The 121,896-nt window shown below is 55.3% G+C and overlaps 1 protein-coding gene and 1 long non-coding RNA gene across 5 annotated transcripts; one reads left to right on the top strand and one right to left on the bottom strand.

The window, feature by feature from the left end:
• The first annotated feature begins 28,145 nt into the window (after nt 1-28,145).
• NKD1 (NKD inhibitor of WNT signaling pathway 1) lies at nt 28,146-113,778 on the top strand. 4 transcript variants are annotated; one of them, XM_070611850.1, is made up of 10 exons: nt 28,146-28,358; nt 28,487-28,519; nt 29,220-29,353; nt 85,607-85,673; nt 100,888-100,994; nt 104,308-104,403; nt 109,382-109,529; nt 109,968-110,052; nt 111,332-111,459; nt 112,227-113,778. In XM_070611850.1, exons 1-10 carry the CDS (start codon nt 28,334-28,336, stop codon nt 112,814-112,816), a joined length of 1,413 nt encoding a protein of 470 aa, XP_070467951.1. In that variant the 5' UTR covers nt 28,146-28,333; the 3' UTR covers nt 112,817-113,778. The 4 variants fall into 4 exon arrangements, with proteins under 4 accessions (XP_070467951.1, XP_070467953.1, XP_070467954.1 ...); XM_070611852.1 differs by lacking the exons at nt 28,146-28,358; nt 28,487-28,519; nt 29,220-29,353; nt 85,607-85,673 and adding an exon at nt 95,333-95,509; XM_070611853.1 differs by lacking the exons at nt 28,146-28,358; nt 28,487-28,519; nt 29,220-29,353; nt 85,607-85,673 and adding an exon at nt 95,758-95,958.
• On the bottom strand, nt 113,239-115,258 carry LOC139082166 (uncharacterized). The gene is made up of 2 exons (XR_011537897.1): nt 114,700-115,258; nt 113,239-114,489 (listed from the first exon to the last, which is right to left on the bottom strand). It is a non-coding gene; the product is annotated as an uncharacterized lncRNA (long non-coding RNA).
• Nucleotides 115,259-121,896: the final 6,638 nt, after the last annotated feature.

The following is a 121,896-nucleotide window of genomic DNA, read 5'->3' on the forward strand; positions in this document are numbered from 1 at the left end:
GCTCCTGCCTGACCTTCAAGGCCCCTCAGAACCACCTCTCTCCTTCCCCTGACTCCTCTGTTCAGCGTCTTCGGGACACTGTTCTTTCCCAGCTCTCAGGTTCGGTCCCCTATTTCCCAGGGGGAGGACGAGCCCGGTACCTCTTCTCCCCTCCGTGCTTTGTGGCTGCCCTTTCAGGTTGGCTGAGGAGAGAAGGAGCGTGGCTTCCCGGGGATTTGGGTGACTTGTCACCTGGGTTAACGGCTGCTGAGAGTGGGGGTGTCTGCAAGGACACCAGCGTCTCTGTGCCCCGGCCGCGTGCCTCACTCGTCAGAGTTGTCAAGCTGGGGAAGCCTATGAGGCGAAAGCTATTTCTCACCACTTTGCAGATGAGAGACCTGAGGTCCACGTGCCAGGATCTCCCCTCGGGATGTCCCGCATCCATCTAGCCTACTCCTCCAGGCCTGGCTAGGCCCCTGTCCTCTCACCGTGAGTGGGCGTCCTCTGTGTGGGGCTGAGCAGGCACCTGGCTGCCACTAGCTCGGTGAGCTCCGGTCAAGGGGACCAGGAGGCCAGGGCTTTGCCTTGTAGTCACTCGCGCCTCCTACGCGGAGGTCTGGGGCCCAGAAGGGGGACGGTGCAGCAGCCAAGGCGTTTTACTGCTGTCATCACAGCAGCTCTGCCCTCACTCTGGCGGCCCGCAGTTTCCTTGAGAGCCGGGGCCTTGGAATCCCCCCTCCGGTGTTTCCTACGTCCCTGCCAGGTCTGTGAGGTCAGAGCAAGCATGACCCATTCTTGTCCCAGCCTCACGAAGCTGAGGCCTCAGAGAGCTCTGGGGCTGCCGTCGCCTGCGAGCTCCAGAAGAACCCCGACTCCGTACGCTCACCCTCAAGGGACAGGTGCCGGCTGAGCTGGACATGTGGAGGTTGGGGCAGCCGAGGCCTCGAGCCCTGGGAACCATCAGGCTAGGCCAATTCCATAGGGGGCTGGGGAGTCCCGCTCAGCGTGGGCCGCAGGCTGGCCGCTCTGCTTGCCTGGACCACTCTCTGAGGTCATGGAGATGTGTCAGCTTTAAGGAACAGAGACCCCAGCAAGTGGTGACTTTGACCACTAGGTCATTTCCTGTCTCACATAAGAGAAGCACCCCCGTGGCAGGGTGGCTATGGTGGTTCTACAGTGTCTTGGGCACCCAGTTCCACCCCATTGTTCCCTCCTCTGTTCTCAGCATCAGTGTGACCTCTTGGCATGGCTGTCCTTGTGGCCTCAAGATGGCTGCAGCACCTCTAAACATCACATGCTGGTGTGTCACAGTCCAGTGGGCAGGAAACAGCCGGCTTTCTCTGCTGCATCTCTCTGACGGAAATAGACCCCAGCCTAGAAGCATCCCCAGCCCCCACTCACCTCTCGCCGGCCAGAACAACACTGGGTTGGTTCTACACCAGTTATTGGTGAGAGGAACACAACTGCCACGATGGGTTTCAACTGGTCAGGAGTCATTCTGGAGATGGAGTCCAGGCTCCCCCAAAACTCGTTGCCTTGGACGTGCAAAATGCTAATGAAGAAGAAGAGTGAACAGCAATCAAACGTGTCTCCCTTAATCAATCAATCTATCAATCTAGCTGTCTATCTATATCTAAATATACATGTGTGTATATATATCACACACACACGCTTGTTGGTTTCATTTTGAAAGCACCTACTTAAAAATTATTTTAAAAACTCTGATGCTGGTGCCGCCCCTGGGATTCTATTTAATTGGTGGATCTCACCTGGGCTTCAGGATCGTTGGCAGCTGCCCAGCAGACTCCACCGTGCGGGGGGGGCTGAGGACGGAAGGTAAAGCACCTGCGCCATTTCACGTCCCCATTACCACCGCAGCCAACTCGCAGTGCTGTTTTCATTTCTCCAGTCTAACGGATGAAAATGAGCACTTGCCTGCTGTGGCAGTTGACATTTCCCTGGTTCCTCCTGAGGATGGGCACCTTTCCAGGTGCAGATTGCCCCCTGGGGTCTCCCCACCCCATGAGCTCCCACATTTGATGTCCCTCGCAGAGCCAGAGCCCTTTCACATTCCTGTCTCACTGGCTCTCCCAGGGGCCTTGGGGGACGGGCAGCAAGGGGTCCAGTTCCCATTTGAGAGAATGTACGTCAAGACCCAGGAAGGACCCAAGGTCACATGGGGACAAGCGGCAGAGGTGGGTTCACACTGGGATCTTGACATTAGGTCCACTTCTGTTTCCAGAACACCAATTGTTTCCAAAACATTTTAGGTAAGTCAGTCATTTTTGGCACCTTCCATGTAACCCCAGGTGGGAAGCAGAGAAAAGGGCTGTCACTGAGGAGCACCGACTCAGGTCTGGCCTCTCTGTGCCCGTAGGGCAGGGGCCGCATCTCTAGACCTGACGCCCAGCACGGGCCAGGCCAAGGCCCGGACTCGACTCACGGTGCTGCTTTGTTTGGCCCGCGGAGTGATTTTTATTTTATTTTTCATATTTTATTAAGCATACTAATTTATAAGGTATAATTTTATTGTATAGTTTACATGTAGTAAAATTCACCCTTTTTAGTAGAGTCATGTGCTGCATAACGACGTTTCGGTCAACGACGGGCCACATATGCAATGGTGGTCCCATAAGATTAGTATCTAGGTGCGTAGCAGGCCACACCATTTAGGTTTGTGTAAGTGTGCTCTGTGATGTTCACACAACGACGAAATCAACCAATGACGCATTTCTCAGGGCATGTCCCGTCGTTCAGCGACACACGACTGTACATAGTGCTGCGAATTTTGACAGACCACCACCATAAGCAACATGGAGATCACCCCCATTGCTCCCCAAAATATCCTACATGCCCCTTTTAGTCCATCTCTGTCCCCGTCCCCAACCGCTGGTAACCAATGATCTGTTTTCTCTCTCTACAGTTCTGCCTTTTCCAGAGCGTCATAGAAATGGAAGCCGACACTGGGGAGGCTTTGGGTCAGGGCTCTTTACCTCAGCAGGACGCGTGTGAGGTTCAGGAATTCTGCCGCACGTGTGGGTGGTTTAATCCTCTGACTGCTGGTTGGTAGTCTGTTACATGGATATACCACAATTTGTTTATCTGTGACCCAGTGGAGGGGCATTTGGAATGTTTTCAGTTTTGGGTGATTATGGATCAAGCCGTTATAGACATATATTTACAGACTGTTGTGTGAACGTAAGTTTCTATTTGTCTTGGGTAATAATTAGGAGTGGGATTGCTGCGTTGCATGTGAAGAGCATGTTAACTTCATACAACTTCATACAAAACTGCCAAGTTGTTTCCAAAGTAGTGGCACCATTTTGCATTCCCACCAGCAATGTAAGAGAGTTCTAGTTGCTCCGCGTATTTGCAAGCACACGGTGTTGTCAGTTTTTTGTAATTTAGCCATTCTCATAGGTGCGTAGTGTTGTCTTATTGTGGTTTTGATTTGCATTTCCCTAATGACGAGTGATGTTGAACATCTTCTCCCGTGCATAGCTGCCATCCGTGCATCTTCCTTGGTGAAGTGTCCAAATCTTTTGTTTATTTTATTCTTAATTAGGTTTTGAGAGTAATTTATATTTTCTGGATATAATATGAAGTGTTTTTTTAAAACAGAATCTGTTTATAACTATTAAAGAGATTCCAAAAGATTTCATGTGGAAGTTAGGTTTCTGGTTTAAAATGAAGTTGGAAGATCTGGCAAGGTGGATCCCACATGGCTGCATGGGCTGAGTCTGGGCAGTGCCTGCTTCTTTCCACGGGCTTGTCCTCTGGCCGCCTGTCTCTTCACATGCCATCCTGGCTCCTTCAGGCATTTGAGTTTGAGACCCTCTGAATAGTGCATTCTTCTCCATTTGACCTGTGCTGTGTTGTCCACACAGACAGCACCCCCTAGGGCTGAGCTCAGGTTTTGCACTGCTTTTCTTCCCATCTTCCCAATCACCCCTTGCCTGGGACTGAATCCCCAAAACTCCCTTATTTAAATGACCACAAGACCCCTCCTCATGCCCCTTGGCTCCTTGCTGTTCCCCACCTGGCCACCATGTGGTGCCATTCACGTGGTAGTTTATGTGGATGGCGCCCCCTGCAGTTGTGCAGTGCACAACCCACACTGCCATACATGCTCACCTGGTCCTTTGTCCCTCCCTAGCCCAGTGCTCAGGTGTTTATTGTTGGCTTACCAGGTGAAGGGGGTGCTACAAGCTGCAGTTGTCTCAAGACAACCCTACCTTCTTGGCTTTTGGTTTTAAATTAATAAATTCACTGTGAGGATTATACTGGACCAGTGGTCCTCAAACTTTAGCATGTACTAGAATCACTTGGAAGACTTGCTGAAACACGGATTGCTGAGCTCCACCCCCAGAGGATCTGATTCAGTAGGTCTTAGGAGGGGCCTAATAATTTGCATTTCTAACAAATTCCCAGTGTTGCAGATGCTGCTGGTCCAGGACGAAGCTTTGAGAACCAGTGTCCCAAGTCCTCCTGGAGGGAAGGGGGAAGGAGAGTGATTCTGAGTGGGGGAGGTGATGAGAGGAAAATTATAATCCCTAAGACAGGAAAGGGGTGTGTGGAATTCTCAGGCCCCTAAAGCAATGGGACAGAACCTGGGGAGAAGGCTGTGGCAGCCCCCTGAAGGAAGTGGCTGCACCTAGGGTGGCTGGGCCGAGACCCCAGGCCACAGCAAAGATCCCACGCCCAGGTGTGGCTGGAGGCACCCGAGCTGCAGCCTCAAGGGACCCTGCCGGGCTGTCCAGCTCTGCCCTGGGATGGGGCCGCCAACAGCGGCCAGGAGCAGGTTCTAGTCAGGCTGTGGGAGGGTGCTTGGAGTAAGGTTAACTTTGATCTTAGAAAAGCAAAATAAGAACTTTTGTTACGCACCTAAGATCGTGGAGTGAAGTTCACACCTGCTATACATGATTTTAGTCGTAACACCTACCTTCACAATTGCAGGGTTTATCCAACAATAAAGTAAGGGATGTTCTCTGAGCAGGTGGCCCCCATGTCGTGTAGGAAAACCCGAGGCTCTTAGAAGTAATCCCCTAGCTCATGATGAACACAGAAGGAAACCACTTGCCTGGGTCTTGGGCCCGGCGGACCTGGTCTGGCTCTTGGCCCCACGGTGCACCCTTGGGCGAGGCCTTGAGCTGCCCAAGCCTCGGTTTTCTCAACCGTAAAGTGTGGAAACTGTCGCCTGCCTCCTAGGACTGAAGTGGAGAGTAGGTAATGTCTACTTAGCAACTCGCACGCGGCAGGTCTCTGCTGTCAACATCGCGCACCCCAGGTTACAGGAAGGCCCCCACGGTGTCCTGTTCTTTTCCAAAATAGCAGTGTTGACCATAATATCAAAATAAGAGAGGACACGTGAGTGTTGATTCCCTTCATCTTGCAAGATTTACTTCTTGAGTCTATCATTAACCTTTGTGTGACCTCTGGCCAGTTATTTGAATGCCACAGGGCCTCAGTTTTCCTGTCTGTGAAAGGGGCACAATCATTTCCCCAGTAACTACCACGTCCAACGCAGGGCTGAGGTTCTGGTGGGTCCAGAGATGTAAAAGCAGGAAACTCAAGGGAAACAACCATTGACAGCATTTGTTAAAAACAGGGTACCTGAAGCGGGTTGAGAGTGCAAAGGCCCCGAGGATCAGGAACAAGCCTTCAGCAAACCGGTTGGCTCATTCCCTGGGTAGAGGCGCAGTATTGCCAGCTATTCTGATTTTTAAAGAGAAATTAGAAAGGAAATATTCTTTTAGAAATATTTAAGTACCTAATACATTTTTTAAATCTTTTAATATTTGCATTAGTATTTAAATCAAAAATCACCGTGGGGGTCAAATAAGACACGCCCTGGGCTCCAGTGGAGGCCCCTCCTCAGGGGCAGGCGGGGAGGCTGGGCCTCACTCTGAAGGCTGTCCCCCACGCAACTCTGGTCCAGCCTCTGGCCAGGCTGCAGCCCCCGCCCCCGCCTCCTCCCGCCCGGTGCCAGGGATGACTTCAGCTGGGAGACAAAGGGGCCTTCATGTTCAAAGGCCAGCAAGACGGTCCGTCCTCCGTCCTCCACAAACAAACAGGGTGGCTTTGATCTGGGCGGGGGTGGAGGCAGCAGCTCCAATTAGGAGAGCAGCCGTGACGGTAATAAAACCAAAGATCTAAGTGGCGGTAATGAAGAGTAATAGGAAAATAGCGTCACTCGGGATTCCTTCTGAGCTGTCCCATTTCAAGGGATTAACCCACTGGTACAGGAAGGGGGACAAGGGGCCAGTCCCTGGAGCCTCTCCCTGCCTTCGCCCTCCCCCTACTCTGGCTGGGGTGGGCACACCTGGGTGCACACAGAGGGGCTCCCAGGACCCCATTATCTGAAGCATGCCCCCCACCCCTTTGCGGACACTGCCCCTCCTACCTGGAGTGACTGCCCTCCTCATTCTGCACACATGGGAGATGCTCCGTGGTCCCCTGCCCTTGTCCCCTCGCCCTGCTGTGGTGGCTTCACTCGGGAGCCTGACCAAGGACTTGGGTCGTGCATTCCAGCAGGGCTGGGGCTAGTTCCTGCAGGAAACTTGTGTTCCTGGAGGGCAGGGGCCCTTGAAGATAGGGGATGGCAGCTCTTCCTCGGCGCTGACATGCACGGTGCTCAGTATGGAGAAAGGTACAAAGGAAGGACTTCGAAGGAAGTCGATGGTTTGAGGTGTAAGCTTACACAGAAGGAGACTCAGGGGTGGCATCTCCAACGTGCCAGCTGCCTTACTTCATCGTCAAGCCTGCTACATATGATTGCTCAGATTGTGCACTGCACAATGCTAGGGCATGCCGTTGACAGCTTAAGGAGTGACTCCGTAATCTCACTTCTCTTCCTGAGAGTGCTGCAATGCAGGCAGTTTGGGTCTCAAGTGAGGAAACTGAGACTCAGAGGGATTGAATGATATCCTCCAAGCAAGGGATGAAGCTGGGATTGTGGGTCCTGCTGGCCCCTGACGCCCTCACGTTGCCACGTCAGGACACCACACTGAAGGTGACAGCCTGGGACAGGCAGTTAGCAGACACTGTTCTAGGGCTTAGGACATATCAACCTGCTGAGAGTCCTTACTCGTCCTGGCGAGGGGTTACAATGACTTCACGAAGGAGGAAGCTGACGCGGAGGGGGGATTGAAGTAACCTGCCCCAGGACATCGAGTAAGCAGAGTGGTGGGTGCCTGACTCAAGGGGCCAGGCCCCCAAAGCCCACCATGGCGCCCACTGCACGGTGGGGCTGTCATTATTACTCTGCCTACCTGGTCTGGTGTGTGTTTTTTCCCCTTTTAAATGGGTGAGTCACCTGAGAAAGCCTAGGGAGAGAATATTTATTCCATCCAAGACCACGTTTGTCCCTTCCACGTGGGCAGGGCCCTGAGCAGGGACTTCCCGGGGTGATGGGGTCTTCCTCCTTCTTGGTGCTCAGGTCACGCAGCGCGCCCTCCCTGCTCCATCCAGAGGCAGCAGCCCCACGCCTGCCCTCTCTCCCTCCCTGCAAGGGGATCCTGCTTCCTGGGAAGCTGCCCAGCACAGTCTGGACTTACCTGTAATATACAAAATAGGGGGCAGTCCTTTCCTTGACATGGAATTCCTTTAGCTTTTATTTCACTTTTTCTGCTTGTAACTATTAGCTTCAACTACTTTGGTGTGACCTGACACTGCTGCTTCTGCACTGCTGGTGAGTAGATGTGGTGGGGACGTTAGCCTGTCCCTGTCCACTCAGTCACGTGAGAACACACTTTTTAAGAAGACGGGGAGACTCCCAAAGAGGCAGCAGTCTCCCGGCTCCTGGTGGTGGACCGGAGGAGAGGGATCCAAGGAGGGGTCTTTTGGAGTGGTGACTGATTTATCCCTTGAAACAGGAGACCACCGAGCCTGGGAGGTCAAGCCGGTTTCCGCTCAGCGATGACAAGCAAATCCAGGAGGCCACTCTGGAGGCAGCTTTAAAGACACACCCATGCGTTTTTCTTCTCACTGGCCACACACTTTTAAAAGCCATCGAACTTTTGAGTTAGGTTCCTGAAGTCATAGCTCTCTGCTGCTAACACGTCAACCGCGCTGCCGAGTGCAAATTCAAGTAGGACCCAAAACACATGGAAGAGGGTCCCTGCCCTTGCCCACATTCCGGGGTGCTCACGGCTCCTCTGTTGGTGAGTTGCAGGGGCGTCCCCACCCGCCTTAGGGGCAGTCTGCTGTGCTCAATCTACCCACCGCATGTCAGTCTCATCCAGAAGCCCTCTCACAGACGCGCCAGGATAAGGTTCGACAAAGAGTCTGGGCACCCTGCGGCCGAGTCTGGCTGACACCTAACGTTCACCATCGTGCTCCCACGGAGGGGAGTCCTCGAGGCAGAGACGGGCTCCGGCCCTGCGCTGCCTGCTGGGCCTTGCTGGGGGTTTGCGCACAGGGAGGGCGTGTGCTATAGGGCCTCCAGGTGAGTCTGAGCTGATGCCAGTTTCACGTCCCTGCTGAGAGCCCCCAGCACTCTAAACTGTACCTACACACACCCGGAGGGTGGCACGCTCCCTGCCCTGCCCCTCAGGCCACCACCTCCTAATTTTCCCTCTCACCCTCACATCCATCCCAGGTCCCCGATCCTGAAGGGTCCCCGCTGCCTGCGCCTTCCAGTTGACACCCCTGCACCTCCGGGAGGCCGCTCTCTCCCCATCCCTCCTGGGATGCTGGGGTGGCCTTCCAAATGCTCTTCCCAGCTGAGGTCCAGAGAGGGGAAGGGGTGCACCTGGGGTGGCAGCCCTGCCCTGCCAGCCCTGGTCTTCCTGTGTCTTCCCAAGGGGCACTGGGTGTGGTAGGGAGAGAGGATGTGAGTAACGTGACATGATCAGGGCATGGTGGAGTATGTGAGTGTGAGCATGGGCGTGTGACAGATATGTAGGTGCTGTGCACACGAGTAGGTATATGAGTATGTGTGGTTCCTACAAAATGACCCCAGGCTGTGGACACTGGATTGTTGGGGGGGAAGCAGTTGGGGAGAGGCCAAGCAATGTTGGCTAGTTAATGAATAAAGTCAATTCTCCAGGCCCCTCCTTGGGGGGGGAGACCTCCACCCCCTTCAGACAACCCACCGCCACCCACACCTCCCTGGGGGCTCGCGGTGGGGCTGTGCTGCTCCCAGCTCTCCTGGGAGGAGTGGGGTGGGGGCTAAGGCTCACCCAGGGCCCTCCTGCCAGTTGGTGCCCTGTCTGGAGGCAAACCCAGGGTCCAGCACCATTGAACAATTTCTAGCTGGTGTCCCTGCTGGTGCTCTGCTCCTCAGGGCATAATTTCTCTCATCTGTACAAGGAGGGGTGTGTCAGGCCGGAGGCAGTTTCCACACACCAGGCTTCCATGCCAGCAAATCGCCCCCTGGCCTTGGCCAGACCAGAAAAGAAAGGACAATGCAGAGAGTTGTTCACAAGCCCGAGTGCATTCAGTCGAATGGACTATCCTTTCTTCTGAGATGACGTCCTTCTTCTTTTTGATATTCAAATGCTCTTTTAAAAATCAAATGATAGATGCTCTGTGTGTGTGTGTGTATGCACGTGTGTATGTTTGTGCGCTTGTGCAGAAAGGCAGAGCATATCGAAGTGCCGTCTGAGAATGCCGGGAGGTCCCTGAGACGCTGTCGGGGGGCTGCAAGGTCAGAACCATTTTCATAACAGTACTGAGATGCGGTTGGCCCTCTGATGGCGCCGGAGCAGTGGCAGGTAAGCCTGCTGGTGCTGGGGCGCAAATAGGCTGGAAAACAGAAAACAGAGCAAGAGACAGCATTGCTCAAGAATGTCCTTGCAGCAGGAAGATTGATCAATTTGTTCACTTCTCGACCCTTGAGGACAAGCCATGTTACCATTCTGTGCCGTGCCCTGAACACAGTCGTGTCTGAAGGCAAAGGACTTGTGCCGTTGCTTGAGCTGTGAGCCGACCAGCTGAACATCATGTTTACTTGAAGACAAAAAGACTAACGGAGAAATTATGCCTATTCAGACTTGAGTATTGGTAGGAAGTTTCTTGAAAACGGATGAAATGTGCCTGTCGCTTCAAGGAAAAGAACGGACACTATTTGTTGCCAATGATAAAATTCAGGCTTTCGAGATAATAGAGACAAACGCCTGGAACAGAGAGGATGTCTGATAAATGCCACCCTTGCCAACCCCTGCCCACGTCTCTCCTTCCTGTCCTCTCTTCTTGGTGGCAGTTAGCTCCTAGGCCCAGGCTGCTGAAGTCTCTGAGAACTTAGTGTGAGCTGGGAGGAGGGGTCGGTCAGGGCTCGGGGTAAGCTGCTGTACAAACTGCCCCCCAAATACAGCCACTTAAGCTCCCATTTAGGAGGTGGCCCGGGAGTGCAGGGCAGCCTGACTCCACCAGGTGGGTCAGGGGCCCGAGAGACTTCCATCCTGCTCTCCGCCCATCCCCATGGCTGAAGCTAGATCTCCCTGCCGTGTCTACGCTCCACCCGCAGAAAGAGGCAGGACGACGTGAAGGGCAAGCACACATCTCTGCTCACATCTGCTCACACACGGCCACACTCAGCTGCAAGAGAGGCCAGAAAAGGAGTGTCTGGCTGTGTGGCCATTCTATTACTAAAATGAGTATGGGGAGAGTGGATACTGGGGCACAGATAACTCCTTCTGCTACGACGGGAGTGGTGTAGGACCAGGAGAGAAAAATGCGAGAATAACAAAAGTGTGGCACCTATAGGCTCTCAATGTACAAGACATTGTCAGGTGAAGCCCAGAGAAGCCTACATGGACTCAGCGCTCTGTGACCTCACCTCACCTCGTCAGTCCGTACATGTGATCTAGGCCATGCGCCCTCATGTTTTCCCCAGATGGAAGAACCTGTTAGATCAAGAAGGGACCTTAGAGATGCCCCTCATTCTGTAAACGGGGGTTGAACCCCAGAGAGGGAAGCCTCCTGCCCAAGGACACACAGCAAGTCAGCGATGGCACTAGAACCAGCTCTCTTCCCCCGGCCTGTGGCCTTCCTGCCGCAGCGCATGGCTCTCTCTGCAACAGTGCATCAAGCTGCTCCCTGCTGGACACACCAGGCGGCTCCCTGCCTGAGCTGCCCACCCGACGCCTTATCCCGCTTTACCCTGAAAAACACTGACGTGCTTTACAGAAGAAAGGAGGGAAGCGTGCTTGTGGCACACGGTCAAAGAGAGGAGCAAGCTGAAGGAGGTCGTGCAGGGAAGGGGTTTCCACCCCTTTTCATCATCTGTCACTCAGATCCTTTGGGCTGCAGGGCAGAAATCCCACTTAAACCTGCTCACACATTAACGGGGATTTATTGGCTCGTACACTCACCAATTCCATATTTGTGGGTGGGTCACTCTCAGCATCCCTTTCTGGTACAATTTCTACATCACTTGGGGCATCTTGTTCAAACTGCGGAAATGGGCTCTGTCTCGATCTAGAAGTTCTATCTCAGAGGACGTCAGCAACAAGAGGGTCTGTCAGCTGACGTTTCTGTTGCAGCCACCTTCCATCCCCGGGTTCAAGGGCCAAGTCTGGGGAAGGAAATTCTGACCGTATGCCTGCTCCTGTCTGATACCAGAAAAAGATGGTATGGCGAGGGGGAGATGGATCTGCCTGACGGACAAAGACAGTCATGTCACACCTTCTATCTCCGCATAGACGCACTCTGTCCTTATCTGTGTTTGTTTATTGGATTGGTTATGGCTTTTATTCTCAAGCTTTAATTTATAGATATGTGTGTAGACCTTATCAATGGCATCTTTCTAATGGGAGGCAATATCTATGGGAGTTAGAAAATTCTGCTCAGCACTTGTTATGTACATAACCTTGGGCAAGCTACTTAACTTCTCTGAGACTCAATGTCTTCATGCTTAAAATGGGGATAAAAACTCCTTATTGGTGAGACATGAAGGAGATAATGCATACAAGGATCTCGAAGGAGAGTGAGCATTTGATAAATGGTGGCTACCTCCCACTCTGCTCTCTTGGTTGGCTCCCAGAAGCAGATTCCCAGGGGAGGAAATGCGTGGGAGGTGCAAAAGTGGGGCCAGGAAGGGAGGGTATCAGTTAGGGCCCAGATGCCCAACAGGGATGTGATATTAAGGATGAAGTCCCCCAGAGGGTAATTGGGGCTCATTCCCCCAGAGGAGCTCTGGAGACGTATGGGTCACACCTCAGAGTTGCACGGACAAGAGCAAGGCAGCTGGGGTAGTAACACCCCCATACCGCTGGGCACTGGTAGAGGTCTCTGGTCACCTGAGGGCAGCCCTCCAACAACGGGAGGTGGGTGCTGGCCACTGGGGTCAAAACATGCCAGGGGTCAGGTAAAGGGGTCCAAGGAGATACTGGTGGATGCCCTGTCCCCAGTGGCTCTCTTGTATTGACACTTGAAGCTCAAGATGATTTTTCTTTTTAATTTGCTTATTTATTTATTTAGTTAGTTAGTTGGCTATTTATTTATTTATTTTTGAGGAAGATTAGCCCTGAGCTAACTACTGCCAGTCCTCCTCTGTTTTGCTGAGGAAGACTGGCCGTGAGCTAACATCCATGCCCATCTTCCTCTACTTTATACGTGGGATGCCTACCACAGCATGTTGTGCCAAGCGGTGCCATGTCCGCACCCGGGATTCGAACCGCGAACCCCAGGCCTCCCAGAAGCGGAACGTGTGAACTTAACCGGTGCTCCACTGGGCCGGCCCCTCAAGATGATTTTAATGAAGGGGCCAGGGCTAGAGAAGGCACAGGGGTGAGCCCCAGGAGCCTCCCTCCTCCGGGTCAGAGCTCGCCACTCCGGCTCCAGGACCCTCCTCTTGGAGCTGCCAATTTGCAAAACACTTCCAAACAGGAGAATCAGTATGCTCAGCTAAAAGCTGGGAGCGTTTGCTTGAAATCCAAGCCTGAGGAATTCGGGATTTCGAGCCCTTTTGCACTGTGGCCTTTCTCCAGGAGGCTCTATATATGCGTATGCATCCATGAGCCCAAGCTCAAGTGGCACTCCCGCTGCTCACATCTCGAAGGGTTACAGGCAGGCTGGGATGTCACAGCTGGCGCAGGCTCCCTTGCTCAGGTACTTTCCCTGTATTTCCTGAGCACCTACTGCGTACCAGGCACTGGCCTCAGCGCCGGGAAGGACATCACACCCCCCAGGTTCACAGATAACTCCACTTCCTGCTCAGCATCAGAAAAGACAGACAGGTCAGTGCGCTGGAGTGCTGAGGGAGGCGCTGCCACTGCCCACCTGGGGATCAGGGAAGGCCTCAGGGACAGGGCGGCTCCGAGCGAGCCTTGAAAGGCTCTGAACTTACTGAATTGGGAAAAGGCAATCAGAAGGACTTTGTTTAGCCCATATTTAATTAAGTATTTTAATATTTACTTGAGGGGGCCAGCCCCTGGCCGAGCGGTTAAGCTTGCATGTTCTGCTTCGGCAGCCCAGGGTTTCACTGGTTCGGATTGCGCTCGTCAGGCCATGCTGAGGCGGCATCCCACATAGCACAGCCAGAGACACTCACAACTAGAATATACAGCTGCGTACTGGGGGGCTTTGGTGAGAAGAAGAAGAAGAAGAAGAAGAAAAAACGAAGATTGGCAACAGATGTTAGCTCAGGTGCCAATCTTTAAAAAAAAATACTTGAGAAACATTCGTATAGCACTTACTGTGTGCTAGGACAAGTTCAAGAGCTTTACAAATGTGAACTCATTCGTCCTTGTAGGAAGTGTGTGAAGGTTCCAGGGATGTTCGTGGGGATTTTGGCTGCCTAGCCTCCAACCCTATCCTCTTTAGGAGTCGTACACCTGTTCTCTTTCTCGTGGCTGGGGCGTGACCCGGCCAATGGGATGCCTCCCTCTGCAAAGAAGCAGGGAGGGCCGGACCCCCTCCCCCCAGGCAGTGGCTTCCGGAGCCGGTGCCCAAGTCCAGGGACCCAGTGGGGGTCTCTTTCTTAACTTTGCCTTTCCTGGCCCTGGCTCCAGCTGCCTGACTTTTCTTCATTTCTGCCCATTTTCTCAGTCTGATTTCACAACCACCTCTATGTCTTTTTTCTGTTAAGGTTAATCAGGATTGGATTCTGTTTTAGCACCCAGAGTCTTGACTGGTTCAGAAGAGACGAGGCCAGAGAGATAAACGGGAGCCTGACTGAGGAAAGACTTGAACGCCAGGCTAAGTGTTTCTGATTTTATCCTCTGGGCGAGTGGTTCTTAATCAGGGATGTGCTTCCAATCACTGGATGTATTAGTTCGCTGTTACTGCAGCGATGCTGCGTAACAAGTGGCCCCTCTGAGGCACACACAACAAAGATGTATATTTCTCACTACAGGTCTAAAAATCAGCTGAGGTGACTTTGATGAATTTAACCAGAATTGGCTAAGCCAGGCTGGGAGTTGGGTTCATATCTGTTCTGTGTGTCTCTCACTTTGGGACACAGGCTGAAAGGGTAGTGGCTATCTGGGGCAGACTCTTCATGGTGAAGAGCAGGAGTGCAAGAGGGAAGAGTAGAAATATGTGATGCCTCTGGAGGCCTTGTATTGGAACTGGTGCAGTGTCACTTCTGCCCATATTCAGTGGGGCAAAACAAATCACACAGCCAAGTCCAACATCACGGGTGTGGACGGTCCCCTCAGCTCACTGTAACTTGTGGTAGAGTGACAAGGAAGGCTTGTGGACAAATAATTTAATCTCCTACATCAGGGGTGTTTTTTCACAGTCCGATACCCTGATTCCAAGCCTTTGAGTGGAATGTCTGTATCTCCAAAGAGCTACCCTGGTGATTCTGATGTGCACTCCCCTGGGATAAGCACCCCTGCTGGGGACAAGGAGAAGCCATTGAAGGCTTTCGAGCAGAAGAATGATGTCATCAGTCCTGCACCTGGAAAATAGCTTTCAGAAATGGGTGGATGTGGAGGTGGGAGACTAGCTAGCAAGTGGTTGCAGCTGAACCGGAAGAGATGATGAAGGCTTGAGCCTGGCGTTGGAGTATCTATTGCTGTGTAACAAGCCAGCGTAAAACTCAGTGGCTTAAAACGACAGCCATTTTACCAGCTCTTGTGATTTGGGGGGTTGACCAGTTTCAGCCACGTAGTTCTTCTTCTCCATGTGATGTCAACTGTGACTGCAGTTACGTGGGGACTGTCTTGTGCTAGACAGCCAAGATGGCGCACTCCCATGGCTGGCAGTTGTTGCTGGCTGTCTGCTGGCAGCTCAGCTGGGGCTGCTGACTGGCACACATACGTGACCTCTCCATGTAGCTTGGGCTTCCAGCATTGCAGCTGGATCCTGAGAGGGCATGTTCCCAGTGGGAGAAGACAAAAGCTGCCCATCCTCTTAAAGGCTAGGCCCAGCATGTGCACAGTGTTGCTTCCACCACACTCTGTTGGTTCAGTGGTCACAGCCCAGGCTCAAGGGGGAAAATATATACCTCTGCTTCATAGGGAGAGTGACAAATAACATGTGGCCGTCTTTAATCCATCACACTTGGGCAGTGGCAGTGCGGAGGGAGGGGGGGCAGATCTAAGATTTAGGAAGAATGGACAGAACTCGGCACCCTAGTGGTCGTGGAAGGAAGCAGTGGGATGCTCAGAAAGCCTTGCCCTGAGGTTTTGTCAGAGTGGCCTCGTCAAACCCTAGAGTCGGCTATGGGGTTCTAACATGGAATGGCCCCTGTGTCGTGTATTAAATGTGCTCCCTGGGGGAACAGGGAGCCCAGGACACCCACAGTCACTCCAGCAGGCGTCAGTCAGACTAGCTGGGCTCCTCACAGACCGTGAGATGAAGAGGACACGGGACAGGTAAGTTTTGATAGCAAGGAGGTGGAAAAGGAAAAGCACTCGATGCTCCTCTGAGAAGAGGGATGCAAAAGCCAGAGTAAGTCAGTGTGATGAAAAGAGGCCAGCCTCTGCTTATCCTGTAAAGCTCTTGCCGACGTCACCAGAGACTGAAGTGTCCCCCTCAAGGGCGGCTCTTGGTGGGCTCCTCCCTGTGGTGTCCAGTGATCCAGGTGGTCAGTCTTGATGGCAACACCCCCTTTCGTCATGATTCCCTCCATTCTTGGAGGCCCAGGGCCATCTGCAGAAGGTGGTCTTATGGTTCTACTCAAAGGGAGACAATAAAAAATCACCTTCCTGAACCTGAGGCCAGGCTTTGTAGGGCAGCCCTGGGTCAGAGTGTGATGTATACTTTTCTATTCTTTTTTCACTAAGGTATTTTTTTTCCTCTGGTTCCCTTACCTGCTCTCCTTCAGATATGAGGCTTCTGGTCTCTATGTCGCCCGTGTTTCAAGGCCAAGGACAGTTGCTAACTTGCCCCTCAAATTGTTCAGTCTCTCATTCCGGTGTCTTTAGTGTCTTCCCTTTCCCTTTCCCAGGGACCGATTTCAAGAGGTCAAGTTCATCGCTTTAAAGACGTCTCCAGAGACCAGGCTTGGTTCTGGATATGGCAGGACTGCCCAGGCAGGTGGCTGACTGTGCTGGGGAAATGTCAGGGCCTCTGCACGGTCCATCTTTCTCTTCCTTGTGAATGCCGGGCTCACAGGGGTTGGAGGTAGGGGACACTGTGGAGGCAGACACTCCTTGCCTGAGTCCCAGGATCACCGTGATAGATTAGGTAACCTTGGGCAAGTTATTTCAGGGATTTGAGACTCACTTCCCCCTCTGTGCTGTGGGGCTAACACCTCTCTGACAGGCCCTGAGTTCTGCGCATTGCATGTGGAGTTGTGAGGACATTCTGCCTTCCTCAGGTAAGATAATGTCCCCCCCTCCCCCTCCCTGTGGGGGACTTGCTGCTTCCTACCCAACACTGTGGCTGGGGTGGGGCTGCCCATCGATTCCATCTGGCCCCTGGGTTGGGCATCTGACTCAAGTTGCACCAGCCAAACTCCTGTAGCGATTGGTCCAGGAATGTGCAGGTGATCCAGGCTGGACCAACCAGAGTCCTTCCCCAGGACTTTTCTCAGCTGAGCTGGGGAAGAATAGCTCTCTTTTCGTGCTCCACACAAGGCTGTCAGGCTATAAGTCTGAAGCGGCCTGTGGCCTGTTCTCCCCGCATTGGGTTAGTCGAGCCCGTAAAGTTCCTTTTCGCTTGCGCTGGTTTCAGTGGGTTTCTGTCACAGTCACTTGCAACCAAAAAACCCTAAAGACAACATCATTTTTTGGTGCTTTTATAAGACTGAGATCCCTTTATTGCATGTCTGCTGCTTGCCAGGCTCTGTGCCCAATATCTCCACCCAACAGCTCACAACTCACCTCCGTCCGTGCTATTGGTGTCCTTGTCACCTTGAGGCTGGGTGTATCTCAGCAGTGCCCAGAGCACCTGCTGGGTGGCTGTCCTGCACCAGGTGTAAATGTAGGGCCACCTGCTGACAGCCTTCAGTGGGTCACCTGGGACCTGGTATACAGGGTGAGGTGAATGTCATGGTCAGTGCAATCTGTCACCACACAGCTTCCACAGGCCACATGCAGTCAGTCCTCTGGCCAGGGATCGGCTGGGGGCTGATCTGCAGGGGATGGCTGCATAAAAGTGGGAAGGCTTCCCAGTCCTGCTTGTCCTGCAAACCCCAGCCTCGGTGCCCCCTTTCCTGTTAGTATAACAGCTGGCTCCAGAACTCCTTCAGGGGGCTGTGTGGGTGGGGCATGAGGAACTGTTTCTGCTAAGCCACTTGGGTGGGAGCTAAGACATCCCAAGGGCTCCAGCCGGGGGCTAAGACAGGAGGACAGCCGGCTTTGGAGGAAGAAGTGACATGTGTGCTGGACTGAAGGACGAGCAGGAGCCGGGATCAGGGCGAGCAGTGAGCAGAACAGCAGAGAGAGGACAGACGCAGGAGACCACCGGGGCATCTGAGGAGTGGCCGGAAGGCAGAGCTCAAGTAGGCCTGGTGCGAGGGGAGGTGGGGGGGGCACCCCAACATGGGCTTTGGGTATGCCAGCACATGTTACTCATTTTTAAGAACAGAAAAACTGGCATTTTTATTGGCATTTACAGTTTTTGCAATCTGAATTATTTTCCTCCACAGTTAGAGAAACCCAGGATGTCACCTGTGCGTTGACGCGTTGAGTTGAGGGAAGGGGGCTCTGGCCTGGGAGGGACTCTAGTTCTCCTCTGTTTAACACCCTGTCAAGACAGCTGATGGCATCTTAGTTCCCCTCGGCAGGACTTTAGTGAGGCCCAGGAGCTTTGCGAAGGTTTGCTGGGGCTCTGTGTCTCCCTGAACCGCTTGGGCCCCTGAAAGCACCCTCTTACAAACAGGCAGGTGAAGAGTTTAGGGGAGGAGCGGGGAGCAGGGGGAGGGGCTCCCAGGCCGGCTCTTAGCCCTTCCCCCCTCTCCCCTTTCTTTCTGAGCCAGCTCCATGCTCTCAGTGCCTGACCTGCCAGATGAGGTGTTGTGACCAGGCCCTCATCCCCAGCGCCCTCCCTGGAGAGATCCAAGCCAATGGGTGGAGGAGCCTCTGCCCTTGCCCTGGCCCCCCAGGCGAACAGCCTCGGAGGATGGAGCACAGCAGGCAGTGTGGGCCCCATTTCACTCTGTCCTGTGTGGGAGCTCCATCCCTTTGCTCCTATGTTGCAAACACGAAAGGTCAGCTGTGCTGTGCAGCCCAGGGAGTTCCTGGAAAGAGGTGGCCTGATGCCTGATGAAAGCGGGAGCCATGGAAGACTTTATGCAGGAGGGGGCATGGCCCTCCTGAGCAGGGTGCCGGTGGTGGGAGGTCACAGAGAGGAGGAGGATGACAAGGAGACGACTCTAACAGTGGCTAATGCCTGCGGAGGGCCCACCCTGAGCTGGGCACTGTAGACCATTTTACAGATGGAGGAAGTGAGGGTCAGTAGCTGACCAAGGTCACCCAGCTGGCAGGGGAGGAAGGCAGAATCCCCCATTCAGCCTAGAACCCCTCGCCAGTTGTTTCAGGTTTATTAGACTCATTTCCTGGCTTTGAGCCCCATTTACAGATGAGAAAACTGAGGGCAACATTGGAGCCCGGAGGCGCTCATGTTCTGCCTGGTCTTTGCTTCTTTTGGGTACTCACGGAAGGCAGAGGGTCTGGGCAAAGGAGGAACTTGTTTCTTCACCAGAAGCAAGATTTGTGCTGGGAAGAAGGCTCTCAGGGGAGGCCCCAGCTTCAACACTCCTGGGCTGAGCCCCAGGTCTTCATATACCTTGATGAACACTTAATTCATTGTAATTTGTCTGTTCTACCACGGGGTTGGCATGCATAGTTGCACAGATTACGCACTGCACAACACCAAGACTTACGTGGCATAAACCTGGGTGACCTGTTTTGCAGCCCATGAGACAGCGTATAGTGGTGGCGGCACACAAGGGCTCAGCAGGCAGGCAGTGGGGAATCTAGTCTCTGCCACTCGGTGATAAGCTCCATTATTTTCCTTGAGCCCGTTTCCTCCTCTGTGAAGTGGGGATGGTAATCACGGTCCCTTCTGCCCAAGGAGTTGTGTGGACTGTGTGCGATGACAAATGCGTGCAGCCCTTCACACAGAGCCTGGCGACAGTGGGGCCTCAGCACAGTGGAGCTTCTCAGTCTGTCCCCTTGCCTGGACTCAAGGACAGGCAGGGCCCAACTGATTCATTCCTGCATACCCCGGCCAGCCCAGTCCTGGCACATGGGAGGGACTTGGTACCCATTTGCCAAGGGCCTGGAGGAACCGTGCTGAGGCCAGTGAGGGTACGTGGGGGCACTGGGGCAGCAGGCACCAGCCAGGATGGCCGCCCGCATTTTCGCTTCTGGAGAGAGCCGGGGCCTCTTCTGAACTAGCGCCTTCGCGCGGCCTTCCCTGCCTCCGGAACCAGCACCTTCACGTGGTGAAACTGGGGACCACATGCTGGGCTCCTGCAGGGACACGCTTCATTTGGCCTGTATCGTGGCTTAAAATTTGTTAAATTAGTTGCCAATATTTTAAAATCTGAAGATTTCACCTAGAAACCTGGATTTCCAGCTACTCTTGAAAAATCAAAAGATCTAGCAACTCTGGGCCCCAGGCACAGCGGGCATCGAGCTGTAGCTGTCCCGCGAGGCTGGGCGTACCTGCCCCGGTCTACCTGGTTCAAGCTCCTCCCTCAGGTTTCCTGCCCTCCCCCTGGGGATCCTGTGCTCCTGGCTCTGTGAGCTTCTGGGCAGTACAGTGACCTCAGGTATCCGTCTGGCAGATCATGGCTGTGCCAGTGCCTTCGTCAGTGTCATGAGTGAACCTCACCAGAGAGAATCTGCAGAGGTGCTCCCCGAACGTGCACCATTGTGCCCAGGCTCACGACCAAGTGTCCATCGTAAGCATCCTGCCCACTCTCTCTTCCTCCCCCGCCTCCATCCACCAGTGAGGCTGCTGCATTGTTTCGGGACTCAAACATACACACGTTATTAGAACCCCAGATCAAAGGCGACGTCCCACAGCCTGCCTCTCAATGGTCCCTTTGTGCAGACGGAAGCCTGTGAGAGAGTCAGAACCCGGGGGGAGAGGGAGGGGCTGGGGAAGGGGGGCTCAGTACAAAGATACTTGTCACCCAGAGAAGTCCGCAGACGACGATGTAAAAAGCGGCGCCAGGTGGAGGATGGACCCCAGCTCGCTGCTGGAAGATGCAAATGGAGAATTCTCAGTTCTGCGGAGAAGAAAACACTCATTGCGGTGGTTTCAGAGGGAGGGGACACAAGGAGCTGAGTGCACCAGCAGCAGCCTCCACCCACCCTCCCGCACCGGCCAGGAGTCTGTGTGAGATGGGCAAAAGGGGCTTGAAGCCACAGGCTGCAGGGACTGTCTCCCGGGTACAGAGACGGGAGAAACAAAAATGATGCAGGAGGGGGCTTGGAGAAGGCCTGGAGATGTATTGGGGCACACTGTCCCCTCTGGTCAGACGGGCCGCTTTCTCAGCCATTCCTGCCTGCAGCAAACATTTCTAAAGTCCTTACTGTGTGCCAGGCATGGTGTGGTGCGAGCGGGCACAGCCAGGACTAACTCGGAGTCAGGCCCACGGGTGGAGGGCGGGGTGCTGGGCTGTAACCACTTCACGCGAGAGCGCTGGCGGCCTCCGCGTGTCACACACGTTGTCTTGTTTGTCTCCCCGGCTCGTCTGAACAAAGAGCTTTGAGAGCCCGACGCCCAGCCGGGACTCTTGCCTGCTCCGGGGAGCGTGTGCAGGGTGTGAGCAGGTGGGAGAAGGGTTTCCTGAGAAGGTCCTCCAGGAGGGGACCCTGAGGCCTGAGTGAAGGTCAAGAGGTCATGGTGGTGCTGAAAGTCCGAGGAGATGGGTGGACAGTCGCTGACTCCTAAGCTGGGCGGGGCCCCGAGGCCCTCGGGTGGCCCACTCCTGTTCTCTCTGCACTCGCTCCCCAGGGGATCGTGTCCAACGTGGGGCTGTAAGTCCCATCCACAGCTGGGATGCCAGGTGCGTCTCTGCAGCCCTCAGCCGGCTTCTGCACTTGCGGCTCACAGATCCGACCCTACTTGATCGCGCCACTCAGATAGTCAACAGGCATCTCAACATCACACTGTCAGACCGAGCCTCGAGCCCCAAGCCCCCGGCCCTGCGGCTGGTGCCATGCGCAGGCCTCCTCGGCTCCACTCAGGGCAGCTCTGTCTGGTCCAGGCTCAGGCCACAAACCTGGGCGTCCTCTTTAACGCCTCTCTTCCTCTCCCACCCACATCCGGCATAGTGGCTGATCTTGTCCCCTCTAACTCCCAGCTCTCACACTGCTGTCGCCCCGGTCTGAGCCGCCCCTGCGTCATGCCAGGGTTGCTACAGACTCCTCTGTTGATCTCCTCACCTCTGCCTGGTCTCTGGCCACAACCCCCTGGACTACACTGCTCTCAACACAGCCCAGTCACCCCAGGTCACAATTCTCTAATGGCTCCCATCTCCCTTGAGTAAAGCCGAAGCCCTTGCCAGGGCCCACCAGGTTCTCGTAATCCAGCCTTGTCACCTTCCAACCTCATCTTCTCCTCCTCTTGCACCTCACACCCCCTGCCCACTCTCTTTGCTTCAGAGACACTGGCCTCCTTGCTCCCAAGACATTCACAGCATGACCCCACCTCAGGGCCTTTGTACTTGCTGTTCCCTCTGCCTGGACCTTCTTTCCTGTGGCTCCTTCCCTCATTTTCAAGTCTTTGCTCAAAGGCCACCCTCTGACCACTCTACCTAAAATGGCAAGCCTGTCCTGGTATTTCTTCTCTCTCTTTCCACTTGATTTTCCCCCGTAGACACACCATATATTTCACTGACTTATTTTTTCAGTTTTGTGAACATAAGAGCCTGGTGTAAATTTTACCCTCAACAAATCTTTGTTGAATGACTTAATAAAAGAGACGCAACTTTATTTCTCGGGTTTGTCCCGCCTGTCTTCTGTCCCTCCTTCTCCTCCCCAGTACTGCTACCTACTCAGTGAAGAGGCAAGCCATACAGTCCTAGTAGCTGCTGAGAGGCTTGACTTTCTGGAGCCTGGAAGTGTGGCACGGCCCAGCAGCAGCAGCTTCTCCTGGGAACTTGTGAGAAGTGCAGATTCTCAGGTGCCACCCCAGACTGCACCTTAACACCATCCCAGGGGATTCATACGCACATCGAATGCCAAGGAACCCTCATCTAGGCTATTTGACCCCAGCCAAAGGGGGACCAAGGGTCTCTTAGGGACCCAAGGTCAGAACATACAGCTAGAACCAACAAGGCCAGGAGCTGGGAACTGCAGAACGAGGGACCAAGACTGTCTGTGTCTCTCTCCACTTGGTGTACTGTCTCTGCTTCTCTCTGACTGCTCCTTCTCCCGCTTCTTTTTCTACTCATCATCAGCCCACACAGACCCAAGCAGCTGCTCTAGCCCCTGGGACCAGGGAGTTCTTCACTTTCGGAGATCACCAGTAAGAAGACCTCAGGCCCTGGGCCTCTCTGTTCAAATTCTGCAGAGCTCCTGAGTGGTCAGGCTCATGGGGCAGACATCCAATCAGCTGTGGCCAAGGAGTGAAGGGGTCATGTGGTACCAACACGGCAGCAGGGCCACCCTGAAGAGGTGCTCTGTGGGAGAGGAGAATGTGGAGGAGGAAGTGGAGGAGGAGGAGGAGGAGGATGTGGAAGAGGAGGAGGAAGAGGAGGCTAAGCTAGAAGGGAAGGCAGGTGAGGCCAGCGAATTGCCCATGAGCTTTGCTACAGTGACGCTTTTCCTTCTCGCCCCGAGCTGTGGCCTTAAGAAGCCCCACGGGGAGTCTCATACACAGTAGGGATCTGATTACTCAGAGGCCTGGAGGTGGACAAATACGTCCTGAGACACGTTAAATGCACACCCTGGACACATGTGGCTGGACTCCTTCAGGGCGCCTTCCCATGCTGGCTCTGTCTCACTGAGCTTCCTTCCTGCCACCCTCCTAGGCTCGGCCCCTGGAGTTAGTGCCTGGAATGTCAGATTGGAGGGAACCTTGGAAGCCATGTAGTCCAACAGTTTCCAAAGTGTGTTCCAGGAACATTTGTTTTCACTTGAACTCCCTAGAAAGGGGTCCCTGGTCCGATGAGTTTGAAAAATCCTGCTTAGGATGCCCTCGTCTTGGAGAGCCACAAGCTTGGCTGCTCACTGAAGTTCCTGACAAGTCCTGCAGGAAGGGAGCTTGTCTCCCTTTGGCTAAGCCAGGGCTGCCTGGGTTTCCCGTGGAGCCCTTGCTTTCACATCAGAATAGCATCTCACAACTCTGGAGCTCAGGGAACCTGCTCTGGGAACTGCTGATGGGCGGACGCTTCTTTCTATCCGGCGATGGGTAGAGTGAGTGTGGTGTTCAGGCCTAGATTGACTGCACGTAACTGAAAAACAAAGGCTTAAAAAGACAGGAGTTTTTTCTCCCTTTTGTAAGAGAAGTCCGGAAGCAGGTGGGCTGGGCCTGTGACCGGCAGGGTTTCTCGGACAAGCCCGGAGGGGAGCGGAGGGGCAGGGCCTGAGGAGAGCGGGAGCAGGAGGAGGCTGGGCTCCCCTCTCTCCTCCGGTGTGGCCTGGAAGCCTGTGCTTGGAACTTGCTGGGCGCTCTAGACCTGGGAGGAATGGCAGCACAAAAACAGTTCAGTTCACCCAATGCGAGGCTCAGGAAGCTGTCTTGGGGCCTCTGTCCTCTGATCTCGGAACAGAGTGGCTGTTGTGGGGGAAGCCAGCCTCCCCCTGCTCATCCCCAAGGACCAAGGACCGCTGCGGGGGCTGGCGCTCCTGCAGGCTGCCTCTCGCTCCCATCTTCTCCTCCTGACTCACAGCTCGACTCCGAAGCCCGTGGTGGCCTGTTGCCCTTCAGATGATCTGTGTTGGGCCGTCTTTCTGAGTCCTTCCTTCTTCTGTCCTGTGCCACTAACCTGGAGACACGGTTAGGATTTTGCCGATATTTGGAGTAACAGGCGATTCCAGCAGAGCTGAGCAGGTGACAACTGCCAATCCATATTAGACACCACTGCCCTGAAAATCGACTATCGCCCCACCTCACTGGTTGTCCCTTCCTGGGTCCTCATTTATTGCTCTCCTCTCAAACTGTTTCCCTTGACACCTTGTTCTTCCTTTTCCTGATTGCCATCTTCAAAATGCCTGTGACTTTCTCCTGCAGAACAGTTGAACTCTCCCCTCCTCACCCAAACCAGGTTTCCAGGCCACTTAGCAATGCCAGCACCCACGGGATTGCAGAATGAAGCAACTCCAGGGACCTAGGAGGAACCAGCAGGGACTTAGACATTAATTTTTTTTTTTTAGTATCCCAGATCATATTCTTGGCCTTCTACCCTCCTACTGACCACAACACACCCCAGGGCTGAGGTGGGGTGGGTGGGTTTCTCTCATTCCACATAGAGCACCTCCTATGGGCAGTGCTGGGTACTGCACCTAGAAACTCAAGTCGCTCAGACCTCCTCCTCAAGGGGCCCAGACTCTAGCAGGGAATTTTAGCTCCAGCATTAAAAAAAACATGAAGAGCCAAGTGGAGCGAGAGGAGAGGGCACCTTGGCTGTTCAGAGCGCTTGGAGCTCTTCAGGTTGGAAGGTGAAGGAGCGCTTTCTCTAGGAGGCGGCATTTGAAGGGGGCCAGATCAGACGGCTTAAAGCTTAACTTGGAGACAAGCACGGGGCAGCCGACCAGGGTGAGGTGTTTTTTTTTTAAAAAAACCTCTCAGCTCCACATCTGACAGATTTCACCTAAACCAGCCTTGCCAAATCTCAAGCCGCATGAAACCCGTTTCCGTTGTAATCTCTCTCTTATCTCTTTCTTGCTTTCCTTTCCCATTCTCCTCCCCCAAAGGATGGGAAATCTTCAAAGAAAAAGATGTGTCACTGTAAGTATACAGCCGAAGAAATGGGCCAGATAAATTATTGAAACACACGAAAAGACAGTGAGTCGTGGGGTGGGAAGCCAAGGAGGCCGAGTAGCCTCCCCAGGTGGATGGGGCTGGAGGCCCCGGGGGATCGCCTCCTCAGAGCTCTGGAGGGGCTGAGCTCTCCCACCAGGCCCACCTCTCTGGTTCCTCGCCCCAGGCCAGGTCGGTGGGGGTGGGGGGCTCCCACTCCAAAGCCACCAGGCCGGGCGCCTGCTGGGCTGGGAAGGGCTGCTGAAGGTGGACTGGGCCTTTGTGTCTGGGTTGGACACTTGGGATTTACTTCCCCCAAGAATCAAACTGTGCCGTAGAGTTTTAGTTCTTGCTTTTATCTCTTTTTGAACTGTAAAAAGAAATTCCCAGGGGGAAGAAGGGATACTTTTTTCTCATGGAAGAAGAAAGCCATGACCGGTCTAAGGAAGTAACCAACTTTCTGAGCTCTGTGAGGAGACCACTCCGGAGCTCTGCTTTGACCTAGGCGCCCCGGGGGCCTGTCTGTAGAGGGGAGAGGTTGGAGACAGCAGCAGCTCCGGATTCCATTTCCTCCCAGCTTCTGCAGGAAGGCTCCCACTGACCCAGACCTCGGAACCACCGCCCCATGCCCTGCCCGGCACCCCGCTCTCCTTTCCCCTTTGCCTGCCGCTCAGGGGTTCTCACTCTGGCACCACTGACATTTGGGGCTGGGTGATACTTTGTTTTGGGGGGCTGTCCTGTGCATTATAGGATTGCAGCTGTTTAGCATCAACTCTGGCCTCTGCTTGCTAGATGCCTGAGACCTTGCCAAATGCACCCTGGGGGGCAAACTGCCCTGTTGAGAGTCAGTGCCCTGGCTGGGGCCTTCTGACTTACCATACCGTCCACCCCTCATTGCGCTAGTTGTTTCTTGCCTGTCTTTCTCCCAGGAGAGTGCAAGCTCCACGAGCGGGGGATTGTCTGTTTTGTTCATTGATGGTGTCGTAAGTGCCTAAACAGTGCTTGCCACACAGCTGGCACTGAATCAATACTTGTTTCCAGAAGGGTACTCTTGCTAATGCTGGAGTGTCAGGTTCGGACTGTGTGGAGACAGCCTGATGTAGTGAAAACAACGCGGGCAATGGAATCAACAGGCTTGGGTTCAGTTCCTCAACAGGCCACTGACTAGCTGTGTGACCTTGGGCAAGTGACTTCCCCTCTCTGAGCCTAGGAGCTTCCCTCCTTTGTAGAACAAGTACGAGTCTGCATCAGAGAGTGGCTGTGAGGGCTATACATGACTTAGGACAATGATTGGTGTATGGCAGCTACTGGATACAGAATTGCAATATAAAATGGATGATAATAACAGATTTTGTGGTCCCAGCACTCCTTCAATGAAACCAGCCTGCTAACAGCATTAATGTAGCTGCTTATACGATTAGCCTTCATTTCCACCAAAAGAGGTGTGTAAAAAAGGCAGTTTGGAGGATGGAAGGATACTGCTGGATGAGGAGATTTACGACTCTGGAGGGCCATGCAGTTCCCAAGGTCTTCTGAGACGTGGATGCTCCCGAGTGGTTATGTCCGATAGAGTAGCTGCTAGCCACACGGGGCTGCTGGTTGCTTGCAGTGGCTGGTCTGTGTTGAGATGTGCTCTAAGCAGAAAACACACACCAGATTTCAAACACTTAGTGCGAAACAAAGAATGCAAAATATCTCATTGTATGTTGAAATTATACTTTCGATATATTGGGTTAAACAAAATATACTGTTAAAATTAACTTCATCTGTTTCTTTTTCCTTTTTTTTTTAAATGTGGCTGCTAGAAAGTTTAGAATTAGTATGTGGCTCACATTTTCTTTCTGTGGACAGTGGCGCTCTAAAAGGTCGGTAAGGAGGGAAGAACTGAGGCTCCATTTTACAGATCATAAAACTGAGGCTCACACAGAGAATTCAAAGGGACCGAGCAGGACTCCTCCCTCCCAGCACAGGGTTTTCTTTTCCCACGCCCGGGCCGCCGGGTACCAGGATGAGTTAAACAACAGAGCCACGGTGTCCCCAGCAGAGCAGGCATTCCCTCCGAGAACCACAAAGGTGGGATGGAACCCCTTGATGTCGCCCTCCCCTCCGCAGAGACCTCCCTAGACAAAACAAACAAGCCCTTGGGTCTGGCGAACTGCAGCGGGGAGCGGAAACCAAGGAAGATCAAAGACCCAGCGGTTACCCACTTCGGGGCGGCGCAGCTGGCGCGCACCCCGACCCCGGGCGGGCACCCATGGGCCCCGGATCAGGGGATCTGAGCGATTGGCTGGCAACTCGTGGCTTTCGGACACCTGTGGCCGCCAACAGTGGGCTGGGACCACACTGGCCCGAGGCGCGGTGGGGGCTTCTCCTGGGCTCCCAAATCAAAAACTAGAGGGGCAGGGGCGGGGGTGCATGCGGCGGATAATAAGCGAACACTTTCTGCAAAAGGCAGGTCGTGGGAAGACTGGGAAGGGGCAACGAAGCAGGCGCGCAGCGGATGCTCGCGCACGAACAGCGTCTCCTCTCCCGACCTCAGTTTCATCACCTGTAAATTGGGGCCTCTTGAGTCCTGCCCTGACCGCCTCAAAGAAAAATTGAGCGGAGGGAAGGCACAGCACCGTCAGCGAGACGAGCGGCTGTTCCAGAGAGGGCGGGACCCAGGAGGCTGTCCGTCCCAATACGCCTACTGGCCAGAGCCCCCAACCCCGGTCCCCAGTCGCGGGTCCCCAGTCCCCGGCCGGCAGTCGGGGACCGCAGCGCGGAGGGGGGCGCTGTGTGGGCCTCGGCCGCGCCTCACCGCGCCCCGCCCCCGGCCCGCCCCCTCCGCGGCCCGCCTCGCCTTTGATGCGCCGCGCCCGGCCAATGGGCGCGCGGGGAGGCGCGGGCCGCCGCGGCGGGCTGGGGGCTCGGCGCGCTCGGGCGTCAGTCGGGCCGCGGCCACGGCGGCAGGAGCGCGTCCCGGCGCCGCCTCTGTCTCCGCTCGGCTCGGGGCTGCTCCGGGAGGAGGAGCGCGAGGAGAGGCGCGGCGAGCCGCAGGGCCCGCGGGCCGGGCGCATGGCTTAGGGCCGCCCCCGCCCGCCGCGCCCCCAGCATGGGGAAACTTCACTCCAAGCCGGGTCAGTGTCCCCGCCCGCGCGCCGGGCCCCTGGCCCCAGCCGCCGTCGCCCCCGCGATCGCTAACTCTCTGCTCTCCTTTCTTTCTGGCTCCCGCCGCCGCCGCCGCCGCCGCGCGCTGTGCCTGCAGCCGCCGTGTGCAAGCGCAGGGAGAGCCCGGAAGGTAGGGGCGCGCGGGGCGCCGACCGGGGGATGGACGGGAAGCACGGCGGATGGCGGCGGAATGGCCTCGCCCGCGGGATCTTATTACTAGGGCCACCCCCGCCCCCAGCTCCGGCCACCAGTCCCACAAACCCGCTCCCGGAGCAGCCTTTGTGCCCCCTCCTCTGTCCCACCTACCCCCTCCCCGCGGTCCTTTGCGCTCTCTTCTGACCCTCAGCCCCTTCTCCTCTCGCGGTCCCCTCCCTCCGCGCTCTCTGCGCCCCACTTCAGACTCCCAAGCCCCTTTCCGCAAGAGCCTGTCCGCTCTCTTTCTGGCCGTTAGCCGCCTCTCCCGAGATCTCGGCCCCTGCGCCCGCTGCGCCCCGCCTCCTGACCCTCAGTGCCCCTCTTCCCTCATCCCGCGCGCACTGCCCCGGCTGCGGACCCTGGCCCCTCTGCTCCACAGCCCTGGCCTCCGGCGCTAGCTCTTCTAAACCCCGACTCGTCCTCCCGGGGTACTGCTCCCCCTTCGCCCTCCCCTCTGGGTCCTTGCTCTTGGGGCTTCGCTGAGCCCCGTTCTCCTAATTACCTGCGTCCGTCTCTAGGATTGTGCCCCGGCTCTCACCCCCCTCTCGCCCCTGCGGGCCCGCTCTTGCCGTCCACTCTCTCGTAACTTTCTGCCCAGGGGCCGGACTCAGGGGCTTCGTGTCGTCCCGCCCCAGGTGACAGCTTCGCGGTGAGCGCCGCCTGGGCTCGGAAAGGCATCGAGGAGTGGATCGGCAGGCAGCGCTGCCCGGGCGGCAGCTCCGGACCTCGACAGCTGCGGGCGGCGGGCACCGTTGGCCGAGGAACCCGGGTACGATCCCCATCTACCCCCCTCACCCCCAGAGATGAGTCTTCATACCACCCATCCCAACTTTTTTCACCCTCTCGTCACAGCTTCTAAGTCCAGAAACGTCTTATCAGGCTGCCCTTGCCCCACCAACATGACCCTGTACCCCCATGCCTTGGGAAACCTTAGTGGTGACACCAATGGCAGTGTCCTGTCCAGCTGGGGGCAGAGGGCAGCCTGGGGAGAAAGGTCCTAGGTGAGAAGGTGGTGCAGGACCAGTCCGTGGGGAAGCTTGTCTGTGCTGGAGGACTGGGGAGCCTGCTCTGACTTCTACCTTGTTTGTGAGGCCACCATTGAAAGGTGGATTTGGAGATGGGGCTAGTGAGAGAGGGAAGGCATCCAGGGTGTCTGGGTGGGGGGCAGGACTGTGCTCGCCTCCCAGTGTGTTGCAAGTGTCTGTGGCATTCGTCAGTACCATCTGCCCAGAACCCCAGTAGAGCCGTCTGCCATCTGGGTGGCAGAGGGTGGGGGGCCCTGAGACCCAGTAGACCCCTTAGCTTGGCCCACAAGGAGAGAGAGGGCCTCGTTCTGGTGTAGCCTGGACCCACCCCTGAGCCTTCACCCAGTGGGTCCTCAAGGTTGGAGTTGTTCCTGGGGGAGCAGTAGATGTGTTGGGGGAGTGAGTAAGTCCAGCCCCAGTGCCTGGCCTGGGACTGGCGTTCACAGATGTCCTATGAGCTCTGGAACTCTGCACGGGGCTTTCAGATGGTCTGCGTGGAACTCGAGCAAGCCCAGGATCAAAGGATGAATCAACTTTTTGATGTGACATTTAATTTTTTTTCTTTAACTTAGAGGGGAGCAGACTGAGTTTCAGGTCTGGTTAGTTCTTTGGTCTTGTCCGTGGGCTGGGGAGGGGCCAGTGGAGTTTGCAGATGTGTGCGTGTGTTTGGGTGCTGGGGTCTGGGCTGGGTGCAGCTCAGTTGCAGGGGCCGGTGCTGGGAGGTGAGGCTGGGGATGACGTCGACTCCTGTGTGTGTCTGGAACAGCCTCTGTGCTGGGGGGCGGGGGGGCTCCCGTCTCCTCCACCACCGCCGTTTGGCTGGGGCTCTCTCTTCTCGTTTCTCTTCATCTGTTGCTGGGTTGGAATTGGAGCTGCTGTCCCCTAGTAAAGGTCAAAACTTGACGGGCGGGGGGCACTGCCGTGGGGGCCCTTTAAAAACAGAACTACAAACCTCCCTTTCTTCCCCCACCATTTCTAGTTTTTGATCTACTTATTTATTTAAAGCCAGTGAAAATGATCCGATTTAGCCATATGAACAAATGCATTTGTAGCTCAAGACAGAGGCCAGCTGAGTGGATTTCCATTAATCAAGTTTTGAGTTTTTTCAGCCTGTTTATTTTTACAAAGTATTCCTGCAGAATGACATTTATTTGCAGTCCCCCCCCCCCCCCTTTTTTTTCTTTCCTGAACTGCCAGGCAGCTCGCTCCATGCTTTAGGGGAAACTTGAAATACAGCAAGGGCTTACTTCAGTTGACTTTTATCTTCAAAGCCATAACAAATGTTACCCGCATGTTTTTGGTGGGTCTCCTTGGCATCCAGTACTAGAGGATGGGAGGGAGGAGGAAGGAAGGAGAGGAAAACAAAAGTCTGTCGTTTTTAATTAAATAGTAGTGTTCCCAGCAAGAGGAATGTGAGCCAGTAAAAGTTGCCATTGGGGGAAATGAGGGAGGGTGGGGAGGGGGCCCCAGCTTGTCTGTGGCTTTGGTGAAGTCACGGAATCTTGTTGCCTGGTTTCTTCCCCCGGCTGAGGACAGCACGGGATGCCCCCTCCCTCCTGCGCCCCCACTTTTCAGAGAAATGCTGAGGGGCCGTTCATGTTTGTTCAAAGCACTTTTGAAGATGTGAGCCACAGAGCCATCAGCGTGACATGTGTTGGGTGGTGGAGGGTGGACCCTGCCGTCAGAAATAGTAAAGGGAGGCAACCTCTGCTTCCTTGAGAGTTCTGCATGGTGACTGGAACCCGGGCGCCTGGGTTCCCGCCAGCCCTGGCCCAGCGACTGAGTCTGCAGACATGGGGAAGGCACGTCCGCCCAGGGGAGGGCCGGGTGTGCCCCGGTGTGGGACCGCACTGTCGGGGCTGTGTGGCGGCTGCAGGGGGTACCGGGAGGAGTACTTTCTGTCTTGATAGTTATGTATTTCTTGTACCAGAAAAAAACGTAGCTAGGACATCAAACCCATGACTTCATGAATATTATTGTTTAGGATGAAGCTAAGTTGAGAGATAGTCTAACGTCAATTCTGAGAGAAATACTAAGTGCAAGTGGTGGAAATTGTGACTGTGGGGACGGGATGGCCGGAGCTTGCGAAGCGTCAGGATGCTGTGCAGGACCGCGGTGGGCAGCCCTCCGCCTGCTTCCGTGACTCCCGGCGGCTGGAGCTGGAGCGGGTGGCTGCCCGTTCCCCTGGTGTCTCGTCAGGGTGCCGGAGGGCGTGGGTTCCGAGGTCTGCTGGGCTCCGAGGGCCGGCAGAGGTGCCTCCAGCAGCCTGTGCTGGTGGTGGGGATGGCCTGTCTGCACTCCTTCGGCACAATGGTCCGGGACGTGTTAGTGGGGCATCCCACTAGCATTGTTACTATTATCGCAGCGAGTGCTACTGTTTATTAGATGCCTGTATGTGTCAGGCACTTTCTTACATTCTCTTAGTCCTCCTTGTAACCCAGCAAAGCTGCTGTGGAATCTGATTTTCTCCCTTTCTGAGCACTTTCCAGGACAGTGGAAGCCACACATGGTGAGGTGCTGTGCCGGAGTGTCTGTCCAGAGGGCGCCGCACTCGCTAACCCCCAGCAAGGTGGCACGCTGACCAGCTGCCCAGGGCCCCTGCTTGCCCGCTTCCTCCCTGACGGGCCTGAGTAGCTTAGTAAATGCTCAGGGTGGGTCCAAGTCAGATGCAAGGTCCTGAGGTGTGAGGGGGGGCCCTCGCCGACGCTAACCTAACCTGCCCTCCTGAATACAAAAATAAATGAGGTCAGGCTCTGCTGCAGGAGCTTGTCACTTTGTATGAGCCAGTTTACCTTTCATACCTTCATTAGCTCATCTGCAAAATGGGTGCAACAGTGTTCTCATCTATGGCGGGGTTATGACAGATAACTCTTCAAAAAGAGTAAAGCCTGAGGAGAAAGGTACTGGGGGGTTTGCTGAGGCGCTGGTAGGGGCGGAGGTGGGGGCCCAGCTGATGCAGCCAGAGCCGCCCGCCCGTATACTGTAGACACACTTGGGGGACACAGGCTAAGGCCGGGGATCTGCCCTTCGCGTGGTTTCAGGATGAACTCCAAGGAAATAGGAGTTCAGAGGAGAAAAATAACGAGAAATGCGAGGTGTGCAAGTGCTACAAAAGAAGGACAAAAAAGTGAGCATTTTATACACCAGACAACAATGTGCTCAACAGAATTAGAAATTAAAATAAGCATAATAATCTCAAGGAGATAAAGGGGGGATATTGGAAACGTGAAGCAGCAACCAGCAGTTACAAAAGAAAACCAAATGGAAATATTGGGTCTGGAAAATATAATGGGTGAAATAAAAAAGCTTAATAGGTGGGTTGATTAGCCTAATACACACAGAGATATTGATAGGAAAACACGTGGAGAAGCAGAACCTATGTGCGTCTGTGCACGTGCGTGTGGCACGTATGTGTGTCCATATATGAATGTGCACCACTGGGTTTAAGACGGTCCCCCACACCCCGTGTGGCCCTTTTGTTCTTTTATGGCAGGGCTGCCTGAAGACCAGACTGAGAGCCGTGGTGCGGGCCGGCCTGCCTCTGCAGCAAAGGTGGCTGCCAGGCGGTTTGGGAATGTGGTTGGGGGCACCTACTGCCTTTTGATATTTGGGGAAGGTTGGGAGGGTGTGGGCCCAGTGGGAGCCTGTGGGGGCGTATTACACTGGGTGATGAGGTTGGCGGCTGGCCCAGCTGCTGCCCGAGTGCCGGATTCCAGGGGAATTACCCTTGAATGATACCAGTTGGCACAATTGAAAGGCCCCGTGTCTTCACCATATGGAAAGCGTTAGGCCTCCTTACGCGGTCTCAAAGCTATGTGCTGGGAGGTGGACGCGACATTTGAGGTAAGGCATAAATTAAATATTTGGTGTTGCGGAATTAAAAGATGATTTGCTTTGAGGCTGCTGGAGGCCGTTGGGCCTCCGCTGCTGGCATCTTCGAATTCTGCGTGGAGGGTATCCTCTGCCGGGGCCCCCAGGGCCTGCTGCTCAGCCCCGCCTGGGAGTTTTCTTTACTCCTGGGGAATGGGGAGGAGAGACGGGGAAGCTTGAGCTGGGCAGAAGGCCAGATGGGCATCTGGTTTCCAGCGGGCCTGGGTCCCCGGGGTGGTGGGTGGTGGGCAGGGGGTCTGTTTGCAGGGCTGCATGTGCCTCTGATGTGGGTCTCTGGTGGAGGCTCTGAGGAGCGTCTCATCCTCGCCTTGAAACCTTTCTTCTTGGAGAAGGACACTGGTTCCCCTGAGTCTGGCTGTGTGTGTCTTCTGTTCCCTAGAATTCGGGAACAGCCCCTCTCTGTTCACGTGTTGTACAAATTGTGATAAACCCGCTCAACCAGGACACAACCACAGGGTGTCCCCCAAGGTCTTAGCACTGGGGGATGTGGTCCCTCACCAGTGGGCATTTTGGGAGTGAGGAGAGAAGGTGGGTGACGGATGGACAGAGAGTATTGCTCCTTGTGCCAGGAAGCCCGGGCACCACACTGTCCCCTTGAGGCTTAAAACCACAAGGCTGAACTGGCAGCATTGGAAGCAACGCTTTCTGGGTAGTTTATCTTCCCCGTATGGCCCCAGGGCGCATGGGGGCGCTCACCTTGTGTTTGCTGAGCAAGTGAATGCATAAAGGCTAGAAGACGGTTAGGTCGCCATGCCTGCCTCGTCCTCCCCAGAGCCTCTTCCTCAGCCGGATGGAATAAGTGGAGGGTGGAATTAAGCCTTTTCTTTCAGGCACTCAGCTATTAATTAATGGTTATCAGTAATGAGTTGTTGTTAACTGTGAATTCCCCAGCTGTGCCAGGCATTGAGGATACAGTGGCAGATGAAAGAGTCCCTGTCCTCCTGTGGCTTCCAGTCTAAAGGAGACAGAAGCAGCACGTACACAGGTACAGTAACAGACAATAACACTGAGAAGCCGCGTGAAGGCAGCGCTTCCGTCCAGACCTGAGGGACGGCGAGGAAGAACGTGGGAAGGGAGGGCACCCTTGTGCAGGGAATTGCTGGCTGAGGCCCCCGGCTCGCCCTTGTCCATGGAAAGTGGGTGGCGGTTGGGTTGGGCAGTCAAGAAGGGTCTGTGGGCTCCAAGTGGCTTTGCAGCCTCTGGGGACTGGGAGTCTCTCCTGGTGCCCAGTCTCTGAGAACCCATGCACGTGAGTGGCTCTTGGTGTGTCTGAGCTACCTGTCCCTCTGGACAGGTGTGTGGGGTGGAGCGGGGCCGCCAGCCTGCTCCCTGGAGCTGATTAACGTGGAGTGTCACATACAGGGATCGGGGGCGTTACTCCAGCTGTTTGGATGGGTCAGCTGTAGGGCCAGAAGCCCAGTGATGGTGGGATGTGAGAGGCCAAGGGGTGGGATTGCTGCTTGGGGGCAGAGGGAGGCACCCCAAAGGGCAGGGGACACGTGGCGGTGTGAGGCTGGTTCTGGAGAGAGCCCATCCTGCCTGGAGCTGCTGTGGGCCTGTGTCTCGGGGAAGAGGGTGGGGTCCCTGGCCTTGGTTTACCAGATGTGTCTGAGAAAGGGGCGTGGGAAGTGATCCCTGGTCAAGAGGCCAGTGCAGCGGGCCGTGAGGAGATCTGCTGGCACGGGTGAGTCAGGCGCCCGCAGTCCTAGCACAGGGTTTCCTGTGGCCTTGCTCACCGTCATAGGTCCACAGTGTGCTTTGGTTTAGAAACTTGTGGAATTCGTAGGTTGCTCACTGGATTCCAAAGCAGACACTTCCGGCTGCCTCCAGCCTCCCCTCTCTTTCTCACTCACACGTGTTCTTTCTGTGGCTCTTGTCTCTCACAGACATTCTTTCTCTTCCTCTCGTTCTCCCTTTCCCCTCCCTTCCCCTCTCCCCCTTACTCTCCCCCTCTCCCTGAGGAAGGAAAAAATTCAGACTCTCACAAACAAAATATCTGCCATTCCATCTGAGGGAGAACTGAGGCAGGAGCCCAGAATATCCTGGAAGAAACGCCAGAGAGAGCTGAAGGCCTCAGTTGTTTAATCTGGAAGGCGGTCTTTGATGTCACCGGGCGCCGTTTATCCTGGGAAGCTGCCTGCTTCTTTATGGCCGGCTTCAGACTCCGCACGAAGAATGGCGGCGTTCCTTCAGGGGCTGGAGGAAAAGCCTGGTCACTCCCCGAGGCAGGCCTGGGATGCTGCCGCTCCTGCCAAGCCCAGGTGGGGTGGAGAACCTTTTCCAAACAAGCATTTCCAGAGACATAAGTAATTCTTTGATAACTTCCCGGGAAAGCAGAGGGGCTGTTTATCCATGTGGGCACCAGTCACGGGGCTTTGCGAGGAAAGCCTTCAGTCGCTCTCCTGAGGTCATCCTTAGCACACACCAGCTCTCGCCAGCTGGCTCTGCCCGCCGGGGTGCGCCCTGGGTGTGTGTTTGTTTAGAGGGCTCAGAGGAATTGGTCTGGGCTTCACTTTCCTTACTTGTGGAGCCGTGTGGACTCTGGCATGTGTGCGTGGCCTTGTGTGTGGTTGAGGCCTTTCAGAGGACCCCAGGGCACTGGGTGTGCTTGGTAGTGGTGTAGCATCAGCTGAAGGGTCCCTCCCTTCTCTGGGCCTTGGATTTCCAGCTGAGAAGTAGGATAAAATCATTTATTATAATTTAGCAACTATGGAGTACCTTCTATTCAAATCGGTCATGCATCTGTGCCATAGATATTGAGTACCTACTTCAGACCAGGTGAACGTTTGCTCTGTCAACAGAGCGTGGTCCTTGTTTTCGTGGAACTCACAATCTAGTAGGAAAAGATATATTTTTAAAAACAAATTGTAGAATCTAGGTTGTGATATGTGCCTCAAAGGAGAAGTACCGGGTGCTTTGAGAACTTTTAATGGGATCAGACCTAATCTGGGTGGCTATTCATTTCACGAATATTTGAGTGTGCTTAGGGTGTTATGGACACTATGAGGAATAGGACCTAGTTCCTGCCTCACAGAACGTAGAGTTTAGTGGAACTAAACTCTCATCGTTGGCCTCTTGTCTGTTTTTCTTATCTTATTGCTTTGGTTAGAGTCATCTGTACTCTGTTTAATAACCATTAAGTCTGATGTTTGTTGTCTCTCTAGTTAAGAAAGCTTTCTTCAACTCCTGGCTTGCTAAGATTTTTAAAACTAGAAATTATTGAATTTTATCAGATGCGGTTGGGATGTTGACGGAACTAGTCACTTTGCTAGTCTGAGGCATGACTCGTATGCGTGATTCACGTTGCTGGATAGCTTCATGCTCACCTTTCTCTGCGCTCCTAAACTGAATCCTTCTTTGTTGTCATAGATTGTTCTTTTTAAAATGTGGCTGTATTTGATTTGCTAATATTTTTCTCTGGAATTTTGCATCGATATTCATCAGTTGGATTGGCTCATGGTTTGAGAAAGATACTGAGCAATGAAGACAATGTTAGGGGTGTTAGAGGACACTCTGGGGCTCTGAGAGTGTAGAGCAGGGAGTGCCAACTGGTCTAGGGTCAGAGGTGATCTCAGCTGTGATTTAAGCCCAAAGTGAGTGGCGGGGGGTGGTGAGCAAGGCCAGAGGACGGGGTATGTCATGGCAGGATGAATGTTTGCTGGGTGGAGCAGCAGCGGGTGAGAGAGCCCTGTGGCGAAGAGGGCAGTTTGCTTGAGATGCTGATTGAAGTTTGGTTGGCTGAAGAGGGGTCACGACCTGGGCCCCGGGGCCTTCCCAGCCGTGTTGTGGAGCTTGGCCTTTGTCCAGAGGGGAGACCAGTGGCAGGCCGTGTGCTGGGGGCCAGCGGGACAGAAGTGAGCCCTGTGACCTGGGGGAGCTCTCACGCGGAGGAAGGAGGAACGTGGGGATGGCTCTCAGTTGTAAAAATACTTTGGAGGATAAAGAGGAGTCAAGTGACTGTATTCTGTGGGCTCAGTGAGAGATTCTGGAATGTCTGCATTGGTCCAGGCATAGCGCTTGGTTCCCTTGGGGTCATCCAGGGGACCCTTGAAGAGATCACAGGCAGGCGAGGGACCAGGAGAAGAAGAAGAGGACATAAGGCAGTACAAGGTGGTAGTTAAAGAGCAAGGACTCTGGAGCCTGATGTCCTGGGTTCAAATCCCAGCCGCACCATTTTCTCACCGCGGCATCTTGGGCATAGAGCCAGACCTCCGGGTCAGTCAGGGGTCCAGCGGGAAATAGATGCGCTCCAGATAGTTTAAAGGGAGAGGCTTCCAGAGCTTCCAGAGGTGTGGGAAGCACCCAGGGACTGGTAGGTCCTTGGCACCCATGGGGAGCTGTCACTACCCCTGGCACAGAAGGGCTGGAGGAAGTGTTGTTGGCTATTTTGGATTGGAGCCCTGTGCGAGCTGCAGCTGAGGAGTGGGCGAGGCCAGGCAGAAGCTATAAATATGGAGGCTTAACTGTAGTCAGAGACATGGTGCAGAAGGAGTGAGGGGGAGGGAGGAGGAAACCCCAGCCTCTCCTCACATCCTCCAGGTTCCTGCCAGGGCCTCCCATTGGCTGAATCCAGAAGCCAGAGCCCAGGAAGCCTCAGTGAATTGGTCCACAGGGCTCGGCTTCCTGCGGCACAGAGCAGCACAGAGAAGGGTGGGGAAAGGATGGGGTGGGGATGGCAATAGAATAATCAACTCTGTGCCTCAGTTTCCTCAGCTGTAAAGGGCGGGTGATAGTAGTAGCTGCTCCATAGGGCGGGTGTGAGGACTCCATTGTAAAATGGTAATAACTGCTGGGCACATGGTGAGTGCTCAGTCCAAGTTGCCTATTAAAGTTATAAAACTATAAGAGAGATGCACGGGGCCGTGGCGACTTGGGCAAGACCTTTCAAAGGAGATGGCATGTGAGTAGGGCTTTGAAGGATGCTAAGACTGAGACAGGAGTCAGAATCTAAAGGACCTACAGGGGTCAGAGAAGTCATATTAATGAATGCAGCAGACGCGGTGGGAGACGCCTGGGAGCGGTGGGGACCGGGGTACCTGGGGAGCACATGTCCTGTTTCGAGAGGGCAGCGCCTCTCAGCCTCAGTCACCTGTTGCCATTGGGTATGTGGCCTTGGTGTGGCCACATCGGATCATTCAGAAAATCCAGCCATCTGCATTTTTATGTAAAATCTTTCTAATTTAAAAGATTATGGTCAACCAAATAGAATTTTTAGGAAACCCTTTCTTTGGGTGGACCCAGATAGCTAGATTTGGCCTGTCGCACCCTGGCTTGTGGATTGCTGACTTAGAACATGAAGTTTTGGTGGGGTCTGAGTCTGCAAGTGACAATAGCACGACACATGAGGATTGGAGGTCTGAGCTTTGTGCCTGACGCTGGCGCGCGCTCTCGCCATGTGTTATTCCCTCATGCACAGAGGAGGAGACAGGCTCGGCAAGTTCAGGTCGCGAGCCCAGCCGGGAGAGCTGGAGTCAGGCTAGAGGGTTCAGCCTGAGCGGAGGCTGGGTGCCGGGAAGTGTGGACAGCACATAGCTTGGCGGGAGCACAGGGCCGGAGGGACAGGCGGAGTAAGTATGGTGAAAGATGTGGTTGGGGCCTCTGTACTGAGGCCCAGCAAGTGTGCGCAGGAGGCGCCAGGCGTGGTTAGAGCTTTCAGAATCAATTTCCTGGGTCCGAGTCCCAGGGTACCTCTCCCCAGCTGGATGGCCTTGGGTTGTGCCATGGCTCCTCTCTGATCCTCAGTTTTCACGTCTGTGGAATGGGTAGAGTCATCGTTCCTACCTCATGGACTCGTTGTAAGGATGAGATGAGTTCATTTTAACAAATCGGGGCTAATACAGCAGGTGTCGTCCCTCCTCTTGGGTTTCTAGTGTGGTTTGTGAATGATCACCTGGCTGCGTGCTGAGCGTGATGAAGGAAAAGAGCGGGCTGTGGGGGAGAAGAATAGAGAGGGGTCCTACTCTGGACTGGGGAGTGGCATCTCTGTTGTGGAGACCCAAAGAATGGCGTGCCCGGCGATGAAAGGTTTGTAAATCATCTCAGACTAAGGGTGTGGGAAGGGCCAGGCCAGGAGGCCCGAGTGGTGCAGAGAGAACGTCCTCAGCCCGCTTCTAGGTGTCTGACTTTGGGCCGGACTTGGTGTGTGAGATGTTAGGGCAGAAACACAGGTCTGGCAGAGGGGCGTGGGTAGTGCCTGGGGCGGGGGGGGCGGTGGTGGTTAAGGTGAGCCCTGTCCACCCGCTGCAAATCTTCTTCCAGGATTTTACTTTTTGTTTGTGTGTGTCGCCTCCAGCTTCTCCCCTTGCTGGCCGGGTGGGAGGTGGGGGAGAGCCTTTCAGTCACAAGAAGCCGTGTCAACCTGTTGCTGATTGGCTGGCCTGCCGGGTGCTGTGTGCCCCTGGCCTCGAGTATGGAGCTGGGGCCCTGGGGAGGGTGGGGCAGAGCCTAAGGGCCCTGTTGGCAGGATGGGCTGTCCGCCGCAGGCCGCAGGTGAGGGTTGGGGCCCACAGCCACCCAGATGGGTTCAGGCCCAGATGTGTCACAGCTCCAGGAGGCTGCATGTGCTGGCAGGCCCTGGCACAGAGGCTCGGATTTGTGGCAGCCCCAGTAGGCTTGGGGGTGCGGTGGGGGGTGCTGCTCTGTGCCTGGCTTCTAGAGGGACTTTGTTTCTGGTAGTTTTGACCTTGGCCTGTGGTTTCACTCTGCTTTCCCCCAGTGATTCTGGAAGGACTTCCAAAGCGGAAAGTTGACATAGGAAAACTGCTACAAACCAGGACTGAAGGTGCCTTTTCAGTGGGCACTTCTGGCTTCTCTTCGTGCTCCCCGGCCCCCGAAGTCCAAAGGAGCCCTGCCTCGGGTGGTCCTGGGTCTGTGCCTCCTTCCCTAGCGTTCTGTGGCTGCAGCCTCAGTGGGCCGGGGAGTGCCTGCTGTGTGCCGACCCGTGGTGCAGCGTTCCCTGCTGTGTGCCAGGCCCGGGCCAGTGCTGTGCACACCACTCAGTTCCCACAGCACAGTATGAGCGCATTCTATTGTGGGCCCCATCTTACTCTTGGGGAGACTGAGGCTCTACGGGAGTCCACCTCCTTGCCCGAAGTCACCTCACTTGAAGGTGGAATCTGACTCCAGTAAGATTCAAATTCATGTTGGTCTGATCTTAAAGTTGTCTGAAATCAGTATAGATGAATTTTTTTCCTTCAACAATGTGTTATAACCCCATTCGTGGCTCCTGAAATCAGTTTAGTGACCAGCATTTAAAAAAATGAAATAGAAAAGAATAAAAAAATGAGGGAACATCACATTTAGTAAGAGTAAATATTGCTTTGTGTTACCTTTTGTTTAGTTTATGGACATGGATATCCATGTCTATAGATAGATGGGTCTAGATCTGTGTGTATCTACACACACGTCTATACCCAAACCTGCCTCTCCAGGGGCCCATCATAGAACGTCCTTCTCAACTGTGGGTCACGGTCAGGGTATTGGGAAACCCTGGTCACTGGTGCAGGCTCTGAGCCTGAATGCCAGCTTTCAAGTCTTGGCTCTGCTTCTCACTAGCTGTGCAACCATGGGCAAGTTCCCTAGCCTCTCTGTGCCAGAGTTTTCTTTCTTTGCTCAGGGCCTTCTGGTCTATTGCCCTTTTGGTCAGAACGCATTCTCCCGGGACTGCTGTGGGTGCTTTCTCGCTCTCCCACTCCCTCTGCTTAGGGCGTGAAGAGAATGAAGAGTCCTTTGGGGTCCCACCTCCTCTTTCCTGAGAAACCAGCCTCTGAGTGTGAACAGCAGCAACTGCGCTTCCCGGAGGACGACACGGCAGAGTGGCTGGGGCCTGGACAGAGCGCTGTGCTCGGGATCCCGCGCTTGGGGGTGGCCCTGGCTTGGCTACTAGATTCTGTTCTGACCCGTCCTGGCCTCTGCCATGGAAGAAAAGGAGAGTGTTTGGCTTATCTTTTGCTGTGTAACAAATTACTCCAAAACTCAGCAACTTAATCATTTTATGGTTTGCTTGAGGTTGTGCAGGTTGGGTGGGCTTGGCCGGGCACCTGTCTCTGGCTCTGTGTGGCATAGCTGGCTTGGCTCACACAGCTGGGGCGACTGCCACAGCTCTGCTTGGGCCCTGCGTCTGAGGCCTCGGTTCTCGTCCAGGTGGCCTCACCACGTGGCGGGCTGGGGCTTCCCTGTGGGACGGTGGCCTCGCGGTGGTTAGACTTCTCCCATGGCAGCTGGCTTCCCCAGCACGGCAAGAGTGGAAACTGCCAGGCCTCCCTGATTGACGCCTGGAACTGGCAACGCCACATTTTCTCCGTGAAAGCAAGTCACAGGTCCAGCTGGGTTTGGGAGAAAAGGCTGCACAGGACACAAATACTGGGAGGTGGCATTCATTGGGGGCCGTCCAAGTAGCCTGCCAGAGAGGATGTGGTTTCCTGGGGAGAGACTCCTGGGAGGCTCGATAAGAAAAAGGACTGAAAGGTGTCCAGTGGATTTCGGATCCTGGTGGTCACAGTTGGGTTTGGCAAGTGCCGTCTTGATGGAGTGACAGCAGAGGCGAGACTGGGGTGAGGCCTGAGGGACTGAGGAACACGTGTGTGTGAGCAGAAGCACACACCTGCGGGAACATCTGTGGCTGCATTATTTGAAAGAATGAAACATTTGTAACAACTCAAATATCCATCACTGGGGACAGGCTAATGAACAGTGGTGTGGCCATTCGTGGATCTCTGCCCCCGGGAAGACCGGTCAGGACGGTGTGCTGACAGGAGGGAGGCCTGAGACGCTGCTGAGTGAACAGAGCGAGTAAGACATAAGTGCGGTGGGTCCTGTTTTTCATGGTATACAAAGGTCTCTTCAGGCCTATGTCTATAGATATTTGCCGGTGCGTTGAGAAAGATCTGGAAGGATACATTGTCAAAGGCTTCTTCCCTGAGGAGTTGGGTGGTGGGAGGTGGTGAAGAGAGGGGAATTTCACTTTTCACATTATACATTTCTACCTTGTTTGGCTTTATTTTTGTTTTTTATTTTTTTTTTAAGATTTTATTTTTTCCTTTTTCTCCCCAAAGCCCCCCAGTACATAGTTGTATATTCTTCGTTGTGGGTCCTTCTAGTTGTGGCATGTGGGACGCTGCCTCAGCGTGGTTTGATGAGCAGTGCCATGTCCGCGCCCAGGATTCGAACCAACGAAACACTGGGCTGCCTGCAGCGGAGCGCGCAAACTTAACCACTCGGCCACGGGGCCAGCCCCTGTTTGGCTTTATTTTTTCAGAGTATGTACTACTTTTGTGTTTTTCAAAAAGCCAGGACGTTTTAAAAGGGAATGAGAGATCAGGACATAGATGGCACATGTAGGGAACTCTGTGGAGAATCTTCACCAGAAGGGGTGGAGAGAGAAGGCAGCAGCTGGGGGTGGAGCGGGGGGGGGGGGGGGGGAGTATGGGAAGGACTCTCGGTGATGCCCAAGGGCCCCCTGCATTGGAACCTCCTGGTGCCATTCAAGTGGAGGGCCCTGGGAAGCCCTCTGAATCACAGCCTCTCTCTGTCGGGTGACGGCTGTGCTGAGTGGGCCCTGTAGGAAAGCTGGTGGCAGGAGGGCACAAGAGGGGCGGGCTGAGGTGGGGATGGCACTGTGGAATTGCGGGGCTCGAGTGAGCGGCCCTCTGGGGAAGCTGGCACAGTTCCTGTCTCATGACAAGCTCTCTGTCCGTGGTTCTGTCGCCTTCTGTGTGCTTCCCAATGGCTGTGGCTCCTTAAACCTACAAGTGGGTTCACAACTTTATTGATGGTTATTGAGACTTGGCCTCTCCTTCTGGGGCTCCCTGGCCCCTCCTTTTGTAACTGGAAGGAGGGAGATGTCAAAATGAGCTTGACGTTAGCGCTGTCCAATGGGAATTTCTGTCATGATGGAAATGCTTGGCCTGCACAGTCGATATAGGAACCATTAGCCACCTGTGGCTATTCAGCACTTGGAATGTGCCTATTGCAACTAAGGAACTGAATTTTAAATATGTTTTAGTTGAATTAATTTAAATAGCCACATGAGGCTAGCGGCCGCCTCGTTGGACAGCACAGCTCTAGACCAGTGGAGAAGATGCTGCGCAGGGTGCATCCAGCTGACCCCCAGCCTGAGGGGGCGCCGAAGGAGTGCTTTGCAGTAGGTGGTGGTGGAAAGAGGGCTCTGGCCCAGAGAGCACTGTGAAGCCTCTGGGCGCCCTTCCCGAGCCTGTTCCCTGGAGGCGCGGCTTCCCTCTAGCCTGGAGGGAGCCGCCTCAGCTGGCCAACGTGGTCAGCGATGGGAAGGACCATGAGATTCCTCCGAGGGGAGTTGATTGGCGCACCTTCTCCTGGTGTCATATCGGGGCCTTCCTAGCCTTCTTAACCTTGGAGGTTCTGCTTGGCACCTGCTTCTGGGGTTCTCAGGTGAAGACTCGTCCCCTTGGCTCTGGTCTGGGGCGCTGGGAGGGGCTGGAGGCAGCAGCGCTGAGCGGGCCAGCTTTTCTTCAGTAGCCAGAGCCAGTGTTTATCCAGAGCTTTATGATTTGCAAAGCCTTCCTCCCAGTAATTTGTCAGCCCTTTAATATTTGCAGAAACCTGGCCAGAGTCAATATTAATATTATGGGGAAACTGAGAGCAGACTGCAGAGTTCACGGGGCAGGTTCTGTGTGGCTCACCAGTGTGTCTTCAGGGCCTTCTGCACTGCTCGGCGCGGGGCAGCTGCTCACGGAAAATTTGCCCAGCCAATGAGGCTTGGAGGGTAGGAATTCTAGTCCTGTCCCTCGAAATCCCCACCTCGTTTCCCGGGGCTGCCCTGGGCTCTGAGCCTTTGAAGAGAGCCCCTGCTTGCCTTTCCCCTGTCCTTCGGAAGAGTCCTTACCTTTTTTCTTTTGGTGAACGAAGTCGTACACGTGGTAAAAAACAAAAGAAGAAGGAAAAATTGAACACAATATTAAAGCGTGTGTAGTCAAAGGAAGCTTCCTTTTTCCCTGGACCACTGGCCTCCCGCGCCCCTCTTCCGAGGCATCTGCTGTTTCTGGTTCCACGAGGTGCTCCTTGCCGCGTCTGTGTCTGCACTCTTACCCCTGCACAGACAGTGGAAGCCCTCTCGGACAACGAGACTGGGACACATTGTATTTGTACGTTAATGGAAAAATTCATTTAAGATGGAGAATCATGGAAAAGTGGTAGGGACCGTAAACATTTTCTTTTAACTTAAGTTGCGTGTTATCATGTGGTTCTGCACCTTGCTTTTGAACTTAGCGGTGTACCTTGGAAATGATTCCATGTCTGTATGTGTAGTCTTGTTGCCCTTTGTGGCTCTGCAGCCTTCCACTGTAGGGACGGACCATAATTTATTGCACTGATCCCCTGTCGTTGGGCATCCAGGTTGCTTATGGGCTTGTCTGTCATCTACTTTAGATCAATGGTGAGCATTTCTGTGGCTGCGCTTCTGCACACATCCCTCTGCTCCGGACATATGCCGTGTACTGTGCTGTGATCTCCAGGCAAAGCCAGAGTTCCTCCCCAGGCTAGTGTCATCAGAATCCAGGAGGGGAGCAGCTTCAGGGGGTTTGTGGTTGAATGAATGCGGCCTTTGTGTAGATTAGTCAGCATCCTTTGGGTTTTCAGCCGACCTCAACTGTTTTGTACAAAGGCATGTTATTGGCCTGTGTGCCTGGGAAGTTTGGAGGGTGAGTTGAATTCAGGTACATCTGGGTCCTGGAGCTCCACCTGCGTCCCAGGTCGGTGGTCTGTGCCTCTGTGCTCGTTTCTTTTGGGTTAGCTTCGTCCCGGCAGACTCTCCCAGCATGGCTCCTGGCAGCCTGGGCTTCCCTCTTCAGCTGGAAGAGAGTGCTAGCCAGAGTCCAGGCGGGGCTCCCGTTGTTTCGATGGGGTCACATGCCCCTGCCAGAACCAATCCCTGGGCCTCTGATGGTCCTGGGTCACATGGCCACCCTGGAATGGGGGCTGGGACCAGCCGCCAGCCCCCCCAAACCTCAACATCTGGGAGGGAGGGGTTGCCTGTTTCCCTAAAGAAAAACCACCTGTGAGGAGAAGGCTGCACAATGCATGCTGGGTAGAGAGAACCAACACCTGTGCACGGCCTGGCCCCTGGCGTAGGACTCCCTGGGTGCAGCTCCACCAGCAGCTGGTGGGCATGGGTGGGGAGAGGGCAGCCCGACGGTTAGTTGACCATCTGGGGAGAAGCACTTCTTCCCATTGGGTCTTGGAAGATCCCGTGTGGTTTGTCACCTCCTCCATGTAGCCCACGTGGGTCACGGCCTTCTTTTCGAGCTCCCCTCTCCTCCATGATGATCATAGGTCAATGGTTCAGCATCCTCAGGGATGTAGGTAGCAGGACCATTTGGGGATCTGCTGAACCTGATGGCGTCTGTCTTCTCAGGTCAACGCCCTTACAGCTGTAACTCCAATTTCAGGGCTCCCATAGCTCTCGGGTCATGAACGCCTGCCTTAGTTTGTACAACTGTTTTTCACACCTCATTATTGAACGTTTTTTCCTTTGGGGTCTTTTCCCAATTCCGGGGCACAGACCTCTGGACTTGGACTTCAAGCCTGAGTTCATACTGAACTGTGTTGACATTGGGCCTCAGTTTCCCCACCTGTAGAGTGAGGAAAGGAGTAAGGCTTGGTGTGTGGTAAGCACCCAGCCATCATGTGCGGCAGCCCAGGAGGGCCTCTGGAGCTGCTGATGTATTCTGGAAGATTCCTGGTAAACCCACTCCATCTCTCCGGGGCCCAAGACAGCTCCTGGAAGGGGGTTGGTTGCTGTTTGATGGATGAACAGGTGCAGAGAGAACATCTTTGTTCGCTCAGGAGTTTCCCTGGGGTGATTCTTCTCCATGTCCAGATGGGAAGGCTCGGGCCTGGGAGGTGTCAGTGACCTATCCAGGTGTCATGGTGTTAGTTTGGGTTCGACTCTGATCTTAGGACACCCTCACTTAGTTTATAAACTGTGCCTCCTGCCTGCCCAAGGACAGGCTGCCGGTGAGGCCCACCTGTGTGTTATGGCCACTTGAAGGAGCTCCCCAGCCTCCATGAGTCCTTTCGGGCCCCTGAGCCCCTGCCAGAGGCTCTGCTGCCTGCCCGGCTGGACCCCAGGTCCGGAGTGATGGGTATTGTGCTGTAGAAATGCACCCGGGGGCTTTGGTCCGAGAGTATTAAGACGTGAAGTCCTGTGGTTAACAGCAAATCAGTCACAGCATTAGTGGGCACGTGTGGGTAGACACGACGTCATGAGCTTGTCGTGAAGCCGCCCTGCCGTGTTTCCCTCTCCAAGACTTGACTTTCAGAAAAGGAGCCGCGGATAGAGTTACCAAGCTTTGCAGAAATATTTTTACTGGGCGGAAGATTGCTTTACGGTGAGAGCTAGCTATTTCAGGAGACGAGCAAGGGGCCCTTTATTCTCACATTCTGCGGGAGGAAAATATTATGCTAGGAAGCTGGCTTCTTGGAGGGGCCGTTTGAGAGACTGGCCCACATTTCTGGAGAGTTGGGAGTGGGTGACATGAGATGGTGTGGGGTCTGGGGCCCCTGAGCATGCGCCCACCTTCTCTTAATCCTCCCTGGGCTTGTTTTGCAGGCAGAAGGAAGCCTAAGGTCCTAGAGCAGGGAGGGGAGGTGGTCGGAGCGGGGTTTCCGCCTGAGGGGCAGGGCAGAGAGGCAGGCACGGGAGTGGTAGGCCGGTGCGGCTCTGCCGTCTGCCAGCCGTGTGACTCTGGGTCCTTGCCCCTCTGAGCCTCAGTTTTCCACTTGTAAGTTGGGGCTAACACAGTTATCTGACGCAGGGGCTTGTTAGGAGCATTCGATGAGGTCGTCTATGTCAGGCGCTTGCTCGTTTACTCCCTCCATGGTGTCCGTGGTGCTGGTTGGAGGCGGGACGTGGCCTGCCTTCCTCCACATTCCAGAAGCACCTCACGCTGTCACTTCCTTGGCTAGTGCCTTCGAGTGCAGTGGGCGTGCTTCCTGAGCCCCACGAAGGCTTCTGGTCTGATGATGCAGGGGGGACTTGGAATCTGGGTCACCCCAGCAAGTTGGAGATTTATGGGCCTCATTCCTTGCACTCCAGTCAGTCCTTCAATTCACAGGAGGGGCTGTTCTCTCCTGGAAATTAGGGGAAAAAATATTGGCTTGACTGTACTCCAGGAGGATGGGTTTGACCTTTGTGGACTAAACTTTGTTCTCCCCTCCCCCCTCGATGTGGAAGATGGGTGCCTGCCAGAAGTTTTGTTTGTGTCTGGAGCAGCCATGTGCCTGATAAGGAGCCGGCCTCCTTGCCCCCTTCTTGCTTCTGACCACAATCCCTTTTAAGTTGGGCAGTTGGAGAGGGCTGATTTATTTCCTTCTCTTCCTCACCTCCCTTTCATTATTTAGAATGTGAGGCAGAGTTTATCTTGTTCTGCAGGAGATCTGTCGTTTCAGCTCTGGAATGGTATCCAAGTTTACAGAGTGGAGTCTGGTGCCCAGAGCCTTCTGGTAAATATTTTGGGAAGTTGGATTCCACTGGCGTTATGGCCCGTGGGTTGGGCAGTGGGTGCTTTCCTGTGACTGGACGATTGCACTTGGACTCTCCTCATACAGTGCCCTGCACGTGGGCTACGTGCTGCACCCAGAATTCCTGCCTCTCGGGAGTCCGCTTGTGCTGTGCCTTCCACCGGAGTCCACCCGTTGCTTCTTCACTCCCTGTAAACGCACAGGCTCCTTCTTTATCCTCGGAGCCCTCTCGTCCTTCTGCTTTCTCGTGCAACCTCTATCATTCATTCATTCCCCACTCCCCAGTGCCTTCCCCCTAGGCTGCCTCCCTTGTTCCTAAAGGCCTTCCCATCCCTTTGCCAGACCCCCTGTGTTCTGACCTGGGTTGGCCGAGTCGGATAGCTGGGCCCTGGACAAGATTCTGTGTTCTCTCAGTTCCCTCATCAATAAAATGGGATGGAAGTAACAGAACCCCCTTTTAGGGTCAGTGTGAAAGTGAGTGTGTGATGGTGGGACGCCTCAGCGCCTGGCCCGCGGTCGGGCTGGGAAGTATTTCGCTCCTCTGCACCCCACCTTACATTAGAAGCTGGTTGCGGGCAGAGGCCACTTCTTCCGCATCTTCATGTCTCCTTGAGAGCGTCTAGCTTGGTGTTTGTCCGCAGCAGCCCCTGAGAACAGACTAGGTGGAACTCTCTGGTCAGGAGTGGAAGTGGCTCTCCAAAGTGTTCCTGGCATGGAAAAAGTCTCTCAGAGCTGGATTTTCAAGGCTTTGGGGAAGATAAACAATATTGTTCTAGCGGAGTGGTTAGAATGCTGACCCCTCTGGTAGGGCTCGCCTCCCATGGCTGAGCCTGTGGAACACAGCAGGGCTGGACTCTCATACACGGCAGACTGCAAAGGCTTAGTGTGAAAAGGAAGAAGGTAGAATTTCTCAGTAAGTATATTTATATTGATTACAAATAATGATAATATTTTGCAATAGCAATATTTTAGATACATTGGCTTAAAAATCATTGTTAAAATTAATTTCATCTGTTTCTTTTTATTTGTGGCTACTAGAAAACTTAAAATTACATATATGGCTTGTAAATTCTAGACCATTCTCAGTGATGAAGATATTGCCCCCAAGGATGCAAAAATTGTTTGTTTTTTTTTGAGGAAGAGTAACCCTGAGCTAACATCTGCCAATCCTCCTCTTTTTGCTGAGGAAGACTGGCCCTGAGCTCACATCTGTGCCCATCTTCCTCTACTTTATATGTGGGATGCCTACCACAGCATGGCGTGCCAAGCAGTGCCAAGTCCGCACCCGGGATCCAAACTGGTGAACCCTGGGCTGCCGAAGCAGAACGTGCACACTTAACCGCTGTGCCACCGGGCCAGCCCCCCAAAAATTGGTTTTTGAGGGGGCAAAAACATCTTACTTTTTTAGGTATAAAGCACAGATATACATTTAGATCTATGTAAATTGATGCACAATGTATCTGTGGTATTAAAATTTCATGGTGGGGTGATTAGGAAAAAAAGTCTAAGTAGGCTCTGTCTGGGGCAGGGCCAGATAACAAAGGCTGAGAAACACTGCTGCAGAGACAGCCAGAGGTGATTCAGATGCTAGCTGTGCCACTTATTAGCTGTGTGACCTTGGGCGAGTTCCTTAGCCTCTCTGTGCCTCTGTTGCCTCATCTGTTAAATGGGAGGAGAAATGGTACTTCCCTAACAGAGCTGTCATGTAATTAAATGAGATACCTGTGAAACCCTTTGCTCCGTCCTGATGCATAGAAAGCAGGCAATAAACAGGGCGATTCTCATTGCTGTTCATATTGCTGTGTAATAAGCGAGGCCTCTGCAGGCAGAACAGGATAGGACCTCCACTTCCAGACCTGACAGTGACCGTCACGCGTGTAGCCTCGGTTTTCCCCTGGAAGCGTGTTCTGGGGAGGACTGGGCGCCACCGTGTGCCCAGTAGGGAGTGTGGCAGGGTGTCTGTGTGGCGCCCCTGGCCGCCTGCCTGGTGCTGGCGCTGGGGCTTCCATAGGGGCCGGTGGTGGGCGGCTGGATCCGGCCGCTCGGTGTCCCGCTGTCGGCCGGCTGGGCTACGCTGGGCCTCCCCTCCCGGGCTGCCTTCCTGGGAGGCCGGGGGCGCCCACACAGACAGTTGGCGTAAGGTCCCTTCGAGGCGGTGGCAGTTGCCAGTGACGTGGGCGCGGGCCTGGGGCCTCACGTGGCAGCCCTGCAGGAGCAAAGCCCGGGCCCCTTCTAAGGGTGCGGCTGAGGGACACGATGCTGGGCGCTGCCTTGTGCGGAGGAGTGATAGGCCAGTGGGCAGCGCCACAGCGTGGGGACCCGAGTTTATGCACCTGGCGGCTCTAGGGGTCGGGTGGAGCCTTGAGGGTTTCAGGCCGTCTGGGGACCTGGGGACCCGCCCCGAGACCTGCTCTCCGTGTCGCCCACACGCAAATGTAAGCTGTCCCTGGCCCAAAACTGCCCTCTGTGTCGTCTCGTGAAACCTGCCACTCACTTGCTCAGGCCGGAGCCTGGATGTTGGTCCCGACTCCTCCCCCCTCCCTCCCTCAGCTGAGGAGCCAACGGGTGGGCGACTCTCGTCCATCCTGGGATTAAGTGAGTCTCACATTTGTCCACTGCTCACCACTGCCCCCTTCCCAGTCTAAGCCACCATCGTGTCACACTTGGAGGACTCCAGCAGCCTCTGATTTTACCTTCTTGCTGCAGCCAGGCTGACCCTGTAGTGCACAGTGGGGCTTACGGAATCCTGCTCCTACTTAAATCCCTGCTGTGACTTCCCATGACCTTTAGAGTGTGTAGAATCCTTCCCATAGTCTGAAAGACTGAGCACGATTTGCTCCCTTCCCACCTCTCACCCCTCCTGCCTTCCCCCTCATTCCCTCTGTCCCAGCCACTCTGATGCTCTTTTGAACATACCCATCACACTCCGACCTCAGGGCCTTTGCACATGCTGTTCCTTCTGCTTGAGATGCTCTTCCCGACACTCTTTGCCTGGTTCTCCCTACTCACCCTTCAGGACTCAACTTCCACATCACACCTCCGAGCAGCCTTCCCTGAGGCCCCACTCAGAACTGATTTCCTTCCTCACTGTTGTTCCTTCCTGCGCCTTCTACTTCCTTGGGGTGCTCATCACACTGGTCATTAGCCATTTATTCATGTGGAATTGCATTACTTCTTTCCTACCCCAGGATCTTCAACTCTGGGGCGTCAGGACGGTTATTCTTGTTTACCTCCGGAGCTCCGTGGCCTAGCACAGAGACTGACACAGTGGGCCATGCGTGTTTGCAGAATGAAATTGCTTTGCTGTGTGCTTTGGACACGTTCCTTCCCCTCTCTGGGCTTCCGCTGTCCTGTCTGTAAATAGGGGTGGGGGTAGTTGGACTCAGTCGCTTCTAAGTTGCTTCCACCTTGGGTATTTTTGGAATTGGCCAGTGCTTTTTCTTGCACCCCGGCTGTTACTTGGGCTGGCTGGAAGGCTGGGTGTGGCGGGGGCATTTGCCCTGCCCCCTTCCTTTGTTCTCTAGCGGGCAGGGGCTCAGGGGGTCTACTGTGGGACCCTGGGAAACAGAGAAATCTTCTCTACACCACCTAGCCCATCTCTAAAGACCCCGCGGTTGCTCTCCTTCCCCAGCAGAGAGGCGGTGGCCTCTGGGAACCACAGTCGGTGTCTGCTGGGTGCAGAGAATGTCGAGGTGGAAGGGGTCCTGGCCTGCCATGCAGAGGAGGGTAGGGCGGAGGCTCTGGAATTGGAGGGGTTTGAATCTGGGCCTGCTACCTACCAGTCGTGTGCCCTTAGGCAACCTACCTCATCTTTCTGAGGCCTCAGTCTTTGCGTCTGTGAAATGGGACCGCCAGCTGACCCTCCCTCTGGGGTTGGAGTATGAGTTCAGTAGGATCTTGCATGTGAACCCTGTGGCCTGGCATAGACGAGGTGCGTGGTAAACCTACTCTTATTACGACTAATGATTATTCTCTTCGAGATTGCTTCTTGTGAGGGAGAAGGAGCTAGGAGAAGGGAAATCTTGCTGGAAATGGTTTTCCCCTGAAAAGGTCTTTGTTATTTCCTTCCTTGCTGGAGAAGCCCACACCTGCCCTTCAGTACCACCCTCTCCCCATCCCCCATCATCTCCCTGCACCCCGTCTGGTCACCAGGTAACTCATTCATTACTCCAGCTGGAGGGTTGCTGTGGAGACCTCCCGATGCCGAAGTTCCCTGTGGGTGGGTGGCCGTCCCCGTGCCCACTCAGGCCCAGGGACTATGGTCCAGGGTTAAGGGGATGCGACGAGGCTCTGTTGGAGACTGGGCAGCCCCCTCCCCTGGCGCTGCCCTGCAGGGTGGAGGCGATGCCATCTGGGGTCTGCCCCACAGGCCCTCCCCTCGTGGACTCTCATCTTGGCTCAGGGTTGGGAGAGGGTCCCGTCCTCAGCCCTTGGGAATCTGAGACCCTTTACCAACGTGCAGCTTCCTAGGGGATTAGCCCCTGTCTCGGTGCAACCTCTGACCCCTCGAGGCTTTCCAGCGACTGTTCCTAAGGCCGCCTCTTGTGCAGCAGAATAACCTGGGAAATTAAACAAATAAATAAGTTCTGGGTTCCAGGCTGGCCATCCTGATTCAGTAGGTGTCTGAGAACCCTTATGGAAATGGGTCAGGCCTGCCTCAGTGTAGGGGCTGAGAGGGGAGGGCCGAGAGCTAGGGAGCATTGGGGTGTTGTTGTCACAGGTTGGGGAGGGGTGCCCGGCCCCAGGAGTGACAGCTGTCGACTCTGTCTGGGGGGCAGCCCAGGAGTCTCTTTAACACACACACTCACCTATGTGCGTGATGTGTGTGTATGTATAATACATGTGTGTATGTACATATACATTTCTAAATTTCATTTGTGCTTTATCAAGACTTTGAAGTAGGTGTTCTCACTCCCATTTTACAGCTCCGAGTGACGCGGTACCTTCCCCAGGTCTAGTATGGAGTGATGGGACTCCATAGTGGATCCAAACTCTGGACTGCCTGTGCGCATTCTTGGGACTCAGTTTTCCTGCCTGTCAAATGGGTCCACTGCACTTGACTTGACTGCCTCCCCGGTGGACGGCACTTGGAGAGTGGGGTGGGGATTGGCGACTGGTGCGTGTGAGCCAGCCCTCCCAACTGAGGGTGAGCCCCTTGAGTCCGGGCTGCGGGCTGAGGTGTCCTGGGAGGGCCTGTGTGGTTTGGTTGACATTTCCGAGGGATGCTGGGCCTCACCGATGCCCTGGCTGAGCAGACACAGCCGTCTTCCCCTGGGACTAAATTTAGGATGCCTCAGCCCTTGGCTGGGCCGCGTCTTGTTTCTGGAAAGTCTCCGTTTTGTTCCTCCTGCTGCAGGCCCCTGCTCCCACGCCCTGGCCTGAGTTGATCTCGCTGGGCTCAGTTAGCCGCAGGCCTGCGTGTGGGCCTGGGGCGTCCAGAGCCAGGGTCCCCACGCCTGGCCTCGCCGTCGCCCGGGGCCGAGGCCCGCTCGGTGGCTCAGGGTTTTCTTTGGCACTGAGAGAGCAAATGGCTCCCTCTCTCTTTTCTTCTGAGCCCTGTAAAAATAAAAGTTAAAAGACCCTCAAGTTTAAACAGTAAAACCAAATACATGAAACCAAGCTGTTTCCATGTGGGGCCTCGGGCTGTGAACACCCAGGTTTGAAACTTGCCCTGGCGGAATTTCTGAAAGCCTCGGAAACGTTCCTCTTCCTTTCGGCAGCGGGATTGGCCAGGGTGATCTTTCAAAGCAGGGCCGGCTGCTGCAGCAGCTGGATGAGAGAGCAGATACAATGGTGACTTCCGACCTGCCTCTCCCGGGGAGCCAGGAAGGCGGTTCCCGGCACCAGTAAGTAGGTTCTTTTTTTTCCTTTAGCCAAGAAGTATATTCTAAGATTTATTAGGTTCTCCACTGCCCTCCCCCTAGTAACCCAGATTTTTGCTCCAAGTAAAGGAAACTTGCTCAGAACAAGTCTTTAACCAGGCGCTGGAAGGTGGAGAGAGCAGTCCTGGGGAGACACTGGGTCCTGGGGACACTCTGGGTCCTGGGGAGACGCTGGATCCTGGGGAGACGCTGGGTCCTGGGGAGACGCTGGATCCTGGGGACACTCTGGGTCCTGGGGAGACGCTGGATCCTGGGGAGATGCTGGGTCCTGGGGAGATGCTGGGTCCTGGAGAGATGCTGGGTTCTGGGGAGACGCTGGATCCTGGGGAGACGCTGGATCCTGGGGAGACGCTGGGTCCTGGGGAGACGCTGGGTCCTGGGGAGATGCTGGGTCCTGGGGAGATGCTGGGTTCTGGGGAGACGCTGGATCCTGGGGAGACGCTGGGTCCTGGGGACACTCTGGGTCCTGGGGAGACGCTGGGTCCTGGGGAGACGCTGGATCCTGGGGAGACGCTGGATCCTGGGGAGATGCTGGATCCTGGGGAGATGCTGGGTCCTGGGGAGATGCTGGGTCCTGGGGAGATGCTGGGCCTGAAGAGCCTGGAGCCGGGCTGCTGCTTTTGTAGGCTGGCTGTGCACAGGGTTTCGCTTGGGGACGTTGGCAGGAGGGTGATTGTATTTGGGGAGAAGGGGCAACATGGGGGTGAGCACATTGGGGAGGTAGAGCTCTCAGCTTTCCTGCCAAAGGAATCGTGCCGGCTTCTGGGGATGGGTCTGCAGCCTGTGTTCCTGCATGCCCAGTTCCCTCCTGGGCATTGGCAAAGCGGTGATGTTGTGACCCTGTCCCTCTGGAAATAACCGGATTCCTTCCCCGTCTCCGCCTTTGCTGAGTGGGTCTCACGTCCGAGGGCTCCTGCCCAGGGCTGTGGGGTCTGAGCTGGCCTCCAGGGAGCGCAAGGGTCCAGCCCTGGGAAGGGGCTTATGTCCTTTCTTGTTCTCCATCTGGGCTTAGCAGAGGCCTGGCTGGTGACCTGCACTCGTGTTTTTTGGCTTTCCCAGCATAAAAAATTACTTTTAATTACTTAGTTGCCAAAATTTAAAAATTGGGACATTTCACATAAAAATCCAGACATGAAAGGGCAGAAGATCTGAGGACCCCGGGCCTCAGTTTTGGCCTGGCTGCTGCTGTTTACACTCCTTAAAGCAGGGCTTCTCAGCAGGGGTAGGGACATTCGGAAGGTCTGGAGACACTCTTGGTTGTCAACCACTGGGGGCTGCTGCTGGCATCTGGTGGGTAGAGGCTGGGGTGCAGCTAAAGGTCCTACAGTGCACAGGCCAGCACCCACAACGAAGACTGATCCGGCCACCTTAGTGCCGTCCTGCCTGCCGTAGGGGAGCTTGTGGGCTCCACTTGGCTGCAGAACTCCCACCAAGTCCACCCCTGGCTTCTAGACGATTCTGAACTCCTGTTAGCTTCTAGGCTTATTCCTGCCTTTTGTTCAAAGTTGGGACTGGTGTTAATTTGCCCTCACTCCTCCCAGGGCTGCTCAGGCCCTGGACAAAGGGGTTCTTGGTGGCTGGCAGATTCGTGTGCTGCTCAGCAAGCCCCAGAAACGCTGGGAGGAGCAGCTTTCCCAATTGCCATGTCTGGTCACAGGAAGGCAATTGGCCCCCGCACCCCCAGGCAGCAAAGAAGGTGCAGACCCCCAGTGATAATAATTCCTGGCTTAAATATCCATAACTAGTGGGAAAAGGTGTAAAATATTCCAGAGCAAGAGGGCTTGGTGGGAAGAACAGGGGCTTAGATCAAAACCACCCAGCTCTGCCCCTCCCAGCAGTGTGACCTTGGACCAGTCTCTGAACCTTTTGACCCCGTGGCCCTCACTTGTCAATAGAGGTAGTAGGAATACCTTTGGTGGGTGGGTGGGCAGAATACCCTCGATAAATAACTCTTTTTTTTTTCTAAAATGAGTTTTCATGAGTCATGCTTAATCAAGATAGTAGGCATCATTAAGTTCCAGGGGTCTTAAAGTTGCCCTCTCTCTGGGGGCATTCAGGTGGGCTGTGTGGGGGAGGTGGGGGTGGGGTGACTTAGCGAGGTGAGTTTTTCCTGCATTGCTTTTGTGTTGAGCTGCTCACCCTGGTGAGGATTTGTTTCTTGACTGTGGCATTTTTTTTTTTCCTCTCCTGTTGTAGACTGAGTAACCCTAGTTGTAGCAAATAAACCTTGATGTTGCAGTAGCGCAACACTGCGGTTTTGTTTACCACTCACGTCCCAGGCTAAGACAGATTTCTTGCTTGGAAGGTGACTCTTGCCCACATGGTGATGGAGTGGCCCAGGCTCCTTCCATCTTGTGGTTCATTTGTCTGCCAGGTACTCTGATTCCACAGCTTCCAGCTGGTGAAAGGTGAATGCGAGAATAGAGAAACTCTTAAGATCCCTGGCTGTGAGGTGGTATGCAGCATGTGACCCTCCCCTGACCCCGCCCTGATGCAAGGCATGCTGGGAAATGTAGTCCTGTCTGGGCAGCCACCTCCCAGGGACAACCCCACACTGGAAGGGGAACATGAATCTTTGGGGGCAGGTGGCTGTCTCTGCCACAGCCCCTGCTTTAGTCCTTGTGCCCTTTGCAATGGCTATTCGTGCCTGGGCCCCCTTTTCTGCTGACTTCTGCATCCTCAGCTGGCCGTGTCTAGCGCCATGTTCCAGAAGCTTCTGCCTCATTTCCCATGTGGAGTGGTGTTGCCCTGGGGGGCTGCTAGTGCTTTGCTGACAGACTCACACCCGGGTTCCATCGGATGCCTGCGCTGCGTGCATTCTCGCACTGCTGTGGCTGTCCATTAGACTCTGAGGACCATCCTTCATGGTTCTGGAGGTGCCCAGGAGGCCTTCTGCAGGCCTGGGGTCCTCTGCAGCCTGGGAGCCACAGGGCTGCAGGACTGGGCTGTGTCTGGGTCACTGCTCTGCTGACGCCTCACCTCGTCAGGGCCTGCTTTTGTCTCTGGGAATGCATGTGTGGCTGTGTCCCCCTGGAAGAGTCACTTTACGTGCGTGGGCCTCATTATAAATAAAAAATCAACAGACATTCTGATAGAGCCCTGGCTGCGTGTCGCGTGGGCCATCACAAGGATTTAGTGAGCCTGTCGTCCTTGTGCTCCTGTGGTCTAACCTGGTGTGCTCAGGCCCACCCTCTGTCCCGTGGGCTGTGCTTTTCTTTGTAGGTCTCTCCAGGTGGGTTTTCTGGTTTGTTTTTGGTTTCAGAAAGGATCCTGTTTCTGGAAGGGACCTTAGTGTTATGACACCATGACAGGTCCCCTTGATGGCCTGGCCACTCTGGGCTCCCACAGTGTGCCGGGCTCAGAGCTCACCCCTTCCCACGTGTGCCAGGGCGAGCTGATATAGAGGAGAGGGCCCAGTGCATGGAGGGCAGCCTCGGCAAAGGCAGAGGCTCGTTGGGAGCCCTCAGCGTGTCTGGCGTAAGAGTAGCTACATGCAGGGAATGCAATGCGCACAATCAGTGAATGCGAGAGACAGCACCCAAGACAGCAAGCACGCCTAACTGACAGCACTGTTCCCAGAGGGCTCCCTGGCCAGAAACGCCTGGGAATCAGGTGACACGCCAGTTTAATGAGCATTTTACTCCCTTCCTCTTGGCAGAGATTGCAAATTGGTGGCCTGAATATAGCCTCCAGGAATGTTTTATTTGACCCTCTCAATTAATTTTTTTGGTGAAGAAGATTGTCCCTGAGCTAACATCTGTGGTAATCTTCCTCTATTTTGTATGTGGGATGCCACCACAGCATGGCGTGATGAGCGGTGTGTAGGTCTATGCCTGGGATCCGAACCCCAGACCGTGGAAGTGGAGTGTACACACTTAACCACTACACCATCGGGACGGCCCACTCCTGTCAATTTTTTAGAAAGTTGAAACAACATTGAAAAATGAGAGACTTCACTTAGAAGTCTGGCTTTCTGCCTTCTTTTTTAAAAATTAAAAAAGCTTGATAAGACTGGTGTCAACTTCTTAGCCTGACAGACTTGGGCTGGAGCTGCGTGTGGCTGTGCCTTTGTACAGGGCGTGTGCCCGCAGGCCCCTGCTGTGCCCCCCAATCCTTTCTTTCCCTGTGGCCCTTCGTCGTTGCCCTTGCGCATGTTTTCTTATAAAGATGTTTCTTTTTTTTTTAAAGATTGGCCCTGAACTAACATCTGTTGCCAATCGTCTTTTTTTCTTCTTCTTCTTCTTCTCCCCAAAGCCCCCCAGTACATAGTTGTATATTCTAGTTGTGGGTCCTTCTGGCTCTGCTGTGTGGGACGCTGTCTCAGCATGGCTTGATGAGCGGTGCCATGTCCACACCCAGGATGCAAACAGGCGAAACCCTGGGCCGCTGAAGCAGAGCGCACAAACTTAACCACTCGGCCACGGGGCTGGGCCCAAGATGAGTTTCTTTTAAATAAATATTTCTGTTTCTCTCCTAGAAAAATATATTGCTATCAAAGATGGGGAAAAAGATGAACCAAGGTGGTTCTCTGTTTTTTTTTTTCTTTAAAGATTGGTACCTGAGCTAACATCTGTTGCCAATCTTCTTTTTTTTTCTTTCTCCCCAAAGCCCCCCAATGCATAGTTGTATATTCTAGTTGTAGGTCCTTCTAGTTCTGCTGTGTGGAACACCGCCTAAGCATGGCTTGACAAGTGGCGCCATGTCTGCACCCAGGATCCGAACCGCTGAAACCCTGGGCCCCTGAAGCGGAGTGCGCGAACTTAGCCACTTGGCCACAGGCCCGTCCCGGTTCTTTGTTTTAAGAAAAATAAAAGAGTATTTCTTCATGGAAATGAAAGTTTCCATATGCTTCCTATGCAAATATGAAACCTGGCCCTCTTCACTTGTTTCAGTAAGCTGGCTCCTGTAGGATTGGAGCTATGACATGTGCCCTGTGCTGATGTAGTGCTTTCTACAGGACAGTATTTCCCAAATAGAGTATCCCACTAGGATTCAGGGGAAAAAGATTCTATGCTAAACTAAGTAGGGGAAACAATAGGTACAACAACCAATTAAATAAGTTTCTTTATGGCAGGACTTCTCAGAGCATTTCTTGTGCTAAGGTGCATTGTGAATCCTGTAAGGGTTTTAGTATAACTCAGTGATCCTTCAGTTTGGTGGCCGGTTTCCCAAGTGTCTCTGTCCAGGGAGCCCTTTGGGAAAAGTGCTGTAGGGCTTGAGTGCTCTCGCTCTCTTGGGTGCTATTTCTCGTGTTCACTGATTGCGTGTATAGCATTCCCTGGGTGTACCAGCTCTTATGCCAGAGGCATCGAGGGCTCCCAAAGCTGCAGACTCTGCCTTTACTGGAGTTTTCTCTTCTGCCAATGCCTCATCGAGATCTCGGGTCCTCCTTGCTGTGTGGGGCCTCTGCCACTTCTCAGAAGCAGCTTGGGTTGAGAGAGCTGGCTGAACAGCTGGTGCCCGCTATGTGGTCGATCTGTGGCTCTGGGTACTTTGTGGGCTTCCACAGAGCTGGTGCCTTGTTCTTCTGATCCAGGATGACGCTGGGCTATTTTGCAACAGCTCTCAGTCGCTGTGAGCCCACAGGGCTCGAGGAGTGGGCTCGGGGAGGGCGGAGTGGTGCGTGTGGGAGGTGGCCTGGTTGGTCTCCCCGAGCTGTGTGTGCTGTTAGGTGTGTTTCCAGCCCAGGAGCACGTTTGTCTCTTTACCCAGCCCCAGTAAGGCAGCTCCTGGACCAGATGCCAGCCTTGATCTGCTGAGCTCCCTGGGATGTTTCTGAAAAGGCCAGAGTCTGTTGCCCGCCCAAAGTTGTCTCAACTAATTAGTCCATTAGAGCCGATGGGCCTCAGATCGTGAATTTGGAGCTGTCTGCTAATTAGGCCTTGAATATGATTTCAGTTAAAGATCCGGGGCTCTCCCAGGGCTGCCCTCGCTCGGCAGTCCCTCAGCCTCTGCCTGGGGCTCTGGCCAGGATGAGGTTCTTTTCTGTCCTGGGAAAGAACTGCTCCTCCCAGGGCCCCGGGGCGTCACGATCTTGCAGGTGCTCATTTCCAGACTGAAGTCTTTGCAGAGAACCTGGTGGCCTTACCCCTTCCACACGTCCCTGTGTCTGCACAGGGACGGGAACAGCCCATTCACTGGTCATTTCACACATTCCTTCTGGAAGGGGCCTCAGGGGCCTGTGGTGACCCAGCAGGGATTCTGGGGTCCAAAGGCTGCTGCCTTCCCCTTGCTGTTCATCCTGGAACTGTTTGTGGTTCAAGTGGGAATGCACGTTTGTTCATTCAATGCATGTGTTGCACACTCATCCCAGGCCTGAGGTGTGCAGTGTGTTCCCGCTCCCTTCAGGGTGTGCTCTTGCTGACGTGTGTGCTACGGGCTGTGTAGGAGGTCAGAGGCTGTGGTGGATTAAAGTAGTTGCCACCTCTTTGTCGCCCTCCCATCGAGAGGAGGGTTTATTTTCCTACCTTGAATCTGGCCAGGCCCTGTAACTGCTTTACGCAGTGACGGCCCTGGAAGGAACACCTCAGAAGGCCTGGCAGCTTCTGCTTTTGTGCTTTTGAGAGCCCCCAGCTGCCTTGTGAGAAGTCCAGCTACCTGGAGGAGCCACGTGGAGAGAGTGAGGCTCTGAGACAGAATGGAGCCGGGGGGAGGCCCGGTGGCCCAGGGTTTCAGTGGAGCCTGGCCTTCCACCGGGCCTGCCGGGCGTCAGACCTGGAGTGAGCCAGCCCAGTCGAGCTCCCGATGACTGTGGCCCCAGCCACCTCTGCCAGCAGCCACATAGGAGACTCAGGTGCGACCAGCAGAGCTGCACAGCCGAGAGTGGTCAATCCCCATTGTCATGGGAGACTATAAAGTGGCGGCTTTAAGCCCCTCAGTTTGGGGGTGGTTTGTTACATAACAAAAGATACCCAAACAGAGGCATAGCTTAATGTCAGCCTGCGTGGAAGACAGATGTCGTGTCCCTGGCACGTGGTAGAGCATTGCCTCCTAAGTGTAGAAGAGAGCAGGGGCAGGGCAATAAACCGGTCCGCTTGAGGGACACAGCGCACAGGCATGACTGGGGTGGTGACTGCTCCTGTGGCTCGAGCCCTTCCTGGGTGTCGTCAGGGGTTCTCGGATCAAAGCCTGATCTAAATCAGAAACTCACTGACAGGCCCTCATTTAAAGCAAACCCCTTGATTTCAATGGGTTTCTTATTCAAAATAGTTATCACTCTTCACGCTGTGAATCTCAGGAGGTTTCTTTCCTGTGTCAAAAGAGAATGGGCAGTAGGAAGAGCATGTGTGTGTGTATATACATATTTTATATATGTAACTATATATGCTTATGTAACTATATATACTGTACAACTGTGTATACGCACACGGTCATGTGTTGCTTAGCAGCGGGACACGATCTGAGGTGGTGTTGGGCGGTTTCGTCGTTGTGCGAACATCACAGAGCGTGCTCACACAAACGCGGATGGGGTAGCCCGCCACACACCAGGTGGTGTGGCACTAATCTTATGGGGTCCCTGTGGTATGTGTGGTCTGTCGTTGACCGAAACGTTGTTACGCGGCGCATGACTGTGTATATAGTTGGCTGTCGCTGTGAAACAAACCACCTGAAGGCTTAGTGACTTAAAACGACCGTCAGTTGTCCCCACGCTTCTGCGCGTCAGTTGGAGCGGTTTCATTGACCCGGGCTGGGCTGGGCTGATCTGGGTTGGGCAAGTCGACTGGCAGTGGCTTGGTCTAAGAAAGAGCTGGCTGGGACAGGCTGACCCTCCTTCCCGTGCGCCTCACGTCCCAGTGATGCACCTCTAAGAGAGGAAGTGCAAATCCCAGCGGCCTTATCGGGCCTCTGCTTGCATCACATTTGCTACGGTCCTGTTGGCCAGAGCAAGGCACATGGCTAAGGCCAGAGTCGGCCAGGGAGGACCCTGCCAAAAGGTGTGGGTGCAGCGAGTGTGGACAGATAGGGGCCATTAATGCAATCGGCCTGCCACAGCTGGGCTCAGGGTCTTTTTCCTGCTGACAGGCCCTGGAGTTGCTACTTTCCAAATGTGTAGCTTTCATCATTATTCACCCTGTGTCTCAGTTTTCTAATCTATAAAATGGCTATAATAATAGAAGGGATGTGGCAAGAAGCTAAATGTAAAGCGTGTGGCACAGTGCCTGGTGCAGAGTAAGCACTCGGTGAATGTCAGCAATTAGTGTCATTATCAGCCAACTCATCCGTGACCCTAGGTCACAGGCACATGGCGACTGGTAGCTACCGGGCTGCTGTTTCTCTTCTTGCCCTCCATGGCTACACAAGGGTCTGTTCCCTCTAGGGTGGCCCCTGCCCAACCTGTTTCTCCTTGACTGTGGACAGCAGGGGCCTCACGACACCCCGGCCTCCATCCTGCACACCTGTGTCCCCGAGGGCTCTGGGCTGTCATCTGTAACCAGTCCCAGACACCCAGACCAGGGTCCCCTATGTGGGCCGGGGCGCCCGCGGGCTGGCTGCACGGCGCCTCCTGAGGCAGGGACCCTCTTTAGGGCCCAGGCTCCCCTAAAGAATCGAGGATGCTGCTAGATTCCGGATCTGCTGCTCTGGACATGAGAAAGGGTCCTCCTCTGTTTCTTTTTTTTCCCAAACCTTGGCCTTTTGTGGGGTTTGTTCTAGGGTGGGGAAACCTGTCATTAGATTCAGATTTTGACCTTGTGGTGCCTGCCACCATTCAGACACCGAGGGGCCAAGAGGGGTGGCCCAAGCCCTTCACTGACATCTGTACCAAACGTGTGGCTGGGGCAGGGGCTGGGGACGCTGGCAGTTCTAGGCTCGTCCACTTGGGCGCTGGACAGGGCCTTGGTGGGAGTGCAGGGGAAGGCGCTTGGCAGCTGGGCTGTGTCAGCCTCCTGGAGACATGGTCCCTGCCGCCAAGGAATGCCGGGCCCGAGTCTGAGAGGAGGCTGCTTTGGAAGCCCATCCCAGGCTCTGGAAGAATCGGAGCGCCCTGGGCAGCCGGCCCGAGTGGGGACTTGGGGCCGGAATGCCGGGAACTGAGAGCTGGCCTGACTTCTAAGGCTTCTGGAGCTGGCTCTCCAGAGGCCTCCCTGCCTCCACGATCCAGCCGCCAAGCTCTTAGCCAGGCAGCCTTCCCCTCCTCCCCAGCACTGTCCGCTTCCCCCATCAGTCTCGCACCTCTTCCTCTCTGTCTCAGCCCCTGGCTGCACAGTGTGGTCTGTGTCGATTTTCTTCTCTCCAGTTAGAATCTGGTATAGTAACAAAAAATGATAGCAGCAGGGTCAATAGCTCCCATTTATCGATGCTCCATGTGCCGCAGACATGCCAAGTGAGTGCCTTAAATTCGTTATTTCTTTGGGTGTTGGTGCTTCCTCATGAGCATGACCAGTAAAGCCGGCCCTTCTTCTGTGTTGCGAGGAGGTTTGCATCCACTTTCAGTGTTTATTGATCAGATCCAGTGCTGACCGCGTGCCTGGCGCTGTCCTAAGTATGTTTCATGGGCTGATGCTGTTGCCGCCTCACGTTCCGGACGAGAATCTGAGGCCCAGCGCCGTCAGTTCATGGGTGGAGCTGCGAGTTCCACTCCAGCGCTCAGACTCAGACCCTTGACCGTGCCACGCGTCTCTGGGTCTGCGTCCCTCTGAAAGGTTCGCGTGGTCTGACATTTTGGAAGACAAGCAAGTTCCCATCAGGGTTTCCCATTCTTACCTTGCTCTGCGAGCCAGGCACAGATTGCAGTCGCCTGAAGAAGCCAGCAAGTGGGGTCCGGCTAGTGGGGGCGTAGGCCCGAGGTGGGGTGACGGGGACTCCTCCAAGAGATTTTTCTTGTTTGCAAAAGCTTGGGTCACTGAGCCACAGAGCTGTCTCCTTGCTTCACAGGGGGCTAGGGTGTCTCCCCACCTCCCCGCCCATGCCCAGCCAGGGGTCAGGTGGCTCTGCTTGCTTTCTGAGGACCACTCGCACTGCGTATCTGGGATGTGGGATGAGGATGGTGTTTGGACCGGAGGGTTAAAAATAGGCCCCTCATCTATTCAGACTCTTTAGGCCACAGAGACCTCTAGGCTCCCAAGGGCCATTGTTATCCACACCAGCTCTGGGCAGGGATGGGGCATACTCACCTTCTGGTCCTCTCAGCAGATGTGGGAAACATCTTCCCGGCCTGGGATTAAAAAGGAAAATCTAAGTCATCAAGCCTGCCTCTTTCATGAAGTAGGAATGTTCTCAGTATATCCCGTGTAGAAGGCCACTCAGCCTCTGCTTGAATACCTCTTGTGATGGAGAGCTCTCTATCCTGAGTGGCCTATTCCTTTGTTGAATGGCTCCAGCTCCCAGAAGGATAGAGAATTTGGGCCCTCCCTGCCATTAGTTCTGCTCTGCCTTCAGAAAGCACCCAGAATTGGCCTTCTCCCTCTGCTGAGGGGTCCTTCTTCCCCGTGGGAAGGCAGGAAGCTGGCCTCTTCCACCCTCTCCTGCAGGTCAGCTAGGATCCTCAGCTGCTCCTTGAGTTGCCCCCCCCCCCTTTTGCCATGTGCTATCAGCTCTACCGTTCTGAAGCTGGGTGCCTGGAGTAAGTGACTTAGCCTCTCTGAGTCTTAGTTTCTTTCTCTGTAAAATGGGGATAGCGATAGTCCCTACCTCAGACTTCTTGTGAGGTTAAATGAGTTAACACGTGTAAAGTACTTCCCGCAGGGCTTGGTCCATGCTCAGTAAGTAATGGTCAGCCCTAATTGTGAGGTCGTCTTTCTGGTCATCCCCAGACCAGGGCTTCTCAAACTTGGACGTGCTTATGGATTGCACGGGGATCATGTAAACATGCAGATTCTGATTGAGTGGGTCAGGTGGGGCCTGAGGCTCTGCATTTCTAACAACTTTCCAGACTCAGTCCACACTTTGAAAAGCAAGGCTGGTATATCTACGTCTTGACGTATGAAACGTCATTCTCCAGGTGTGGTCTAGCCTGTTCCGGTGGTAGTAGAATCATCATCTCCCATGATATGGATATAATACTTCTCTTAATGCAGGCTAACATTGTATTACTTAGTGGGAAACAGTATTATCTTGGATATCAAGGTAACTTTTGTCTTCTGGCTTCTGAGTCTGAACCAGTGATTTATGGAAAAATTGTCCTGCAGTTTGCATAGGTCCTTGATGGATCTGAAAGAACCAAGGGTCTCTGAGAGGTGTGCCTTGCCTCTGGACTTCCCTCTGCTCCTGGACCTGGGATGTGTCTTATGACTGAGCCCAGAGCTGACTCCGTAAAGGGAGTCCCAGAGGGTCCTGTGGAGCAGATTTCCTCAGAGCAGGGGTGGCCAACACAGCAGGTCGTGAGGGAAGCAGGCCTGGGTGGGTGGCGGGTCAGTCCCCGGCGCTGGCAGGGTTCCCTAACATCCCGGTGACTTCTGCACGTGGAGAGGCGCATGCACGCCCTTCCTACTTTTACTCTCAATTCATCCGACTTACATGTCTAATGGAGAAAACAATTTTTCTTAAAGATTAAAACGCCAATTTCGAGTTGAACTCCTATAAACAAATGGGACTGAGGATACAAGTTTAGAATGACGGATCACATACCCCAACAGCAGATGCAGTGGTTATCAACTTATTGCTGCGTTTGTAGTTAAACCTGTTGCAAAGCTGTGGTATTCATGTTATGACTTTAGGGGCCGGCTCCACAGCTGAGTGGTTAAGTTCGTGCGCTCTGCTTTGGTGGCCCAGGGTTTTGCTGGTTCGGATCCTGGGCACGGACGTGGCACGCCCATCAGGCCACGCTGAGGCAGCATCCCACATAGAAGAACTAGGAGGATGTACAACTAGGATATACAGCTGTGTACTGGGGCTTTGGGGAGAAAAAAAAAGAGGAAGATTGGCAACAGATGTTAGCTCAGGGCCAATCTTCTCCCCCCACCCCCACCAAAAAAGCATACCTTAAAATATATATATATATATATATATAAAAGCTATAACTTTAACCCATTGTTTCTGTGTCTGATGCTGCTGGGCTGAGGTCTGCTTTAGGCTGAAACGGAGCAGTAGTTCAGCATGGTGGTTAGAGCACAACCTTGTACACCAGGTGGCCTGGGTGTGAGTGCCAGGGCTGCCACTTCCTAGCCACTTGGTCAGGTTTCTTCACTCTGTGCCTCAGTTTCCTCATCTGTAGGATGGGGAAAATAGTAGCGTCTACCTCCTGGTCGTTGTAATGATGAGATGAGTGAGTAAGCGGGAAGCACTTAGACGGGCGTCTGGCCCGCAGTCAGTGCACAACATGGGCCCCTCGTGTTTGGCTGTGATCTCGCCGTGCCTAAACGAAACCGAGCGTCTCCCAGGACCCGACGTCACAGCGTCCTGCCTGTCGACTGGTTATTCCTGGTGCGCTTTGCACCTGGCTGCTTCTCCCAGGGCCATTCAAGACCGAGCTCTTGATATTCTGGCTTAGCTGCCTCCCCCCTACCTTTTACAAAGTATTTACTATAGAAAATTTCAATCATACACAAAAGCAGAGAGACTGTGGACATGATTCCCCTTGAACCAATCACCAGGTACAACGGCCAGTCACTTTCTTGACTTCCTTTTGAAGTGTTAAACTTCACTTCACAATGGAGCTTTTTAAGCCTCTGCCATCTTTCTGGGTTTTCTTATTTATGCTTTAAAAACGCCTTTTTATTTTTATTTTATTGTTGTAAGAACAGTTAACCTGAGATCTCCCTCACATTCGAAGCGTCACTGTGGACTGTCAGTGCAGCTGTGCAGTGGACCTCTGGAGCGGATTCGTCTTGCTGAATGAAACTTTATGCCTGTTGATTGGCAGCTCCCTATAGCCCCCTCCCCCAGTCCCTGGCATGCCCTGTTCTGCTCTTCGATTCTATGAATTTGCCTGTTTTCACCGCCTCATATAAGTGGCATCGTGCAGCATCTGTCCTTCTGTGACTGCCTTATTTCACAGAACATAACATCTTCAAGGTTCGTGTGTTTTGTTGCATATTACAGACTTTCTTTCCTTTTTTTTTTCTTTTTGGGATGGACCCTGGCACCAGGGTTTGTCCCCGAGAAGCCCCCACCTGTGCCCAGGCCATCTCCACCCGGACACGACCCAGGACCCAAACAGGGAGCCCTGATTGGGCATCCAGAATCCCTGGTGTTGGTGCCTAGGTCTGGGCTGTGGAGGGATAGCCCAGGCCACAGGTGGGGCCTCAGCCCGACACCGAGGGCTGCCAGGGTGTGTCCCGCTCCAGAACGGAGCCGCTGTCCTTCCTTTCTAAGGCTGAATAGGATCCCACAGTATGTATACCACAGATTCTTTGTCCATTCCCCTATTGTTGGAGATTTAGCTCATCTCTACACCTTGGCTATTGTGAACAGTGCTGCTTTGAACTTGGGAGTGCTAAGACATCTTTGAGATCCTGATGAGTCAAAGTCTCAAAGAAGAAAGCTGCCAGCCAAGAAAACTACACCCAGCAAAACTGTCCCTCAGAAACGATGGTGAGATAAGGCCTTCCCCAGACAAACGATGGCTGAGGGAGGCCCCTGGACCTGCCTTACAGGAGACGTAAGGGAGTTCTTCAGGTTGTGCTCAGCAGTGACACGGCAGCATAAGAAAGTATCCCACTCATTGGGGAAGGTAAATGTATAGACAAATATAGAATTCTGTAATGGCAGTGGGAAAGTCACTTTTAATTCTACTGTAAAGAGTATAAGACAAAAGTATTCAAAATGACTATAACTAAAAATATGATAATAGATGCATAATACAAATAGATGTGAGTTGTGGCAACAGTAAAATGGTGTGGCAGGGAGGGGAGAAGTCAGAGTTGAGTTTTTGTATGCAATTGGACCTAAGCTTAAAGTGGACTGTTAGAACTATGAGATATCCTACATAAGCCCCATGATAACCACAAAGAAGATATAGAAGTTACACAAAGAAAAAGAGAAAGGAATCAAAGCATAGCAATACAAAAAACAAAACACCAAGGCGGACAGCGGGAGAGGAAAAGACGAACAGAACTCCTGGACAGTGAACAAAGTGGCAGCCGTGAGTCCTTCCGTCCGGAGACTGACTGGAAATGGACATGGGTTAAACTCTCAGTGAGAAGACAGGGAGCGGCTGAATGGACAAAAAGCGTGACCAGCTGTGTGTGGTCTCCAAGGAACTCACGCGTCTTTGTTCGGTTTTGTGTGTCTGCAGCCCAGCGTGCCCCGGGGTGCTGTGTGGTGGAGCCCCGTGTGGCCAGCGCTCACAGCCCACGCCCCCGGCCTGGTGAGGGACACTGTTTAGACAGGGCTTTGCCTTGCTAGGACTGTCCTGTAGTTGGAGGGACCACCTTGAGGGTTGGTCTCCTGGGAGCGGGTGGCAGTTCCTGCTCCCCCATAAAGGGATCAGGCAAATGGACACATGGGAGCCCTTTGTCAGGCCTCTTTTGACCTTGGCCTTGACCGATAGGTAACCTCTCCTGCCAGTCCAGCCTTCCTGTTTTGGAAGAGGCCCAACCTTTTCCTGGACTGTTGGGCTCAACCTCATCTCCCCTATTGATCCTTCTGTGCTTGAACAGATAGTTCAAGGACATGTCGTACCTCGGAGAAGACTGGCACATGCCCCATGGGAGAAGCAGACACCCACGTACATTCATACCCTCCTCTACGTCAAAAGCAACGCACGCCACAGATAGTCATGGATGGTCATCCTTTCCTTGGGGACAGGGTTGTCTTTCTTTTCTATTACAAGTGCATCTTTATGGACTTTATATTAACCTTTATTTTAACTTATTGAACAAATATTTACGTGGCGCTTCTGATGAGCCAGTGCTTTACAAATATTACTTAATTTAATCATTGCAACAACTCCATGAGGTGGAAATTGTTATTTCCCTGTGATACAACAGAGGAAATGGAGGCCCAGGGGTGTTAGCAACTTGCCCCACATCGCACAGCTGGTAGGTGACAGAGCCAAGACCCAAGCTCGGGGTAGGGTCAGCCCTTCCCCACTGGGCGATGCTGCTGGCTCCTGTGGCATGTCATGAGCTCTCAGCTGTTAGCACTCAGCTACTGCAGCCTTGCCCTGAGCACCATTATTTTCGAGGTGCGCATCGTCAGGCTGAGGCTGCTGGGGTCCTTCCGCGGTGTTTCTTGCAGGTGTATGTTGCTGTCTTGCCGTCTGTGAGCTGCCCGTCTCCCTGTGTGGCACGGCAGCACCTGGGGTAGGATGCTGGGGCCTGGAGAGCTGCTTGCTGCTGATGCCGAGTCTGATGGAGGGGCGTGTCCACATCCCACAGACCTCTTTCCTTCTCCCCACAGCAGTCTTTCTCCCGAGACGGGCAGTCCTGAGAGACTGACCAGTGGCTTTGCGAGTGGGCCGTGGCCCTTCAGGGTGGCCTGAAGACAGCAGGGGAAGGATGAGGTCATGCGCCCTTGGAATCATGGACTGTTCTAGCAGGAAAGCCTTTGCAGACCCCCTCTTGCTGTGCCTCCTCCCTTTACAAATGGGAAAACTGAGGCAGAATGTGAGGTTTCCAGGCTAGCTTTTTTTTTCCCTGACATAAACACTTGTCTTCCAGTGAGAAGGCCTGGGAAGGTAGGGCAAGACTACAGAGGGATCCAAGTCAGTCAGAAATAGGGAGCCCTTGAGGGCTGCAGAGCAGGGAGGACTCCTGTGAAAGTAAAGCAGCAGCAGTGTGCCGTCTGGAGTGCGGTGTGAGCCAGCTGTGTCCGGGTGGCTGACCTCAGGCGAGAGACTGCCCTGGGGGAGGCCGGGAGAGCTGTGTGGGAGGGGCCGAGCAACCCAGGGGGATGCTGTCTGCTCCGAGGGCCAGCCCGGGCTGGGTGGGTGCTGTGCCGTGGTCTTGGGTTGGAGAGGCCCCTGCACCTGCCCCATTTGCATTCCAGGCGGGGACTTGGCTGCCGCTGAGGACAGAGCTGGCTGAGGCTGCAGGGAGATGCCGGGCGTGTGTTTTGAGTGGGAGCCAGGGCTGGATTCTGGCACAGGCGACCGGCCCAGCTCCAGTCCGCGCTGGCCCCAGATCAATGAGAGCTGTCGCAGGGCCAGCGCGTTGCCGCCACCACCGCCTAGGGGCCTCTGAGCTGGGTGGGGCCTCCTGGGGCATTACCAGCATGTGCCAGCCTGCCAGGGCGGTCCTACCCTGTCCCGTGCCCTCCCACTCGCGTGATACATAGTGCCATCAGTCCCTGCCCATCTCGCCCAGGATGGTTTCATCGGCGCACGGGGAACATACAGGACTGCGGACAGGAGGGAAGGCGCACTAGCTGTTGACATTTCGGCTGCTGTCTTTTGGGGTCCAGGCACTGTGCCGGTGGAGGGCCTTCAGTAATGAGGAAAAATGGATGGTCCCTGTCCTCCAGAACTTTGTCAGGCCAAGTGGGGAGACTGGCCATCCACAAGGAGTAGTCAGAGCGCAAAGGACTACAATGGGGGCATCACAGGCGGCCGGGGGACACAGAGTGGGGGACTATGCTGAGTCTGGGGTCCCAGAATGAATTCTCTGAGAGGGGACATTAGAGTGGAGGGTGGGAGAAGGAATTAGGAGGCAGCTGGAAGGAGAAGGTCGCGGGAGTGCCTGGGCAGAGGAGAGGGGGGACAGGATGGAAAGCGTTGACCTTGGGGGCAGGGCAGGTGGGCAAGACCAGCTGTAGGTAGGGCTGCCACTGGCCCGTTCACCCATGGCAGTTCCACCACTCCCGTCGCCCCAGCCTGGTTATTAACAGCACTTGGTTTCACTCTCAAAAGTGTCCCTGTTTGGGCAGTAACATTTTCTGGGCACCCGGATATAGGTTCGAGGCTCCTCGTCTTACAGATGAGGGAACTGAGGCTCACAGAGACGTGAATTAGTGTGTAAGGGCCTGGAACAAGGATGGGACAGAGCTGGCATGGGAATGGAGCCTGTCTGACTCCAACGCCCAGACTTTGCCATAATCCCATGCTACCTGCCAGGGTAAAGTGTAAAGTATAGACGTATGCAACTTAAATATTCTCTGAGCATGGACTCTGTGCCCAGCATTGTGCAAGGGTGGGTGTGTGAGAAGAGGCTGGATTGAACAGGACTCATTCAGTGGCCCCTGACAGAAAACAACCTCAAACTGGCTTAAGCAAAAAGGGGCAATTTAGTGGTTCATATAATTGAAAAGTCTAGGGAAATGACTAGCTTCAGGCATAGTTTGATCCAGGTACTCAGAAAATGTTGTCTATCTATCGCTTCACTTCCTGGATCTGTTTTCTTGTGTTGGTTTTTTCCTTAGACACAATCTCTCTGTAAAGAGATAAATGTTCTCCTCAGCGTCAGATTCCCACCCTCACATCTCGTTAATGTCAGCATAAAGAGAGCAGATGTCCTGGGATTGCATCTCTTTGGCCCAGCTTGGGTCAGGTGCCCAGTCTTGATGAATCCCTGTGGGTAGGGAGGTGCAGAGTGCTCACTGGTCAGGCCTGGGACATGTGTCCACCCTTGTGGTTGGAAGGAGAGATCAGCCCTGTCCACACCTCATGGGTGAGAGTGGTGGAAGGGTAGAGTTTCCAGATAAAAAACAGGACACCCAGTTGCATTTAAATTTCAGATAAATAACACATAATTTTTTATCCCAAATACTGCATGAGATATACTTAAACTAAACAGTTATTGAATCTGAGATTCACATCTGAGGGTCCTGTGTTTTATGTGTGAAGTCTGGCAGGCCTGTGGGGGGCTGGCTTTCCAAGGAGAATCAAAGTGTTACCAGAAGAAGGAGCAGTAGATGCCAGGGTGGGGCTGTGCGTCCAGTCACAGCGCCCACGGCAGAGGCGCAGAGCGCCGCAAGGGCGGTCCTCCAGCTGGGATTCCTCCCGAAGGTGCAGCCCTGACAGCTGCAGCTCTTCGGTGAGCGAAGTCCCAGGGGATGAGGTGCTCAGAAAGGCCTCCTGTTCTCAAATTAGCTACCAGAGATGGGGAGAGGGAGAGGCAGTCTGGAAGTCAGGGTGGGGTGAGTGGTGGTGGGAGAAAACTGAGCCCTGACATGAGGGCCCCTGGCCCCTCACCTAGTGGGACTGGCCGTGGGGTGACCAATGCCTTGGTCTAAGACTGACCAGCTTGCTGTCCGTTGGCTTGTCTGCTCCCTGTGAATTCACCAAAAGTATCGGGATTCCTCCAACTACCCAGGTGGTTCGGTGGAGAGCCATTGGGTACCACAGAAGCAGAGCCTGAGACGAGGATTGGGTGCAAGTCATTCATGAAGGTTGTTCTCCCAGGCAGACCAGTAAGGGAGGGGAGGGCGCAGGGCAGAGGAGGGCAAGAACGCCAGCCAGTTGTGACTTCACGCAAAGTCTTGGCGACAGCCTGCCCCTGCAGGGAGCTCTGGAGGATAAACTGTGCCTCAGAGTTGGTTACCACTGTTGGCCAGGAAAGCTGGGCTTTCCTTCTCCTGCTCCAGACAGTCGCTGGAGACCAGGCAAGCCCACCTAGCAGAGTGCAGGGCGGGAGGGCTTCGGTTCCCTGAACCTGCAGACAAAGCATAGGGCAGTCCCTTAAGAGCCCTCACACTGTGGGCTGCTGGCAGGGAAAGCACACTGAGAGCGGGGAGCAGGGCACACAGAAACGGTGGGAGACCATGGGGAGAGCCCATCCAAGGGCCTAGAGAATTGGGGCCTCCGCATGCCATGAGGGGCTCCTACTGTGGATGGTCTGTGAAGGCTTCAGGAATCCTGCAGCAGGAACCCGGGGTCTGCCCCAAACTGCGTGGGCCCCAGCACCCTGCTCCTGGGGGCGCCGGGCTGAGGCTCTGAGCACCTGCTTCCTGACTTCCAGTGATGGTGAGGGGTCTGGTCTTTATTTCTGGTACCTGTGGGGACTGGTTTTGCTGGCTCTTTTGCTGTCTGCTTTGGATGTTCTGGATTCTAATCATGGCTCTACCACTGTTTACCTTTGTGACCCTGGGCAAGTCTTGTCCCTTTTTGAGTCCTCAGTTTCCTCATCTGTACTCTGAGAAGTTCTTTTTTTTCTTCTTCTTTTGCTGAGGAAGATCGCCCCTGAGCTAACATCTGTGCCAATCTTTCTCTATTTTTTTTGTATGTGGGATGTCGCCACAGCATGGCTTGATGAGTAGCATGTAGGTCCACGCCCAGGACCTGAACCCGCAAACCCTGGGCTATGGAAGCAGAGCCTGCGAGCTTAACCACTATGCCACCGGGCCTGCGCCTGAGAGGTTCTTAACCTAAAATCTACAAATGGCTTTGTAGGGGGAGGTTCAATGTGCAATTTTATTTGTGTGGTATCTTTCTGGGGACAGTCTTAGAGGGGCTTGGGCCTTCCCACAGGTCAGAACTCTGAGCGAGGGCTCTGGTTGGCCCAGATGCCCATGGTCTGAGGGCTGTGTGTCTGTGTTGCAGGCCTCTCTTCCTCTACATCCAGAAACAGGCCAGGCGTCTGCCCCAAGAGCCCTGGCCTTCCTCTCAGGAGGCCTTGGTTCCTCTGGCTGCACTGTGTTCTTGCCTTTCAGAGCTGCTGTCTCCTCCTCTGTAAAAGGGTGCACCCTCTTGCTGACCTCTCATGGGGTCGGCTGAGTCAGATGAGACTGCAGCAGGACAAGGTACGGGTGTGGTGAATGGAGTCACTGCTGTCAACACCTTCTTGCCCCCAGGCCCGAGAGCATCCTCAGATTTTGGATGCTGGCCACACAGCATCTCCCAGACCTCCATGGGCCTTGCAAGGGACCCACTCTGACGGGGGTCCTGATGTGGGTCGCTGACCACAGGGCAGGCGGCTGCCTTCCAGATCCCACCACCTTTTCCTTTTGAGCTCTTCGCCTGCCTGAGAACGCAAACAGTAGGATCTGGCGTGCAGCGGTTCGGGAGGGGAGGAGAGAGCTGCCACCCTCCCCTGCTCCCAGTGACAGCCCATTTTGACAAGCTCTGCTGGCCTCATGCCATTTCTGGACTCAAAGCCCTGTGTGCATTACATGACGACAGAAAGGGGTTTTGCCAGCCCCCCACCCCTGCCTTCCTGTGCGTGCATAGCTGAGAGCAAAGAGAAGCGGGCAGGTTTCTGGTGTGGCCGCCTCGTGGTCTGTGCACTGTGTGGTCTGTGCACTGCGTGGTCTGTGTGCCGCATGGCCCTGGGAGGGAGCTGCGGGGACGGGGTGTAGAGAGGCCCGTTGCTTCCGCCTCCCATCCCCACTGGAGTCGGGAACCTGCCCATTTCACTGGAAAGTTGCAAACCTCGCCACCTGCTGGTGCCAAGACCCTTCCAGCGGACTTCTGGCGTGTGACCCTCCTGGAACCGACCGGGTGCCCATTTCTGTGTGTCTCAGTGTGCTTTCTTCAGGCTGCTTTGCGTTGTTTCTGACTGTGGAAGTGATCACGCGTGTTCACAGCAGACAAGTTGATGGCACTGAATCCAGCGCCCAGGCACAACCTCTGGGGACATTTTGGTGCCAGTCTCTCCAGATGGGCCTCTCTGACTGCGTTGCATGGAAACACTTGCAGATAATTTTAGCGGATGCAATTGGATTCTCTCTGCTCTTTGGCAACTGTTTTTCTCTTTCAAGAAAATGCGGGGAATGTTTTTGTGAGTCAGTAAATACAGAGCCGCATTGAATGGTTCAGCACGTATTTGCTGAGTGCCTCCTCTGTCAGGCTTTGATATGTGGTAGTCAGATGGTAGTAGGTGCCCCAGAGAAAACTAAGGCAGAGAAGGGAGTGGGGGGCGGGCCTGCAATTTTAAATGTAGGGGTTTGGAGGACCTCATCTAGGCGAGGAGGTGAGGTGAGCTGAAAATTGTGGGAGCGAAGAGGGAAGGGGATCTCTGAGAACTTCAGGCAGAGGCAACAGCATGTAGAAAGGCCCTGAGGCGGGAGTGTGCCAAGTGTGTTTGCAGCAGGGAGTGGAGGGGCCTGGGGCAGAGTGAGGGGCCGGGGAAGGAATAGATGAGGCAGGGAGGCCATGGGGCAGATGGATTGGCTGGGGCTCTGTGGGCCATCAGTAGCACTTTGGAGAATGGGGTAGGGGGACAAGGGCAGAGCTAGAAAACAATTGCCATGGTTCTGGTGAGGGAGGACGGCCTCTCCCTGTGGCCCAGAGCGTGTGCTGCCTGAGGAGGGGCCAGAGCCAGTGGGTTTCAGGGTATGTCTTGAAAGTGGAGCCGACAGGGTATGCTGTGGACTGACCGCAGTTCGGAAGAGCGGCAGCGTGGCTCGGGTTCCCGGCTGCGTCATGGGACGGAGCTGCCCTGGTTGGGCACAGGGAAGAACTGTGGGGGTACGGCCTGGGGTGCCAGGAGTCAGCAGGGACCCCTGGAGCGTGCGGTGCCTGTTGACCAGCTGCGTGTACACGCTGAGTTGGCACTGTGGCCGCGTCATTCTGCCTAACAAAACAGCCACTCCAAATGCTTAATTTCTTTTTACTATAAAACCATTGCATGTTCTTGGTTAAGAGAGAGAGAGAAGAGTAGAGAGATAACGAATATCCAAATAGTCCAGGAAGCTGGACGGCTGAAGGGGACAGCCCCTAGCTCTGGTTCCTGCTCCTGGGGTGGCCCCTGTTATCAACGTGCAGTGCATCCTTCCAGAACACCTCAGGGAATCTGCCTCTTCCGTTTGTTAAGGCAGCGGGCTCGGGCCCTGGGCTGCTCCTCGCCCGCTGTCCTGCCCGACAGCCCCGCCGCCCTGGAAGCCCGTGCTCCGAGCAGCCTTTAACCCTTTCGTTCGTTCCCGTCCACCTTCTTATGTGACCTCCAGGCGCTCCTGTGTCACAGGCCCATTTTACAGGTATGGACACTGACGCTTACAGGCACCTAGTGACACGTACACAGCTCAGATTCTGAAGGAACTGAGTCCTCTGGGAGCCCAGAGGTGCGACCCTTGATCCTGCCCAAGTTCAGTGAGGTGGGGATGTTGGGAGTCAGCAGCCGCATGGCGAAGGAAGGACTAGGACTTCACCCCAGTCAAGGCGAGCCCTGGCGGAGGAAGTGGCACAGGCAGGGTTTGGAGGCCGCAGCCGGAGTCCAGCCGGTGAGAGGGATGTTCTCACAGCTGGGTGTGGGGGCGGGGAGAAGGGCCAGGATCTGCGAGGCAGGAAGATGTCTCTGCAGGAACATAAGGGCCAGATGGGGTGGACTGAGTGTGTGTGTGTGTGTGTGTGTGTGTGTGTGTATGAGTGTGTGATTACTTCAGAGTATGTGCGATTATGTGTGTGTGTATATGAGTGTGATTATATGAGAGTATGTGTGTGAGTGTGTATGAGTGTGTGATTATATGAGAGTGTGTGTGCAAGTGTGTGTGTGTATGAGTGTGTGATTATATGAGAGTGTGTGAGTGTGTGTGTGTGTGCGCGTGTGTGTAGCAGGAGGGTCCCAGAGTTTGGCCCAAACCATTGTTCTCTTGTTTTTCATGACAATGAGGACTCCTGGGATGTACAAAGTGAGAGGCTCTTAGTCCATCCATTTAAGTAAGTTAGGAGAAGCAAGACACCCGAACCCCTCACTCCCAAGGCTGAGAGAAATATCACACGTCCCTGGGGCCCCAGGCTGCACCGGGCTCCCCATCGGACTGGCCTCTGCCCCAGGAAGGGACATCTTGCCCTACAACAGGGTGGCCTGTGGTCTGTGGGCCATTCTCTGGTTGACAGATGACAGTGATGTGTGTCTTAAGAAGCCTGGCTCGCAGCCACCCGCTCGGCAGGCACACGCACTGGACCCTGGCAGCAGAGCCGGGGCCTGTCCCGAGGCCAGGCGCTGCTGGCAGAGGCAGCCTCAGCTGCTGCACGATCAGAGGCACTCAGCCCCTTTGGCCTCTCCTTTTATCAGCACCTGGCTGTGTGGTGTGGCAGGTCACTAGTGTGGCAGGCTAGCCGTGTGGCAGGCAGTGGCATGGTGGGGTCAGCAGTGCGGCTGGCAGTTGTGTGGCTGGCCAGTGGGCAGGCAGGAGGCAGAGACTCTAAGTACTGCTTGCAGGCAGCTGCCGGGATGCCGCCTGGGGCCTTATCGGGGTGAGGGAGGCAGTGCTGGGCTGGCTTTGATCAGCTGTGCCATGTCCTTGAGGACCATGGGGGTGGAAGAGAGGATGGGGGGCAGAGAATGAAAATTAGGGGCCCGAAGAGAGGAGCAGTGACAGCTGCATTTGTGACGTGCTGACGGCTTGGTGTGTGCTGGGCACTCTACCTGCCCTCTCTGCTTGCCTTCACAGCAGCCCCGCCAGGTGAGTGCTGTCCTTGCCGTGTTCAGGTGGGGAAACTGAGGCACAGACAGATGAAGTCATTTATACGAGATCATACAGTATAAAGCGGAGGAGCCGGAGCTTAAAATCAGCCCCTCTAGAGAGGTGCTTACTTCTCTAAGCCTCGGTGTCCTCATGGCTGCAGTGGGGTGACAGTGGCACCTTTCCTAGGGTTTGGGGCATTTAGCAGTGCACCCGATGTGCTGAGCTGAGCACTTGGCTTATGTCAGGCCCTTATGAAAGAGATGTTGGTTATTATTATCACTGAGTCCTCTCCACTGGTGACCTCAGTTCCCCGACAAGCCCGTTGGCTCCTGCCTTCCCCGGAGAAGCTCCTTTGAACACTGTCTAGTAGGGAAATTCCAGCCATGCTGACAGCGACCTCTCTGAGCCCCCAGCCCTGCCTGGCCCTGGGCAGTCTGCCTCGCGTTGCGTTGTCTCCTCATAAGAGCTCTGGCATCCCAAAGGTTGGAGATTAGGGCAGATTCTGGGTAATGCCAAACTTTGCTGTTTTCTGTTGGCGTTAGCCATTTTTCTCCCCACCTAGAAATCATGTTCCGACTCCGTGAGCCCTAGGGGAGGGCCTGGGCCGGGTGGGAGGAGCCCAGTGGACCACGAGAGGCTTCTTCCTTCCTTCATCCGTCCTCACCCAGTGCATGCCTCACCTGGTGTCTCCCGTTCCTCCCCAACCCCTTCCCACCTGTCGGAACCAGCCTGATGGCTCAGGGTGGGGTGGGGGGCAGGGGACTTCCACTCAGGCTCTATAAACCCTGCAGTTCCGGAAGCCTGATCCTCGTTCTGCTGGTGGTGGGAGTGAGGGAAGTGGTAGGCTTCTTGTATTTTAATGGCTATAAATTTGTTTAATGTGCATTATTTTTTTTAAAACCCCAACTGTAGCTGGGATATCACACCCGTGATTTCGCTGATCTTCTTCCTTATGGCAAGACTAGGTTTAAAAAAAGAGAGAGAGCGTGCCAATTTAAAGAAAAGTGTTAAGTACTCCTGGTAGCCCAGGTGGGACCTGGTTCTGGGGAGGCTGGGACGATGGGCTGTGGATGCCGCCCGCTTGCTGGGGTGACAGTCCAGAATGTGGACTTGACTGGCCTGTGGCTGCCTGTGGCCAGCTGCCTCCAGGGCTGGGCAAACCCATCTTTGAGAATTACTTGTACCCTGCACAGTCTAGAGCCTGAGGCTCAAAGGAGGAGAACCCGGTGGCTCCAGAATCAGGCTCCAGGGTCGGAAGTCCTTCCTGCTAAGCTCTCCATCCCAGTCCTCGCCCGCTGTCCACCTTCCTGATAAGAAGTCCATCAAGTCCAGGAAGCGAGCTCAGGCTGGAGTCCCCGGGCTGTGGCGGGCAGAGGCTGGGGTGTGCTGGTAGGAGCACAGGGGTTACATCTCGAGCAGATAGAAACAGGGAGAAATCCAAGGAGTTTTCATTACTGCCACACGTCTTTGGCCTCTTGAAGGCCTGGTCCTCCCAGGCCAGACGTGCAGGCCGGCTCTGCAGGCTGCAGCCCTCAGAGCCCCCTCCCCTGCTCCGCTGGCTGGCTCGGCTCCCCGAGCTGGGCTTGGGGTCACTTGTGAGGTGCCCACTGGCAGCATAGCAGGTGGCAGGAGCTTCCTCCCCCTGCCTTCCAAGCTTGGCTGGGAATCCTGGGCTCGGATTTGAGGAGACTGGCCTGGTTCTGGGGGCTGTGGGAGTCAGAACTTTCAGCTGGAGGTAAGGGAGGCCCACCCTGAATTGCTGTAAGCAGCAAGGGCAGTTTAGTGGCTTCTGTAACTGTCCCATCCCCAGGAAAGGCAGGTGAGGGTGCACCTGGACCAGGGTTCATCCAGCAGTATTTATTGAGTGCCTACTGTGTATCAGGTACTGTTCTAGAGCAAAACAGACCCAGATTCCTGTCGTTGGAGAGCCTACTTCTGGAGACGATGGGGCCTGAGGCCTTGATCCGGTGCCCTCTCCCGGGCGCTGGCCTGTCTCTGTCCCTGGGTGAACTCCCTCCTGGGGCGAGCCTCTCCCGCAGCTGGAGATGGGGTTAGACTCAGCCTGGGCACCAGAGAAGACTTCTTTCCCACCAGCTCCTGTGAGCGGGATCCTGGGGGACGACTCCAGTTGGCTTAGCTCTGGCCGGGGACAGGTGCTGGACAGGCAGAACCCGGAGCCCCTACTGGGTGACCTGTGGCCATGGGAGACTGCAGTGTCCTCAGGGAGTGGCCAACGGCCTGCCCCACGTTTCACTCATTTGAGAAGAATGCCATTCCTCTTTGGAAGCAGCCCCTTGAGGTCTAGGTCCTGCTCATGTCTGGGAGGGGCCAGTCTGTTTCCCCCCAATCCCCGGGGAGGAGGGAATCCCCAGCCCCTCCGGGCCTCTCACTGGAGCCAAGGCCCAGGAGTCCTTTCTAACTCTGCTGCCCCCGCCCTGCTCTTTCCTGACGATGGGCTTTGTGCGCTGGCCAGCGTGTCCATGGGCTGGGGTGCAGTGGGTAACCCCCGCCCTGCCCATTCCTGATGACGGCTTTTGCGTGCTGGCTGGCGTGTCGCACAGGTTGGGGTGCAGTGGGTAACCCTGCACTTCCAGCCTGCTGTGCTTGCGGGCTGAGTGGGATTTGGAGCCAGGGAAAGCCCTGGGGGTGGAAGTAGCAAAGGTCCACGGGTTGGGGGTGCGTGTTGGAGACGGGTTGCTGAGGCTCCGAAAGTGGACAGCCCTGGTTTTTCTCTCACTCTTAATTCCTGGCTGTAGCCCTAGAGAAGGGGTCTGCCCCATTGCTGGAGGGGGAGGGAGCCCCGAGGGTCTGTTCTCAGGGGTCTTTGAGCATCATCCTGGCCTGCCTGCCTCCCCATTCTGGAGACAAGGAGGCCTGGGGAGTTCTAACCCAGCTCAGCCACTTTCCCACCTTAAGTGACTTTGGACCAGTCAGTAATCTCCTGGCGGAGCCTCAGGTCCCCCTTTTGTAAAGTAGGTTGTTGGGTGGGGTTTTGTTAAATTAGGGCTAAAGTTTCTGAACCCTGTTCACCCTCCATCCATCTTCTCCTTCCCCTTCCTGCAGGTCACCATGGCTATCGCGTGCACGTGGGTGATCTCATGGTACATGTGTGTATTTGGTGTTTTCTAGATGTACAAGCAGCATCGTACCCTGTGTGTCTTCCCTGGGGAGTGGCGCTCCACGTGTCACTATTTACAGATTCGCCCGGTTCTTTCGAACCACCGCGTGCTGTTCCACCGCGTGGGTCTGGCACAGTTTCCTTCAGTGGGCACTCAGCGGGTTTCCGACTGTTGGTCAGTAGGAACAGTGCTGCTCTCAACATCGCTGACCTTGAACGTGCCTCCTGGGTGCACGTGTGGGTGTTGCCCCACGGTGGACACTGAAGCATTGAATCACTGTGTGTTAGATTTTTGCAAGGACGAAATGTGAGAATTTTCCAAGCACGTGACAGAAGTAGGGCACTACAGATGGGGCGTACTCACTGGGTTCCCCACCTTTGCATCAGACGCCACCCTGGCTGTTTTGTCTGCATTTTCTCACTGACTCCTCTTCAACATCTAAACCCTCCCCCCCTTTCTCTTTTGAGGAAGATTGGCCCTGAGCTAACATTTCCTGCCAATCCTTCTCTTTTTGCTGAGGAAGACTGGCCCTGAGCGAACATCTGTGCCCATTCTCTTCTACTTTATATGTGGGACGCCTGCCACAGCATGGCTTGCCAAGCAGTGTGTAGGTCCGCACCCGGGATCTGAACCGGTGGACCCTGGGACGCTGAAGCAGAATGTATGAACTTAACTGCTGCACCAGTGGGCTGGCCCCCTAAATCCCCATTTTACAGAAGGGCAAGTTGGGGCCAGAGGGGTTGGGTAAGACGTCTGCTGTCACTCAGCTGCCGAGGGCAGGCCGGCGGGCACCCTGACTCCCGGCCCAGCCGGGTTCTGGGAATGAAGCAGCCCTGCCCTGGACGCTGGAGCTCGCTCCCCGCGAGGCCTGCCCACAGTGGTGGCGGGCCTGGGAACGCCTGCCGGGCTGCTCTGTATGGGTGTTGGGAAAGAGCTTGCCAGGAATTTCCTGGGGCAGCTCGAGGGCAGACTGTGCGCTCTCAGGGGACGGGGTGGCTAGGTCCTGCCTCCCACCCTTCTCTTCCCCACACATCCCAGCCATGTGCATTCTTGGAATCTGTAAGTTGTGCCGTGTTCCATGGGCACGAGGAGTTTCCTTTGAAACCCCGTGGCACTAACATCTGTTAGTGCTTAGAGAACAGAGAGATTGACAAAGAACTGCTGGGGCAGGCGGTGGGGGAAGACGTTAAGCTCAGGAGTATGAAGTCTCAAAGACAAAGAGGAAAAACCCCAACCGAACTGCAGCTCGCTCCCCAAGGCTCTGCTTTGATGTGGTTTCCTGTCCCTGGAGGCCTTATAAGGCATTGTGCCTGCAGCTCTGGCCTCTGGGCTGGTGCTGGCTGCACACTCAGGCCTCTCTTCCTGGAGCCCAGCGTGGAGCAGAGGAGGGGCAGTGCTGGGACTTGGGAGGGACGCAGGTCAGGGGGCTCTGGCCTGAGAGGCCACCACGCCAGGCCACTGGGGAGGGGGCAGCCTGACACCAGGCAGGGAGGGCAGGAGGTCTGGGGATCAGAACTTGGAGCAGAGGCTGAGGCCAACTGTCCTGGAGGCCAGAGGAGAGGAGTTCTGGGACCGGGGGGTCCAGAGTGATGGCTGAGTAGACAAAGGGAGCAGTGAAGGGAGGTCAGTGCACCCCAGGCCCCACACATGGGCTTTGTACAGGGCAGTGGGGAGGGTGTGGGCCCTGCAGCAGGCCGCCTGCCTTCAGTCCTGGCTCTGGCACTTACTAGCTGTGTGACCTTGAGCAAGTCATTAACCTCTCTGTGCTTTAGTCTTTCCATCTGAAAGTCCTTCTCACAGGGTTGCCATGAGGATTAGATGCAAAGCAAAGACAGTGTGCCAGGCAGGAGGGAGCGTGTTTCCCATGTCTGGGGCACCTTGGGACTGGTGAGCCCTTCAGCTTCTCCCAGCAATGCTCTGCTAGCCATTTGACGATAATAGGAGGAAACGAGATGAGTGCCAACTTCTGAGCTCTGGAGTCCCGACCGTGGTGTCAGGCGCAGTGGGAAACACATTATTTTCAGTGGCTTACCTAATCCTCACACTCACCCGGAGGCATCGTGAGTGCAGCGTCCCTCTGTACAAATGGGGAAACTGAGGCACGTTGGATCTAAAGCTCCTCACCCAGGTGATGCAGCTCGTATGAGGCCGAGCTGGGATTTGAACCAAGGTCTGACCCACTCCAGTTCCGTGTCCTGCACCCCTCTGCACTGGTGGGGCTCATGGCTCTTGAGGGGTCTGAATGCCTGGCCCCAAACCTCACATGCAGGGCTCCCGGCCAGGGCTTGGCCGAATCCCGGGCCTACGGGAAGGAGCTGTGGGCCTTTGTGTCCGCAGGACGGACGCAGGACTCAGCCACTGGCCCACTGGAGCTGCTGGCTGTGCTGTTTTTCTCGTACTTCCTTGAGTGTGATCCTTGGTCCCTGCCAAGTGCCAGGACTCTCGGCCACCTCTGTCCCCATGCCCTCAGGAACCGTGGTTCTACGTACGAGCTCAGGCTGGCATCGGAGCAGCCGGCTGGAGCCTTGGCTCTCCCCTCCCTGGCCGGTGGTCAGAGCCACGCGCCTGGCCTCTCTGCGCCTCCTCATTGAACAGGGGCTGGTGGGAGCCCTGTTCCCGGAGCCTCTTGTGAGGGCTCCATCCGGCAGCGCCTCGTGCCCCCCGGGCCCTGGGGAGATGATGTGAGGCTGTCATTGGCATTATTTTCCTGTCTCATATGGTCCTTGAAGGTTGGGGGCACTTTCTTTACAGAAAAAAATGACAATTATTCCTCTCAGTTTACCATTTGAAAATCATTTTTATGAGCATTTATTTCTTGAGAGAGGGAAAGAGCAGGGCTGTTGTGATGGTTAAGGGAGATTATACATATGTATAAAGTGCCTGGCACACAGGAATGTACAGTAAATGTCAGCTGCGTTGTCGTGGTGGTTTATCACTGGACCCATTTTACAGATAAGTAGACTGAGGTCCCAAGGAGGCAGTGGCTGGCCCCAGGGCGAGGGAGGCGATGGAGCCGGGGTGTGATCCTGGGTCTGGCTCAGCGTTCTACATTGCCTTGACCTAGTGATTCGAAGCTGGAGAGCCACAGACACTCCACGCCACAGGCCCGGGGCTGTCTGGCTCAGTGGATAAAGTGAATTTGTGCCATCGCTGAGCCTTTGCACTGCACAGTGTGTCCACAGGCCGTGGTGCTGAGGAGCTTTCAAAGTGTTACACAGAGCAGAGCAGGTATGGTTTAGCGGGAAGAGGCCAAGCCCAGAACCTGCCAGCACTCTGCTCTGTGTGCAGAGACATCCCTTTCACATGTCGGAGCTGGGTCCTCGCAGCAGGCAGCTCTTCTCAGAGAGCCGTGGCGCGTGGTGTGCTACCCACGCTGCGCGGCAGGTTACAGGGGTCCGGGGTGGCTGCTCTGTTGGGGGTGATGTGTGGGGTCTTCGAACTCCCCTGTGTGCTGGTGAAGGGGCGCGAGCGCTCGAAAGCGGCCATCGTGCAGGTCCCGTGGGCCTTGCCGGGGTGGTGGCTGAGCTGGCAGCAGGCGGGTCCGCGCTGAGCCCCATCCAGCAGACTTCGGAGTGGCGAGGCCCTGGGCTCTCGACGACGGCCGGACCTGTGAGGAAGTGCTGCCTGCCAGCCTTGCTCCGGCACGAAAGAGCAGCTTTAGTTGGCTGCTGGGGCGTCCCAGCCATCTAATGATGCCACCGGAGTGTGTCCCTTTCCTGTCACCGTCTCCCAGTTCTCCTGTCAGCTCAGCTCTGCTAACACAAGCAGCCAGTTTACAAGCCCAGGAGATGTTCGGTGATTATAGTCATTGGCAGAGGTGGAGAAAGCGGCGTCCTGACTGAGGAATGAAGATCGGAAGTCACGGGGACACCTGGTTTTGAAATCAGTGGGACATCAGGAGTCTGAATGACCGCGTTTTAACAACCTTTAAGAAAGAGTGTGTAATGCCCCAGAATGATTTGAAAGAAGAAAGAGAACAGAGCAGACCAACCCTAATCCATAAAATCTTAGCTGTTTATCTTTAAAAAAAAACACAAGACTGACCCCCAGCTGTGTCCAGTTGATAAGATCAGATGTACAAAGCGTTGTTCTTCCCTTGTTAATGAAGAAGAGCACTGGTTTTTCTTTTAAGCATCTGAGAGAAAGGGTTTTTCTCCTAGTTTTTCAAGGAGAGGGAGTTTTTTTCTTTTCACTTTTTCTTCAAAAAGAGAAGTTGGTGACAGCCGCTGAGTCTGGGCTTTTTTATTGCCCGTCATTTTGTGGTTCAAGAAGCAGCGCCGTAGCATCACTGTGGGCATCAGGAGAGACGGCAGCGTAACCCCCGACCCTCGTCTCTCCCCAAAAGGAGGAGTGTTTCCCAAACTGGGTTCCTCGGAACATGAATCCCATGTGATGCTTTTGAAAAACAAAACTCTGCGGTGTAAACAGGTTTGAGGCCTTCAACATAAGCTGCTGCTCCGACATCCGCAGTGTCCATTACCGTCGGAGGCCCTGCGGTAAGGGATCTCGTTTAACTTTGATTAAAGGAATCTTTTTTGATCGCAGGACTTGTTTTGGCAGAATGCCAATCCGTACAGACGACAGTGTGACAAGTTCAGGTCTAGCCTCTTCCTTGTTTAGAGTCCTCTGCTGGGGTGTGGCCAGAGAGATGGGACCTCCGTTCACACCCAAGGAATTTCCCAGCCTGTGGACCAACCAAACTCACCTTGCCAACCTGACAACACCTGCGTGGCAGCCTGACCAGACTGGTTGGGAGCAGCTCGCTGTATGGGATGACCTCCCAGACATGTTTAACTCATGCGCAGCGGCCAGGCAAGGCGTGTGCAGGATCAGGCTAGTTTCTGGAAGGTGTGCACGTTGGGGTGATGCAGGAGGCATGACTGAAGGTCAGCTGGAGCCAGAGCATGCATGCCTCTCAGTTTTACACTGAAGAGTTTGGGTTTATCTCAAGGGCAGTTGGGACCTGCTCTAGCGCACCCCAGGCCTCTTCATAAACCCACGGAGACGGCCTGCCTGGGACCCGCTGCGGGAGGAAGGATCCAAACTGAGATCTCTTCTTGGGCCCACAGGGGAGGCTTGTTGGTGCTGAGTCCATCAGCTTGGCTCGAAGGGATGGATGAGGGGCGTTTTCTGATCTTGTCTCTGTCTTTTTCCAGGGTAGGTGGCAGACCCTCCTGTCTGAGGAGAGGTGTGGTCCTGTGTAGTGTTTTGTGTTGGGCTGTAGGCTGAGGAAAAGTGACTTCCTAAAAAGCACTGCCATAATTCACTTTTTGAGTGTGATAGGATCCGTCTCCGTTGACCTAAATTCCCATTGGAAGATGCAGAACAGGGTCCCTTCTTCCTTGTGACCAGCCAGGCACACGTTCACGCTGCCCCCTTTCCCGTCCCAACACCGGGTTCCTACCTGACCCCGGTACTTCCTTGATGTCCCTGCTTTGTCTTCCTCTAGGAGCTCGTGGGCGAAGTTTTCAGAGAAACACTCAGCGAGGAGGAGGAGGAAGACTTCCGACTAGAAGGTACTGGAGTCCCTTACTCTCCCCAGGGAGCAGTGAGGCAGGGATGGGGCCGTCTGTCTGCCCTGTGCCCTGCGTACCCCCTGGAGAATCTGCAGGCCGGGCAGAGGACAGGACTCTGACTCTCCGGGGCAGGGCTGGGGGCGGGCGGGGTGAGGAGCAGGAGGGAAGCGCTGTGCTTTGTAGGGCCACGCCCAGAGAGGAGCCACACCGCCTCGGGCGTGGCCGGGCCCCGCCCTGTGGGACCTGTGGAGCCTGGGACGGGTCGCTTCCCCGTGGACAGTGACCACAGTAGCTGCTCGCAGGCCCCTCAGGTGTGTTAGGCATGTAGTCAGCACAACATAAAGGAGCTATTGTATGTCCCCATGTCTCCGTTCGCGTCACTCATCTGGAGCACAAGTGTGTGCACCCCCATGTACTAACACCCCCGCCAGCCCCTCGCCTTCTCCTCTGTAGCTCTCAGTCCTTTCTCTCTCCAAGAGGAAGCACTCTGTTGCAGAAAGAATTCGGACACTAGAGTAGAGGGCCGGCTGGCCGCTGGAGTGCCAACTGCACTTTGGGCAAGCCATGTCACCCTTCTGAGCCTCCATGTCCACGTTTGTAGAGTGGGAATGAAGGCCTTTTCACTGCTTGTCTCCCTGAGTTGGTGCAGGGAACGGCAGGCGTCTGAAGGCGTTTGCTGAGTGTGGTAGTGTTTCCATTTCATGCTCAGGATCAGAGAAGAGCATCTCTGAATGAGGGCAGCCTCAGGAAGCTGGGGGCCAAGAGTGTCTAGGGGAATCTAGGCCTCGGGGGTCCTGTAGGGCCCTGAGAGGAGAGCAGACAGTGTCGAAAGGCCCTCAAGGGGAGCCTAGGCCAGACCAGAGGACTGTGGCCTCATCCAGCCTGAAGGCTGTTATAAATGTGGGCTTTCTGGCTCCCTGCAAGGGCTGCTGTATCCAGTCTGCTTTTAGTGGGCTCCTCAGGTGACTTGCATGCATGTGACTCTGAGAAGCACTCTTGTAAGAGTTTCACTCAGTTGCGTGAGAGTTGGAGGCAGGCTGGGGACCCAGGTATCTATCAAACTTTGCTCAAATACGAGCAGGTCCCAAGTCCCATGGATGGAAGGCTTTGTCCAGGCTGTGGGGTGTTTCCCTTGAGCGTGTCTGTCCACGGGTCTGGTGGCTGAGTGGCTTGGATTCTCATTGTTTCCTGGGCTCTCCCGAGCCTCAGCTGTCATCCTTGTCTCCGTGGAGAGATGCCAGGATCTTGCTTGGAGAAGATCTGGGGAGTCGGGTAAAGGTCTGCAGGATGTTAGCCCTGGAGATTGAGTGACCCCAGATACTCATTACGTGGGCTTCAGCACTTGCTCCATTTGTCTATTGATTTGCTCATTCATGTGGTAACTTTTTAGCAAATTCATTCTCTTATTCATCCATCCCTCCATCTCTTCCATCCGTCACCCATTCACTATTTATCCAACCATCCACCTCTCCACTCTCTGTCCATTCATCTACCCATCACTTACTCATTGCCTTCCCATCACCCACCCACCCACTGATCCATGAGCCACCCATCCAACACTCATCCATGTCTGTTGCTCCACCCATCACCCACCCATCCTTCCATCCATTGCCTCTTTATTCATCTGCCTACTCTTCTGTCACCCGCCCATCAGCCAGCCAGCGCTTATCTATCAGCCAGCCACCCACCTACAGCCAATCATCCTCTGCCCATCTATTCATCATCCATGACTCATCACTTATGCAAAAGGTAAAAGGGGTAAGCTTTGCTGTTTAGTACTTTTAATGCGTCTTTCATCGTTCCCTTACGGTCCTCCAGTTATCATCTGTCTATCTCTCCATCTGCCTATCCATCATTTATTGAGTCCCTGGTTACTGCCAAAAATGAGGCACTTCTCTATCCATTGAGGCTCAGTCTGAAATCTTATAATTGATTTCACACGAGATGTCTTTCCCTGCAAACACGTGAAACGGCCTGCCCGTGGAATGCACCTCCCTCTGAAAGGGAGGGTCACATTGTTCAACGTCTGCATTCAGAGGGGGAGCCCTGTTGTAATGAAGAAGGAACACTGGCCGAGGAGCCCCTCTCAGCTCCAGCAGTGACTTGCTGTGGATCTTGGCCAAGTCTCTCCCTCTCTGGGCCCCCTCGCCCTCTGTGACATGACGCGTGGTGACATAGAGCTGGACTTGTTGGGTCCTTAGAGGCCTTGGGCACCGTGTAACGAGGACGAACTGCATTGGAGGCGGCACTTAGAAACACCAGTTGATGGCTGGGAGGTTAACATGAGGCGCCCGAGGTTTCCCGCTCCTGTTGGGGAAGAGGTGTGAGGTTGGTGGCACTTGGTGTGCCCTGGTGACCCACCATGTTGGGCTTGAGGGCAGCCTGGGCACGCTGCCAGTCACTGATGGTGTCCAGGTGCGTTGGTGCCACCACTGATGAGGAGGGGGTTGGAAGTCATGAGCCTGCCTCAGTTTCCCAACTAGGGGTTGGACTAGGTTGGTGGTCAAGCTTTTCAGCCTCTTTCTTCAAACCAAAGCGGACCCAGCAGCACAAAATGTCAACCAGTTAGATCAGGCTGCAGAAAGATACGGCACCTAGGAGACCGTAAGCTATCTTTTATGTCAGCAAGGGCGCTGGACAGTACTCTGTTTCCTGGTCTAGGTGAGTGTGTGCCATGGATGCGGATTACTGTGTAGCTCGAGGCCCCGACAGACAGAAACACTAGGTCCTCTGGACATACAAGGAGGAGACTGAAATTGGGCAGAGTGGTCAAAGAGGATGCTGGTATTAACTGTAGTCAGTGTTTTAACTTTACAAGAAGAATGGTAATCATATATTTCTTTGGAATGAAAGACTAAGAACAGAATTGAAAAGCGAAAACAATAAGTAAATAGAGCGGTAAGAGTGGGGCTGCTCTGGGTCGTACCTGGGCCTGCATGGCCTGAGACTCCGTGGAGGGATGCTGGACCCTGTGACTGTCTGTGGTTCTCTGGCCACCCCCCAGGAGCGGGGCATGGCTGTGGACGCAGGCCACCCCACGGCCAGGCCTGGTGAGAGCCAGCGCTGCTGAGCCTGGCCGGGAGAAGCATCCACCTGGCCTGGAGCTGGGGCTGCGGGCGGCCCTCTGTGCTGCTGGCCAAGGGAGGGCAAGCTGGATCCTGAATCTCCTCTTTGTCTTCCTGTTGGCCAAGTTCATTGCCTCTTGGCGGGCTGGAGGGCTGGGTAAGGGAGAAAAAGGCCATCTGAGGCGTGAAGATAAAAAGAAGTCTTTAGCCATCCCAGGAGAGGATGGCTTTCGCTCCTGCGTTGTTATGTAAAGCCGGCCCTAATCCAGCGTCTTAACCGCCTTAACTGGCCAGCTGGGAGCTCGCGGGATGGAGATTAAGGCTGGCTGGCGCAGGGCTGGCTGCGGAGCTCCTTTTCAACTGTGGAGAGAACAAAGTAAACATCTGAAGTTCCACGCTCCTTGAGCTGGCTGGGCGTGGCGGGGGAGGGACCCTCGTCTGCTGACCCAGCAGGGGTCTGAAGACGGGGGAGGCTCGGCCACATGATTCCTTCCAGCACCCATCTGACTCCCTCCCCACCCTAGTTGGGCAGGACGACAGGTGGTGGCAGCCTGTGGCTTGTGGCCTGAGGTGAAAATTGGTGCCAGGGCTGTTTGGCAGACCCATGTCACTGACGGCCTCTGGGAAGTTCTGGGTCTGGTGGCGTCCCCCCCAACCACCAGCACAGGCTGCAGCTTCTGCACTGTGCCCATCGGAAGCAAAAGACCTAGAAATGGTCACAGGCCCCTTCTCTCTGGGTCCCCGCTCTCCCTCCCGCCTGGTGCTGTCCCCACCCCTGCCCAGCCTCTTGGTTCACTCCAGGCTCTCCCCCTCTGGCCTCTGCCCCCTGACCCTCCACATAGTGTCTATTTCTTGTCTTCCGACCTCTTTGCTTTGGGGTGAGGGCAGGTGAAGTGCGGTCTGCTTGGCATCTTCGACAGAGAGCCAACTCCACAGAGCCAGCCCAGCCTGCTGGTCCTGCCCCTCAAAAGGAGGCCTCAGGGCCACTGAAGTCAGCACTCCCCCCCTGGTCCCAGGCCCTCCCTCCAGCCTCCCGGGGCTGCCACTGGGCAGGCCTCACCTTGGTCCAGCCTCAGTTGGCCCGAGGGCCATGTGCCTGGAGGGGCTGGTCCTGCCAAGCCAGGCCAGGGTGCTGGGAACTGGGATCTGGGGGCTGAGCAGCCTCACTGCAAGCTCAGGGCCCTTCCGAATCTGCATGGGTCCCGAACTTTGTCCGCCACCCCAACCTCATCAGAGTTCATGAGAGGTGCCCTCCTCCCTTTATTCTGACTTTCTGGGAGTTTGCAAGTCAGACGCCAGACCAGCCTGGCTTTACCACAACTCCCTGTGTGACCTTGGGCAAGTCACTTAACTTCTCTGTGCTTCAGTTTCATAGCGCTTCTTCCTCAGGTTCATGTGAAGACAGCAAGGTCATTTAGGAAAGCCCAGAGCACAGCCCTGGCACGGAGCAGTGCCCATGTATGCGAGCTCTCATGATTCCTGTTTCATGGGCCCGTCTGTCTTGAAGAGGGGACAACTGGTATTTATAATTATTTACTAGTCTAGATCAAAAAAGGCATGTTTTCAAAGCTTTTTTAGTCCTGTTAGACACTTGAATGTGTGTGACGTGGAGTCTGGTGTGCCGTAAGTGCCTGATAAATACTCACCAGAAGAACGAAGTCCCTGAAGTCGGGCCACCCCCGTTGGGGCCCAGGCCCTCCCTCCAGGCCCCAGTCTGAGATGTGAGCCCTTCACAGACCCAGGGGCCCTGGGAGGCCTTTAGTCCCCTTCACTTTTGGTGGAAAACAGGCCCAGCGAGGGGACGCAACCCGTCCAAGATGTCACAGCCAACTGACACCAGAACTCAGGCCTCCAGCTCCTCCTCCCACAGCGCGCGTTTACTGAGGACCTGACGCGGGTGTGGGGCCACCGACAAGGCAGGCGGGCCCTGCCGCGAGGTGTTCACGCGAAGGAGGCAGGCAGTGAATGAATAACCCAGGGAGTGAGTGCGTGGGCGTCAGGTGGTGCTGCTCGGCAAAGAGGTGGAACCTAGTGAAGGGTCGAGTGTGACGAGGCCTCTCTGAGGAGGTGACATCTCAGCTGAGGTGCAGATGCCAGGGAGGAGCCAGCCATGGGAGGATGTGAGGGGAGAGCAGCCAGGAGGAGCGAACAAAGCCCCAGAGCAGAACTTGGGGTTTGGGGAAGAGCAGAAAGGAGGCCCGCGTGCTGGCGACGTTGGCAGGAGGGTGGGACCCCGTGCTTGGGTTGGATGCTGCTTTTGAGGAGAAACTGTTGGAAAGTTTTAGGGAGGTGAGTGCCGGCTTCTGACTTCCATTTTAACGAGATCTTTGTGGCCTCTTGGGAGGATGGGCCATGTGGAGGGAGGAGGGAGACCGAGGCAACCGCAGGTGTGCCGGCGAGAGGTGATGCGAGGGTGGCGTGGGAGCCGTGGGGCCAGGAGGGGGTGGGGGCGGGGTGGGGGAGGAGGTGGATGAGGGAAAGAGAGGGTTGCCCGATACCCCTTCACCTTGGCTCAAAGAATGAAGGAAATGGGGGTGTCACTTCTGAGGAGAAGATTTTGTCAGGTGACAATCAAGGCTTTTGTTTTTGGGCATGTTGGGCTCAGGATGCCTGTGTGACATCCAGGTAGAGATGCCCAATGGGCAGCTGGACACTGAGTCTGGGGTCCAGGGAGCAACTGTTTGTGGGGCGAGGACTTCTCCACGGCCACCCCGCATGGCCCTGGGCAAGGCTGTCAGCCAGGGGCTGCCTGGGGTCCCTGGCAGTCTGACAGGAGGGGAGTCCCCAGGAAAGCACCAGGACCCCGGCGGAGGGGCAGGCGGCACCCTGCTGGCTCATCCCGCCGGCAGTGTCAGCGACGCCAGTTGGAGCTGCTGCAGCCCCGAGCAGCCCCAAGTCAGCTCTTCGGCTCTTCGTAAAGGCTCAGCTTGCGCGGTGGAAAGGCTGGCCGGGGTCAGGTACAGAGGAGGCTTGAATAGTTTCAAGGAGCTCGGGGTGAGGTTTTAAAAGTTGAATTTCATCACATGTTTTAACTTGGGCGGGGATGGGGAGAGTGGAAGGGACGTGATATTTTTAGCCCAAAGAAGGTTTTTTTTCCGTCTCCCCTTCCCTCCCCGAGCAGATGTTTCATCTCCATCCCGTTCAAGCCTCACGGCAGAGTGGCCGTCAGCCTCAGTCTCTGATGAGACAGAGAGGCCCGAAGGCTGTTAGTTGGGAAGGTTTCTTTTTCTCCTGTTTTTCCTTTCCTCTCTCTCCTCAGTCACAACTCCTCGGTAGAATCTCCATACAGCGACATGCGGCCCAGGGAGGCAGGATGGTGGAGAAAAGGACCCTGGGTGGCACTTCTGGCCTCAGGAAGGGGTAGACACCTGCTGGCAGAAACTGCGGGAACCCGCCGTCGAGAGGCCTGCGCGGGGCGAACCGTTGTTCTGGTGAGGGTGGTGATTCCTCCTGAGCAGCAGGGGCTCAGAGCGAGGGACAGTTAAGTCAGGATTCTTTTGGTTCTTTTGGATCTCAACCCAAATTCTCTTAAGCTTTGGCTCATGAAATTGAAAAATCTTAGGGTAGATCTTGCCTAAAAAGGGCTGGCTGGACGCAAGAGCTCAGACCATGTCCTCAGCAGACATGCACTTGCTCGCTCCCTCTCTGTCTCCATCGTCTCTCGCTCTGCCCTTCTGTTAGCCTCCCCTGCTAAGCTCTAGGCCCTCACATCCTGTGAGCAGGTGAAAGAGAGCCCTCAAGTCTCGATATTTCTTGCAAAAGTTTGATTCTCACTTTACTGGTCAAGGTGGCTCTAGGTTTTGTTGGACTCAAAGCTTATCCAATTTTGGGGGGGGGGGGCCTTCTGTTTTACCTCCCCAAAAGCCCCAGTACATAGTTGTATATCCCAGTTGTTAGCTCATCTGTGTGGGATGTTACCTCAGCGTGGCTTGATGAGCGGTGTGTAGGTCCGTGCCCAGGACCCAAACTGGGGAACCCCAGGCCGCTGAAGTGGAGCACACAAACTTAACTGCTATGCCACCAGGGAGGCCCCTCAGGGGGGAGGTCTCTTCTTTAAGAAAAAGAATACACAATTCTTTTCTTTTTGAGGAAGATTAGCCCTGAGCTAACATCTGCTGCCAATCCTCCTCTTTTTGCTGAGGAAGACTGGCCCTAAGCTGACATCGTGCCCATCTTCCTCTACTTTATATGTGGGATGCTTGCCACAGCGTGGCATGCCAAGCGGTGCGTAGGTCTGCACACAGGATCTATATCAGTGAACCCCAGGCCGCCAAAGTGGAACGTGCACACCTAACTGCTGCACCACCGGGCTGGCCCCACAATTCTTTTATAACTGTGAACTATATGTGTATATCCTGCTAAACCTAAATAAATAGATCCCCAACTCAACTTCCCTTTGGCTTGACTCCAGAAATGCCTGTGTTCTCCAACACCGCATGACACAAGCAGATGTATGAGAAGTCAGAATGGAAAGAGACAGCAGTCTTAATCAATTGAGGGTAAAATATCTAATTTTGGAAGTGTCACAAAAACAGCCAACCCTGTGAACCACTGCTAGGTCCATTCCAACTTGGAAGGGGCCCGTGCAAGTGAGGGGCCCTGAGGCTTTGCTTCATTGGCTTCACTGTGGACTCTCCATGGGTGCTGACTGAGTCGGGCCCAGTGGCCCTCAGGATGAAAGAAGCTGGGTGGGGTCTGGGTCTGGGTGTGTCCCTGAGGCTGGAGTGGGATCAGCCTCCCATAAACCGCATGGACTGCGCTGGGGCGGGGGGCCTGCCAGAGGAAACCCGGCTGCTATTATCAGGAGAAGGACAATGGTTGCAGGACTGGCAGGGACAGGTGTCAACTCTTGTGGTGGGACAGAGTGGAGAAAACAGTGGCCAGGGAGTCAGGCAACTGGGATTTTAGTTCTTCTGTTTCTGCCCCTTCTGGGTTCAAATCCTGGCTCCATTACTTGCTGGTGCTCCACGGTGACGATGGGGCACCTGCATGGAGTGTGACAGGCATTGTCTATATGGGCTACGGTAGGAGGAGCCAGTTAAATGGATCACGATAATAGGGCTTGTTACAGGCTCACTGAGCGGGCAAACCGAACCCAGCCCCTGAGGGCGTGAGGCACACTTCTCAGGGATGGGGAGGCTTGAGCTGAAGCCCTGCAGGATGAGCGGGAGCTGGAGAGATGGAACGAGTGTTCTTGGCAGGGATAACAGCGTGAGAACACGGCAGGGTCAGAGAGCGAGAAGCGGTTCCGAGGAGACGGGCCGACGGACAGCAGAGGCAGGCTGGTTCCAGCAGGGGAAGGCTTGATGGAGTTTGCTTTCTGAGCTTAGTTTCCTGTTCGGTGCAACGCAGACAGGAACACGGCCTGCGTGGTGTTCTGAAGAGGACTTTAATGAAATAATGTGTGCACCCGCTGACTGCGCCAGCATCCCTGGTACAGCCCCCTGCTGTGTGCACGGCGGCCCACGCTGTGTGTCTCGGGGACTCTCGCTCCCCCGGGAGAGCCCCCTGCAGATGATGCAGAAGCCGTCTGGCCTGGAATGCGCATATGGTCGCTTTCTCTTTTCGCGGGCGGCAGATTACGGCCTAATTATATTTGGCCTAGGCTAATACTGAAATTCATCTGCGTTCCTTCTGACAGCTGCTGTGGAGGGCTGGGGAGTCAGAAACGTCCGGGCAAGCCAGCCTGAGACTGAAAGATTTGCAGCAGGTCATCTGCATGTGGACACTCGAGAAAGGCTGCGGGCACTTTAGGGCCAGTGTCCAAACTCCAGCGAGGAGGCTCTGGCTTGTGTTGTCTCCTGTCGCAGCAACAGAGAGCTCACCAGGTAGCTGGGCTGAGAGAGGCGTCTGCCTGCCTTTGAGTGTCAGTGATTTCAGGCCTTCTGATGTCGTCATAACTGTGTCTCAAATTTGTCTCTTCTTCCAAAGCTTAATGTCAACCAGGCCTTTCTGGATTGTGTTAAAATACGCTGGCATTTGCTGATATCATCCAAGGTCTAGATTTTAGCCTAAGTCTGGGAGTCAGGAAAAGACCTACCCGTTTTCAGCCCCCCCCCCCCGCCTTGCCAGTTCCCAGCCTTGGTCCTGCAGGATCTGTGGTGTGTTAGGCCTGCAGCCTTCCTCGTGTCTCCTGTGGGAGGTGGCGCAGTTTTGCACACTGCGGTGGGATGTCTGCTCTGTGCACGCATGGTGTGCTCTGGATACTGTGGGCGACCAGGGGTGGTTGCCGATGGGGCTCCGGCTCTCAAGAAACCTGCCTTCTGTCTGCATGGATGTGGCAGGCTCCTGTGAGTCAATCCGAAGATCCCAGATGGGACCGTAGGGAATAAGGTGCTAGGCTGAATGGGCTCAGCCAGCTCTCTGCGATTGTGCAAATAGAAAAGGGGCCTCCTCGAGACACCTTTCTGCCATCTGCCCAAAAAGCATCATAAGCAACATTAATGCATTTTAATTAAATAATTAAAGCATTTTAACGGCGCCTCCTGGACTGCTGGAGAGCACAGTCTGCTTCCCAGAGCCAGGCTCCCAACGACCCCAAGTGACCCCGACCCCAAGCCCAGGGGCAGAACCCTGAGCTGCTCTTCCTGCTCAGGAGGGCGGGGCTGCAGGAGGGCTTTTCTGGTCCTTCTTCCCATGCTGCTTGGGTGGCACCAGCTGTTGGCAGCTCCGCCTGGCTGGGCTGTGCCACCCTGCTCCCTGGTCACTGCTACCTGCCAGGATAAACAGTCTCCAGAAAGTGGCCATGCCTCTCCCAGCATGGGGTCCTAAGTGAGCCTGGGATGCTGGGCCTGTGGTGGGGGTGGGGCGCTGGGCATTCAGGCATTTCCCCCTTCTCCCCTCAAGCTCTTCTCTCTCTCTCTCTCTCCCTCTCTCTCTCCCTCCCTCCCTCTTTCCCCCCCCCCTCCCTCTCTCCCTCTCTCCCTCTCTCCATCTCTCCCTCTCTCCCTCTCTCTCTCTCCCCCCCCCCTCTTTTTCTTGTCCTCCCCCTTCCTCTTTTTTTAAACTGGGGGAGGGGAGAAGGAAGAGGCTGTCTTTGATCTCAGCGGAGGAAAAAAGTCTGTTCTGTTCAGGCTTTTGGCTAACACAACAAACAGTGTTTAAAATTTAACTTTGCTTAATTAATTAGTAATTCTGTTTAATGCTGTCTGATCTCCCTCCAAAAGGTATTTTGAAGCTTGAGAAGGGAACATCAAAGGGAGCCGGGTGAAGATGGTCAAGTAAGGCATTTAATCTGCAGTTGCTGGGGTGGACAGATGCCAGGTTGGGAGCTAATGTGGGAGAGAACCATCATCTGATAAACACAGCCCTCCGGCTCCTCGTGGCCGTGGTGTGAGGAGGGACAGGGAGCAGCTTCCAAACAGAAGGAGTTCCATACACTGCCCCCAGACTCGTCTGGGCTCAAAATTGGTTTTAAGAAAGCAGAGTTGACATTTTATTTCTTCCATGGCTACTGTGTATGGTTGGGCAGGTTGTGTACTGCACAAGGGTTTCTGGTAAGCATGTGAGCAGCAGGTGAAATCCAGCCTGCACTCTGCTTTTAAGTACGTACCCTGGTGGGGGTGGTGGGCTCCATTTACCGAAGCACCGTTCACAAACTCTGAAAAGCTCCAGGAGAGTACATATTTTAAGATCTGTGGGCCATACGGTCTCTGTTGGTGTTGGGAAGCAGCCGTAGACAATGTGTGTGAGCATGACTGTGTCCCAGTAAAGCTTTATTTACAAAAGCAGGTGGTGGGCCGGGTTTGGCTCACAGGGCAGTTTGCCGAGCCCTGCTCTGGGTCTCCCAGATGGGCCTCAGAGGCCAGAGAGAGGCTCTCCTTCCTCCTTCCTCTCTCCCTTCCCTTCCTTTTTCTCCTTCCTGGTCTCCTGTTTCCCTTCTTCTTTCAAATGAGCAGTATCTCCTGTTGTTACTGTGACTTGCAATTGAAGGGTGATCAGTCCCCTGAAATTATGCCCCCCAAAAATCAGCTCTGGGAAGAATATCGCTGGGCTGAACGGGAGGAAGAGACAGAGAATGGGCTCGGGCCCTGGTACCAAACCCACTTCGACAAAGTATCCTCTCCTGTGCCGGTCGGCTGGACCTGGGCAGCCGGCGGCGAGCACCGTTCGTTCTTCTCCTGCCTGCCTGTGAGCCTGGCAGTGCGGGGGGTGGGGAGTGGGGGGCTGGGGGGTGTTCTGCGCAGGGATGGCTGGAGCAGGTGGCGGTTTGGTTTCAGAGGTACATACGGAAGCAGGGCCCGGCCCCTGGCATTGGGGTCTGCGTGGCTTTCTGATCGATTATCTGCCACGTCTTCTGGCCGTTGGGTGGGGTCAGTGAGGGGGTGAAAGGCCTTCTTTGGTGGGGGCAAAGTGGTTCTGCCTGTCCTTGTTCCTGGCCCCGGGGCCCCAGGGCAGGACAGCTCTCAGTCCTGCTACCCGTCTGTGCCCAGCCCCATGCTGGGAAGGGACCCCCCCACCCCCACCCCTGTGGGCCTCTGGGTGGTTTCCTAAGCTGGGATGGGATGAGGGACCCGCTGGTGAAGAGAGGACCATCCAGGCCACCTGGTCTTTGGAGAAGACACAGGAAGAGGGTGCAGGGTCAGGGGAGATGCTTCCCACCTGCCCGGGAGAGCAGAAGGCAGGGAGGCGGGGAGGACCTGAGGGAGGACAGGCTGTCCGCGTGCGAGGGGCGGAGGGCTGCTCCCGAGAAGGAGAGGGCAGGGACAGAGGTTTCTTTTCTTTGGGTTTTGTCAAGTGGAACTTGAAAGGCAACCATGAACCTGAAGGTGGTTTTCTGATAACTTCCCTTTGAACTTGCAGTTGGGTTGCGATAAGGCTGGCCGGCTTACATCTCCAGCCAGGACCTCTGCGGAGGGAGCCGCAGCTTTGAAGATGGAGCTGGCCTTTGTTTTTCTTTCTTCTTTTTCTTTTTCTTCTCCGGTGCTGGGGTGGTGAGTGGATAGAGGATGTTGCAGGCCGTGACAGCACGGTGCTTTCTCCAGCGGGGCAGCTCTGGGGTAGGGGCATCCTTCGGATCTGGGCCGTCAGCTGGGAAGCCCGTCATCTACATCTTTTGCAAAGCCAGCATTTATTGAGCACCCCTGCCTGCAGGCCACTGTGCTAAGAGGCACTTTTCTCATTGCCCCTCCCAGTAGCCCTGTGAGGGAAAGACCGTTTCATCTCCATTTCACAGAAGAGGGGACTGAGACCCAGAGAAGTCAAGCGCCTTGCCCGAGGCTGCCCAGGCTAGTCAATGCCAGAGTCCTGGTCTGAACCCAGAATGAGAGTCCAGATGTGCTCTGTCAACCGGGACACTCCGCCGAGCTTGGCTGCACCCACTGGAGATGCTGGGGCCTTCCAGAGCCGAGGGCTGCCCTTGTGCTGGGAATGGGCAGAGACGCGGCTCCCTGACTTGCCCAGAGAAACCTCTAGACCTTTCTGTCTCATTTTATCATCTTTCAAATGGGGATCACAGTAGTGCCTCTGCTTTGTGGTCTGGTAGAGGTGCTGTGCACTGCACCCTGTCTGGTCCCATGATAGGGACAGCTCTGGCCCAGCAGGACACCAGTGGATTTAGGATGGAGGAGTCAGGGTGGCCCAGGCTGCGTGCTTGGCTGTCCTTGGTCACTGGCTAACCCCCCAGCTGACTTCCCCGGGCTCAGCGTCACCCTGGAGTGGGGCACCCCCAGCTGTCCAGCTGTTTGCTTTGGAGGAGCAGGAAGGGCAGGACTGGGTTTTATGTGCTGCATCAGAAGTGGGCAGTGTCAGGACCCTCCACTGACAGCCACCTCAGTGGGACGATGCCAAGTGCCAGCTCCAGGGACATCTCCGAGGATCACCTCGATCCGTGAGACCACCAGGGAGGAGCTGGGTCTGTGACTGAGACGGGGCCTCTGGCCCGAGCCCCTGACAGCTCTAGGGACTTGTTGCCTTGCTGTGGGTGCACCGTGGTCTGGGCGCTCCCCCTATCCCGCTGGGTGGGCCCTGGATGAAGAGAAGGAAGGGGGCACCCAGGCCTGGCTGCCCCAGCCCCCAGGCCCAGCCGAGAGGGGTGCTGCGGACAGAGCTGGGCCAGCCAGTCGCCGCCGTGGCCTTCCTGTCCCCGCCTGCCTGGACTGGTGACCCGGAGCATCCTTATCTTTCTCTCCTCCTCCCTTGTCTTGCTCCCCACCCTGAGCTGGCTGCCTGTGATATGATGCTTTTGTGTCTGTGTGTTTTCCAAAAGCCTCAGGTTTTAGAACACTTTTAGAACAACTGTCCTGATTCCCAAAAATTAAATGGGAAGGGGACCTCATTCCCTGACTGTTCCTACCACTGGCCGGGGGCCCCGTGTGCTGGACCCGGGGCCGCTAGCCCTCTCCCATCATAGCTCTTGGAGCCACACAGAATCCTCTGGGAGGGGACTCGCATCGCCATTTACAGTTGGGGAAACAGACGTCTAGAGAAGTTCTGTGACCTGCCCTGGGCCACACGTGGAGGAGGGATCAGGACCCAAGTGGAGACCACCCTCTCTCAGGCGAGCTGAGAGAGGCCACACCCGTAACAGCACGCGGGGCCGCCCAGCGGAGTGGTCATGCGCCGGTCAGGCCACTTGGGTTCAAATCCCAGCCCTGTCATTTACTAGCAAAGCACTCAGCCTCTCCGTGCCTCAGTTTCCCACCTGGAAAGTGGAGCTGCTGGTAGTGCCTGTCTCACAGGGCCACGGTGAGGACAGTGAGCCGATGGACAGCGGTGTTCAGTCAGTGCTGCGTTGGGCCTGGTGCTGCAGGAGGTCATGGGCTCATCGTTACTCGTGGAGGCCAGCATGGTGTGAGGGCGCCACCGGAGTGCCTCAGATAGCTACCGGGAAGAGGGTCCTGGGCCCGGACAGGAGTGGAGCAAGAGGGCGGGGGCCCAGGCCCAAATGGGGAGCCCCGGCCATCTGTCCCCTGCAGCCACTCCTGTGTCCTGCAAAGCTGGGGGGTGTGAGGAGGGGTATGGTCCAGGGACATGCCAAGCCCCCACTTCGTTTCCTGGCCTGGTGGCCTCACTTCTCCAGTCCCCCAACTTCCCGAGAAAGGCCACCCATGGCTGGGGCTGCTGTCCGGGCATCTCAGCTCCCCACATGGCCCTCCTGGGCCACCCTCGGGCCCTCGAGCGGGAGCCAGGCTCGGTCTGCTGGCCTGTGAAACAGGACGATGGCATCCTTGCCCCAGGACAGCTGAGGGGTCCAGTGAGAGAGGGGCTGTGAACACGTTCTGGAGAAGCGCGGCCCGGGCAGACCTGAGTCCCCTCATCAGGCCCAGAGGAAATGGGCAGAAGGGGCCGCAGGAGACCAGTGAGACCTTTGAAGATTGGATGGAGCCTCTTGGCTGGGCCCTTGGTCAGGGACAAGGGCCGCCGCCCTGGGCTGCCCAGCCTGCACCTCCTGGGGGTACTCATGGGAAATGGTCTCCTTACATCATGGGCTTTCACACCCTCCCTCCCACTGCTCCTGGAAGGCCACACAAAGGACCATGCCCTTTGGCAAGGGAAGGACCCCCTAGATGAGCAGCGGCCGAATGAAAGGCACAGGGTGAGCTCGCTCCTGAAGGTCCCAGTGTGCGTGTGCCTGTGCCGATGCACGCATGTGCCCTTCGTTCGCCCCCTCGGCTGAGCTTGGTTTCTGTCGCTCCTCCTGTCCCCCACCAATGTGCTGTCTGCTGGGCCTGGGCAGGCGCGTTGTTGAGGAGGCCGGGATGTCAGCACGGAAGACAGCGAGGCTGCGCAGAAAATGCCCGTAGGCCACAAGCCCCATCTCGGGGCTCCAAGAGCTGCCCTCTGCCCTCATCCACCTGCCCTTTGGCCTGACACTGCCCAGGGGCTGCAGGCTGCTTCTCTGGGCTGCAGTCAGAGCAGAGGATGCAGGCCTGAGAGGCCCTCCGGGGTAACCTGTGTGGCCAGCGTGGACACACCCTGGGAAGGGGTCTCGCCTGGGGCAGCCCCAGACGTTACCAGAGGCTAGAGAGCAGAGCGGTTTTGACTCCAGCAAACAGGCAGGACAGGAAGGGGCCCAGCACCCTGGCGGTCCTCCACGCGGGCCCCAGCCAAAGCCCCAGCGACGCGGTGGCCCTGCAGTCCAGCGGGCGTCGGCCGTGGCGAGGCCCCGCACTCTCCTCCTCATGCTGCTTGCTTGCCTCCCCGCACAGTGGCCCTGCCCCCCGAGAAGCCGGGCGCGCTGGCCAGCGGAGATGAGAAGAGGATGGAGAAGTCGAGTGACTCTTGCCCGGGCTCCAGGAAGCAGCTGAAATTTGAGGTAGGCGCCTTTCCTGGGGCTGGGCCCTGGAGAGAAGGGTTTTCTCTTCTCGGGGGTGGTTTTCAAGGAGGGAAGCTGAGGCCCACGGGGTGTGAAGGCCCCTCACCTCCTGCGTGCACAGCCGCCCTGTGTGGCAGGCTCCTCCTGCAGCGTCAGCACGGGCCCCGAGGGCCCCCTGCTGCCCGCCCTCTCAGCCCTGGCCCCTGCCTCTCAGTGTGGGGTGGTGGCCAGAGGATCCCACTGGGCTGTGGCCCGTAGTCTGGGGGAGGAACATGAGAGTGGACCAGGGGAGGCAGCACTCTGGCCCTGGCACTGCTGTTACTACGCTGGGTGACCGTCTTCCTCTCTGGGCCTCAGTTTCCCCAGTGGTGAAAGAAACTTTTTCTTCCACCTCCTGAGGCTGTTCTGGGGAACATATGGGGACTCGGGTGGCATGGACAGCCAGGAGGCAGGAGGCCTTGGGCAGGTCCCTGACTCTATATGGGACTCAGTTTCCCCACACAGTCGACAACCTAAAGGACGTGACCTCCGGGAACTCACAGCCTGTGCATCCTGCCCCACCCCCTGGACAGTATATGAAGCTCCTTCTGTGCCCAGGCACAGGGCCAGGTGCTGAGAGCGAGACCCAGGCCTGCCGCTTGGAGCTGACGCTCCTGTCCACTCTCCTTGTTCTCTCCCTCCCTCCTCCTCCGTCTTCCTTCATGAGCCCACAGGGTGCGGCTCTGGAGCCGCGGGCCGGCTTCAGATCCCAGCTGGGCTGCTGCCTCACTCGCCTGCCCTGTGAACTGGGGATAGGAACAATACGTGTCTTAGCGGGATGGTGTAGGCATGTTGAGTTAATGCTTCTCAAGTGCGTACGAGGGCGTCCAATACCGAGTAAACACTTTCCTTCTTCCTTCTGATGAATGTTGATGGACACCTGCTGCTTGCCAGGGGACCCAGCAGTGACCTGGGTGCCATTCCTACCCTCAGGGAGCACAGTGTGGTGAGGGGGCAGATGAGTGACCCAGACCCAGAAAGGGCACAGTCGTGGGTGTGATGGGGATCTGAGAGCACGGGGTGGGGTCACCCAAGTCAGGCCAGAGGGGTGCGGCTGGGGGACACGCCGGCGGTTCCAGACCCTCTGTGCGGCGCCCCCGGAGGGAGCAGTGGCTGCAGGCGGAGGCGGGGGAAGGCGAGGGGCTGCTGAGCAGAGGAGGAAGAGTGGGGAGAGGGGATGCACAGGGAGCCTTTGGGAGAACGAGGGCACTTTGGGCCGATGGGCGATGGGCGAGCAGGAGCAAAGACCTGGAGGCTTTTGTTATGTGGGAATGACAGGCTGCATTGTGTGGCTTGCGTGGGGAGGGTGGGACTGAGGGGTGGTGACACCGGAAAGGGAGTAAGACGGGTCACCGAGGCCCTCAGCGCAGGAGCTGAGCGGGGCAGGCAGCATCCAGTTGAGGAGCTGGGCTTGCTAGCTTCTTCCTGAGCCCACCTGTGTCCTGCAGGTCTTCTGGGGGTGCCTGGAAAGGCCGAGGGCCGAGCCCAGCAGCAGAGGGAAGCCCAGGCTGACGGCTCGCCTCCCTGGAAGCCCCAGTGGGTCTGTGTCTGGAAAGGGGCTGGCTCATAGCCTGGGACCCCTCCATGGTCCATGAGGGGGCTCACCTGAAAGTCCAGGTGGAGGGACAAGAAGATGCACGCGATAGATGTGGGAGAGTTACTCAACTCGAGTTTTTGAACTTCCAGCCCCAGCTGTCTGTGGAGCCCAGTGCGGGGCCGGGAGAGGGAGTCATGTAGATGCTGTGTGTGAGCGTGTGTGCACGCGTGCATGTGGACGTGTGCCGGGTGGGTGCTGCACCATGTGCAACGGTGCCTCGGAGAGCAGAGCGGGCGCTTGGCAGACACCAGACAGGCATGTCACAACTGAGGGAAGGCTGACTTTGAACTCAGCGTGGGCCACCTGAGAACCGCTGGGGGGCCGGCTGGGAACCATGGAGGCCGAGCAGGGGCACACGCCCGCCGGGTCAGAGACTGGGCACCACTCCTCTCTCGGGGCCTGAGCGTGCCCTCATGCTGGGCCAGTCTGGGAGTGGCGAAAGGAGGGGTGGGCCGAGGCCAGACGTGGAGCAGGTGGTCTGGGAGCGCCTTTGCTTGTTTTTGTCGATCTTATGCATCGTTAAGGCCCTTTGTGGAATCTCCTTCCCCAAATGGCCATCCTTCCTAGAACTCTCCGTCTGGTGTTCCACCAGCCCCTGCATATGTAATGCCCGTGACTCAGCTCACACTTCCCAGAATCCCTGTGGCTGGACACCTCGGGTGGTGTGAGCAGTGATAATGAAGTCATTGGTCTCTTAATCGTTACAGCAAAGACAATAGCAGCTGTCCCATTAATTGGGCTTTTTTGTGTCAAGCAGTTCCCATACCTGCTTCCAGTTCCCCAGAGCAGACCCTGGGCGAGGACCTGGGAGGTCACTCAGGGAGCAGGGAAGGAGGGAAGCCAGTAAGAGGTTAAAGAGTAGATCACCACCAGGGCAGCTGGGCCTCAGTCCTGGGGACCCTCCGAGAGCCATGCGGAGTGCACTCAGATTTGCCCCCTGTTGGGGCAAGGAGGCTGGGGTCTCATCCACTGGCTCGGCCCCTCCCTCCATCAGGTCTCGCCTGGGCATTCAGTCCCCGGCTCTCAGGGCTGCCCTCGGAGCCGCGGTCAGGCACTGTCTACCTCAGCCACTGCAGGGGAGCACTGGTGGACTGAGGGCGTGGGCCAGTGAGTGCTCCCAACAACCTGATGAGGTCAATGCTGTCATGTTCCATAATTTACACGAGGGGAAACGGAGGCACAGAGAAGACACACCTAGGGTCACGCAGCTGTGGAGGGCCATGCAGGGGCTGGCACTTGGGGCTAACTCTGGCTCTTACTTGTTACCCTCACCTGCCTCCAGGTCAGGTGCCACCCTGGGAGTCCCCCCATGGCTTCCCAAGTTACTGTTCCCTGTGTCTTCCAGGTGCTTCTAGCCCTTGGCCCAAGTTCAGTCTTCCTGAGGCCGCAAAGCCTCCCCTCAGACCTCTCCCCCTTGTGTTTCCTTTGCCTTCGAAGACCCAGGGACTGTCTGGCACCCCTGCCGGCGTCTCTTCCCAAGCCAAACCTCCCGTCCCCTCTCCTGCCCCCTCTCCTGCCCGGCCTGGCCTCTCTCTGGCTCGTCATGTCTTGTTCATTGTGCTTTTCCTTCACACAAGGTCTGGGGGGCCAGCGAGGCCGCAGCCCCGTGGCCCGGCCTCCAGGTGTCACAGCCTCTGGGTGACCAGCCACGCCCGTGTGTTGTCTGCTTGTGTCCAGGAGCTACAGTGTGACGTGTCCGTGGAAGAGGACAGCCGGCAGGAGTGGACCTTCACCCTGTATGACTTTGACAACAATGGCAAGGTCACCCGCGAGGTGAGTGTGCCCGCCTGGCCTCCCCCAGGCACAGGAACATTCATTCTGCGACCACCACTGCCCAGCCCCTTCTCCTGAAGTGGCTCTGGCTGCTGAGGGCAGGCTGACAGGCAGCTGTGAGGGGGAAGACGGGCGGAGGCTGCTGCAGCTTCAGGGCGACCTGGAGGGGCTCCCAGAGCTGCCCGATGAGCAAGGAGAGGTGACAGAGAGGAAGGGGCCGGCCGGGCTCCTCCCTCGCTGGGGAAGGGGCGGGAGGCAGGCGCAGAGCCCTGAGGCCTCCCTGGAGGAGGACCCTGGACCCCAACAGAGTCCTGCCCTGCTTCCTTCTCTCTGTGGTCCTGGAGCTCTGAGCCCAGGCAGGGACCACCCCAGGCCACTTCCCACCTCAGCCAGTCTAGGCCAGGCAGTGACTCCCTCCACAGGTACACCCCGCCCCTAAGGGCAGTTAGCCGCTCTGTTCACGGCCTGTTCTTCCTCCCCTCCCCTCTGCATGCCTCTCCCTCACCCCTCCTCCCATCTCTCTCCTCCCTCTGCATATTGAGCACCTGTTGTGTGCCTCTACCGTGTAGGTACAAGGACGGGGGGCGCAGCCGACACAGTTCCTAGCCTGTGGCTCTGACAGTGTGATGAGGGTGGTAGATCCCACACAGCTGTAAACTGGGATGTGTTCAGTGAAGGAAATGAACAGAATGGTGTGACAGAGGCTGGCGGGAGCATCCAGGGAAGGCTTCTGGAGAAGCCAATGCGGGAGCAGGAGCTTAGCCGCGAGCAGCATGCAGAGCCCGGGGAGAGTCCTGGGCACCGCAGAGCGGGTGCGCTCAGGGTGTTGGAGGAGCTGGAGGAGACTGTGCGGGGCTACCCATCAGGAAACATGGCCACGGCCAGGTGCTGGCAGGGCGGTGATGCCGGCCTTGGGGGCAGGCAACCTGGCTGCAGTGCCAGGGGCTGGGGGAAGCCTGTGGAGGGGGCCTGAATGGCGGCCAAGTGTCTGCCTCCCCTCGCCCTGGGCCCAGTGTCATCCCTTCTGCCTCCTTCTTTCTTTCCCTCCCCTGTCCTCTCTGACCTGCTCCCTCCCCAGGAGGCCTGTGTTCAGGTGTGCAGCCTGTTAGACATCTGCACAGAGGTCTGAGGTGAGCAGGGCTGGCTCTTGTCGGCACGTAGGGCTTCAGGGGTGTCCCAGAGAGCGTTAAGTGCTGCTGTCTTATCTCCCTATCCAGGGCTAACTATTTTCTCTGCAGATAGTACAGGAGAAGCTGCCAGGGGGAGACCTGGTGAGAAAAGGCCATGTTTTAGGGATGTTAGAACAGGTTGGGGAAGAAGCTGTAACTTATAGTCATCTGGGACTCCTTGGGATGTAAATGACACAATCCCAGGAAAAAAAAAACCAAAAGGAATATATCGGCTCATGTAACTGAAGTCTAGGACACTGACTTCAGGCATGGCTGGATCCAGAGGGTCAGTGTCTCCAGGACCAGGTGTTCTTCATGGCTCTGTTCCCTCTGTGTTCCTCTGCTATCCGTCAGGCTCTCTCCTTGGCAGTAACAAGATGAACGCTGACAGTTTTAGCATCTGTCCCATCTTCTCAGAACCCCCTAATTCAGAGTGGGGAAAAGTTATTTGATGCAAGAGCCACATAGACTGAAAGTGGGAGGAGGGATGGATTTGGCTCACAAAATAAACAAGGCACAGTTATTAAGGGAAGGGGGTAGATTCTGGGCAGGCAGAGCCCCCAGAGGGACCTGGTGCTTGGGAAGCAGTGGAGACTCTCCCTGGTATGGTACCCTGCGGAGATGGCGGATGGTTTAGGTGAGCCCCCCAAGTCCCCTCCAGCTGCCGTGCTTTCTGGGAGGGATTACTGTTTTTCTGGAGCAAGGAGCCACTGTTCCTCCCCAGCCTGTTGGGAATGGCAGCCGGGGTATCATTATCTTCACAGGGAAGCGTGTCGTAGGCTTGAAACCTGGGTAACTGAGCTGGATTGGGTGGCCTGGCTGTTTGTGAAGGCCGTACAGGGTGCAGCCAGGCTGGGCGTCTCCGGGACGTGGGGGCGTCGCCCTCCCTTCTGACATGTGCAGCGGCCAAGACATCGCTGCCTCTGGGAGCTGCTCGCTTCCTCCTTTCTGCTTCAGAAGATGCTGAGAAGCCTTCCGTGCTGCCGTCAAAGGGCTTGCCCCCCTTGGAGGCTTTGCAGAGCCTGTGGGCAGGCACTGCTTTCCGATTCTGCATCCTGCCCTCTTGGCAACGAGAGAACTAGCAAGGAAGCGGGAGTTTCCAAGGAGGGTGCCCCAGCCTGGCCTCGGAGAAAGCCTTCCCTGGACCCTGTCTTCCTCCTGCTGAGGAGTGAGAGCTTGGCTTTCAGTTGAGGGAGGACCCAGCCTGGTGTTTCCCCTGGTCTATTTTTAGCCCCAAAGCTACTCCTCAAATCTGGCTATAAATACCGCTCACCACCACCACCCCCCCCCACCCCCTACACTCTGGCCATCAGCATGCGTGTTCCTGTGCCAGGGCGGACGGCTCCCACCTCGCCACAGCCGCAGCCCAGAGCTGGTGTCCGGGCCGACCTCCTGACTCAGAAGAAAGTACGTGTTCATCCTTCAGGCATTCTTTCCTGCAGTTCATGTCCAGGAGCACCTCATCCTGTGTGCAGCCTTGTGCTGGGTTGATTTTCCAGCTAGGATTGCCAAAGCACGCTTGTTCTTAGAGCCTGAATCAGCTGGGACCTACTGGGATCACCCACTAGGGCCCCAGGCTGGTATACAATGCTTGGTGGACGATGCTGGTGGACCTCACTTTCCTCATCCGTAAGATAGAGACAATGATGCCCCCTTCATGAGCTTCCTAAGATGGTGAGAGAGAGAGTGGGCAGACATGGCTGTGCGGAGCAGCTCGAGAGAAGGAGAAGAAGGGGGAAGAGGAGACATCGGTGGGCCTCGCCAGAGATGCTGGGATCGCCCAGTGAGCCATCAAGGGAGTGGCTGGACCCTGGATCTCAAACTAGTGGCCCCCACAATCCCAGTCTAGCCCCTAGATGTTCTGGCCCAGACCCCCTAAGGGAGTCTTGTTAAAAACTAAATTAGCACAGGCAACAAAAGTAAAAGTAGATAAATGGGAATATGTCAAAATTAAAAACTTCTGTGTATCAAAGGACACAGTCAACAGAGTGAAAAGCAGCCTATGGAATAGGAGAAAATATCTGCAAATCATCTATCTGATGAAGGATTAAGATCCAAAATATGCAAAGAACTTCTACAACTCAACAACAAAAAACCAGACAACTCAAAAAATGGGCAAAGGGCTTAAATAGATATTTCTCCAAAGAAAACATACAAATGGACAATAAGCACGTGAAGAGATGTGCAGCGTCTCTAATGATCAGGGAGATGCAAATAAGAACCACAGTGAGACACCACCTTACACCCATTACGACGGCTACCATTAAAAAAAGAAAGAAGGAAAATAAGTATTGATGAGGATGTGGCGAAATTGGAACTCTTATATCCTGTTGGTGGGAATGTAAAATGGTGCAGCTGCTGTGGAAAACAGTATGGCAGTTCCTCAAAAAATTAAACAGAATTACCACATGATCCAGCAATTTGACTTCTGGGTACATACCCCAAAGAATTAAAAGCAGGGTCTCCAAGAAATACTTGTACTCATGTTCATAGCAGCGTTATTCATAACAGCCAAAACCCAGTGTTCATTGATGAATGGATAAACAAAAAAATGGAATATACATACAATGGAATATTATTCAGCCTTAAAAAGGGAGGAAATTCTGACATGTGCTGTAACATGGATGATCCTTGAGGCCTTTATGCTAAGTGAAATAAGCCTGTCACAAAAGGATAAATACTGTGTGATTCCACTTGTATGAGGCACCTAGAGTAGTCAGATTCATAGGGACAGAAAGTAGAATGATGCCTGCCAGGGGCTGGGGGGAGAGAGGAATGGAGAATTGAAGAAAATTAAATTAATGCTAGTATCAAAGATTCTGAAGGTTTAAGGAGATTCTGGATTGCTGGCTTCTCTGGGATGACCCTCAGCCCTCATGGCTACAGGGCAAGTCAGCTGAGCTGGGCGGCTGCCACTCCTTCGGGTGGGACAGGGCCCCAGGTGGCCCCACCGTTCCCATGGCCATGGTAGTGCTGTCACCTCTGCCTGAGGGCTGATGGGTGGGGCCTCAGGGAGGGCTGAGTCCATCATGTTCATGAAGTCACTGACCATCGATCGGTAAGCCTGACCTATGGAGAACTAATTAATACCTTTTCCAGAGGTTTCCAACATCATTTGAAGCAGGAATCCTCTCCTCAGACAAACAACCTTAGCAGATGCTGGGGGACCTGGTCCACCCCTCCATCCCCCGATTAAAAGTCTCTGAGATGCCTCAGAGAGCATGGCTTGGACACCGCTGTTCTGGTTGAGGGTCACTGAGGCTGGAGAGGAGAGGAGATGTGGTCAAGTTCTCACGGCGGTTTATCTTTAGGGACACATCCGCTTTTGCACTTTTCATTCGGAAGGTGCTCATCAGACCTGAGGTCGGTGCTATGGATGCCCCTCCCCCAATGCTCCCTGGCCACCTCCAAGTTCACCTGATGCTCTGATGGATGGGACCCTCCCTAAGAGCCTTCTCTGGTGCCCGGGAGCAGGCTCAGCCCTTGCAGGACAGCCCGGAAGTCTGGGGGCTGTAGCACCCCCAGGGGTGGCACTCACCCAGCGAGGGATGAGAGTTTTCTGCAGGCCCCGGTGTGCCTCAGTGCCTCCCGAGGCCCCAGTGTGCCCGAGCTCCGTTGTTCTTCCAGCTCACTCGCTCTCCCTGCTACTCGCTCCTGCTTCCTAGGATCCCCTCCCAAATGAACCTCTTACGGTCCTTAGACTCAGCTTTGGGGGAGCCCGAGGGCTTTCACCAGGCCCTCTGATTCCTGTGTTTTAAGTGCACTGTGGCTGAAGCCATGTGTGGGCTTCTGCTTCCCTCCCCATCCAGGACATCACCAGCCTGCTGCACACCATCTACGAGGTGGTCGATTCTTCCGTCAACCACTCCCCGACGTCCAGCAAGACGCTGCGGGTGAAGCTCACTGTGGCCCCCGATGGGAGCCAGAGCAAGAAGAGCATCCTTCTCCATCACCCTGGTGAGGGCTGGAGGGCCGTTCTGGTCCAGCTCTCAGGAGGGCTCAGCGCCCCCCGGGAGGGGTGGACGGGCATCCTGGGGGCTTTCTCTGGGAGCGGTTTTGTGGACAGGTGGGATTGGAGCGGGCCTTTGAGGGAGTGGGGTTTGGATAGGTGAAAGGCCCTGCGTAAGCAGAGCGCTGGGGTGGGCATGGGCGTGGAAGCGGCTACAGGAAAGGCCTGTGTTGTGATGGGGTCAGGGGCACAGGGCCTTGAAGGCCAGCTCAGGAGTCTGGCGGAGGGGGTGATTCCAGGGGAGGAGGTAAATGGGACAGGGAGCTGTGAGACCCTGTCAAGGGCTGCGTGCCAGGCGGCATAGAAGACCTGGGTGGGGCAGGAGGCTGGCAGGCACGGGAGCAGGCTGCTCACCAGGCTGTGTCTGGGGCGGGCGGGGGTCTCAGACCTGCAGAGCACCAGGCCCCGAGCGGAGACCAAGCCCACTGAGGAGCTGCGAAGCTGGGAGAGGAAGCAGCGGGCCCCGCTCAGGTACGGTGGGGACGGGCGGAGGCGGCAGCCCAGCGCACCTGAGCACGTCTTGGGCACCAGCTGTGTGCCTGCACCTGAGAGATTCTAGCAAGAGGTTCCGGTCTGTGCTCGCTGCAGGGGCAGCGATTTCAGAGGACAGACTCAAAATCAAACTCAGTTTGTAAAGAGTTAAATGTAAGCCCGCACTGCCCCACCCGGAGCGCTGCGGGCCAGGCCGTTCGGCCTTCAGCCCCATGGGTCTGGGAAGGCGCTCTGGCCTGTGCGCGTGGGTTATCTTTGGGGTCGGGCAGCCCCTCAGGATGTGGGACGTTGGTGTTTCTGCAGGGATGCGCACATTCACTGAGCTCCCTTCAGTCCCGCTCAGGGCAGGCCTGGCTGCCAAGTGGGTTATGAGAACCTTCGTGTTCAGGCTTTTGGGATCTCTAAATTGTGGCTAAGGGATTGTTAATGCTGCAATTACCCTTCACCTGTTGTTATTTCTTTAAATGCGAGGAAGGAAGGAAGAGAGGGAGGGAAGAAAACGGAGAGACTGTTTAAAGAAAAGCACTGAGTGAACAGCAATATACAGTAACAGAAACAGGAGGCGTGAGGCCATGAGGAGAGCTGTCATGAGAGTGGACAGGAGATGGCTGGCGTTGGAGAGACACTAGCTGTGGCTGTCCAAGCAGGGCACGCAGCGTGACGTGGGGAGAGGGCAAGAACCGGAGGCACCCAGGCTGGCTGCAGATGTGGGGGTTCGCTGGGGTGAGTGGGAGGCGGTGGTGGGGCAGGCAGCTCACGGAGGCCCTTGAAAGAGAGGGGAAGGAACCCTGAATCCTGCAGGGGGCGAACAGTGGCCCCCGGCAGAGCCTTTCCCCGCCCCCTCCTTACACTCACACTGGGCAGATTACAGGGCCTGCCAGCCTCAACTCCAGTGGTCTGGGGGCTTCTGCTGCCCGCAGCCCCTGGGGACCCAGGCAGGAGTCAGGCCACATGCCTAAACATATGGTTTGAAGGCTGGCTTTGGGGCGTCAAGTTTTGACCAGTAACCCCCCTCCTTTGCTGTGGGCCTGTTCAAAGCGAAGTCTGCATCCAGTCCTCCCGGGGGCCTGTGTCTCCGTGGCAGGGGAGGAAATGGAGGCACAGAGTGCCAAGATGACCCCTCCCTCCCCACCCTCTTCCCAAGACCCAGAAGGAAATTAACAAAGGGTCCAGAAGGATTTGTCCTGGTGGCTTCCAATTAGCCCGTGGGGCCATCCCCACCGGGGTGCCCGCCGGCTTACTTGCCTTCCTGTGGTAGGTTCCAGGGTGACAGCCGTCTGGAGCAGCCCGGCTGCTCCCACCGTTGCGTGGACGAGAACATCGAGAGGAGAAACCACTACTTAGATCTTGCCGGCGTAGAAAACTACACCTCCCAGTTTGGGGCTGGTAAGGTGGCGCCTGCACCTGCAAGGCGGGAGGGAGGGGGCGGCGGGCGGGTGGGCCGTGGTCACTGTTCCCCCCGGGCTGGGGGAAGGCAGAGCTTTTATTAGACAGGTGAAAGATGTTATTGGAAGAGATGACATTAAAAACCTTTAAAAAATTCAAGTAATACGTGCACAGAGTTGAACAAGATCAGATAGTAACAGAGGGCTTATAATACAATGAAAAACCATAGGTCCGTGCTGCACCCCGCCCACCCCCACCCTGTTCCCCTCTCTGGCCTTTCATCTGATGAGGACCCACTTTGCTAAGCAAACGCTGCTCTGTCATTATCAGCTCTTCACATCTTAGCTCCTGCTAAGGTAAATGAAGACGGAACCCCCATAATTGCCCCCCACTCCCCCCTCCTGCTGCTGCCTGTGCTCCCTCCATGGGACCCCCCCGTAAGGTAAGGAATATGCCTGCAGATTTCCTTTGTGCTCCAGTGGCCTCCGACAGTGATCAGTGTCTCAGTCTCGCTCTTTCACGTCTCTCTTGGAAGAGAATTAGTTATTTTTAAAGCCCTAACAAAGAAACAGTTCTTCCCACTTAGCAGATGGCAGAGTTCCATTCCGAGAGGCTTCCTCCCGGGCCGTGGGGAGCAGTCGGGCTCTGAGGACCCACAGCTGGCCTGTGTCAGCCTTGGAGAACTGGGGGTGGGGGGACTTCTGGGGCACGGTGCAGCGCCAGCACACAGTAGGTGCTCATTAAATATCTGTCGCATTGGTTCCTAGGCTCCCCGTCAGTGGCCCAGAAGTCAGAACTGCCTCCCCGCGCCTGCAACCCCGCTCGATCTCGCTCCCATGAGCCGGAAGCCATCCACGTCCCACACCGAAAGCCCCAAGGCACGGACCCAGCCTCCTTCCACTTCCTTGACGCACCCTTCGCCAAGGTCTCGGAGGTCCAGCAGCGGCTCCGGGGCACCCAGGACGGGAGTAAGCACTTTGTGAGGTCCCCCAAGGCCCAGGGCAAGAGTGTGGGTGTGGGCCACGTGGCCAGAGGGGCAAGAAGCAAACCCCCTCTGGGACCCGCCATCCCTGTGGTGTCCCCATCGGCCCCCCTGGCCACCAGCCCGGCCCTCCTCCCCGCCCTGGCACCCCTCGGGCACAGGAAGCCCAAGCACCGAGCCAAGGAGAGCCAGCAGGGGTGCCGGGGCCTGCAGGCGCCACTGGCCCCAGGGGGCACTGTCGTGGGGCGGGACCATGTGAGGGAGCTGCCCACCGTGGTGGTGTACGAGAGCCAGGCTGGCCAGGCGGTCCAGAGACATGAGCATCACCACCACCACGAACACCACCATCATTACCACCACTTTTACCAGACATAGAGCCCCCCAGAGCCCGCCCGCCGGATGAAGGACCCCTCCCCATGCCCCAAGGCATTATTATTCTATTAATTATTGTTATTATGACGATTATTGTTATTAATAATTATTGTTACTCCACTAATATTCAGCTAGCCTCCATGTAGAAGATATATGGAAACACAGAAGTAAACTTTTATTTATATGTTGTGAGGACTGCATAACTTACCCAAGTGACTCTGGGTTTGGAAGTGGCCTGTAAGTGGCAGGCGCTCCCTCGGGCTCTGGAGCTGCTGTTTCCACACAGGTCGGCCCACACCCCTCCCAGCCCCCGGAGCCCTCGGCCAGAACTCTGCCCCGCCCCGTCTCTTCCAGGAGAGCACCCTCACCGGGCCCAGCTTCCAGAGACCCTCGAAATCTCCGAGAAGACAAACAGCTGCTACCTCTTAGTATTATTCTGATTTTATTTGGCCCTTGACTGATTGTAACGTGCCACAGGGATTTCAGCAGACTGCAGACGCGCGACTTTCCCGGCTGTTGTGTTTCTATGTTCCAACCCAGAAACCTTAGCTGTCCTTTCTGGAGTTATCTTTCACTCCTTTCCAGTGGGGTCACACCCTTGCCCAAAACCAGTCCCATCTCTCTGCCATGTACAACACGAAAATACACTTCTCCTCCTCCTTTCCGTCCGTCTCCTCTCTTCTTTAGAAAGATGCACACACATATATTTAAAGACTGCCTCTGAAACCAGCCTTCTCATTTTGGAAATCTCCGGAGAGGGAACCAACCACATGAACAAGCGTGGTTTTCCAAAATCAGGCAATCGTGTGTTGTTGTGACCGAAGATGCGGAAACCTCGTGTTCTACTGTTGGCAAATATATGCATCCCGACGTGGTTCTCCAGCAGAGCTCTCTGTATCTATAGCCGGATGCCATCTGTCTGTTTCTGTGTATCTTTCTATAAATATACGCTCTCAGGTACCTTCTCTGGTGTACAGAAATTGGTGGTTTGCTGCCCCAGACACTTCCTGAGCCCAGGCGTGACCCTGCCTGCCTCCTGTTAGGGCCGCTGTCTGTTGGAGGCCAACAGCCACTTCTTCTCATCAGGGGCCTTTTCCTGGGGTTTGAGATTGGACAGATTTTGGAGAGGCTGGCTGGAGTTCCAAAGTTTGGAGGGAAATGGGGACAGTGTCCAGAGTTGGGACCCTGGACCAGTGTCCTCTGCAGAGTAGGATTTGTCTGATGAGGACCTGGGGAGACCAGGAAAAGGACCATCAGCCATTCGGGAACCCCGTGAAAAATAGATGACGCACACTCCAATTGGGTAATTTGAGGAGAGCTTAAACAGGGAATATTTACAAAGTGTGGGGAAAGCCTCCTGACAGAGCGCAGGATTCTGGGCCAGCACCGTCGGGCGCCACTGCCACCCCTGCGTGGACGGGGTTGGGGGAGCCATGGGCAGACAGAGGGGTGGGGGCAGGGAGGGCGCCTGAAGGAGCGGTGACCTTCGCTGGAGGGATGCAGCCAGTCTGTGGGGACCCTACAGGGAAATCAGCATCCTGACTTCACTCTCCTGCCCACCCTGCATCCTGTTGAGGCCCCATTGGCTGGAGGCCCCGGGAGCCAGAGGGCAAGAGAGCTGCTGATGAGGGTCACACAGGACTTCTTCCAGGGTAGAGCGGAGAGTGGAGGTCAGTCTGGAGGGACACAAGAAGAGAGAGTGACTCCAGCTGCCTGCCTGTCTGCTGCTTGGTTTCCCACTGGCATCCCCTTTCCCAGAGCCTCTGGTTTTGGTTTAATGCTGTGGGTAAAGAGTTATTTTTGAAGACAGCGGGCTTCGTTGTTGTCACCGTATTATTAATTAATTACCAGTGTGCCTGGGAACGGATTAGTATAGTTAATCTTACCTCTTGAGACCACATAGCAGGTGGCAGAGGTGGGACTCTAGTCTTCCCCACGATCCCTTCCCCACTGGGTTTGGGCTTCCCCCGTTGATGGTCGTGGGCTTTTGTCAGTCGGGATCCGTGCAAACTGACGGGATACAACCAAACCAGGCAAGGCGGAGGGAGCTGCCTTTGCGATGACAGCGTCCAGGGTGTGAACGAAGCTGAGACTCGCTGGTTCTTATCCCTCCCTCTCTGGGTTTATACTTCTACCCCACATACTTTGTTGTGGTGTGGGACAGGCCGGGACTCTGGGCTGCACAAGCAGATGGCAAAGGATCTTCCACGAAGGGAAGCCCAAGGAAGGGTTCTGATTGGCTGGGCTTAGATCCCAGACCCGGTCCCGTCCCTAGACCAATCACCGTGGCCCACCTGGGGTCACATGTCCAACCCGCAACAAGGGGGCGGGGTCTGTGCCGGAAGAAAGGGGCGGAGGGGAGCTGAGCGCGCGGGCGCTGATGGCGGGCGGAGCGGCCTCGGCTTTGGAGCTGCCGGGGGTTCGGTCCGCGGGGGCCCTTCTGTGGCCTGGGGGCTTTACAGCGTTTACTTGGCCTGAGAGCGGGTTCCAAGCCGTCGCCCCAGCCCGCACCTGTCAGGATTCTCTTACTTCATGCTAACTGGCATTTACCTAACTTTTAAAAACCACTTACAAAAACAGGACCCTGTGCCCGAGTAAACGAGTCAAATGGTACAAAAAGGTGAACAGTAGCAGCACGCTTCCCTGGGCATCCCTGGCCCCAGCCCTCCGGGTGCCCTCGGCCGGTCAGGGGGCTCGGTGGTGAGCGCAGGCTGTGGTGCCAGGCTGCCTGGGCTCATGCCGGACTCCCTCCCCTGGGAGCTCTGTGCTCCAGCTGAAAACCTGCACCTCTCCAGCCTCAGTTTCCCCTTTATAAAGGGGGACCATAAGAGACCTACCCCGCAGGGTGGTTGTGACGATTCTTTGAGTTAAAATTGTGCCTGGCCCGTGAGCACTAGGAGTGTCAGCTGCCATTATTTACAAGAATAGATGCATTTATGTGCCGTATGTCCCTGTTGCAATTTTGTTAATTTTTTCTAAAGACTTTATTTCTTCAGAGTAGTTTTAAGTTCACAGCCAAATTGAGATGAAGATACAGAGATTTCCCATATGCCCCCTGCCCCGACTCATGCATGGTGTCTCCCATTATCAACATCACTCACCAGAATACCACATTTCTTACCAAAGATGAACCTACATTGACATGTCATTGTCACCCAAAGGCCACAGTTTACCTTAGGGGTCATTCTCGGTGGTATACAATCTACAGGTTTGGACAAATGTGTAATGACACAATCCATCATTACAACATCATACAGAGTACTTGCACTCCACACGTCCTCTGTGCTCCACCTAATCATCTCTCTCCACCCCCAATTTTGTTATTTTGAAAACTATTTTAGTTTGAAACAGAAAACTGTGAAACAGTAACTGCAGACTCACCCCCAGACTTTACAAATGCTGACATTTTGCAATATTTATCTCAGATCTATTTTTAAGAAAGAAAATACGGCAGTTACTGCTTAATCTCCTTCCCACCCCACCCCTTTATTTTTACCCAAGGAGTAGCATAGTGTTCATAGAGGCCCTTTTTCACTGTGACCTAATGCGTTTGGAGATCTGCCCCCTTGTCACACAGCTCTGCCGCCTTGTCTCTAACAGCTGTGCAGCCTTCTCTCGCTGGAGGCGCTGTGGCGGACCTGCCACGCCTGCTCCTGACAGGCATGTGGGCCTCTCATCCTAGGCCACCGTGGGTCCTTGTGCCTGGCCTGTCCTGGTGCCCACCAGCAGGAGCACTGACGACAGAGAAGGCCAGTGTGGACTTGCCGAGGTCAAGGGCGTGTGATTTCCATGTTGACACTATTGTAAATGACCTCTAGAAGAAGTTGTACCAAATAATTAGAAGTTGAAGGAAGAAGAGAGAGAAAAAGGAAGGGAAAGAGGGAGGGAGGGAGGGAGGAAGGGAGGAGCCAACCACGATGCTCCTCGGTAAGGTTGTGAGCACAGTCCTGCAGGCTGGTGGAGCTGCTGCTGCTTCCCCAGGACCCCGAGCTCTGTGTCCTGGGCTCCTCTGAGGCCTGGAGAAGCTGTAGGGGAGACCCAACTCCTGGCTTTGCCGGCCTCACGCACACGTGTGCACAAGGACTAGCTGGTCGCTGGGCTGCCACCTTTCTGCTGACCTGACTGGGCACTGAGGACATCTGGTGTGTTGAGGCAGCCAGCCTGGTGAGGCTGCCTGGCCTGCTCTCATCTCCAAGGGTCAGGGGTCGGGGATCCCGGGAGCTTGAGCACTTCATGCCCAGTCGTGCCAATTACACCTTTTGGCAAAGGACACAGCCGGGAGCAGATTCTTTTGCTTTTCCCCTCTTTTCAGTGTTTAGAGCTCACATCCTTACTGGGCCAGAGGGTTAAGGCTGCCCAGAGGTGGCAGGAGGAGGGCACGGCTGCCTGCACCTCAAATGCCATTTCTGTCAGGCACTGGCTTCGAGAGGCCAGTCAGCGCTCCTGGAATGAAAGGGGGCCCCTGAGATGTGCGCTGTGCCAATGGGCTGTGACGCCCCCATCACCCCTGCCTCAACGCAGGCAAGGTTGTCCCAACCAGCCCCAGCATCGCCCTCCCAGCCTCTGCCTTTGGTCCCCAGGCCTGTGGGTGCAGCCCCAGCATCTCCCCTTCTCCAGATGTGCACGTGGCTGTGATCTGCAGACCCAGTGCAGATGGTTCAGCCAAATGCCTTATCGACTCCTAAAAGCTGTGCCAAGGGCGTCCTTCCCTGATAATTAAAGTTCTACCACTTCCTGAGTCACACCCCTTGTTTGGGGGCTCTGTCTGGTTTCTGGTGTTGTCACCTTCTCCCATACCAGCAGGCCTCTTCTCAGGGGCTCTCGCCTGCAATAATTTTGCTGATGAACGCACGTCCCTGCAAGGGCTTTCTGCACCCAGCATCTTCCTCTGGCTTGAGAAGGGGGAATGGATGTGAGACCTGCTTTCTAGTAGCAGAAGGTGACCGTGGGGAGGAAATGGCAGGGCCTGGCCTAGACACCCCATCTCCTGCTGACTCACCCATGCCCGCCACTTTCTCTCCACAAAGTGAGAGACTCCTGGTGCATTCGGTCCATGGGCCTGGCAGAGACAAGAGGGTCTCTACGCCAACAGGAGACTGTCTTGACATGACTTTGGCATAGACCAGCCTCTTGGTGGGGAGTGGGGGCGAGCACAGCGAGATGCTCAGAACCAGTAATTCCCATCCCCCCAGTACTTCAGAATCACCTGGGGAAGTTTTAAAATACCCCGCCTGGCCTCACCTCTGCCGATGCAGATTTCTGGTCTGGCATGTGGCCCAGGCATCAAGCTGTTTCAAGCTCCAGGGGACTTCCTGCCTAGCTGGGCTGAGAACCCAGAGTCTGTGTTTCCCCCGATGGCCTCAGAGGGCCCGCTGAGGGAAATCCCTAACTTCAGGAGCCAAAAGGATCTCCCAGGGAGTATGTTAAATGCAGACACCCAGGCCCAGCCCTGGAGAGTGAGATTACTCGGGTCGGGGTGGGGAGCAGGATTGGTGCTGTTAACAAGCCCTGGCTCCAGGGAACATGTCACGGTTAGGCCCAGAGACCACAGTGTGAGGAGCCCATGGCCTTGCTGTGGCGCAAGCAGGGCCAGCCCCACTGGCTCTGCCTTAAGGAGTATGTGCGCTAAGCTGTAAGGGAGGCAGAGAGAGCTCCCCACGCTCCTGCCCTGGCAGGAACCTCCAGAAAGCCTCGTGATGAGCAAGTAGCCATGACCACACCAGGGGACAGGACTGGAGAATTCACTAACAGCCTTCCTGGGGGTGCTGAGTTCTTTTCCTAGGTGCCCTGCCACCCGACACTCCATAACCCACAGCCCTGCCCCTCGTCAAACTGCAGGCACCCAATGAGCCAGATTTAGGAAGACTCCCAAGCGCGCTTCCAACAAGGGCTGGTGCACAGTGACCCCTGCTGTGTGGTCCACACATTCTCTCCTCCTTTGGCTCTTAAGGGAGATGCCAGTGGCCTCTTCTCAATCTTCCTGCTTTGCTTTGGGGCCCTTGCTCCCTGGGGAGGCCCCTGCGCCCTTGGTCAAAGCTGGTCTTGGGGAACATGGGCTTAGTGCCACCCCCAGCTGTCCTGCCCCGCTGCAGTGTGGACCCAGGCTTGGTTATCAAGCTGATGGGTGCCCTGCCCACCCCTACTAGGGTCTCTTTTGTCATGTCATGTCAGAGGACCCTTCTGAAGCCCCCACATCTAAGGAAGAGGTATGCAGGGAGGGACCTTAGAAGAAGGACTTAGAAAAAGGGACAAGCAGCCTCGGAGTATCTGCCAGGGTCCCAGGATGAACGCTGAAGGAAAAGAGCAGTCCTGGGCTTCTGGACCACTGCTCAGATCTCAGGGTGACAAGCAGAGCAGGATCAAGGTCTTAAGAGGCCCTGAGCACTCGAAGGATTACCACCCCCAACCCCCACCCAGAGCTTTGACTTCCTCCTGCCCCACTAAAGTCACTTTCCTAGATATTTCTGATTGCAAAATTCTGGATAGGTGCATCAAAGCTGACCTTTTTGATTTTTTCTTTTCCAACAAGGCCTCACTTCCTGGAGCCAGCTTCACTGGTGCCCAGACAAAGGGGCTGTCAGCTGTGGTATCAGCGTTCTGGTGTTCTGGTCTATTTGTACCTTCCTCTTCCATCTGTAGAGTCCCTGCAGGCAGGGACCCTGGATTGCTCTTTCCTCAGGGCATGCACACAGCAGGTGGTCCATAAATGGAAGAGAGGGAACAAGAGAGAGAAAGGAGAGCAGGAGGGCGAAGGCTGAGGATTGCGCGTCCTTGCTCGGCAGCTGGGCGTTCAGGCCTCCTGCTCCGGGAGTCCTTGTCTGTGGCGTCTACAAAGCAGCAACATTTCAAATAAGAGTTTGGAAAGCAGCACAGCATCACCAACTTTTAATTTTGCTAAATAAGAATGGAGAAGAAAACTGCAGTCTCTTCCTGTTTAAAGAAAAAACAAAAAAGAAAGGTTAGAATTTAGTTTTATTTAAAAAGAGGACACTTTCACTGCCTTGTGTTTTTTCCCACTTGGAAACCAGTGAACATTTGGCCAAATGCTCATTGTCTTCCTGACCAGCTGACTGTGCTGGCCAGGAATTACTCTCCCATTTTAGAGAGGGGAGAACTGAGACCCGAGGAGGGCATGTGTAGTTCAAACTGACACTTCTTCCCAAAACTGAGCCCAGACCAGTGCTCTGACCCCATTTCCGTCTGTGGCCTCAGCTGCCTGCTGGGGGACGTGGGGCTAGGCCAGCATCTGTGATATCTGGGAGGGGGTTTCCACGGCCTCTGTCACCGGCCAGTGACTGAGGGGTCGTTATGGTGATCCTGCTTGTGTCAACGGGGCCCAGCTGCAGCCAGACTGTTGGAGGCCTGTCACGGCTGGTCCAGCGATCCAGCCATGTGCTGTGCCCTGGGTGTCAGGTGGAGGTCAGGGTGGGGCCGAGCCCACTGGCTCAGAGCCGTACTCACCAGGAACTCTGCCCCCCTGGCCCTTCCTGCTCCCTGCCCACTCTGAGCCTCCAGGAGTCCACCCTTGGTCCCTGGAGCCATCCCAACGTGGCCCACCAACATACCGTGTTTGACCCATCTGGAGTTTCAAAAATTTTGAATTATTTCCCAAACCTGAAGATTTCACCTAAAAAATCTGGAATTTTGACTTTTCTTGTAAAGATCAAAATGGCAGCTGCTATGAGAATCCCACCCTGGAGGGTTATGGAGAAGGAAGTGCAGTGCTGACCCCGGCCCAGCTGTAGAGCCCTGTGGGACGCTGTGCAGGGTGCCACCTCCACTGCATGCTTGAGGGCCCCGCCACCTGCCTTGTTGCTTTCCCCTTCAGGTTCAGTGAGGTCACTACATTCCTTCCAGACCTGACTTCCTGTGTGACTTTAGGCAAGCCTTCACCCTCTCTGGGCCTTCAATTTCACGTGTGCCTGAGATGGCTGCATGTGGCTCTGACAAGCTGGGCCACAGGGTAACAACTCTATACCCTAAAATGAGGGGGCAGTGGTGGGACTGGCAGCCTAATGCCACGCCCAGCAGCTCTTTCCCCTCCTCCAGTTGGGGGAAGAAGGGGGCCCCCGAAACAGTTCTTGGCTGCCCTGTGTCTGGGACTCTCCCTGTCCTCAAGAAATCCAGCCCAGCCCTTGGGACAAGGCTGGAGCCCTAGGATTGTTGAGGGGTCTAAACTGCCATATCGAGCACTTACACAGCGCCTACTGAATGTTCCAGTTCAGCTAAGCCACTTGTCAAGGTCACGGTTAATGTGTGGTGAGGTTAAACACAAGCTTGACACCTGTCAGTGGGGACAAGCTGTAAGCTACCCAACCCTCCCTTCCCAGAAGCCTGCAGGCATTGACAAAGATTAGCACAGACGGTCCTACCCCCTCCTGTACCATCACCACAGCCAAGGCCACGGGGATGTGAGTGAAGGGAGCTCTGGGGGCTGGGACAGCTGGCCTGGCCCGAGGCCCGCACTGCAGGGAGGCGGTGCCCCAGCTCTCGTGGCGCCCTGCGGTCCCCTCCTTCACTGCGCCAATCACATCTGTCATTACGGTCGAGTCTTGTATTTGCAGTAGTTGTGTTCTGTAAAGTCATGGCTGACACTGAACTAGCCACGCCCAACGCTGAACCGCTGCTCCTGGGAAAATACAGGGTTAGGTTCCTATAAGCCTCTGGTCACAACCAATCAATACATAACCTTGTTTTGTGTAGATTTCTGGTTAAAGTTGCCTGATTTACTACGTATCGTCAATTCATTAGCATTGAACTCACAGCCAACAGCACTGTAATTCACGCCTGAGCAAAGCTTAGCTAACACGGATGTTCACCATAGGGCACATCACAGCCTTCTTGCTCTTAGGGACACTAAACAGCGCTTCAGCACTGTGCTTGGGGGCCATTTTAAGCAGCAAAACCAGCAACAAAAAGCACAAAAATGCAAAAAGCATGACAGCGAATAGACCACAGGAAGGACCCTTGCTTGTATATGAGAGCTGAAACTGAGTTTGACCTCAGCTGGGACCATGCACGTCAGGTGGCTCAAATTTTTCACTGCTCTGCACATGACCGTGAAAGCTCCGTGAGTATTGATT

The sequence above is a fragment of the Equus przewalskii genome, chromosome 3 (assembly GCF_037783145.1).
Source record: "Equus przewalskii isolate Varuska chromosome 3, EquPr2, whole genome shotgun sequence".
Classification (NCBI taxonomy): Eukaryota; Metazoa; Chordata; class Mammalia; order Perissodactyla; family Equidae; genus Equus; species Equus przewalskii.

Coding starts and splice junctions, on each gene's coding strand:
- NKD1 (XM_070611850.1), top strand. CDS start 28,334: ATGGGGAAACTTCACTCCAAGCCGG. Junction 85,674..100,887: donor GGAAGACTTCCGACTAGAAG/GTACTGGAGTCC, acceptor CTCCCCGCACAG/TGGCCCTGCCCCCCGAGAAG. Junction 104,404..109,381: donor ATGGCAAGGTCACCCGCGAG/GTGAGTGTGCCC, acceptor CTCCCCATCCAG/GACATCACCAGCCTGCTGCA.